This window comes from Streptopelia decaocto, assembly GCF_964273445.1.
Source record: "Streptopelia decaocto genome assembly, chromosome: Z".
NCBI classification, from domain to species: Eukaryota; Metazoa; Chordata; class Aves; order Columbiformes; family Columbidae; genus Streptopelia; species Streptopelia decaocto.
Window position 1 is genome coordinate 25237413 of NC_138657.1, and position 144179 is coordinate 25381591.

Genomic DNA, 144179 nt, shown 5'->3' on the forward strand with positions numbered 1-144179 from the left:
GACCACTTCAAATAAAATTAAATTTCTAACCATTCCTTCAGCATTAACTGGAAGTAATTTAGAAATCCCTGGTATAGCTTTTTTTCACTATTTTTTTTCATCTTTTGGCTTCTCTGGTAAACATACCCCTTGAAAAACAATTCTCCTAAGCTGTTGAAATCAGATTCTTTCCCTTTGCTTAGCAATACCACCTCTCAATTTCACAATGACTGAAATTTTGAAACAAGAGTTTCACAATTATGCCTAATGATCTACTGGCTACAAGTAAATTCATTATGGCCCAAACACTGAGTGCAGGTTTACTCTGTTTCTTTTGTTTCACTCAGAGTCCAGTCAGCAACACAGGTAGTCTCTCAAAATCCATTTGCTGAAGTTTCTTCACTTTTAAAAAGTTTTACCCATGCCAAAGAGGTTAACAAAGCACATATGTTTTGTGGGAACAGCAGTTCCAGCTAAAGGGCCTTGGACAGATTATACAGAAGTATATTTTTTAAGAGTGTAAGAAGTGATAGCCCAGGCCAGTGAGAATGATATCTCGGGTCAGAAAATCGCCCCCATATGTATGATTTGCGAATGTCCTTGGGCCTCCTGGTCTGTGAATGAGTGGGAACATAACTGAAATAAACATAACACGAGTGTGGTGTGTTTTTAATAACAATTATTGAAAAAACATCTTATGTAACATCTTAGTCCAGGCCCATATGTGTAAATCCTATTAATTGTCGATGGCTAATAAGGGCCTCAGCCTAGCTTAGCTCCTCTGCTGTGCTTGGTTCAGCACTCCTTCCTGAACAAGATCTCTGTCTGTGTGTGCATCTTTGTCTGCATCCCAGTGTGCCTCATTTCTCATTGCCACAATGCTTCATATGCATATTTAGTTATATATTTATATGCAGATAATAAAAACATATACAATTATCACCACAAGTTCAAAAGGAAACCACAGCTGCAATTCCTCATTCCCTTAGAATCATAGGATACTTTGGGTTGGAATGGACCTCCAAATGTCATCCAGTTCAACCTCCCTGCAATGAGCAGGGACATCTTCTAGTTCAGGTTGATCACAGCCCCATCCAGCCTGGCCTGGAATGTTTCAGGGCATGGGGCATCTACCACCTCTCTGGGTAACCTGTGCCAGTGTTTTACCACTCTCATTGTAAAACATTTGTTCCTTATGTCTAGCCTGAACTATTCTAGTTTAAAACCATTAACCCTTGTCCCTGTTAAAAAGTCTGCCCCCCTCTTTCTTATAGGCCCCTTTTAAGTACTGAAAGGCCACAATAAGGTCTCCCTGGAGCCTTCTCTTCTCCAGGCTGAACTCTCTCAGCCTGTCCTCATGGACAAGGTGTTCTATCGCTCTGATCACTTTTGTGGCATTCTTCTGGACCATTTCCAACAGATTAATGTGTTTCCTGTGCTGAGGGCTCCAGAGCTGGATGCAGAACTCCAGGCAGGGTCTCAACAGAGCAGAGTAAAGGGGCAGAATCACCTTCCTCGACCTTTTTAGCCACAATACTTTTGATGCAGTCTATGATACGATTTGCCTTCTATGCTGCAAGTGCTTGGTCTTGTTGAACCTCATGAGATTCCCATGTATTTTCTTCAGTAAGAAAAGAAGCAAGGGGGTTCTGGTAAATAATTAAGATACCAACTTCATTTCATATTCAGTAAAGTTATACTTTCCACCCAATCAACTTTTACTGTCACAATCAGCCTTTACAACTCATCATTATAGGGTCTGAAGGATTGGGGAATAGCATTCTCCTGACATCTGCCTCTTAAGAAAATGGACTAGTGCAACACTCAAACCACAAAAGATACTTTCATTTTGTTTTCTCTGAAGCTTGTCATTTGATCAAACAGATCCCTCAGCACATGATCTCTGTGCATCTATCTGCTTGTTTGTTTGTTTTTCTGTTCTAATTGATGACTCGCATGTCTATGCCCATCAACTTCTTTGGTCAGAATCTCTCTCTCTTCCACTTATCCTATAAGAACAATAAGAATTGCCAACAAAGTAAACTCTGGTAGGGTGGGAACTACTGATCTAAGAAAATAGTTGGGTAGATCAAAACTTGGCCTTGTGGAAGGCACATGTGAATCTTCTCTTCAGCTCTAACAATGTCAGTGTTTCCTTTCGAATAACACTTCCAGACACCTACATCTGTTATCCTAGGCCATACCAACACAAACCAAAGAGGGTCTGCAATGTTTAATACAAATTAGCCAAGAAGACCTTTGATTACCCTACAGTTTAGCATGCCGTTTTTCATGCAAGTGATTAGAGGCCACCATAGAAAAGATCAGCAGTGTTTGCATGAAATAAAGAACCAACATATAATGCTTAATTCCACCAGTGCACTTGAGGGCCGTAATAACTCGTTTGTGTAGCATCTAGCACAATCAGGACAGTAATGTCAGGTGTGAATTCTGTCGAAAAGAGAGGCAGTGACAGTAGCTTTTTACTTGGGAGATAATATAAAAATTTACACAACTCATTAGGAAAAAGATAAAAGTCCTACATGGGTTATGAAGACATTTTCAATTCAATTTTTCTCTCCTCTGTGCACAAAACATAAAAGCTTTATTTACCCTAGAATTCAAAAGAAAAAGAGTAAGATGGAGACATGGTTAACTTTTTTATATTGTTAATTTTTAAAACATGTTATCTTTAGTCATTTTTCTTACATCTGGCTTACATATGCCCTAGCTGAAGTGAAATGGAAAGGTATAGGCTTAGCTATACCATGTGACATTGCCACACTTTTTTTAGATTATTTAATTTATTTACTGATTTTTCTCTCTTTCATACACAGACAATTTGAAATTAAATGCAGAGAAACAACAAAAGACATACAAATTTCCACATGGGTTAATTGCATTTTTAAATGTTTATTTACTTTGCATAGAGCAAAATTTTACTTTTCTCATAATTAATCAATCATATAGAAACCTGGGACCATTCTTTGACTTTGGATAAATAATGACAAAAAGATATACTAATGTCATTCCATATAAAGACACTGAAAAAATACACTACAGGTTACAAGTTTTCAACATAACACATATGGACTAAGGACCATTCCAGAGAAACCTCACTGTGTAAAGCCTGTATTTCAAAGGGCGAGTTGAGGTAAATACAAAGAATTTCATCAACAGAGCTTGAGTGCATTGCAGGAACAGGAACCTTAGTTATCGCTTCCACATAAAGCCACCAGGATTGTTTCATAATCCCCTTTGAGTTCATCCTATCAATTTAAGCACAAAAACCCACAATTGTTAGGATAATGGTCTTAAGTGAAATAAATTTCAATAAGCATTCCATATACATGTACCAACCATGGAGCCTTCACCTGCATAAATTGATCACTTGATAATACATATGTGTTAGCCACAGACTGAGCTTGAGCCACATACCCTCATTGAAATTATTCCTATGACCTAGGAATAAACATACGCACTGGATGCCTTCCTGTGTAACCTCATTTAGGTGATCATGCTCTGGCAGGGGGATTGGACTAGATTATCTTTCGAGGTCCCTTCCAATCCCTAACATTCTGTGATTCTGTGATCTCCAGAGTGGAGCAGAGGTAGGCCAGGCAAGTTAAAATCCTGGGAGGACTCATGGCATAAATAAAGATGAGAAGCAGAGAAGATTTCTGTTCACTGAGGAGCATATGGTTTCCTTCTCTCGATAAAGTGTAAATGCCTTCTTTGACCAGTGATGTCTAATGCATTAATATTAAACATTATACACCTTGTATGTAGGATTATCTCAAACATAGGCTCATCTTACGATGATAGCTGATTCAGCATAGGATTGCTTGTTCAGCTTGGAAAAAATGTGTTATATGCATTAACTACCCACATTAATTATTACACACACTGTTCTTCTCAAATTTGAATCTATTTTGCAGAGATAAATGAATTGGTTAGTGTAGCCAAGCTATGCCTCAAGGCATTTGAATGTAATAAACACATTGGAATACGCTGAGGTGATATGACTGCATATCAAATTGCATTTCACAAACACTACTGGTGGAAGACTATGAGTGACGTTTGGCACCTATCTGAAAAAAATAGCAGACACCAATAAAAATCAAAGAGGTATTTTAATATAACTGGGGAGTAGGTTTCTACTCTAATTAAGACATATCTGTTTATTTATTTATTTATTGTTGTCTACTATCATCCACAAAACTGCTTTGCAAGTTTATCTTTCTTCAAGTCCCTCACTCCTTTAAATTTTCTGGAAAATACATTGGGTGGCCTGTCTCCTTTAAGAAGATGGTTTTACTTAAGTGACCTGGAAAGCAGGCCTCATAACTCTCAAGTTAACAAGTTATTTGCAGAATTACCTCAAATGTTAAAAACCAATAGGGGGTTGCATCAATATCTTCCAGAGAGCTCTTAGTGTAGTCATGTCCACTCTCCTGTCAATGTTATCTCTGTCCCAGCATGGAAACTTGGGGTTACTGTAGTTTCAATTCAACTTTTGGCTTCTACTGTAAGATGATATTCTGAGACACATACCAGTAAGATATTGCTATAGCTTTTGTGACAAAAACATTGCCCTTGCAATGTCGATCACTAAGCACCTGAGTTACTCAGCTACAACGAGTTACTCAGAATGACTTGGTGACTGAGAAGCAGAAGAATTAACAACCCCTACTGAACTTCCTAAAGCATTTGCTTGTCTTACATTTCATACATAACCTGAGAGAGAACCTACCATAATGGCTTGGCAGAGAGAAATGCCATACATTTTCTTGTAATAGCATTTGATCTCATTCATATCCACTTCATGGCGTGAAACCATGATTCTGATGAGGTCTTTGTGCCGTGTCCCAAAGCCCTGTGTAAAAGGAACAAAAAAAAAAAATTGAAAAAGAGAAAAGAAAATAAAAAAGGGCTATTTATTTGAAACATATTAAAGCAAGGTTCTATGTGTTAACCCATCAGACTTCTTTGTGAGTATACATGGCCAACATCCTATTCCTTTAACATCTCTCGGGAAGGAGTCTTCTCTTATCCCACTCTGTTCCCTCTGAGCACAATTCACTTCTGACAGACTACGTCCACTCCTGGATTTCCTTTCTAAGCATTTCTTTAGCTGTTTCCTAGAAAAAGACACGTTCTTCAATGAGCTTGCTAGATGCATGGACAATCTAGACTTCCCTGCCTTTTCAATATTTTTTTTAGGAGTGCAATGAACTCACAGTGCTCCTAGCCAAGTCACAGGAATTATGAAATTACCTGTATACTAGACCATTTCAGGATCTCCACCTGACTCACTCAGCCCCAGTTCCAGATTTTCCAGAAGGACCATGGATGGCTTGCCAAAGATCAGGCTTCTACAGGGTTCCTGTCCTGACCTGTAAGTACTTTCCTATTTAATTTTCACTTATATTTTTGTGGTTTCATAAAAAAGTTCCAGTTGGCTTTCTGTCACTGTCTAGAGTAAAAGATAAATGTGTGGATGGACAGATGCCTTCCTGAATACCCATAGCAAACAGACAGCTACTCCTATGGAAAGACATACAGAGGTTTCAAAGGAAATAACAGTAAGATAGAAGAAAACACTGAAATCCCTTCTGCAGTCCTGTTTTATCACATAAAGGGCTTAGAGATCTCTAGATAGCTGGTTATTTTTCAGCTTACAAAGCACCCCATCTTTACAAAGGGAAGTTCTCTCTCTGGGTTACCTTCATCGCCAAGTGGAGTTTTTCAGCAAAGAAAGCTGGTTTGCTTGTGGCACACTTCACTGTAATGAAATAATGAGATGAGGTCACACCTCTGATACATATAAGGAGTGACAAAAGGCACAAGTGTGGAAGGAAAACATTCTACAAGCAGTCTCAGTGTTCCTACCAGAATATCTTATTTGTCTGCTTTTTTGTTACCTGTCTTCCAAGTATGGGAGAAGTAGCAGTTCCTTTACTCCATTTGTTCAGAGAGCAATTCAGTCAGGGAAGAGTAATTACAAGTATGCCCTCCTTTGTCTACTGCCACAAAATTAAGAAAGATGTTGTAGCTCCAAAGAAGAAAGAAGTGAAAACAGAGCTGGAGGACGTGATCTGATGTTTTGTAAAGCAAGTTACTTGCCCTTCACCTGTAAAGATCTGGATGAAGGGATCAAGTGCACCCTTAGTAAGTTTGCAGATGACACCAAGTTGTGTGGGAGTGTTGACTTGCTGGAGGATAGGAAGGCCATACAGAGGGATTTAGACTGGCAGGATCATTGGGCTGAGGTGGTCAAAAGCATTCCGGCTTGTATTAGGGATAGTATGGCCAGCAGGACTAGAGAAGTGATCATCCCACTGTAGCTGGCACTGGTGACTGCCCACCTTGAATCCTGTGTTCAGCTTTGGGCCCCTCATTATAAGAAGGACATTGAGGTAATAGAGAGAGTGCAGAGAAGGGTAATGAAGCTGGTGAAGTGTCTGGAGCACAAGTCTGATGAGGATCACCTGACAGAACTGGGGCTACTTAACCTGGAGAAAAGAAGGCTAAGGAGACACCTTATCACTGCTTACAACTACCTGAGAGGAGGTTGTGGCATGGAGGTTGTTGGTCTCTTCTCCCAAGTAGCAAGTGATAAGACAAGAAGACATAGCCTAATTTATGCCAGGGGAGGTTTAGATTGGATATTAGGAAAAAATCTTCCTGGAAAAGGTTGTCAGGCATTGGAACAGGCTGCCCAGGGAAGTGGTGGAATCACCATCCCTGTGGTGTTTAAAAGGCATTTAGATGAGGTTGTTAGGGACATGGTTTAGTACTAGAGTTAACCATATGGTTGGATTCGATGATCAAGGGAGTCTCTTCTAACCAAAATGATACTATTCTATGATTCTCCGTTTTCACAGGACTTTTTGGCATATTGACTTCCTTTAAGGGTCTTCCTATGTTGATGACACATCTGTTCTTACAAGAGCTTTCTCTGTATCAGGAGAGATGTTTCTGGTCATTCATCAACTTGAACTGACTCAAAATAACTGAAATAAATCACTATCCTCAGACTAGACTTTCCGAAGTATAATTTAGCAAATTTCTCAGTGAAACACGATAAGGTCAGAATGGCTTCCTATCAGAGCAATTGTGATGGAAGTAAAAAATAGGTTATCGTACGGTCAGTATATCTACTAGTTTACAATCTGCAGAACCACTTACCAAGGGCAGTCAGGCATTTCTCAATATCACCCTTCATCTCCATATCCACTACCTTATTCATGTCATGCTTGCTGTATTTGGTGTACTTCTGAAAGACTAAATGAGGGAAGAAAACTCCATGAGCAGTGATGAAAATACAGTGTTCTCTCTGCATTGCCTCTGCCTTATTCTGCCCGCACTGCTGCAGCAGTGCCCACAGATGACTGATCGCAGACCGCCTTTCTCCTATTTCCTGGCCATCACTGTGTAAAGAACAGTGTTACTGCATGGCCTGGGGGACTCAGCGTAAGGAATGGGACTTTGTTGATATGGTAGCATTGGTGTTCTCACTGGTAGGCCAGAGGTGGTCTAGTGACTCTGCAGGACCCTGTGACATTAGATGATACATCCACACCCAGGGCGAACTGGCCGAGGAGCAGTACCATGTGGGGAACACATAGAATCCCCACCACATTGATCCTTTGGCCTTGTGTTCACTAGCTCTGTGAGACTTCATCCAAACAGTTTTGTTAACAACCTAAATGATATGGCTCATCACCAGTATGGAAAGAACAGCCAAACTGCCAACTGCACTCTTAGTTAGCAACCATGTGTCCTGTTACAAAAAACAGCAGTCGGAGTCATGTCTTGATAATCTGTATCTTCCCTGAGTTCATGAGTAGGCCATATTCAAAATACAATCTCTGTAAAAACAAAAAGTTTCTTCCAACCTACCCCTTCGGAGATGTGGGTAACTTCTTGCAGTAAGAACAGTAACAAACACATTAATATCTGTCCCTTTCTTTTGCTCTCCTGCTTCATACAAGGCCTGTCATAAAGAAATGAAAGTGGTAGATTTAATATCAGCATAGTAAAGTGTGAACAGATATACTGTACTTCTGAGGTTACCAGCCAAAAGTAGCCATTGCTTTTCAGTAATACACTCTAGGCCTTGATGCAATCCATAACAAAACCCTGCAGAACCTCAAACTAACTCTAGCTCTATTAGGCAATACTTTGCACTATGCAGCTAAAAAACTTATTTAGAGAGTTTTTACAATCACCACCAAGCTCTCGTGGATGCATTACATTCTGGGATGAAGATAATTTGCATGTCATGATATGCTTGCCATCTGCATGGTGTTTAGGACTGGCAAGCTCTCTTTGGACAAGTAAAATTACCTCTGAGATTAACTAGACAATTTCGAAGGAGTAGCCTAAGCACCCAGTACTCCTTTTCTTTCCAGGACGGGATTAATGGAAAGTAAGAACCAAATCAGTCTCCTTCATTTTCCTCACCTCCTCAAACCTCTCTACAAGGAATAATTGAAGACGTCCACAGAGCAGCGAAGATGATTTAACAACACTCTCTCTCTACCGAGAGCAATAATATTGAAATTTTGAGCTTAGACAGAGTACTAATTTACTAAGCTTTTGTATCTAGGCTTGATGACAAAAGTAAACATTTTATGTAGCAAGAATAAAACCAGTATTGCTCAATGACCTTTTTTTTCATTGGATTTAAAAAAAAAAAATCAATATAAAATCAATTTATATTTGAATTACAAAAGCGACCTAAGATTTCATATGTGAAAACTCAGGATACACTGCTAAGTTTTACCAAGATTTTAACAAAAATATTCACACTAATGGTGGAAGAAATAAGGGAAAGATCAGTTACTTATTTTAGAATTATTCAGAAAATACTGTGAGCATTACCAAATAATCTTGAAAGGTTCATCACTGTAAAGCAATGTCTTTAATTAACATACTGTGGAGTTCACTCTGGTTCAGGCATGGTAGCTGGTTATGCATATACTTGAGCACATCCTTTCCCCTAATTCAAGGACTGTGTTAAAACAGAAGGAAGATTGTGTCTAATTGCTCCACTAGTTGACCTCGGCACACTTTACCTGACATAGAAGAGGTCTTGCAGAAATGTTTCTGGAGCTAGATATTAGGGTGAATATTTCACTTCCTTCAGATACCAAAGCTTACCTGAACTTGTAAAATACAGGGTGTTTCAAAAAGATGGACCTAATTTCAAAGCAAACATAAATCAAATTTGGTCTGTCTTCTTCAAACACCCTGTAGCATCCCTTCAGAAAAGGTTGCTACATAACACATAAATCTGTTAGGTACAGAATGCACAAGATTCAGGCAGGACATCTGCAGCCAGAGTTTGTAGTCTCAAGTAAGTCAGATGAAGAAACTCTGAAGATTGCCAAGTGTGATCTTACCCTGGCGTCATTGTCAGCAAGATCATCATTCACATGAGGATCTTCACATCGGTCACCCTACATAAACAAATTAATTAGATTTCACTCGTTCTCACAATCATCCAGTTCCCCAGAACTCAGCATTTAAGAGTTCTGCCCTATCATCCTCATACATAAATTGCATATAGATACATAATTGCATATTGCATACATAATTGCATATAGATGTCAATCACTGTCAATCATTCTGTGAATAAAGTTGTTGCATTTGTTTATCAGAGTTCATATTTCTAAGGCCATCAGCAGTTTATTTCTGAAGTCCTACATTAAAATCCAGATGAAGTACTGTTTCTCAACCTGAAGTTACAACCTTCAAAGCTGTGATTTGCTGCCACGTGGCCATTCGATAGACTACTTTCATGCTGTTTTAAAACCAAAAACTGAAAATCAAAATTATGGACACAGGCCTACTAAAAACTAATCCTGCGTCTATGTACAGCCTTCATAAACACGTACTCAAAATGATGGAATAAAATATTTATGGATTTTAAAAGGGTCTTTTTATTGGGCAACTCTAGTGTTTAAGCTCATCTGCTTTGAAGACAAATTCACACAAGACTTTGTCCACTTGTTTGCTCCCTGTTGCATTGTCTAACTACTAGAAGCATATCTTAACAGCAAGGCAAAAGGCTTAATTCTGCAACTGGAAGCATTTCTTGTATTTCTGTTTCTAGTATATTGACATAACATCATCCTTTTTGTTTTTTCAACTTCTCACACTTACCACACACACAAAAGAAGTCTTAAAGCACAACTAACAAATGGTAGTAAACATCACTGTGTTTTGAAATGCATTTGACATAAAAGCTCATTATAATCACTTGGTTAAGAACAATTACATATGGTCTAAAACACATAATTAAAAAATAATACAAGTAAATACATAATACCTAAATCCTTATGTATTTTATGTCTTTCTCTAATACAGTTAGGACAACATTAGTTTTTTATTATGGGTAACATCAGTCAAAAACCTTAAGCACAGCATACCTTGGCTAGAGCAACCAAAGCCTTCTGAAAGTCCCCCGATGTGTCAGAGATAATGTCTTGTGTCAGATCTCTCTTCAGCACTGAATTCAAAACAAAAAGAATTTGTGGTTTGTTTCAAAGTTATCAACTAGGTTGATCAGATGATCTTTAAAGGCCCCTTCCATCCCAACCCATGCTATTACTCTCTCATTTTTCCAACTTTTTATTTCCCAATTACATATGCCTACTAGACGTGCAGTTTTCTTACTTTCATTTAGCTTCGAGAGATGGGCATTATCTTGGTCTCTTGCTCATGAAGAAAGAAGAGAGTTTTAAACTTTTTCTGCACCATTTGTCTTTCATTCTTAATTCTGTTTGCTCTTACCAACACTTAACTTAAGCACAAGACTCTTCTAAAACCAAAGCATTAATTTGGGTTTCTAACTGAGATTTTTGAAAGGAAATCTCTTGGAAAAGTTAGGACATCATGTCAGAAAACAAAATTTTAAGTAGACAACACTGGCTGATTCCAGTGAACTCCACATATATGAGATATAACATATTATGTTTTAGTTATCTCTTTAAAGCTTGTCCCCCTTTACTTCACTGGTTGCTCCTACCGCAAATGTCACCTGTGTTGCTACCTCAGTAAGTTGTGCGTTTTGTTTTTGCTTTCATTTTTTCTCAAGCAGAGATCAGCCAATGTTTAGTTACAAAAAGCAGTTGGATTTTGTTTGCATCCTAGAAAGCATCTAAATACATGACTCATTCCATGAGACAGTTGCAGTTCTGGAGGTGATGATGTGCCTTTTCCTTCTGAATTGGGATCTACATAAGCCAGAAAAAAGTCAGTATGACCTCCATCCCCTGCAACTGTATCAAGATTATGTGAAGCTTCACTCACAACCTACCTTGGTGCCTCAGCTTCTCATAAGAAGCAGTGGGGGTGTGACTGTAATGTGCCTGCTATAGCGTTATACCATTAATACTCCTTTCTTGCTCTGAATTACCTTCTTTATAGTATCTGCAGGCTTCTCTGATCTCTTTGTTGTTTCTTGAGGCCAGAATCTCAATTAAGGTATCTTCATCAGTTCCAAGCCCCTGATAAACATAGTTGAATTTTTAGAAAAGTTACTTGGTAAAACAAAGTGAAAATTCAGAAGACCAGAAATAAGGTGAAAACCATGGACTTCGCTTTTAAGGCTCCATGTGGAACATCAAAGAAAAATGAAGAACATTGTGCTTCCATGCAATGTTGTGGTGGCAGCTCTTTTGGTATTCTTCTTGTATCACATGTCGTACCACTGGTACCCCAAAAGAGCACTAAAGGGACCAAACAGTGCACATCAAAGATATGAATGTAAAGCTTACAAAGAAAAATATTCCCTTTCCCTTTTTGTTTTCTCAAATGTAAACATACGTTAGCACTAGGACTTTCCACCATGGCATCTGCAATCAGTTTTCAGAAGGCAGAAAGAGTTCATTCTCAGAACAGAATACCATTTGTAGCCAATCTCCTCCAAGCCTGAAATTAAGTGGAGATTGCTGGATATGGTTCTGAGAACCTGGTTTACAGGTATAGATTTATTTTACAAAAGGGGGTTCAAATGAAGACAGGACACAAGCTTTAAAATCCAAGTCCAATGTCCCTTACAGGCCCTGACATTTATATTCTTCAGGAGAGTTTTTCTCAGAATCTTTTGACTTACCTTCATAGAGGCTCTTAATTCTTCAGCATCAAACTGAGCAGGAGTTTTGAGCAGAGCCACAACAACATCTTCCAGGTGGCTTTTCAGAACTCGTTTCATGGCTTCTTCCAGACTCTGTGACAGGAAGCATAAGGAACACACTAAGCTAGAGAGAAGGGTAAAAAAAAGCTGCTGTTCAGCTACAGTGCAGACATTAGGTCTAATCTCTGAGGAATCTTAATCTACATCATTCCTTTAGCTACTAGAAAGAATGGTGAAGCCCTACTTGAAGTTTTTCATTGGTCTCCTTTGTGGTAGTCAAAGTGTCAGGATTTTTCAGTAAGTACTCGGGAGAGTTTTCACACAGTCAGTTCAGCCACGTTCTCTCATTCACACATCAGAAGAAGACTCAGAATAGGCTTTTTTTTTCAAGAGAAGGAATTACTATATTGCTGTTATGATTATGACTTCTCCATCACCAGCAATTCAGTGATGTAAAGGGCATTCAGAAAGATGGAAAGTCAGAACTTCAAAGTCTGTTTATATTTCAAAATTCTGGCTGCTGTATTCAAAGGCTTTGAACTTCTTGTTGTATGAAAACAAAGTCATAGGCACCATCTGAGCCAGGAGTAACATAGATATTCTGGGTGCAAATTTAATCTTGGCTTGAATATACTCTACCTTTCCTTTAGCCTTCTGATAGGCAGCTTTGATCTGCTGACGCTGAGCATTTGTTCTTTTAGTCATGATGTCAATGATGGTGGCTTCATCCACACCTATGAGTCACCAAAAAACAACATGTCTAAGGCACTGCAATTATTATAGTGGTCTCTAGAGCGTCCTTTAGCCAAATAATAGTTTTTCCATTTTATTATTTCCTTTATGTCATATTTGTTTTTTTGACACACTAAAGTTTAAACAAAGGAGAAACCATAATCACCTACTGACTTACAATTAGTGATTTAGTGAAGTAATCCAACAAATACATTCCCATAGAACACAGAAAACTATGATTCTACAGTTTCATCTAGGAAGTCTTAAAGTGGTACTCACACTATAGAGGAACTGAAAAAAAAAAAGGTTAGAAGGCATACTCAATTAATCTCAGGACTTTGAACTGGAAAAGGTTTCAAATTACAGGCAAGTGCCAAGTGAGATTTTCATTACAAGAGAGAAGCACAATAGAAGAATTTGCTGCATTATGAGCGTATTCCCTGTGTCTCGCAGGGATTTCATTCAAATCAAATAAAAACCTATGAGTATGGTATGTTATGGTATGGAGTGATTCTCTAGAAATTAAATATTTACAGCCCTTCCTTCAACATATTTCAGAACTCTAAGATAGTATTAAGGTTTGAAATTGTAACACGGCATCAGGAGGTCAAAGAGTTGAGATTCTCTATCAAATGGCATAACTGACTGTATTGCCAAGCGCTGGACAACAGAGGCAAATGTCCTGCTTGCCATTGTCTCACGCTCTGATATTTTATTCTGTACAATTCTTGACTTTTCCTATGGAAGAGTCCTAATGTAGCAGGTTCAGTAATTAGTCCTCTTACCCTTTGCAGTCATAGCTTTCTCCAAAGCAGCAACATCAGCTGATGGATCAAAGTTAGGCTGTTGTGGTGGTACTACAGGGCCTCCTTTTACACTTTTCTGGAAAGAAAAATGAAATAAATAAATAAAGTCCTCATTCCAAAGAATTGCTTTGCAAATAAGCAGTAGTAAAGGTCTGAATAAACTGTGTATTTCGGCTTTCCTGTTATAGGACTATCAAGGTACACACAGCTTTGTAACTGCAGAGAACTAAACAGGCTCAGTAATGGATAAATTTTGGATCTATTCCTTTCACATCTCTTATATTAAACAGCAAGTACTTAATATATTCTTTTAGGTCCCTTAAGACCTATTTCACTGTGTAAGTCGGTTTCCACAGGAAAATACTCCTTAACCATCATGTTGGGCAATTATGCCCAAACTTTAAGGGCTCTACAACCACAATGAAATCCTACAGGTGCTGTCAACAAAGTCCTATTAATTTCCCTGCTCATCTTATGCAAATTGACTGTGCATCACATTAAGGGACTTCCCAGCCAACTCATCTCTAAGGTTACAAGCCCTTCTTGCACATAATATCTTGGAGAAGAGTTCAAGTCTAATCCTATGAGGAAGTGGAGGATTGTTACCCAACTGCTTTGAAACTTGAGACACAAGCCACACTTTCTTCACAGCTACTTCACTACCTACTAGTGAACTTTGGTGAAACCATTCCTAGATGGGCACTCCCTAGTCATTGCCTAAGGTGCTCTGGGAATAGCTAGGGATGATGAGTTCCTCTACGTGAGATTACGTGGCTTGCCCCAAATCAGGAACATGACAAATCAACTTACTGGTAGAGCCTATAACCCAATAGTATGACCTCACCAGTGCCACACTGGTTACTGTCTTTTACAGAAAGTATAAAATGCCCTAAGATTCCTGCATGAAATATTTAAAGATATTCCCCTTGATATGACATATGATGAGATATTTAATTAAAACAAAACCAACAAACAAACAAAAAAAAAGGAAACACAAACCAAAACCAAACCACGATACCAAAAAGTAGTTTAGCTAAATTTTTTCTGAATCACCTATAACATTTGTCCTGTTTCAACTCACTATTTTAATTTTTTAAATCTTTTGCAACTAAAGCTAAATAGTACAAGACAAATGGCAAGGTCTTAAGAATATCTGGTTTACATACAGCATTCTCCATTGACTTTTTTACACTTTTAACAACTGACAATTCAATATTTAATTCCCTACACAGATATATCACTAGTAGTTTTATGAGAGAAGAGAGACTGCATATTTGAAGCAGTGCCCTGTATACTTTTGAAAAAATCACTGTGACTCATGTGAGGAACCAACAAAGGAACAGCACCAGTTTGTTGCCTGTTTTCCAGGCATGCCAGATTAGTCTTTGTATACTGGTTTCCATGGCAAACTTATATCCTAACAATGCAAACCTGACTGTAACCAACAGCACTGTGATGACTCAGGACCTTGGGACTGAAAGGAGTATGAGATGGTGGAGCCACAGGTTTATGCACAAAATGTTGTGGAGTCAAAATTTCAAAATCCACAAAGGTCTAGAGCAGAAATCTTTATTTATTGAAATTTCCCCATGTTCCATTTTTCTCAAGATGAAAGTTGTTCAGGATCTCCTGTGACTTCACAAGGTACTGCTTTACCATTGCTGACAATCATTTCAGAATCTTTATGTTATTATCACAAACACTCTGCACATCATTCTAGTGCATTAACTTGACTTCTCACCACCATAAGCCTTCCTTCTAATCAGAATCAGTACTGACCATCCAAGACGTTTTCTTACATACTGTGACTCTTCCCAGCATAAGAACAAACACATGATGCAAAAACTAAGACATATACTAGTGATTTAGTTCCTCCTTTACACTCATGACTTCCTGTACCTCGAGCTAAGAGTTCCTGTATGATCTGAACATGTTCTTACACATGCACACACCTGTGCATCAGATTACTACTTCAAAAAGAACGTCTTGAGTGAATCAGTGATTGGCTACTGGAAATTATAATTTAATTACAGTAACTAGTTCTGCCTAGGAACTGATAACTAGACTGATACGTGCAAATAAGAGTAATTTTTCATCTGACAGCAAATTTTCTAGGTTATTGGATTATATAATGCAATAGATGCAATAAAATTGGGTTCCTGTTCTGATTAGCTGCAGCTTTGACATTAGTTTTCATCCTTTTGAGTGTAAGAAAGACACGGGGTGGCTTATGCCTTTAAGTCACTTCTAAAAGCACTTCAAAATAAGCATAATGCTCTCAAGAGGTGATAATACTTACAATATATTCCTGTTCCTGATGTTCCATGAACCATGCCTGTTTCAGAAATTCTGATACCATAGCCATGTTTGACAAAGTTTCTGGGAAGAGACATATGAAGTTACAAACCATTTTTTTATCATTTCCAGCAGCAGTGCAACTCAAGGTTTCCCACTCTCAGGATCCTTTCTTTTGAGTTATGATGTGCAGGGTTTAGTTTCCCAAGCAGTAACTGCCTGTTCTATTGGAAACTGGTAACCTTTATGTTTGGCAGGTGACACAAAGCTCTACAATTGCTCGCCCCTACACCCATAGCTACTTGCAGAAGTTTTAGATTAGAGGGAGAACAATAAACTAGTGGGAGTATCTGCTTATTTACTAGGGCAATACCTAAGAATTACTATTGACTTACAAAAGGAAGTTACCAGAAACAAATGAAAGTCTGCCTTTTCACCTTAGTTGAGGTATCCACTAGGCCCATTTAGATTACCAAATATTTGATTCTGTTCACTTTCAGTAGTAAACAAGTATTCTTGTCTGATCATTTACTGAGGTTGAAGCTTTTGTGTGTTAAGACAAAGCATATTCCCTTGTACACTATATTCTCATGTAATTTCTTTGAAGACCCCCTTCCTAAGGAAAACGAATAAAATTAGACAGTTTCACCTACACCGTTCCTTAATTCTTACACATGTCCTTCAGTTTCTACAGAATAATTTAACATTACCCATTTCAGAAGGGAAAAAAAAGTTATTTCTGCTTTTTACCGCTCAAAATGAAAAACAGTACAGCTTTTCCATAAAATACCATGCAGAATGGGAAAAATAACCAATGGTGATGTGAGCATCCAAAAACAATGAAGAATTTACTTCCTAACAACTTCAGTTCACAGAATATTCTATTTGCTAACAGAAACAGTGAAGGAACAGAGAGTAGAAATTAACATTTTATCAAATAAAGTATTTTTGGTCTGCTCAGAAAGGTTTTTTGTGGTTTTCTTTTTTTTTTTTTTTTTTCCCAAACCCACTTCCATAACAAACTCTAGAGAAGGCTTTGTTTTAAGTCATACTTAGAAACAATCAGCTAAAGATAATGTTCAGGGTAAACAGGAGTGTCTTTGAATCTAGTGTGATGAGACAAGACGCTATTGGTGGTCTTGAGGTACAGATCATGTAACGTAGATTGCATACATGAGTATAAAAGCCAATGTTGCTCCTGATGCAAACAGACCTATGCTTATGATTATACCTTATTTATGCCCTGTGTCCCATGGGAAGGACAAAGAGCAGGCACTAAAGAAACATACACACATGAACAAGCAGCACAGCTGCATCACAGCTGCTTCTTTCCCTTGTAGCAAAACTGTAAAACTCACTTCCAGCTTCAGCAGCCAAAAAAGTAGCAGAAAGCTCCCAGAGCCTTCCTCCAGCCCAGCTCCACCCTACCCTCCCCACTCCAAACCAGGAACCACCTACACTCCCTCCTCCTCAGAACACTCTCACATTTGTGCCCTTCCCTCAGCCCTGAGGGCACAAAATTCAGCTCTGCCTGCACTGTTATAAAAACTGAAAAATTACTCCAAATCCGTATTTACATGTTACTTAGAGCACGTATCATCTGGGTCAGAATATTGCATTAAGTTGTAACAATCAACTTTTATGCACGCCATTTGTTGAGGATCAGAAATGCATACTTAGATTGCAATTAAAAACAATACTTTATCAAGGTGTTGTAGTGAATCCTGTACACTTCTTGTCCTGACAGAAGTATATGAGGCCAGATGAGCTGCTACAGTATCTAAAGTTCTGCTGCATTATATAACAGCACAGATAAAGGCCATATACAGCGGGATGAAAATCTTCTAAAGTCTAGATACTACATGCATTGAGTTTCCAACAGTGACATGTACAGATATGTCTGTCAACTCATAGATTCACAAGGTGTGTGATCATTTAAAACCAAGACACAGGATTCAGTCTCACAGCATCAGATCTGAGGAGCGGTGGGAACAAAACTCTATTCTGGTGGACAGAGCAGCATTTCTCAGGAATAAAGCTGGTAGAGCTGCCTGCGGAGGGAAGTGCTAACATCTCCACTGCTCATTCTGTGATTCTCCCTGTATGAACCCCCACCTCTCACAGACAGCTCTAGAGGATTCTCTGCTCTTGGGGATGACTAGACCAGAAGGCTGCTAGCCTACATTAAATAGGGTTTATTAAACCTCTGAACCTTTATCCTAACGTAAAGTAGAGCTACAGAAAAATACTTAAGTGCCTTGAAAACAAAGTTGTTTTGTATTTTTCCCTCCTGTTTAAATAAGGACACTTCTGCAGGCAGATTCATTCATTTCCATCTAGCAAACAAATAACATAATTTTAATAGAAGTCAAACTAGGCAATGGCTCCTGAGAGGGTCTGAAGACCTTACTCTGCTTATGCTGGCTCAGAAAGCTAAGAAACCACCCTGCAGATAAAACCGTGTCCTGCTTTATCAGAAGCTATGGCTAGTAAGAAATAAGAAGATTGGAATCCAGGAAGCCAGCCAGACCCCTGAAAGAGTAGAGGCCCTTCCCAACGCTTTGACTTAGGCCACTCTAAAGTGCAAACAGCTCCTGTAAACAGTACCTAGATCCAGGAGCTACAAATTCCATCAAAATAACATTTTAATTTAGCATAATAAAGGACTGGAAACACTGATGGTTTTCTGCCCTATATTTTCTGTTTCTTTTGAGCACAGGAGAAAGCCTACAAACAGCGAGATGAAAAAAATGCATGTAACTACAGAGTGGTGCAAACAGAAGATACTGCAGACAAGTGTGACACTTCTTTCTGGTTACTCCATACTGAATGACTATTTGAGAGTTATTCTGTTTAATAAAATATAATACAGGTCGTGTGTTCCACTTCCTAAACTGAATGTATAGAGGTCCTGTTTAAAAGGAAGGAGGAGCAAGTACTTTCAGTTTCTCAGTTTGAAAAATATACTGATTTTTATGCACTTTATCATTCCCAATTGGAATGATCGACATTGCAACTGGACTGAAAAGCCAAACTGAGATCCAAATGGGAAGTCCTAACTGTTGCTTCACAGAATTACTACACTGGTGCCTTCTGTCTGGCGCCCAGTCCCCAGAATAAGCACCCTAGAACTGGACATGTGCAAATGTTTAGTAGTTTTGAGAAAATATTCAATATTTATTGAAAATATTTAAAGACATAAACTCAACTTTTACACTACAGTCTTTGTCAAATAACACCATTTCTCTATGCTTATTGAACCATGTCATGAGTTGCACCAGAGATACACTATCTGTTTACTGTCCAATGCTAGTTACCAGGATGAGAACGTAAACTAAGGTCTTTACACCCTGTCAGAAAAACAGGCAGTCAATCTAACACAATAATTAATTTTATAGTGGGAAAGTCTACTGAATACGAATGAAAACGTTGGAGAGAAAAACAGACTAATCCTTGGAAGATTTAGTGGAAAGTTTTAACAGAACAAACCCCAGATGATACCACCCTCACTTACGGGATTTTTCCGTTAAGTTCTTCCTCACAAAACCCAGAGTTTCCTCTTGTATTTTTAGAAGATTTCTTTGGCTCATTTTCATCACTTTCATGAGTAAAGACCCCTTTACAAGTCCCAAACCATCAAACTGTTGTTGAACTAACAACTTTTTTTAAGTTTCCATACAAAGAACAGTAGTTTTCTAGTAATGCAAGTTTTACTGCACATTTCTACAGCAGTCCACTACAGAGACAAACACAGAAACAGTCAACTCCAAATAAGTTTCCTTTTAAACTTTTAAGCATTTTTTTTTCAAATTCCTTACAAGCATTAAATAAAAGCAGTAACTGTTCAAGCCCTTCTATGTACATGAAACATTTCAAAACTGAAAGAATTTCTCCTGCTCACACCCATCTTTTCCCATGCCAGCAAATCAAACAGAACATTGCACCAGGTCACTTGACATATTTAGCGTACAATTCTAAAGTGTGTCAGGTCTATGGAAAGCAGCAAAGAACTACAAAAGCTTACCTTCTTCCTCACAGACACTACCTTTCAGGGCAGCACAAGTCAGGAGTACAAGAGCAGAGGGCTTGCGATGCTTTTATAGCACTGCATGAGTGACCCCACCTAGCAACCAGCATGTTTGCACAGCCCCAGCAACTGGTTGCTCTTTGCAGCAGCTAAATGTGGGTGTTGTCCAAACCACAGATCCACACAAAAATGTTATTGCAAAACTATGTGCTGGAGAAAGCAGGAACAGATTTCAGAAGGGAAAAGTCAACAAATGAGAATGGTAGCTCTGCTCCACTGCCATGGACACTGTAGTAAACTGCTGTAAATCTTTCAGGATCATAAAAATAAAATGCTAAAAGCTAACTTAGTTACTCCATTCACATTTTGATATACCAGATACCACTTCAGATAAGTATAATAAGGTATCTCTTTGCTCAGTGAAAGTCTGAGAGGAAAAAAAAGTGTGTAGAAAAGTCAATGCAAGTATGTGCTTCACTGAGCTCTGATGGCTATTAGCTCTGCTTCTTGTGCAACTGAGTTCCTGACAGAAATGGTCCAGAAACAAGAGATGTCTTAAACTTAATATCCATACCCTACTTTATTTATTTATTTATTTATTTATTTATGAAAGAGAACCTCTGGAAACTGACAGGCTAAATGGAAAGGCAATAACTGGCAAACTGGCACCAACATAATTAAAAAGAGGTTGAAACATTCAGATTAAACTCTTAAGTTCTGTTTGCACAAGATGAGGCATTTCACCAGCCTGCTAGAAGTGGTTTCCTGCAAGCACTTCCTCACCAAGCCAGCTAAACACATTTTCCAGAGTACGTCTGGCACAGCAAAATGCAGTGTATCACTAACATCTCAAATTGGCCCGGAACATGACACCCGTTGAAGAAATACCACTTCATGAATCAGAATAATTTGCAACTAGCAGATTGGCCTCCCAGCTGTCTGTCATCCTGCTTTCTGCTAACCAAACCTTGCTGCAACACACTGGTACCTCCAGAATGAGGAAGTATGGCTGATCTCTCATGAATATATATGATAAAAAATGTAGCCTGCCCGTAAAACCCAAGTGTAGCAATTAATGAAATGAGAAGAAGAGGAGCAGGCTGCTTGGTAGCATTAGAGGGGACACTCACAAATCCCTCAAATGTAGCAAATCATTACACACACCATCCAGCATTGCTTATGCCTTCCTCTGTTTAAAATATCTCTGTAAAAACTGTTTGGTGCCTAAATGCTTTCCCCCAATAGGGTTTTGTTGTGGGTGCCAGGGACGAGCTCAGGATCAGCACAGCCAGGGGGGTCGCCATCCCACTGGGCCAAGGGAAGAGCCTCCAGTAGTGCTGCAGGAGGTGGTGGCCAGGCCACCCCAGCTCTGGAATCTGCCTTCTGCTGCAGCCCCAATGTTTGGTCCCCACCTGAGCCACCACCCTGCTGTCTTGCAGCCAGGCTGGGACTGGTTGTGGGACCTGGGCTGGGCCCAGCCTGTGGGATGATGTCCTGTCCTGTCTCATTCCCATCTTGATCCCCAGGGAGGTGACCAATGCCTGGGGTTCGGGCTATCCCCAGTGCCTCCCAGCTGTCCTGCCCCTTGTTCGGGTGTTGGGAGAGCAGGGACTGCCAGACCGTGTCTTGCCAACCCCCATGAGGATGTGCCCCAACAGTCCTGGCCCCCAGGTAGCCCTCAGCTCACCTGACACTCTGACAGTAATTTTCCCCTGCATGTGTTTTTTTCCTTTTTTCCTTTCAGATTTCATGTTATTTAACAAAGGTATTTTGGATATTTTGGATATGTTGAATAATTGAAGTGGCCTATCAGCTCACAGCAATATTGTGAGCAAGCTGTCAGGTTGTATTGCTTTTTAAAAAATTGAATTATGATGTGTGAAGTTCAGATTACTCCTGCCCTCCTGACCTTCTTATGACTTTCTTCATGGCAATAGAGAAAACAGTTGTGTGAGGTGTGAGCAGGTGGATGCTTAGCCTGGTAGTAGAGCTGAGAGAGGAGGTGAAAAGTTTGAGAAGTATCAGGGAGCTGGAAAAGGAAATTGACTGTTGGGATCAAGCTCTGATCTCCTGGGGGCAGGTAAGACCACCAGCAAAAAATGAAGATCAAGGGATTCCTGTATTCTCCCCTTGCCTGACTGAAGAAGGCAGGTCAAGGGAAAGGGATGAATGGAAGGAAGTCCACACTCAGGGTGGCAGGAGAAACACCCCCTTACCCACCCCACCTTCCCAGGTGCCTCTGTCCAACAGTCATGAGGCTTAGGATGTGGAATGCAGCAACTTGAGGAATAAGGGGAAATGGCAGCATGTTCCTACCCAGCCAAGAAGGAGGGCCCTTTCTGTGACCACCTCAACCACCCAGGTTCCCTTGCAGAACAGGTGTGAGGCCTTTCAGATGGAACCGAACAACAACACTGAGGGAGGTGGTTCAACTAAGTTGAAAGTGTTGCAGAGGATAAGTCACCCTGCACCCTCCATCAAAGCAGCTCTCACAAAGAAAGAAAGGTGGAATGTGGTCATAGGAGACTCCCTTTTAAAGGGAACAGAAGGCCCTATATGCAGGCCAGACCCACTTCTTAGGGAAGTCTTCTGTCTCCCTGGGTCCAGGGTTAAAGATATAAAAAAAAACCTTCCTGCCCTGCTTAGGCCCTCAGACTATTATACACTCATAATTGAGTGTATGCCACCATTTGAGAGGAGTGCTAGCCCTTCAATCTGCTGTCCTGGTGGAGGTAGGGGATGGAGAGCCATGTTGGTAAGAGAAACACAAGAGTTATTAGTATGTTAGAAACTGTGGAAGCACTTGATGATGGCCACAAAGGAATTAGAGCTTCTCACCAGAAAAAGGTGGCAGAATCAATGGCCCAGCTGATGTGCATCTATATGAATACACGCAGCATGGGAAACAAACAGGTGGAACTGGGAGCCATTGTGAGCCAGAAAAACTATGATATAATTGCCATCACAGAAACACGGTGGGATGACTGTCATAACTGGAATGCTGCATTGGATGGCTATAAACTCTTCAGAAAGGATAAGCAAGGAAGAAGAGGAGGTGGGGTAGTCATGTATGTTAGGAAGTGTTTTGATTGTCTGGAGCTTGATGAGGGTGATGATAGGGTTGAGTGTCTATGGGTGAGAATCAAGGAAAAGGGCAACAAGGAGGACATCCTGGTGGAGGTCTGTTGTGGAACACCAAACCAGGATGAAGAAGCAGATGAAGTATCTTGCAGACAGTTAGGAGAAGTCTCCCAATCACTAGCCCTTGTTCTTATGGGGAACTTCAACCTACCAGATGTCTGCTGGAAACACTACATAGCAGAGAAGAAGCAGTCTAGGAGGCTCCTGGAGTGCATGGAAGACAACTTCTTAACACAGTTGGTAAGTCAGCCTAGGCAAGGAGGGAAGGAACCCCACTGGATCTGTTGTTTTTAAATAGAGAAGGACTCACAGGCAACATATCTGTTGGACATCGCCTTGGGCATAGTGATCATGAAATGATTGGTCTTTCTATTAGAGAAGTTAGAAAGTTGGTCAACAGAACTGCTACTTTGGACTTCCGAGGGGCAGACTTTGATCTGTTTAGAAGGCTGGTTGGCAGAGTCCCTTGGGAGGCAGCCCTGAAGGACAAAGGAGTCCAGAAAGGCTGGTCTCTCTTCAGAAGGTAATCTTAGAGGCGGGGGAGCAGGCTGTCCCTGTGTGCCAGAGGCAAGCTGGTGGGGAAGAAGGCTGGCCTGGCTGAATAAAGAGCTGTGACTGTAACTTAGAAATAAAAGGAGAACTTCTAGCCTTTGGAAGGAGGGGCAGGCCACTCAAGAGGAATATAAAAATGCTGTGAAGATATACAGGGAGAAAATTAGAAGTGCTAAAGCCCATCTAGAGCTGGGGATGGCTACTGCTGTCAAAGGCAACAAGAAATGTTTCTATAAATGTTTCTATCAGCAACAAAAGGAGGGCTAAGGAGAATCTTCATCCCCGGATGGATGTGGGGGGAAACATAGTGACAGAAGATGAGGGAAAGGCTGAGGTACTAAATGCCTTTTTTTGCCTCAGTCTTTAATACTCTGAAGAGTTGTACTCTGAGCCAGAAGGCAGGAATGTGGAGCAGAATGAAGCCCAAATAATCCAAGGGGAAATGGTTAGTGACCTGTTTGCTACACCACCTGGACACCCACAAGTCTAGGGGGCCAGATGGGCTACACCCAAGGGTGCTGAGGGAGGTGGTAGAGGTGATCACTAAGCCACTTTCCTTTATCTATCAGCAATCTTGGCTAACTGGCAAGGTCCTAGTTGACTGGAAGTTGGCAAACCTGACATCCATCTACAAGAAGGGCAGAAGGTGTATCCAGACTTGTTCGGTGCCGGGGAAGGTCGTGGAGCAGATCATCCTAAGTGACATCATACAGCACATACAAGAAAACCATGCAATCAGGCCCAGTCAACCTGGGTTTATGAAAGGCAGGTCATGCTTGACCAGCCAGATCTCCTTCTACGACAAGGTGACCCACCCCACCCTCCATTATCTTTGGTATGTCATAGGGAATGGGAAGAGTCCCTGAGGACTGGAGGAAAGCAAATGTCACTCCAGTCTTCAAAAAGGGCAAGAAGAACAACCCAGGTAACTATAGACCAGTCAGCCTTACCTCCATCCCTGGCACTTATCCTTGGTGCCATCACAAGTCATATCAAGGATAAGAGGGTCATTAGGGGCAGTCAATATGGCTTCTTAAGAGGAAGTCATGCTTAACCAATGTCATAGCCTTTTATGGGTGGATAGATAACCAAGTGGATAGATGATGGCAAAGCAATGGATGTGGTCTATCTTGATTTCAGTAAACCATCTGACACAGTCTCCCACAGCATCCTTGAAGATAAACTGAGGAAGTGTGGTCTGGGTGATCAGGTAGTGAGGTAGTGTGGCAGAATGCAAAGCCCCGTCTCTCCCCCTCCCTCCTTCGATATGGAAGGAGTAGACACATCTCCCTCTCTCTCTGCTGTTTGAGGCTATCAGCTTCTTTTGTTTGGTCCCATAGACCCTGGCCAGGGCCGTTAAGAAGGGACTGCCGAGGTGCCAGGGAGCTGCTGGGCGCCTGCGGCCAGTGTGGGGCATGTCTCGAAGCTTCAGGGGCACCCCACAGTCAGTGTGGGGGTGCAGAGAAGCTTCTGGAATGCCTACAGTCAGATCTGATCAGGCCATAAAAACAGGATTCTCGTTGACACTCCTCCTCTTGCGCGGATCTCTTGGAGTTATGAGCTTAGCCACTGCCATCCCCCGCCACCCCCCTGCCCAGGATGGAGACTCTGCTTGCCTTGCCGCCACCTGTGTGAGTAAAATTAACCCTCACAGGTTGCGAGTGTATCTACTTTCCATGCACATTTGCACGTGTATTTATACTTTCCGTGCACATTTGCACGTGTACTTTCCGTGCTCAATACAAGCACGTGTATAAATTAACCCTTGCAGAATCGCAAGTGTATTTTCCTCCCATGCTTCCACATAAGCACATGTAATATTCCAGGCATATTTGCACGTGTATTTCTCCTCGCAGGGTTGCAAGTATATTATAAATTTACCCTCGCAGAATCGCGAATGTACACTTTCCATACTCAATATGAGTACTTGTATCCCTTTAAAATAATCCCAAAATGTGTTCAGGCAAGTGTGTACTCTTGCTGGACTCAGGGGCGGTTCCGGAATTGTTTTTGGTGAAGCCACGTGCGTGCACACTGTAGACCTCCAGTTGTATTAGTTGCTGCCCCTTAATAATTTTCCTCAACTGATATCCGAACCTGTATTCAAGTCACTTTCGGAGTGTTAAAATCCTATGTCTCACAAGTTTAAGGAAAGTTGTTTTGGACCCTGTTGTCCCTTAAACTAACCTCGGGTGCCTCCGTGATAGGTAGACTGTGAACTGGCTGAAGGAAAGAAGCTAGAGAGTTTTGGTCGTTGGGACAGAGTCTAGTTGGAGGCCTGTATCTAGTGGAGTGCCTCAAGGGTCAGTACTGGGATCAGTACTGTTCAATATATACATCAATGACTTGGATGAGGGAATAGAGTGCACTGTCAGCAAGTTTGCTGATGACACCAAACTGGAAGGAGTGACTGGCACACAAGAAGGCTGTGCTGCCATCCAGCAAGGCCTGGACAGGCTGGAGAGTCAGATGGGGAGAAATTTTAGGAAATATAACAAGGGCAAGTGTAGAGTCTTGCATCTGGGCAAGAACAACTCCAGGTATCAATATACATTGGGGAATGACCTGTTGGTGAACAGTGTAGGGGAAAGGGACGTGGGGGTCCTGGTGAACAGAAGGATGACCATGAGCCAGCATTGTGCCCTTGTGGCTAAGAAGGCCAATGGCATCCTGGGGTGTATTAGAAAGGGTGTGGTTAGTAGGTCGAGAGAGGTTCTCCTCCCCCTCTACTCTGCCCTGGTGAGAGCACATCTGGAATATTGTGTCCAGTTCTGGGCCCCTCAGTTCAAGAAGGACAGGGAACTGCTGCAGAGAGTCCAGCGCAGAGCCACGAAGATGATGAAGGGAGTGGAGCATCTCCCTGATGAGGAAAGGCTGAGGGAGCTGGGTTTCTTTAGCTTGGAGAAGAGGAGACTGAGGGGTGACCTTATTAATGTTTATAAATATACGAAGGGTGAGTGCCACGAGGATGCAGCCAGGCTCTTCTCAGTGACAGCCACTGGTAAGACAAGGGACAATGGGTGTAAACTGGAACATAGGAGATTCCACTTAAATATGAGAAGAAACTTCTTCATGGTGAGGGTGACAGAACACTGCAACAGGCTGCTCAGGGAGGTTGTGGAGTCTCCTTCTCTGGAGACATTCAAAACCTGCCTGGACACATTCCCATGCAACCTCATCTAAGTGTTCTTGCTCCAGCAGGCGGATTGGACTAGATGATCTCTCGAGGTCCTTTCCAATACCTAACATTCTGTGATTCTGTGATTCTGTATAAAGGCTGTGGATATTATGTACTTACACTTCAATAAAGCCTTTGACACCGTATTCCACAACATTCTCCTGGAGAAGATGGCAGCTCATGGCCTGGATGGGTGCACTCCTCAGTGGATTGGAGGAGTGGCTGGAGGGCTGGGCCCAAAGAGTTGCGGTGAGCAGAGCCAAATCCAGCTGGTGTTCCCCACAGCTCAGTATTGAGACCAGTTCTGTTAAATCTCCTTATCAATGATCTGAATGAGGGGATTGAGTGCACCCTTAGTAAGTTTGCAGATGACACCAAGTTGAGTAAGAGTGTTGACTGGAGGGTAGGAAGGCCGCACAGAGGGATCTGGTCTGGCTGGATCAATAGGCTGAGGTAGTCAAAAGCATCCTGTCTTGTATCAGGGATAGTATGGCCAGCAGAACTAGAAAAGTGATTGTGCCACTGTAGTTGGTGCTGGTGAGGCCGGACTTTGAATTTTGTGTTCAGTTTTGGGCCCGTCATCATAAGAAGGACATTGAGGTGCTAGAGAGAGTGCAGATGAAAGTGACAAAGCAATTATTCTTTTTACATCACACAGCAAACAACTTACTAAACAGCTTCATCAGTGAATCTGTGAGATGTGTTTAAGTACATACAATGAGGGCTAATGGGAGCTAACGGCCTGGCAAAACATGTCTGCTGGGAACCTCTATGGAAGTTTGACCAAATATGCTCCTTCAGTTGTATCTTTGTGCATGGTTTCTTTCTGTGTTAAATTAAAATTAACAGTCACTTCATAGATGCAATCTCTCATGTGCAGTCACTGGAATAAATACTACATGTGAGTATATGCTTAGATGCATTATTATTATTAAGAAGGCAATGAAGCTGGTGAGGGGCCTGGAGCACTGGTCTGATGAGGATCAGCTGAAGGAACTGGGGTTGTTTAGCCTGGAGAAAAGGAGACTGAGGGGAGACCTTATCGCTGTCTGCAACTATCTGAAAGGAGGTCGTAGCATGGAGTGTGTTGGTCTCTTCTCCCAAGTAGCAAGTGATAGGACAAGGGGAAATGGCCTCAAGTTGCACCAGGGGAGGTTTAGATTGGATATTAGGAAAAAATTCTCCATAGAAAGGGTTGTCAGGTATTGGAAGAATGTGTCAAGGGAAGTGGTGCAGTCACTGTCCCTGGAGGTGTTTAAAAGGCGTTTAGATTAGGTTCTTAGGGACATGGGTTAGTGCTGGAGTTAGGTTATGGTTGGACTCGATGATCCTAAGGGTCTCTTCCAACCGAAATGATTCTATGATTCTATGTCAGTATGGCACTACAAGTCTTATTTCACCTGTGTCAGATATTGCCCAAAATCTCTGTTTACACTCTTTTTTCTGGGACTATTTCACTTGTCAGTTAATAAGCATGGCTAATTACAATTCACTTATACTGTAAAGCTGGAGATTTGTGCATATTCCCTGTGCATGTAGCTGAGTCTTTTGAAGTACTGAAATAACATAAAAAGCTGGGTTACATAGGCTTAGAGAATCATTGTAAGTCTTTGGCATTTTGTCAGTAAAGAAAACAGCACAGCAGAATTTACTGCAGAGTGAGAATCAGTGCATTACAAGTATTTAGTAGGACACTCCTCCACTTTGATTCTTTTTTATAATACTCTTTCTCAATAATTGAATTATTATCCCATTTTCATCATGGTAGTTTACACTTTTTTAAAAAATTATTTTATTTCAGACTGTGTTTCGACTTTCAGAGTGATCTGACTTGAAGGCATTGTGCTAGAACTCATTGCAGCAGCTGTTTCCATTGGCTTTTCCTTCTTCTTAATGGGTGGGGAGATGTTGACTCACCGCCTCTCTGAAGCTGGAGTGAATCACCATCTGAGCTAAAGAGGTTTATTGTAGAAAATGCTTACACTTAAAAACTACAATTTAGTTGGAGGGAGCTTTAGTGTGTATTTTTAAGTTTTTAACTCTAACTCCATCATTTGTCTGATAAAGTTGTAACTGTTCGTATATTTTTTATTGTTGAACCAGTATTGTTTATTCAAGAGTGGCAAGACATGCAGCCACTATCACAGTATACATGAGAAAAAAAACACAAACCTTCTTTATTTTATTCTCAATGAGATATCTCTCAGGCACTGCTAGTATCACTATTTTGTTGCAATAGTCAACATAATATGGAGTACAGTTTCGGCTGAGAGAAACAGGAATTTTCAGTAAAAATCGAAAATAAAAATATTCAGTTTTGGTGAACTGCCAGATTTGATCTTGCCAAATGTGCCTCTTGAGCCTGTGTTAACAGCTTGGGTGGACAGATGGATTTTCCCCAAGGAATTCCTCCTAAACAAGTTAGGAATTTTGTTGGATGTTGAGACAAAGATCACAGAATCATAGAATCATAGAATAGTTTGGGTTGGAAGGGGCCTTCAAAGATCATAGAGTCTAAACCCCCTGCAGTGGGCAGGGACATCTTCAACCAGATCAAGCTGCTCAGAGCCCCGTCCAGCCTAGCCTTGAATGATTGCAGGGATGGGGCATCTACTACCTCTCTGGGAAACAGGTTCCAGTGATTTACCATCTTCATTGTAAAAAAATTCTTCCTCATATCTAGTCTGAATCTCCCCTCATTTAGTTTAAAACCATTACGCCTTGTCCTATAGCAACAGGCCCTGCTAAAAAATCTGTCTCCATCTTTCTTAGAGGCCCATTTTAAGTACTGAAAGGCCATAATAAGGTCTCCCCAGAGCCTTCTCTTCTCCAGACTGAACAATCCCAATTCTCTCAGCCTGTCCTCACAGCAGAGCTGTCCCATCCCTCTGATCATCGTGGTAACCTCCTCTGGACCTTCTCCAACAGGCCCATGTCTTTCCTGCACTGAGGGCTCCAGAGCTGGACACAGAACTCCAGGTGGGGTCTCACCAGAGCAGAGCAGAAGGGCAGAATCACCTCTCTCAACCTGTTGGTCACACTCCTTTTGATGCAGCCCAAGATACCATTTGCCTTCTGGGCTGGGAGCTCACAACAGTATCCTCAAGTTTTTTTCTGCAGGGCTGCGCTCAATCCCTTCATCCCTCAGCCTGTATTTATACTGGCGGTTGCCCCAACCCAGATCAGCAGCCCTTACCTCTATTTCAGAGGCTGATGTCTCCCCTTCTGTAGTACCGTGTTTGTTCTACCTGGGATATCTGAAAGAAGACTTAATTTTGGGTGTACTTGAGAGATGATTGTTCTACCCACACTCAGCCAAAGGACGCTATTTTATAAGTGACCTTCAGATTACCCTTGACCTTAAGTAGAAATTGATGGTAACAAATTGCATTTTTATGAAATAGCATGATCCCGCAGGACCTCCTGAGTGTACTAAGTCAGACAATAAGTCATAAAACAGAAATCTGCCTATTTTCCACTGGGATAGTCCTCCATTTTGAGCCAGCTCATAGCAAGGCAGAGCCACCTGGAGTCTGTCTCTCCCACATTTTGCACCTTGTGACTTAGTTTGTCTTCAGTAGCTTTTATCTACAACCTACACAGCTGAGGAGAAGCACAATACTGCATTTCTATAGCCAACCAGGACCTGCAGAATAGCCAGCTGTACTCAGATTTCAAGTAATAGACAGTGATATAGGTTATATAGATCTAAGAACATGTAATGTCACCACTGTATGAGCTACATCCATCTTACTGAAGATAGTAATATTTCCAACAAATCATTCCAGAGCAAGCTCAGCACTTCCTCTACTAACATGTATTTACCAATTCGTATATAGATTCTTGTTATATGAAGCATGTGTCAGTGACTTTATTCAGAAAAATATCTTTTCTCCATACTACCTCCTCAGACCTCCACGTCTTCCTTTGACATCACAACCAATTAGATTTCAGTTTTAGTGAAAGCAGCAGGACTATGTATTCATTTGCAGTTAATCTGCATGATTCAAGACAAGTCCATGTAGAATTGGGCTGTGATCATGGGTATACCCATGATCCTATATGATAGGCTGAGTTCCTTAGAGCTTAAAATCTAGACACACAACTTCTTTTTAACTTGCAGGCTTAAAGAAAAACAAATAAGATCTTCATAAGACACATCATCAAAACTGTATAATGTCTCTTTATAGCTTGTCTGTTAGAGGATTTATTTTCATGAATGCATTATTTCCCATTCAGATGGTGTTTCAGCTTCAGACCTCATTGCAAGCTTGCAAAGAGTGAAAAAATTGGCCAACATCTGTTTGTGTCTTGATACTGATTCAAAATAGTTCAAATAATTCAAAATGGTTTGAGGCATTTTCTAGCTGGGATTAATTGTATTTGGGTTTGCACCACATATAAAATATTTATCATTCACCTCTCTCTTTTATTATGGATTAGCCAATATTTTGTGATTTGGCATTGACACGCTGGCTACAGGAGCTTCATGCTTTTATCAACATGCATTGGTGTCTATAGTTAGCTCCAATACTTACTACGTAGCTCCAAAGATTTCTAGAAGTGTAAAGGTATTTTCCAGGTCTTATGGTAAAAAAAAAAAAAAAAAAAAATCCATGCAGTACTCAGAACTGGCAGGATACCTGTGTGCAAAGTCATGTCAAGAAGCCACAATTTTAGGCACTAGACGTCTCATTCAACTTAAATGAATTCAAGCTTTGTCACTCATTTTAACATTTTAAGGACACCAGGAATTCATCTTAGGGATGCAGATTGAGAAACACTCGCAGAACCTTTTCCAACTTCTGAGAGTGCCTTCCAGGCATAAGCCCAAACTCCACCATGGTTGTGTGCCAAAGTAATTCAAGGAGGAAGATCTGGACCTTCTAGGAAGCCTCTAGGAAAGAAAGCTTTGGAAACGCTGGCTACACAAATCCTCCAAATCGTAGGGAAGTGAAACAGACCTGCATGAAGATGAAGTTGCAAGAAAAATAGGAAATCCCTGGGGAAGGCAGGACTCAGAGCACATGTAGTGGGAACTCTTAAGGGGATAAAACAAAGAAGTAAGAAAAGATAAGGTTTTTACTGTCCTATATAGTCTATAATGCTAGTCAGGGGGTGTCTGTAATAACAGAAGTGTCATTCAAGAGAAGGGAACACAAAAGACAGAGTTCTGCTTCACACATTTTAACAATATATGAGAGCAAAGGAAAGCTCAGTGTCCTTAATGGAGGAAAGTCTTGTGAAAACAAGCAAACAGGCAAAGAAAGAAATAGCAAGTCAAACAAAAAGATCAGAAGAGCTGGTGGTGTGTCACAACTGCTTCTAGAAGGACTGGAGCTAGGCTGTGTCTTCCAGTGGAACTGAAAAGCAGGATGAACAGTCCTCTGTATGGTGAAAGAGACTGAACCCTGCTGCAAAATTATGTTGTTGTAACTTCAAATAAATAAGAGACAACGCCAACCAGCAAAAAATTAATGAGAAGGTGAACTTCCAGTGGTGTTGCAACATGAGGGTTAAATTTCTGTCTCTGGGATTTTAAAGCTAATTTGGTGTTCTGCAATTGGTTTGATTCTCCCAAGTAGCTTAACATCTACTACCATTTCTGGGTTCCTTTTTTCCTTTAAAAAAGGTTAAGAAATTAAAAATTCCCAGATATCTCTTTAGCAAACTGCGCTCCTTTGGTTTTTCCTGTATGTTGAAATGAATACCAGTGAGTAAATCTATACAATATGAACATTCAAGTTAAAACAATAAAGCATCTCTTACTCCCTGTCTACAATGAGGAGTGACTATCATGTTCTGAAGCTTCAGAATCACTTGATTCAAGCTGAGACCTGTTTAGAGCGGCATAGCCATGGCTTGGCTCCCACTACCACACTGAAACAGGAATTTCGTAATAAATGTATAAAAACAAATAATGTTTTTCTAATTGTTTACATTCAGGGTGTGATAAGAACCGTCAGCAAAAACTGAGGAAACTAGGCATACCATTTATTTTAATAAGAGCCTTCCTTTTATTAATGGGGATTCTCGTGCTTATGAAACTTTGTCTGGGATGGCTTAGGTGTCACTATTTCACTGAGTAGCTTACCTGTGAAAATTAGGAGTGAAATTTCTGTGCAGAACAGACACAACTATTTCAGAACTATTCAGTGATGGTCGAACTGATTTACTTCTATGGAATGTTAGAATAGTTTCATCTCAGACAAAAGGAAGCTTTTTGTATGCTTTTTCCCAAAACTTTGTAGAAAAACGTAGATAGACAGAACAATCTGCAATATTGCATTTGTAAGATGTAGATTTTCTGTCTTCCTTCATTTTATGTGTTTTCTCCTCAATTTAACTATAATTTCATTGCTGACTTTCAGCAAAAGAGTTTGCATCCAGCAGATTTGTTAGCGACTTCTGTATTCAGATATTGAATAGCACTTACTTGTTGTGTTTCAAGCTAAAAATCCAGAAAACTCCTATTTTGTGTTTCAGTTTTCCTCCAGGCTGACTTGCTTCAAGGTGGCTGCTGCTTGGGCAGAAATACCACATAGAGCACAATGGATGACCTGGTGCAAGTCATAGTTATTCATTAGAAATTGTCAAGGGTTTGGGCTTGTTTCTGTCTCAAAGAGAAGAAACTTCAAGGCATGTTTGTATTTGTTGTAATTTGTCCCATTATAGAACTGCCTAAAGTTACATAACTCAGAGCTTTATTTGCATCCGGGTTTTGTCATAGGGGGAAATCGCAGATGTGACATTTTAAATGTGGCTTAATTCTATACTACAATGTATTACTGATCCCTGAAGCTGCTACAAGGTTTTAAAGCGAATCAAGGTGCTTTGGAACATACAAAGAGAAACATGAGATTTCTAGACTTAGAAATTTACCTTCTCAAAATTATGCATGAAATATTATTGGTAGCAAAATACCAGAAGCAATACTGGAATATTGAGTTCCAAGATGATGGTGATTTAAGAGAAAAAATAAGCTACAATGAAAAAATAAGCTACAATTGATAACTAAAGCGATTTTTTTGAAATGTGTTTTAAGTAAAAACGTAAAGAAGATCTGTCATGTGAAGATTCTTCCTAAAGTAAGATTAGCAAGAACACCAGCCAGAACAAAAAGTCCTGAAAGGAGTGATTTAAGATATCAGTGGCACAGCCAGACTGTTTCATTGTGCTTGTTTAATAGCTAGCACAGTCAGGATGTAGTTCATGGCTGGGGCTACTATACAGTCTTTTAAAGATTAAGTAAGAAACCTTACAGTGAATATTAAAAAGTGGCAGTCTGTTTTGCCATTTTCTTTTTTTTTTTTAGAAGCAGTTGCAGTTCTAATTCTGTGTCATACATCCTTTTACTGTTGCAAGAATATGTATTTTACAAAAATAGAAAAAAGTGTAGCATTATATTTTGGGTTTTTTGGAAAAAGAAAAATCACAAAAAGTTTCTTTCATATAAGGGAAGTATATTTCCAAAGAAAACTTTCATCTAGGCCCCATATCATGCTATATTCCTCACATCCCAGCGAAGCTGTAATGTATTGAAGAAGAGAAGCTAGTCATAAAAATTAATAAATTGTGGATTATTTAGAAGAAGCTGCCTCCTATAAACCCACAGCAAAACTGCTTGTTGAGTTACTGATACCAAAAGATATTCTTTGGGACTACAATCTAAAGGCAAGCTCCTATTCTTAATCCTTTTTGACACAGGGGTGGGGTACAGAACAGTATCAGTGAGGCAGAAATCCTGAGCCACTGGTCTCACCTGCTGAAGCTGGGTCACACCAGCCTGCAAACAGTTTGTTCTGTATTTGCTTTTGCAACTGCTGAGTAGTACTTGTTTCTCCCAGTTCCTGCTGCTGCATTATTCTTATTAATATAGGAATACATCAAACGTTGTGTGCCTGGAGTTATTCCAAGAGAACAGCATATTTGATTTACAGTTCAAAACAACCTGCCTGTCTCATTAGCTGACAGCAGTCTCAGCATAATGGTATTGACAATGATAAATGCACTTTTTTGTGTTTCATTAGCAGAGAAGGGAGACAGCAATGCACTTCCATGAAGCAGTCCTCCGAAACAAGGCAAAATTTGCTCTGATGTAACAGCAGTTTCATCTGGAAGCACTGAATAACTCTGTTTATGTGAAATTAAGGCTGAAGTTGCATAAAAGACCCATTATATCTTTACCAGTTTCACTCCTACAGGAAATGCAGCAAGAGTATCATATTTCACATACTTTCAGCTGAAACAAGGGAGCGTGGACATTTCTAAAATATTTTAAAGAATCTTTTCTAATCTTGTGAGTATTTGTGCTTTCAGGTATGTATTATCTGCCTGTATTTATTTTTTTTTTCTTTTTTTTCAGGTATAGTGAAGTCTTCTACAGCTTTGAGTTTCATCTAGTTTGTTTTTGTCTCCTGACAAAACAGACGTTGCTAGCCACAGGAGGCAGTGAGGTTAAACCTGATCCATGTCTTCCATTTTACTTTCTGCAGGTGTCTTGTTGCCTCATGAAGCTCTTGCATTTCTACAGGTTAAATATGCATGCACAAGGGGTCGAAGCCTGTCAGAAAATATCAGAAGTTACCTCTGATGTCCATGGACATGCTGGCCCTGAGAAACAAACCAGTTGCAATAGATGAAGGTAATTTTTTTGAGACATAATATTTATTTAGCAAAAGGAAAAAAAAAAAATAAAGGATCCTCTATGTTTCATTTTGGCACACAGTTGTTGAGAGTGGAAAGGTGGAGTGAGGCCACTATTACATTAGACAAGTGAAAAGTGAGAAGAGGGTAACGATCTATTTTTAAGCTTCTCAGGTGTCAGTGAAAGTCAAGGATAAAAAGAACTCACTGATATGAGAGACATGCTGAAAGATATAAGTTTTTTAAAATTGTACAAGGAAATGATCAAAGGGCTAATGAAAATGGAATCCCTGAAATCTTAACTTCTGTATGTGGAAAAAAATAATTTTCAAGGTAAATAATTTTACCAGAGGATTCTGCATCAAAGAAGATAACATAGTGCCACAACAAAAGGAAATCAAGTTTACACTGACAACCTTTGGGGTTTACCTACTAGGTTTTCCAGAGAGATAATATGTATCATAGATTGTCATTAAATTACATGGGTATCTTAAACAAATTTTTGTTACATAGGATACCTCTTACAAGATACTATTGTGAGGTTTCAGATTTTTTTTTTGTTTTGTTTTTTTGTTTTTGTTTTTTTTTTTACACACCCCAAGGTGGCCATATTTGAAGGCTAGCAGGTAACTGAAGTTTGCCTTCAAACATATCCAGCATATCCAGTCATTTTAAGTTTGAGGCCTTTACTGCATACCCATTTAGGAGTTTATATATGTGAAAGCAAAAAGCCAGATTCTGTGCATACTTTTCAAGGGTATGTAATTAAAGAATAAATGAACAGTTATGCAAAGTCTATGATAAAAGCAGGATGGTTTGCCTGGCCCCACATTAGGCAGCAGGCTGCTGAAAAGCTGTGTGAGGGAAAGATTAGAAGATTTCTGGGTTTTCTGTGCAACTTGCAGATCTTGTACATAAATCATAAAGGAACAGTCTGCTCTTACCTAATATTAATGAGCATATTTAAACTATTCACCAAGGACATGGATGAAGAGACTCAGTGGACTCTCAGAAAGTTTGCTGATGATACAAATCTGGGAGAAGTGGCCGGTACCCCAGAAGGCTGTGCTGCCAGTCAGCGACATCTGGACAGGCTGGAGAGTTGGGTGGAGAGGAACCTAGTGAAGTTCAGCAAAGGCTGAACTAGATGTAGGGTCCTACATCTAGGGAGGAATAGCCCCATGCACCAGTACATGTTTGGGGCTGACCTTCTGGAAGGTAGCTTTGCAGAGGAGGACCTGGGAGTCCTAGTGGACAACAGGTTGACCATGAGCCAACCATGTGTCCTTATGGCCAAATAGGCCAATGGCCTCCTGGGGTGCATTAGGAAGTGTGTGACCAGCAGGTTCAGGGAGGTTACCCTCCCCCTCTACTCTGCCCTGGTGAGGCGACATCTGCAGTACCGTGTCCAGATCTGGGCTCCACAGTTTGAAAAGGACAAGGAATTACCAGAGAGAGTACAGTAGAGAGCTAAAAAGATAATTAGGTGTCTGGAGCACCTTCATTAAGAGGAAAGACTGAGAACTGGGTCTGTTCAACCTGGAGAAGAAAAGGTTGAGAGGGGATCTTATCAATGCTTATAAATATCTCAAGAGTGGCTATCAAGAGCATTGTACAAGACTCTTTTCAGTGGTGCCCAAATATAGGATGAAGTGCAATTGAAGCATAGGAGGTTCCATCTGGATACGAGGAGAGACTTGTTTACGTTGACAGTGACAGAACACTGAAACAGGCTGCCCAGAGAGCTTGTGTAGTCTCCTTCTATGAGGCATTCTAAACCCACCTGGATATATTCCTGTGCAGTCTGCTCCAGCTGACCCTGCTCTAGTAGATGAGTTGGAGAAGACAACTTCCACAGGTGCCTTCCAACATCAACCTTTCTGTGACTCTGTGATACTTGAAACGTTTCCATATATACTAATAAAAGTAATACTTTCTAAGATGTCAAATAGACTTCTCAAGCATTATGTTTAAAATCTAAATGCACTATGAAAGTTTAAAAATAAAGATTTCCATGGCTTATTTGGAGTTGGATAGGACCCCATTAGTGGGGCATTGTGATCTGTTTTTATTCTCAGGGAAATTAAAAATGAATGAGCAGAGACTGGGCACACCAAAATTTTTTTAGTTGAGAACTTCTGTTCTTCATACCAGTGTACTATATTACAATAATTAAGGATTTTCAGTTTTAAAAAAGGAGTCAACCAACTGACTGTGTAACCCTCTCTCACACTAGAAGTTGAGCATAGCAAGTTAAACAGGGCCGTTGATTGTCAACCCTGTTAAGCAATGACATTGGGCAAGGCTGTTTCTAAAGGCAGTGTAACCTGAGAATATTAGAGAAAAAAATGTGGTCTGACCAGAATGAATAGGAAGAAAAAGTTGTAGCTTATGACAATAGAAACAAACCTCTACCTGTAAAATAGTGTCAGAGGTCATTGTTAAGGTACTTTCAGGGCACAGGATGGAATAATAAAAGATAAAGAGAATTGATCTTCCTATTAGCAATAAAAGGGCTGAACTCATGTGACAGAAATCATTGCTATGAATGTAGGGTTAAATATCATAGAACAATATAAGCATGATGCAGTGCTCAATGAGAACTAAGGACCAGACTAAGACCATTCAGCCTGTAGGTAAATAGCAGAGGCATCTACTATTCCATCCATTAACAGCAGAAGAGGCTCCTAAAGGCCCATTCCCAATCTCCCAGCTACAGGGAATATTGCTACTACAATCTGTTAATTGACTGTTTGCCTGAGTGTTCAGCTGCTGCAATAAAAATGACAATTTCCACCTTGTTGTAAGCAACAAAGAGAAACAATGCAGCCTTGATTGCCAGTATCCATTTGTTCATGGCATTGGGAAAACAGTTTATCCACATCCATTTTTGTACCTCATTTTCCATATAATAAAGGGGGAAATGCTCTGTATATCTTCCCAAGTCAAAGAACCAGTCTTCTTCTCTTTAACTGTAGATCATCTGTTGTAACATACTTTAAAGACACTCCCACCAACCCTGAAAGTCCTCTCTCTCTCTGCTCTTCCTTGTCTTGCATCAGAGCACAAGGGAGAGGACAGGCTCTGTTGAGCCCATTGATGCTTTTGCAAGAAAGCCTAGTGTATGCACTTGCATTACGGCTAATATTGAATAGAGGACAGTCTGTGATTTGGTAGAACAGGCCTGTAACAAGGAGCGATGAAGAAACTTACTCCCAGACAGCACCTCTATGTAAGGTTATTAAAAGAACATTTGTTTTATATATTCTGTCTCTTCTTCTGTCATTGCAGACAACATTTATGTGAGGTACTGTCTGTTACCTTCCTAAAAATGAGTAGGTAGAATTAGAGATACTACTCACAACAGAGAGGTGGGGCCCACATATAGCACTAAGTTAGTTTTCCCCAACTGCTCCTCACAAAGCACAGGTTTTACAAATTTCTGTCTCGAGAAGGATTAAGAAATTGCCATGAATGCTTAAATTCACTTCACTATTTTGCCATTTTGATGAAAACTGAAATGTTCTGTGGCTTGAAGTACAATTGGTCATACAATAGGACACAATGTTCACAAAATCTAAATACTATTAACAAGAAATAGGTGCTGTGTATTTTTACTTTTCCAACTTATTTTTTTTCTGCCATAGTCTTGAAACCTCAGTTTACTGGACAGAGAAATTAATCTGGTTTTGATTTATCATACTCAAACTGTGAGATGCTGAATAATTCAACTGTGTGCATTATGATTTAAATACTGCATTGGCAGAGTCAAGTTATCATACAAACCTGGCTCATTTCTCCTATCCTTTACAGCCTAGATTTTTTTGGGGTCCTAGAGCATCTCTCAATAGAGTATGCTGCAGTTTGTGTTCCGGCAGTTCCAAGTCATGTCACACACTTTCAAAACTTGCAATTTGAATGACTTAGCCATCTCATGATCTACAGAAACTCTCAGAGCCCCGTTATCAGAGCTGCTCTGGATTGGTTTTCAGCGTAGCCAGAGGTCAACAAAAGCTCACTGTGATTATGAGAGTACGGGACAGTTTTATCTATTTCCCTGTATCTTATATGACACTTCACATACAGCATTGGCATTCCAGTTAGCATTTAAGTACGGAGATTCAACAGAATTTTCTGTGCAGGCATCTCTGGAGGAGCAACCCTATACATCTGAGAGGTGACTCTAATATGCTAATAATTTCGATAGTGATTTTATTTAATTTGAAAGGCATTAAAATAATTAATGCTCTAGGTGGCTACACTCTCTGAAAATATGCCACACTGTGGACTGAATACTGAGACATTACCTCAAAACTGACCTGAAGATATAAGTGCTCTGTGTGAGGCTACAAAACTATTTTTTCTTGACCACGTGTGGATTCTGAACCTGCTCTGTCAAAATAAGATGACTGATCTTATTATGTCTCTATGGAGATTCTTCTATTTTAAATACTAGAAGGTGTGACTTTCTCCTTTTTGTATTACATCTGAGAAATAGGAAGTCCTAATGATCGTAACATGTCTTAGATGCATTGCAGTCTGTACTGTGCATATTAACTGAATATATATTTTTGTTTGGTTTTAATAAAAAAAAAATCTCTACTAAGCACTGTAATATATTATTTTTTTCAGAACATGTGGTTTGCTGCTTTTTTTTTTATTTCCCTGTTCCTTCCTTTTTTTTTTTTTTTCTTTCACACTTTTACTGAGACCAATATTATTATACTGAGGTAAGTACTCACCTGTCATCATGATCCTAGTTCTGGAAGAAGAACAAGAATCCAGTTTCTCCTGCTGCTAAAAGCCAAAGCAAAACAGGTAACATTAGTCTCTTTTGTCTGCAAACCTTTGCACACACTGGGTGGTTAGAATACCATTAAAAGGCGTATGGCACCACTACAATGGATGTGGGAAGTTTTGTTTGTAATTCACCATACTTTTTAAACAATAAGATATAACGTGTTAAAGCATAGCCTAAGAAAATGATGCCAAGCTGTCCCACTGGGCTGATGGTCTGAATTACTGCTTTCAACAGCTGAACTCTAACTGCAGGTGTAATGCATGTGGAGCTGGGAGCACAACCTTACACCAGACTGGAAAACTTAGCTAGGCCACAAAAGCAGGACTGTGGGTTTGAGGTCTCTTGTCCCTTAGACTGGGGGTAGCCAACAGCACATATAGGAACATCACAGATAATCAGCCTAGCTTTTTTATTCAGATAACCTACTTTGGCCCAGATTAAGTCCAGGGCCCCAAGGAAATTGTGAACCATTCTCTTTTGATACGTCAAAGTGTGGTTGAGTGGGAAAGAGGAGCATTTGGAAGAGCAGACTCCAGCTGTGTCATACCAGCTGCTGGTTTCAGACGTGACCTTGGAATGGCACTGACTACACATTAGCATTGTGATAAACCAAGTATCCTTGAGATTGGAAGACTAATGGAGTAACTTATCTTCCTGTCCAGGGCTCTGGCATATGCTATAATAGTCGCTGGCCCAATTGTTTGCTCATGCCAGCTAAACCTTTGTGTATTATGGACAGACAATTGTGTGCGAGTAGTCACCATGCTGCTTGAAGGAAAACCATGACGCTGTATGAAATATCTGTTTCAGTGACTAAATGCTCAACATGCTGCAACTAGCTGGACTAGGTGGGTCCCTGGGTGTTTTTGGGACAGAAGATGAATATGCCTGCTAGCTCTGTGAACATCAGTAATAACATTGCAGTGGCCTTAAAACCATTAAGAACACACCTATTAAACATATAGCTCCACCTTCTGTTCAGTGACTTCAGCTGTAGAGAAGTGACTGATCTAGAAGGTTCAAGACACTTTAAAGAGGAAGATATCATACTTCTGTTAGCAGGCTATACCGCTGTTTCAAAAAAACAGCAGAGAAATTTTTGGCATTTTGTAACGCCATGAAACTAAAATAAATTACATAGTAGTAAAGAAAAATCCTTGCATCACTTTTCTTCTTCTCTTGGAAAGATGAGAAGAGGGTGACACGGGTGTTTTTAGGTCTTAAATTGATATTGCATTCAGTTGAAGTAACAGATTCAAAATACAATAATCTCTGCTTTTTGTTTAGCAAATTTCAGAAGTCAAGATCTAATTACCCATAAAATTTGGGAACTACATTAATTTGGCTCCTACTGAAGTCAATGAGAATTGAAGTTGTTCAAGGTATTGACTGCTGAATTTTTGATTCTGTAGGAAACCGAAGTAAAACCTTCCAGTGACCCAAAGCCAGGGACCAAAGAAAGATAATTTGCTACTGCTTTACTTGTGTTTTGTGTTTTTTTGTTTTGTTTTGTTTTCCCAGTCAGTCATTTAGATATTATACAACCACAGTAAGCTGTTAGAACAGCTTTTTTATTCTTATTACTTCTGGTATCTTATCCAGAATTAAATCAGGGGGAAAAAATAAAACAAAAAAACAAAAACCAAAAAACAAACAGCCTGACTCCTTTGAAAAAGACTTTCATCAGAACATGTAAAAGGACCTTGCAAGTTTATCAAAACCAAAATTTTGTGTAGGGATACTGGGTTATTAAACACACAACAGAGTCCAGGGTGGACCTAGAACAAGACCAAAAGTCATATCTACTCCAAAATGTGCATTACTCAAAAAGTTAAGGTAATCCCTTTTGTCCTTGTTCCACTGGAGATCAGAAAGTTGAATATCAGGTTATGGTTCAGTGGATTAGCACACACACAGGAAAGCTCAGTCCCATGGCACTCCTTCCTGCATTGTTTCTCATGCTAAACTGGCCATATTACACTGTTTACCCACGAGCGAATTTCCTTACTATGAGGCAGCACACGTCTGTCTATGACATTTTCTGAAGTTTGTTGCAATGATGCAAGACCTAAGACCTGAGGCAGGTTCTCATGTCTGCTGCTCAGATGATTGTGTTATGGAGCAATCATGCACCTAATGTGCCAGTAGTTTTGGTGTATGGCTTATGAATGTGAAAGTCTTTTCTGAAAAGGTATATCTTGAGATGATTCTAATGTGCACAAATAAAATAATTTTAATTATTGTATCTGGGTTCTGCAACCAACTTATACTAAATTCTTGCTTTTGGCATTTATTGTACAGGAAAAAAATATTAAAAAATTAGTCTGAACAGATACAAGATAACAAGTCCTTTCTGGACAGAAATTATGCACTTTACAAAGCGCTTTCTGTTTTCTCTCAAACCTTAGCTGCAAGCAACTATATATAGCCAGAGCATATAAATCTGAATTTATGTTACACTGTCTTAAGACAGTGATTGGATTGAAAACATTCCCAATACATTCATAAACATTTTCTGTCTTACAACTTTTTTATATCTTTTTCCCTTCTACCTCGCAAAAGGATGTGGTTGCTGGACAAGAAATACACATTGAGGTCTCTCCTTCAGAATATTAGCCAATGTTATCCTGAAGATTTTGATCTTATTATGAAAAGATCAATTTTATAGATGCAGGATTCACGTGCATGTATGCATCATCCAGGTTGTACTTTTGGTGCAATGAAAGGAATATAATTTTTCATTTGTGTTTTGTTTGAACTGATTGTTCTTATATTAGAAGTTCTGCAGAACACACAGTTTGGAGTTTTAAATCTGTATGTTTTCTCCCATAGCCGCATACCAATGGATGCCTGTTCCTGAAAAAAAAAAAAAAAAATCTGTAGCAAAACTCTGTTATTCCCTGCAATTCTGTATTAAAAATACCATTTCTTTAATGAGAGCAATCAGGCACAACTTGCTTGTTGTAAATTGTCTTTTTGTCTTGATAGAAGATTCCTGTAACATTTTTATGGTCATTTCAAAGAGACAGGCTTCTGTTATCCTAGGCCAACCCAACAGAAAGCAAAGAGGGTCTGGAATGTTTAACACAAATTAACCAAGATGGTCTTTGATGTCCCAATAATTTAGCATCCTCTTGTTCATATACATGATTAGAGGCCACAATAGAGAAGATCAGCAGTGTTTATGTGTAACAAAGTACATAGAATCTTAGAATAGTTTTGGTTGGAAGACACCCTCAAGATCACTGAGGCCAACCATTAATCTAATTCTGGCACTAAACCTTGTCTCTAAGAAGCTCATCTGCATGTCTTTTAAGCATCTCTAGGGATGGTGACTCAACCATTTCCCTGGGCAGCCTGTTCCAATGCCTCACAACCCTTTCTGTGAAGAAATTTTTCCTAATATCCAATCTGAACTTCCCCTGGTGCAACTTGGAGACATTTCCTCTCATCCTATCACTTGCTACTTGAGAAAGGAGATCAACATCCTCCATTCTACAACCTCTTTTCAGGGACTTCTACAGACTTCTACAGCCTCCTTTTCTCCAGGTTAAACAGCCCCAGTTGCCTCAGCAACTCCTTATAAGACTTGTTCTCCAGACCCTTCACCAGCTTCGTTGCTCTTCTCTGAATCCTCTCCAGCACCTCAATGTCTTTCTTGTAGTCCGGGGCCCAAAACTGGACATGGGATTCAAGGTGTGGCCTCACTGGTGCCAAGTACAGGGAGACAATGACTTCCCTAGTCCTTCTGACCACACTATCACAGCATCACAGAATCACAAATGTTAGGGATTGGAAGGGACCTCAAAAGATCATCTAGTCCAATCCCCCTGCCAGAGCAGTGTCACGGAGGCACCTCGAAGTTAGTTTTAGGAGCACAACAGAGTTCAAAACAAACTTTTATTCTGGTCAAAAAGGTGCAGCAAATTAACCGGTAAGAACAGGGTTTTAGCACTCCAGTAACATAAATACAGGTTCGAATATCGGTTGAGGAAATTATTGAGGTGCAGCAAATAATAACAATGGAGATCCACAGTGTGCATACACATGGCTCACAAAAACAACATCAGAGCTGTCCCTGACTTCAGGAAACAAATACATGTGCTCATATTTAGGCACAGAATATTCTCACTTTGCCTCAGTGAGGAAAAAAAACACCCACAAATCCTGCGAGGAAATATTAAGTAAGTTATCACTCACCCACATGGTGCAATGAGGCAATCCCGGTGCCAGGAGATTACCTTAGGCGGCAATCCTGTCTAAGGGGAGGGCTCTTGACGACAGCATTTGGCCCGTGCTCCAAGAGGACCACGCCAAGCACATGCCTCGGCGGGGGTCCTGTTTATATTGCCGTGTCATATCTGACTGTGGGCATTCCAGAAGCTTCTCTGCACCCCTACTCTGGCTGTGGGGTGCCCTGAAACTTCTTGGCACCCCCCCAGTCTGGTTGTGGGCGCCCAGGAACTTCTCGGCTCCTTGGCGCCTCTGATCCCCCTCCTCCTCTCTCTTAATGACCCTGGTCAACAGGCTCTGGGGTCAAACAAAAGAAACTGTTACCCCCATTGCAGGAGAGGGGGGTAGGATGGGTTGAGGAGGAGATGTGCCTGCACCTTCCATATTGAAGGAAGGGGTGGGGCGGGGGAGAGAGGGAGGTGTGCAACTGCCACAAGCAGGAACACCTAGATGAGGATACACAGGAATGTGTCCAGGCAGGTTTTGAATGTCTCCAGGGAAGGAGACTCTACAACCTGCAGTGATTAGGGACGACACATACCAGGACACAGACAGAGATTCATGCAGAGGCAGAGATCTTGTTCAGGAAGGAGCGCAGAGCCTGGCCAAGCAGAGAGCTGATCTAGGCCACCTTCTTTATTCACCATTGACAATTTATAGGATTTACAGGTACGGGCCTGGACTAAGATGTTTACAAAAGGTGTTTTTCCACTAATTGTTATTAAAAACACACTAAACTCATGTGATGTTTGTCTCACTTGTTTTTCCACTCATTCACAGACCAGGCCCAAGGACATTAACACATCCCATGCACTTGGGGATGGTTATCTGGCCCGAGATACCATTCTTGTAAGTCCGGGCTATAACTTTTTACAATTATGAGAAACGTACTTCAAATAATCTGTCCAAGGCCCTTTATATATTATTATGCTAGTATTATGTCTTTGACCATCCAGATGGTCATGTTAGTATTGATCTTCCTTTATCATCCAGTTGGCTGGAACCTCACATCTTGCTTTCCCACATTTTACTTTCCAACAACAACCCCCTTGGGCATTCTTGAAGCATGCCAGGATGTTGTTGGCCTTTTTGGTCACCTGAGCACATTGCAGGCTCATGTTCAGCTGGCTGTCAACCAACACCCCTAGATACTTTTCTGCCAGGCAGCTCTCCAACCACTGTTCCCCAAGTCTGTAGTGCTGTCTGGGGTTGTTGCCACCCAGGTGTAGGACCTGGCACTTGTCCATGTTGATTCTCATACAATTGGCCTCAGGCCATCGATCCAGCCAGTCTAGATCCCTCTGTGTGGCATTCCTACCCTCCAGCAGATCAACACTCCCACCCAACTTGATGTCATTTGCACATTTACTGAGTGCACTCCATTCCTGCATACAGAGATTATGTAATAAGAAATGCTTAATTCTACCAGTGCACTTGAGGGCCATAATAACCCATTTGCAGAGCATCTGGCACAATCACAAGAGTAATGCCACCATGAACTCTGTCCAAAAGAGAGGCAGTGGTAGTAGTTATTCGCTTTGGAGATAATATTAAAAATTTGCACAACTTATCAGGAAAAAGATGAAAGTCCTACATGGGCTGTGGAGTACATTTCAATTCCTTTTCTTTTCCTTTTCTCTGGAAATTAAATGAAAAAGACTAACATGTAAATGTTGCTAGCTTTTTTATACTGTCTATTTTTAAAATAAGTTATCTTTAGTTATTTTTATTACATCTGGTTTACATAAAGCCTAGCTGAAGTTAAATGGAAAGGCATAGGCTCAGCTATACTGTGTGATATTGCCACATTCCATGGTGACTGTTTAAGTTATTTACTGAGTTTTGCCTCTTTCACTGTACTCAGACAACTTGAAATTATAAGCAGAGAAACAACAAAAGACATACAAACTTACACATGGGTTAACTGTATTTTTGAAAGTTTATTTGCTTTGCATAGAGGAAATCTTTAATTTTTCTTGATTTCTCTTTGGAGACATAATGACAAGAAGATATATTAAACCTCAGTGTGTAAAACCTGTGTTTTATGAAGAGAGTTGAGGCATATATGAAGAATTTCTTTAACAGAGCTTGAGTGTATTGCAGGAACAGGAACCTTAGTTATCGCATCCACATAAAGCCACCAGGATCGTTTCATAATCCCCTTTGAGTTCATCCTGTCAATTTAAACACAAAACCCCACAGTGGTTAGGATAATGGTCTCAAGTGAAATAAATGTCAGTAAGCATTCCATATACATGTACCAACCATGGAGCCTTCACCTGCATAAATTAATCACTCGATAATACATATGTGTTAGCCACAGACTGAGCTTGAACCACGTACCCTCATTGAAATTATTCCTATGACCTAGGAATAAACATACACATTTCCAGAGTGGAACAGAGGTAGGCCACGCAAGTCAAAATCCTGGGAGGCCTCGTTGCATAAATAAAGACGAGAAGCAGAGAAGATTTCTGTCCACTGAGGAGCATATGGTTTCTTCTCTAGGTAAAGTGAAAATACGTTCCTTTATCAGTGTTGTCCAATGTTTGTTAATATTAAACACTATACACCTTGTATGTAGGATTATCTCAAACTCAGACTAATCCAACGATAATAGCTGATTCAGCATAGGATTGCTGGTTCAGCTCAGAAGTAACATGCATGATATGCATTAAGTATGCATTGAACTTATTACACATGCTGTTTTTCTCGAATTTGAGTTTACTTTTCTGAGACATAAGAATTGTTTAGTGTAGCAAATCTATGCCTCAAGGCATTTAGATGTAATAAAGACTTTAGAATATGCTGAGGTGATGTGATTGCATATCAAATGACACAGCACACACACACTACTGGTGGAAGACTAAGAGCTATCTTTGGCACCTACCTGAAAAAGTAGCAGACAGCGATAAAAGTTAAAGAGGTATTTTGACGTACGTGGGCAGTATGTTTCTACTCTAAACGAGGTGTTTATTTAGTTTTGTTTCATTTTTTAACGTTATACACTAGCTTCCACCAATCTGCTTTGCAAGTTTAGCTTCCTTCTAGTCCCTCACTGGCTTAAATTTTCTGGAAAATACTTCGGATGTTCTGTCCCCTTCAAGAAGGAGGTTTTACTTAAATCACCTGGAAAGCAGGTGTCATAACTCTTAAGTTAACAAGGTATTTCTAGGATTACCTCAAGTGTTAAAAGCCAATAGGCAGTTGTACCAACTATCTCCCACAGAGCTCTTAGTGTAGTCATCTCCACTCTTGTGCCAATGTACTTTTTCTCTGCCCCAGCACAAGAAGATGATAAGACGATATTCTGAGACACGTGGCACAAGATATTGCTATAGATTTGGTGACAAAAACATTGCCCTTGCAATGCCAATCATGGAGCACCTGGGTTACTCAGCTACAATGAGTTACTCAGGAGGACTTGGTGACTGAGAAGCAGAAGAATTAACAAACTCCTACTGAGCTTCCCAAATAATTTACTAGTCCTGTATTTCATACATCACCTGAGAGGAAACCTACCATAATGGCTTGGCAGAGAGAAATGCCATACATCTTCTTGTAATAGCCTTTGATCTCATTCATATCCACTTCATGGCGTGAAACCATGATTCTGATGAGGTCTTTGTGCCGTGTCCCACAGCCCTACATAAAAGGAAAAGAAAAAAAAAAGTTAAAAAGTTTTTCTGTCATTGAAATATATTAAAGCAAGTTCTGTGTGTTAATCCATGAGATTTCTTTGTGGGTGTACACAGCCCACATCCCATTCCCTTAACATCTCTCAGGAGGGAGTCCTCTCATATCCCCCTTCTGTGCCCTATGAGCACAATTCACTTCTGGCAGCCTACCTCCACTCCTGGATTTCCTTTCTAAGCATTTCTTTAGCTGTTTTCTAGCAAGAGATACATTCTTCACAGTGCTTGCTATATGCCAGAGTCAACTTAGATTTCACCGCCTTTTAAATTTTTCTTAGGTGTGTGATGAACCTTATTTTCATAAAGGTTCACTCGTTTTTTTTCATCTACCGTTCCTAACCAGTTCACCGGAGTTATGAAAGTACCTGTCTGCTAAACTGTTTCAGGAGCTTTCTAGGTGCTATACAATCTAGACTTACCTGCCTTTCAATATTTTTTTAGGAGGGCAATGAACTCACAGCACTCCTAGCCAAGTCACAGGAGTATACTAGAGCATTTCAGGATCTCCACCTGACTCACTCAGCCCAGGTTCCAAATTTTCCAGAAGGACCATGGATGTCTTGCCAAAGATCAGGCTTCTACTGCGCTCCTGTCCTGACCTGTAAGTGCTTTCCTATTTAATTTTCACTTGTATTTTTGTGGTTTCATAGAAAAGTTCCTGTTGGCTTTCTGTCACTGTCTAGAGTAAAAGATAAATGCATGGATGGACAGATGCCTCCCTGAATACACTATATCAAACAGACAGCTACTCCTACGGAAAGACATGCAGAGGTTTCAAAGGAAATAACAGAAAGAGAGAGCAGAAGACACTGAAATTCCTTCTGCAGTCCTGTTTTATCACATAAAGAGCTTAGAGATCTCTAGATAGCTGGTTATTTTTCAGCTTACAAAGCACCCCATCTTTACAAGGGGAAGTTCTCTCTCTGGGTTACCTTAATTGCCATGTGGAGTTTCTCAGCAAAGAAAGCTGGTTTGCTTGTGGCACACTTCACTGTAATGAAACAATGAGACAATGTCACACCTCTGATACATGTAACGAGTAACAAAAGGCAAAGAATATCCTATTTATCTCTTTCTTTGTTCCCTGTCTTCAAAATATTCCTTTCCTCTATCTATTCTGAAAATAATTCAGTAATGGGAGAAAAATTGCAAGACTGTGCTCCCTAGTTTACTGCCACAAAATTAAGAAAGATGTTGCAGTTCCCAAGAAGAAGGAAGTGAAAACAGAGCTGGAGGTTCAGATCTGGTGTTCTGTAAAGCAAGTTACACTGAATACTTGCTCTTCACTTGTGGTGTTTAGAGGCATCTGATGGGACTGATTCTTTAATCCAAAGCTCCCCTGACTGTGATACAAAAACTGAAAACAAAATGAGTGTCTGGCTTCTGATTCAATCCCTAGTCTACTGGTAAGAGGGACTTAAGTGAGTGACTGCCTCACTTTATTGTTCATGAGGACGATGGCCTTCATATATAGCTATATTCCAAACCTTCTAAGAGTGATTTCTAGAACAACCTTACAGAAGGAAATTTGTTATATTTTTAATAATTGTCTATTTTAAATATCTTTGAATAAAATTCAGAGGAGGTCTGGCTTTATTTTTCTGAAGACATCTTGAACACATTTGGATCTTTGATGCATATTGTGGTTCTTCTGACAGCTCTTTTTGGCATATTGACGTCCTGTAAGGGTCTTCCTATGTTGATGACACATCTGTTCTTACAAGAGCTTTCTGTGTATCAGGAGAGATGTTTCTGGTCATTCATCAACTTGAACTGACTCAAAATAACTGAAATAAATCACTATCCTCAGACTAGACTTTCCGAAGTATAATTTAGCAAATTTCTCAGTGAAACACGATAAGGCCAGAATGGCTTCCTATCAGAGCAATTGTGATGGAAGTAAAAAATAGGTTATCGTACGGTCAGTATATCTACTAGTTTACAATCTGCAGAACCACTTACCAAGGGCAGTCAGGCATTTCTCAATATCACCCTTCATCTCCATATCCACTACCTGGTTCATGTCATGCTTGCTGTATTTGGTGTACTTCTGAAAGACTAAATGAGGGAAGAAAACTCCATGAGCAGTGATGAAAATATAGTGTTCTATCTGCATGGCCTCTGCCTTATCCTGCCCTCACTGCTGCAGCAGTGCCCACAGATGACTGATCGCAGACCACCTTTCTCCTATTTCCTGGCCATCACTGTGTAAAGAACAGTGTTACTGCATGGCCTGGGGGACTCAGCGTAAGGAATGGGACTTGTTGATATGGTAGCATTGGTGTTCTCACTGGTAGGGAGAGAGGTGGTCCAGTGACTCAGCAGGACCCTATGACATTAGATGATACATCCCCACCCAGGGCAAACTGGCCGAGGAGCAGTACCATGTGGGGAACATATAGAACCCCCACCACATTGATCCATTGGCCTTGTGTTCACTAGCTCTGTGAGACTTCATCCAAACAGTTTTGTTAACAGCCTAAATGATATGGCTCATCACCAGTATGGAAAGAACAGCCAAGCTGCTAGCTGCACCCTTAGTAAGCAACCATGTATCCTGTTACAAAAAACAGCAGTCAGAGTCATGTCTTGATAATCTGTATCTTCCCTGAGTTCATGAGTAGGCCATATTCAAAATACAACCTCTGTAAAAACAAAAAGTTTCTTCCAACCTACCCCTTCGGAGATGTGGGTAACTTCTTGCAGTAAGAACAGTAACAAACACATTAATATCTGTCCCTTTCATTTGCTCTCCTGCTTCATACAAGGCCTGTCATAAAGAAATGAAAGTGGTAAATTTAACATCAGCATAGTGAAGCATGAACAGAAATACTGTACTTCTGAGACTACGAGCCAAAAGCAGCCATTTCTTGTCAGTAATGAACTCAGGCCTTTGATGGAACCCATAACAAAACCCCGCAGATCCTCAAACTAACTCTAGCTCCATCAAGTAGTATTTTGCTTGTGTCATAACTCTACCTAGACAGCACTATGCAGCTGCAAAACCTACCTTTTGACTTTTACAACCACTATCTAGCTCTCTTGGATATATTACACTCTTGAATGAAGATAATTTTCATATATTTTGGTATGCTTCCAAACTGCATGGGTGTTTGGGACTAGTAGACTTTCTTTAGACAACCAAAATTATCTCTGATATGTTACTGGACAACTATGAAAGAGCAGCCTAAGCACCAAGCACTCCTTGTCTTTCCGGGAGGGAATTAATGGAAAGCAAGAACCAAATCAGTCTACTTCCTTTTCCTCAGGTCCTCAAACCTCTCTTGAAGTAATAACTGAAGACCTCCTCAGAGCAGCAAAGAAGATGTAACAATATTCTCCTCTACCAAGAGCAATAGTATTGAAATTTTGAGCTTGGGCAGAGTAGTAAATTACTGAACTTTAATTTCTAGGGCTGATGACAAAACTAAAATCCTTCTGTAACAGGAATGAAAGCAGTATTGCTCAGTGGCCTTTTCTTGGTCAGATTTTAAAAATAATATAGTTTTTAAAGTCACAGTAATGTAAGATTTCACAGTTGAAAACTCAGGAAATACTACGAAGGTTTACCAAGATTTCACCAAAAATAGTCACACTAATGGTGGAAGGAATAAGGGAAAGATCAGTGACTTATTTTAGAATTATTTAGAAAATACTGTGAGCGTTACCCAATAATCTTGAAAGGTTCATCACTTTGAAAATATAGTTATAGACACCATACGTATAGATACCATACAGAGTTCATGTTGGTCAAGGCATGGTAGCTGGTTCCGCCTACACTTGAGCACACCTTAGCCCCTCTATTAAATGATGCTTTACGTGACCTAGAAGAGGTTTTGCAGAAATGTTTCTGGAGCTAGATATTAGGATGAAAATTTCATTTTCTTCAGATATCAAAGCTTACTCAAACATTGTAAAATACAGGGTGTTTCAAAAGATGAACACAATTTCAAAGCAAATAGATATCAAATTGAGTCCATCTTCTTGAAACACCCCGTAGTGTCCCCTCAGAAAAGATTGCTACAGAGTGCATAAATCTCTGTTAGATACAGAATGCACAGATGCAGGCAGGACATTTGCAGCCAGAGTTTGTAGTCTCAAGTAAGTCAGATGAAGAAAGACGCTCTGAAGAGTGCCAAGTGTGATCTTACCCTGGCATCATTTTCAGCAAGCTCATCATTCACATGAGGATTTTCACATCGGTCAGCCTATATAAACAACAAAAAAGTTAATTTAATTTGTTCTCATAATCATCCAGTTCATCACAACTCGGCATTTTAGAGTTCTGCCCTACCATCCTCGTACATAACTCAGGACATAATTGCAGGTAGATACAGTTACATCAACCATTCTGTGAATAAAGGTGTATTTTTTAATCAGAGTTCACATTCTAAGGCCATCAGCAACCCATTTCTGAAGTCCTACATTAAAATCCGCAGAAAGTATTGTTTCTCATTGTGCAGCTTAGGGTTTGGAAACTGTGATTTCCTGGCTGCTGGCAATTCAATAACTCCTTTCTCGTTGTTTTGAAAACAAAACCTGAAAATCAAAATGATGCACGTGGACGTATCCAAATATTCTCCTCCACACATGTACAAGCTTCATAGACATATACTCAAGAATCATGGAATCCATTTTTAATGGATTTTAAAAGGGTTTTTTGTTGGGCAGCTCCAGTGTTTAGAGTCCTCTGATTTTGAACAAATTCACACAAGACTTGTTTGCTCCCTGTCACAGTATCTAACTACTAGAAGCATATCTTAGCAGCAAGCCAAAAGCCTTGAGTCTGTAATTGAAAGTACTTCTTCTTTTTCTCTTTCTAGTCTATTGACAGAGCTTCATTCCTGTTGTTTTTTCACATTCTTAACAGTTACTACATGCGCACACACACACACACACAAGAGTCTTAAAAGCATAACTAATAAACGCTGATAAACATCACTGTTTTTTGTATTGCATTTGAGATAAAAGCTCATCATCGCTTGGTTAAGAACAGTAACACATGGTCTAAGACATGTAAATGAAAAACAATGCAAGGAAATAGATGTTACCTGAGCGCTTAGCTATTGTGTGCCTTCTCTACTATAGTTATAACAACGTTCATTTTTTATTATGAGTAACATCACCCAAAAAACTTAAGCACAGCATACCTTGGCAAGAGCAACCAAAGCTCTCTGAAAGTCTCCCGATGTGTCAGAGATAATGTCTTGTGTCAGGTCTCTCTTCAGTACTGAAATCAAACCAAAAAGGGTTTGTGATTCATTTTAAAATTGTCAACTAGGTTGACTAGATGATCACTAAAGGCCTCTTCCAAATGAAACCATTCTGTGATTGTCTGATTTTTTCAGCCTTTCCTTTGTTTCCCATTTAGATATGCCCACTAGCCATGCAGTATTCTTACTTTCTCTCTATTTTACAAGAGAAGAAAAGCAGCTGGATTTTATTTGCATCCTAGAAAGCGTCTAAATGCATGGCCCATCCCATGAGACAGTTGCAATTCTGGAGATGATGATGTGCCTTCTCTTTCTGAATTGGGATCTACATAAGCCGGGAAAAAGTCAGTATGACCTCCTGCAACTGTATCAAGATTACGTGAAGCTTCACTCACAGCCTACCTTGGTGCCTCAGCTTCTCATAAGGAGAAGTGGGGGTGTGACTGTAATGTGCCTATGTGCCTGCTATAACGTTATACCATTAATACTCCTTTCTTGCTCTGAATTACCTTCTTTATAGTATCTGCAGGCTTCTCTGATCTCTTTGTTGTTTCTTGAGGCCAGAATCTCAATTAAGGTATCTTCATCAGTTCCAAGCCCCTGATAAACATGGTTGAATTTTTAGAAATGCTATTTTATACCACAAACTTAACATTTAGAAGATCAGAAATAAGAAGAAAATCAAGGACTTGGCTTTGAAGTCCCCGTGTGGAACAAGAAAGAAAAATGACGAACAGTGTGCTTCCATACATGGTTGTGATGGCAGCTCTTTTAGAATTAATTACATATCACATCTCATGTCACTGGCACCCAAAAGAAGCACTAAAGGGACCAACAGTGCACATCAAAGATAGAATGTAAAGCTTACAAAGAAAAATATTCCCTTTCCCTTTTTGTTTTCTCAAACGTAAACGTATATTAAGACTAGAACTTTCGACCATGGGGTCTGCAAACAGTTTTCAGAAGGCAGAAAGAGTTCATTCTCAGAACAGAATACCATTTTCAGCCAAACTCCTCCAAGCCTGAAATTAAATGGAGATTGCTGGATATGGTTCTGAGAACCTGGTTTACAGGTATAGATTTATTTTACAAAAGGGAGTTCAAATGAAGACAAGACACAAGCTTTAAAATCCAAGTCCAGTGTTCCTTACAGGCCCTGACATTATTTATACTTTTCAGGAGAGTTTTTCTCAGAAGCTTTTGACTTACCTTCATACAGGCTCTTAATTCTTCAGCATCAAACTGAGCAGGAGTTTTGAGCAGAGCCACAACAACGTCTTCCAGGTGGCTTTTCAGAACTTGTTTCATGGCTTCTTCCAGACTCTGTGACAGGAAGCATAAGGAACACACTAAGCTAGAGAGAAGGGTAAAAAGCTGCTGTTCAGCTACAGTCCAAACATCGGGTCTAATCTTTGAGGATTCTTAACCTACATCATTCCTTTAGCTACTAGAAAGAATGGTGAAGCCCTACTTGTTTTTCATTGGTCTCCTTTGTGGTAGTCAAAGTGTCAGGGTTTTTCAGTAAGTACTCGGGAGAGTTTTCACACAGTCAGTTCAGCCACGTTCTCTCATTCACGCATCAGAAGAAGACTCAGAATAGGCTTTTTTTTTCAAGAGAAGGAATTACTATATTGCTGTTATGATTATGACTGACTTGCTTATCTGGATACCATTTTAATTCACCCAGTTATTGCATAGAGGATGCAGAATTTGTAGTGGAAACCATGGATGTACTATCATGTCCTCCTATTCAAACCTGCAAGTCCTGAAGTTAAGATTTGGGCGTTCTTCATTCTCATTTGACCGTAACTTAGGGATTAAAAAAACAAACAAACAAACAAACAAACAACAAAAAAAGCAACAGTAAAGAAAGAAGGAGAAAATTGAAAGCAATTTACAATTTAGACCATTTCTAGAAACATGTGCTTATTTCCAAGATTCTCAGCATTCCAGGGAGTAGCAGTTACACCCCTCAGCAGTAGAATAACACTACCTCCTGTACACCCATCCCTACACCAGTGTGGGTATACTTGTGGAACAGAGTTTTGGTCCTACAGCTTTCCTGTCCTGTTTAATTTTTTTTCTGGACTTAAATAGTCAGAGAGATGCCTCCAAGTCCCCTTATCCATTTCTCCCATTCTCCCAGCAGGCTGTCTCCCAGGTAGTGCTGAAATCTTGGCATTATCAGTCAAGTCGTGAATTAAAGGATCCCCAGGGCATTCAGAAAGATGAAAAGTCAGAATTTCAAAATCTGTTTTTATTTCCAAAGAGTGGCTGCTGTTTTCAAAGGCTCAGCACTGGCAATAAAATTGCAGGCTATTATAATTTTGGCATGGTTTTCACAAACTACGGAAGGCAGAGGACTGTGACTTTTGGTTGTATGAAACCGAAGCTATAGGTGCCATCTGAGCCAGCAGCAACATTGATATTCTGGGTGCAAATTTAAGCTTGGCTTGAATATACTTTACCTTTCCTTTAGCCTTGTGATAGGCAGCTTTGATCTGCTGACGCTGAGCATTTGTTCTTGTAGTCATGATGTCAATGATGGTGGCTTCATCCACACCTATGAGTCACCAAAAAAGCAACATGTCTAAGGCACTGCAATTATTATAGTGGTCTCTAGAGCGTCCTTTAGCCAAATAATAATTTTTCCATTTTATCATTTACTTTACGTCATATTTGGTTTTCTTGACACACTAAAGCTTAATCAAAGGAGAAACTAATCACCTACTGACTTACAATTAGTGATTTAGTGAAGTAATCCAACAAATACATTCCCATAGAACACAGAAAACTATGATTCTACAATTTCATATAGGAAGTCTTAAAGTGTTCTGAGTGCAGTACTCACACTATAGAGGAAATGAAAAAAAAAAAAAGTTAGAAGGCATACTCAATTAATCTCAGGACTTTGAACTGGAAAAGGTTTCAAATTACAGGCAAGTGCCAAGTGAGATTTTCATTACAAGAGAGAAGCACAATAGAAGCATTTGCTGCATTATCAGCGTATCCCCTGCCTCCAGCAGGCATTTCATTCAAATCAAATAAAAACCTATGAGTATGGTATGTTATAGTATGGAGTGATTCTCTAGAAATTAAATATTTACAGCCCTTCCTTCAACATATTTCAGAACTCTAAGATAGTATTAAGGTTTGAAATTGTAACACAGCATCAGGATGTCAAAGAGTTGAGATTCTTTACCGAATGGCATAACTGACTGCATTACCAAGCGCTGGACAACAGAGGCAAATGTCCTGCTTGCCATTGTCTCACGCTCTGATATTTTATTCTGCACAATTCTTGACTTTTCCTATGGAAGAGTCCTAATGTAGCAGGTTCAGTAGTTAGTCCTCTTACCCTTTGCAGTCATAGCTTTCTCCAAAGCAACAACATCAGCTGATGGATCAAAGTTAGTCTGTTGTGGTACTCCATGGACACATTGTGTACATTTCTGCAGAGGGAAAAAAAGAAAGAAAAATAATTAGTGCTCATTCCAAAGAACAGTTTTGCAAAGAAGCACTTTTAAAGGCCTAAGCAAACCACATATTTGGGATTGCCTGTTATAGGAGTGTGAAGAAACACACACAGCTTTGTAACTGCAGAGAACTAAACAGGCTCAGTAATGGATATGCTTAGGATGTATGTATTCCCTTCACACCTTTTACATTAAACTGAAAGTACTTCCTATATTGTTTTAGGCACCTGAAGAGTTGGTTTCCACAGGAAAGTTGGTTTCCATGGAAAAATACTCTGTAACTGTCATGGTAGGCAATTATGTCCAAATTTTAAAGGCTCTGCAACCACAATGAAATCCTACAGGCACTGCCAATGAAGTGCTATTAATTTCCCTGCTCATCTGATGCAAATTGGCTGTGTGTCACATTAAGGGACTTCACAGCTGATTCATCTCTAAGGTTACAAGCCCTTCTTGCATGTAAGGTCTTGGAGAAGTTTCAAGTCTCATCCTACGAGCAAGTGGAGAATTGTTACCCAACTTCTTTGAAATTTCAGACGTAAGCCACACTGTCTTCACAGGCATTATCTGCTAGCTGCTTTTGGTGAACTTATTCCTAGATGGGCACTCCCTAGTCAATGCATAAAGTGGTCTCAGAATGACTATGGGTGATAAATTCCACTACATGATAGATTACGTGGCTTGCCCCAAATCAGCAACATGACAAATCAACTTACTACATAGAGCCTATAACCCAGTAGCATGACCTTACCAGTGCCATATGGTTACCATCTTTTACAGAAGCTATAAAAAGCTCCAGGATTCTTACATGAAATACGTATCTAAAATTCCCCTTACTATGATATACGGTGATATTTTTTAAATAAGGAAAAACCCAAGCAACCATCCAACGTAACAAACAAAAAAGAAAATAAAAACCACCAACATAAAACAAAAGAAACAAATCAAACAACAGCAACCACCAAAAAAAAACCAAAACCCACAAACCAAAACCAAAATCACAAAACTAAACAGTTAATACCAGAAAATTAAAAAAAAAAAAAATCAAAATAAAGCAAAATGTATGTGAAAGACCTTGTCCAGCTTATGCCTTTAAATCACTTCTAAGAATACATGATTAATGCTCTCAAAATGCGAAAATACTTACAATACATTCCTGCTCCAGATTTTCCATGAACCATGCCTGTTTCAGAAATTCTGATACCACAGCCATGTTGACAGAGTTTCTGGGAAGAGACACATCAAGTGTCAAATCATTTTTCATCAAGTTACAAATGTTTTCCGTAATTTTGTTTCCTTTTGGCAAGTGACACAATGCTCCGCAATTGCTTGCACGTCCCTAAACCCTTATCTACTTGCAGAAGTTGTAGATTAGAGATAGAACAGCATGAAGATGCATCTCTTTCCATCTAAAGTGCAAACAGCTCCTGTAAACAGTACCTAGATCCAGGGGCTATGAATTCTTTCAAAACAGTATTTTAATGTAGCATGAAAAGGACTGGAAGAACTGATGGCTTTCTGCCCTATATTTTCTAACTCTTTTGAGATCAGGACAAAGCCTATAAACAGGGGGATGAAAAAAAATGCATGTAACTACAGAGTGGTGCAAACAGAAGATACTGCAAACAAGTGTGACACTTCTTTCTCGTTACTCCATACTGAATGCCTATTTGACAGTTATTCCCTTTAATCAAATATAATCCAGGTCGTGTGTTCCACTTCCTCAACTGGAATGTGTAGGGGTCTCGTTTAAAAGAAAGCGGGAGTAAGCACTTTCAGTTTCTCAGTTTGAAAAATATACTGATTTTTATGCACTTTATCATTCCCAATTGGAACAACCAATATTTCAACCGGACTGAAAAGCCAAACTGAGATCCTAACTGTTACTTCACAAGAATTACTGCACTGGTGCCTTCTGTCTAGCTCCCAGTCCCCAGAATAAGCACCCTAGAATGGGATATATGCACACTTTTAGAAGTTTTGAGAAAGTACTCAATTTTTTTTGAAAATATTTGAAGACACAAACTCAGCTTTTACACTACAGTCTGTGTCAAATAACACCATTTCTCCATGCCTATTGAACCATCAGAGATACACTCTCTGGTTACTGTCCAATGCTAGAGACCAGGATGAGGATGTAAATTAAGGTCTTTACACCCTGTCAGAAAAACAGGCAGTAGATCTAACACAATAATTAATTTTATGGTGGGAGAGTCTACTGAATAGGAATAAAAACATAGATAAAAACAGTCTCATCCTTGGAAGATTTAGTGGAAAGTTTTAGAGAGCTAACACCAGTTGTTAGATCCTGTATCAATGAGGATTTGCCTGAGCTTTTCCTCGCAGTACCAGGGGTTTGCTCTTCTGTTTCTAGAAGTTTGCTTTGCCTCATTTTCTTCACTTGCATGAGTGAAGAGCCTTCTACAGTCCCTAACAAAAAACCTGTTGTTGAACTAGCAGCATTTTTGAAGTTTCCATATGATGCACCTTTGTTTTCCAGCAAAACAATTTTTACTGCGTATTTCTACAGAAGTCCACTACAGAGGAGAGAGGATTCATAGGACACAGTCAGCTCCAAATTAGTTTGCTCGCAATCTTTTCATTTTTTTCTTTTTTTTTTTTTTTTCCATTTCCTTATATGCGTTATATAAAAGCAGTATCTGTCCAAACCCTTCCGTGTACATAAAACATTTCAAAATTTCTCCTGCTCACATCCATCTTTTCCCATGCCAGCAAATTCAATGAGCAGAATGTTGCACCAGGTCACGACATATTTAGCATACAATTCTTAAAGTTTGCAGCAAAGAACTACAAAAACTTACCTTCTTCCTCACAGACACTACCTTTCAGGGCAGCACTAGTCAGGAGACTAGTAAGAGAGCTGAGGGCTTGTCATGCTTTTATAGCACTGCACGAGTGACCCCACCCAGCAACCACCATGTTCGTACCACCCCAACCATCGGCTGCTCTTTGCAGCAACTAAATCTGGGTGTTTACAAAGCACAAATCCACACCAAAAAGTCACTGCAAAATTATGTGCTGGAGACAGCAGGAGCACAATTCAGATGGGAAATGTCAATAAATGATGATGCTCAACATGGCATTTCTCAGATACTACTTATGTCACTATTTTGAGACAAACATTAACATAGTATGGAATACAGTTTCTGCTGAGACAAACAGAAATGATCAGTAAAAACTGAAAAGAATAAGATTTGATTTTGGTAAACTGCCAGATTTGGTCTTGCCAAATATGCTTCTTGAGGCAGGTGATAACAACTGAAGTGGGAAGATGGATTTTCCCCATGAAATTCGTCTTACACAAGGTGACCGCAAAATGAGTTAGGAATTTTGTTGGATGTTGGGACAAAGATCAATAGCCTTTCCATCTATTTCCAAGGCTGATGCCTCCCCTGCAGTATCACTGTGTTTGTTCTACCTGGCATGCTTTGAAGAAGTCTTAGTTTGGGGTGTATTTGGGAGATGATCACTTGAGATAGGTCCATCTAGATTTGGGTTGTGAACATAGCTATACCTGTGACCCTATATGATGGGTGTGGTGCCACTGGGCTTCAAATCTAGACATGCAACTTCTTATTTAGTTTCATGCTTTAAGAAAAAAAAAAAAAAAGAAAAAAGAAATAAAAAAGAAAAAATATTCATATGATACACAATCAAAACTGTTTAGTATCTCTTATAGTTTCTCCATTAAAGGATTTATTTTCATTAATGTGTTATTTCTCATTCAGATACCATTTAAGCTGTGGATCTCATTACAAACTTGCAAAGAGGGACAAGATTGGACAATATCTGTTTGTGCCTTGATACTGATTCAAAATAGTTTGAGGAATTCAAAATGGTTTTTAGGAATTTTCTAGCTGGGATTAACTGCAATTTGTTTTGCACTGCACCAAATATTTATCATTCACCTCTCTGTTTCATTATGGATTAGCCGACATTTGGCTAACGCCTCAGGAAATACTGAATCAGCAACTGGAACTCTGGCAACATGACCTGCATGCTTTCAGTAAACATGCATCTTCCTCTATAATTTCTTCTCATACTTACTATTCATTTATTTGCAGAAAATACCTTTCCATATATCCAGAGATTAAAAAAAGTAAAAATATTTTCTGAGGCTTGTCATAAACCAAACATGCCTATCCAGAAGATAGAAAAAAAATAAAATAGCTCATGCTGTACTAGAAACAGGCAGGATAACTTTGTGCAAAGTCGTGTCAAGATGCCACCACTGTAGGAACTAAAAGTCTGATTCAGATTAAATGAGTTCAAGCTTTGTCACTCAAATGAGTGACAGGTGGTGTTGCGATATGGAAGTTAAATTTCTCTCTCTGGGGTTTTAAAGCCAATTTGGTGTTCTGTAATTGATTTGATTCTCCCAAGTAGCTTAACATCAACTATCATTTCTGAATTCTCTTTTTCCTTTAAATAAGGTTAAGGAATTAAAAATTTCCAGATATATCTTTAACAAAACGTGCTCCTTTGGTTGTTCCAGTATGTTGAAATGAATACCAGTGAGTAGATCTATTGAATATGAACATTCAGGTTAAAACAATAAAGCATCTCTTACTCCCTGTCTACAGTGAGAAGCGACTATCATGTTCTGAAGCTTCAGAATCACTTGAGTGAAGCTGAGACCTGTTTAGAGTGGCATAGCCCTGGCTTGGCTCCCACTACCACACTGAAACAGGAATGGCATAATAAATGAATAATACCAAATAATGTTTTTCTCATAATTTGCATTCAGGATGTGATAAGAACAGTCAGAAAATATTGAGGAAACTAGGCATTCCATTTTTTTTTTTATAAAACCTACCCTATCAGTTCCCATTACTAATGGAGGATAAATGTGGCTAGGAAACTTTGTCTGAGATGGTTTGGGTGTCACTATTTCACTGAGTAGCTTACCTGTGAAAATTAGGAGTGAAATTTCTGTGCAGAACAGACATAAATATTTCACAACTATTCAGTCATGATCAAACAGATTTTCTTCTATGGAATGTTAGAATAACTTCATCTCACACAAAAGGAAGCTTTATGTATGCTTTTCAACTAAAACTTCAGAGAAACAATATATATAGAGAGAAAATCTAAACTGCAATATTGCATTTGAAGATGTAGATTTTCTGTCTTCCTCCATTTTATGTTTTCTCCTCAATTTAACTATAATTTCATTGCTGACTTTCAGCAAAAGAATTTGCATCCAGCTGATTTGTTAGTGACTTCAGTATTTGTATGTTGAATAGCACTTAATACTTGTGTTTTCAGCTAAAACCTCAAAAAACTCTGGTATTGTGTTTCAGTTTTCCTCCAGGCTGAGTTGCTTCAAGGCGGCTGCTGCTTGGGCAGAAATACCACATAGAGCACAATGGATGACCTGGTGCAAGTCATAGTTATTCATTAGAAATTGTCAAGGGTTTGGGCTTGTTTTTATCTCAAAGAAACTTCAAGGCATGTTTGTATTTGTTGTAATTTGTCCCATTATAGACCTGCCTAACGGTACATAACTCAGAGTTGATGTACTCTTACCTAATATAAGTAAGCATATTTACCTACTCATCAAGGACCTGGATGAAGATACTGAGTGCAACCTCTGCAAGTTCGCTGATGATACGAAGCTGGGAGGAGTGGTTGATACACCAGAAGGCTGTGCTGCCAGTCGGCAACATCTGGACAGGCTGGAGAGTTTGGTGGAGAGGAACCTAATGGAGGTCAACAAAGATAAATGTAGGGTCTTACTCCTAGGGAGGAATAACCTCATATACCAGTACAGGTTAGGGTATGGCCTGCTGGAAAGTAGCTTTGCAGAGAAGGAACTGGGAGTCCTAGTGGATAACAGGTTGACCATGAGTCAGCAGTGTGCACTTGTGGCTGAGAAGGCCAATGGCATGCTTGGGTACAGTAGGAAGTCTGTGACCAGTAGGTCGAGGGAGGTTATCCTCCCTCTCTATTCTGCCCCGGTAAGGCCACATCTACAGTATTACTGGAACTACCAGGGACAGTCAAGTGGAGAGCTCCAAAGTGATTAGGGGTCTGGAGCATCTTTCTTATGAGGAAAGACTGATGGAGCTGGGTCTCTTTGGCCTGGAGAAAAGAAGGCTGAGAGGAGATTTTATCAATGTGTGTAAATATCGCAAGAGTGGCTGCCAAGAGCGTGGGACAAGACTCTTTTCAGTGATGACCAACAGTGTGCAATAGGCACAGACCGAAGCACAGGAGGTTCCATCTGAATATGAGGAGAGACTTGTTTACATTGACAGTGACACAGCACTGAAACAGGCTACCCAGAGAGCTTGTGAAGTCTCCTTCTCTGAGACATTCTAAACCTACCTGGATGTATTCCTGTGCAGTCTGCTCCAGCTGACCCTGCTCTAGTAGATGAGTTGGAGAAGACAACTTCCAGAGGTGCCTTCCAACCCCCACCTTTCTGTGACTCTGTGATACTTGAAACCTTTCCATATATACTAATACAAGTAATACTTTCTAAGACGTCAAATACACTTTTCAAGAGTTATGTTTAAAATCTAAATGCATTATGAAAGATTAAAAATAAAAATTTCCATACCTGATTTAGAGTAATATTTTATCAGATGTCAAATACATATTTCAAACGTTATGTTTAAAATATAATGCATTACGAAAGATTAAAAATGAAGAAAGATTTCCATGGCTAATATGGTGTTGGATAGCAATCCATTAGTGGGACATTGTGATCTGTTTTTATTCATGGGGAAATGAAAAATGAATGAGCAGAGACTGGTAATACTTTGGAATATCAAGGCTAACCAATATGAATTGAATAGCTATGGCTATAAAAAAAAACCCAAAACATACAAACACACATCAGTTCCAGAGAAAGCTAAATCTAGCTTCTTCTCTTTGCTCCAGGAGCTCTGTGACTTATAGCATGAAATATGTGGCTTTACTTTGATTTTCAAGAGGAAAATAGTGATAACATTGACAACATACAGCAAGAAAAAGCCTTGCTGTCTGTGATAACTAGCTATACTTTCAACTGTGCACACGAGAAATATTTTAGTTGAGAACTTCTGTATATGTTCTTCATACCAGTGTACTATATTACAATAATTAAGGATTTTCAGTTTTAAAAAAGGAGTCAACCAACTGACTGTGTAGCCTCTCACATCAGAAGTTAAAAATAACAAGTTAAAGAGCACACATTTATTGTCAGCTCAGTTAGGCAATGACATTGGGCAAGGCTGTTTCTAAAGGCAGTGTAACCCGAGAATATTTGAGAAAAACATGTGGTCTGACCAGAATGAATAAGAAGAAAAAATTGTAGCTTATGATAGTATAAAAAAACCTCTACCTGTAAAATAGTGTCAGAGGTCATTGTTAAGGTACTTTCAGGGCATGGGATGGAATAATAAAAGATGAAGAGAATGAATCTTCCTATTAACAATAAAAGGGCTGAACTCATGTGACAGAAATCATTGCTATGAATGTAGGGTTAAATATCATAGAACAATATAAGCATGATGCGGTGCTCAATGAGAAAAAAGGACCAGACTACTAAGACCATCCAGCCTGTAGGTAAATAGCAGGGGCAACTACTATTCCATCTACTAACAACAGAAGAGGCTCCTAAAGGCCCATTCCCAATCTCCCAGCTACAGGGAATATTGCTGCTACAATCTGTTAATTGACTGCTTGCCTGAGTGTTCAGCTGCTGCAATAAAAATGACAATTTCCACCTTGTTGTAAGCAGCAAAGAGAAACAATGCAGCCTTGATTGCCAGTATCCATTTGTTCAGGGCATTGGGAAAACAGTTTATCCACATCCATTTTTGTACCTCATTTTCCATATAATAAAGGGGGAAATGCTCTGTATATCTTCCCAAGTCAAAGAACCAGTCTTCTTCTCTTTAACTATAGATGATCTGTTGTAACATACTTTAAAGACACTCCCATCAACCCTGAAAGTCCTCTCTCTCTCTGCTCTTCCTTGTCTTGCATCAGAGCACAGGGGATAGGACAGGCTCTATTGAGCCCATTGATGCTTTTGCAAGAAAGCCTAGTGGATGCACTTGCATTATGGCTAATATTGAATACAGGAGAGTCTATTACTCACAACCCTCCTTGTTGGGGCCCAGACCTAGCAGTAAGGAATTTTTCCCCAAAATACTCCCCTCAAATCACAGCTTTTAAGAAATTTCTGCCCTGGCATGGTGTCAGAAATTGCCATGAATGCTTAAATTTCCTTCACTATTTTGCCATTTTGATGAAAATTGCAGTATTCTGTGCCTTGATTTACAGTTGGCCATAGAATAAGACACACAATGTTGAATACTATTAGCAAGAAATAGATGCATAGGTATTTTTACTTTTCCAACTTATTTTTTCTGCCATAGCTTTGAATCTCAATTTACTGGACAGAGAAATTGATCTGTTTTTGATTTATCATACTCAAACTGTGAGATGCTGAATAATTCAACTGTGTGCATTATGATTTAACTACTGCATTGGCAGAGTCAAGTTATCATACAAACCTGGCTCATTTCTCCACCCCTTTACAACATCTTTTTTTTTTTTTTTTTTTTCTTTTGATGCCTAGAGCATCTCTCAATAGAGTATGCTGCAGTTTGTGTTCCAGCAGTTTGAATGGCTTAGGTATCTCATGATCTACAGAAACTCTCAGAGTCCCATTATCAGAGCTGCTCTGGATTGGCTGTAAGGGTAACGAGAGGCTAAGGAAAGCTCGCTCTGATTTTGAAAATAGAGGACAGTTTTATCTGTTTCCCTGTATCTTATATGACACGTTACATACAACATTGGCACTGCAGTTAGCATTAAATTGCGAAGATTCAATAAAATTTTCTGTGCAGGCATCTCTGGAGGAGCAACCCTATCTGTTTGAGAGATGACTGTACTAACCTAATAATTTCCATAGTGTTTGTTTTCATCTTAAAATCTTTAAATTTATTAATGTTCTAAGTGGCAAGACTCTCTGAATACATCCCACACTTAAGACTGCATACTGAGACATTATACTCAAAATGCTAGCGGGTCTGACTTTCTACTCTTACTTTAACATCTGTTAAAGAGGAGTTCCTGATTATCCTAAATTGTCCTAGATGCATTGCTACTTGCACTATGCATATTAAGTGAATTCATCTTTTTTGTTTTTTTTTATTTTTTTTTAACAAAATGTTCCACCAAGCACTGGAATAAGAACTACTTTTTCAGATCATGTTATTTCATGAGGTTTTTCTCTGTTCCGTTTTCTAAATATATTTTACACTTTTACTTAGAGCAATATTCCTACTCTGAAGAAAGCATTCCCCTGTCATCATGATTCTTGTGCTGGAAGAAGAACTACTCTTTACCCTGCTGCTAAAAGCCAAAACAAACCAGGTAACCTTAGCCTCTTTTGTCCACAAACATTTGCACACACCAGGTCATTAGAATAGTATTAAAAGACATATGGCACTACCACAATGGATGTGGGAAGTTTTGTTACTAATCCACCATACTTTTTAACCAATAATATATAACCTGTTAAAGAACAGCCTGACAAAATGATGTCCAGCTATCCCACTGGGCTGATGGTCTGAATTACTCCTTTCAACAGCTAAACTCTCGTGCCTGTTTGCTCTAATTGCAGGTGTAATACATATGAAGCTGGGAGCACCATCTTAAACCAGACTGGAAAACTTTGCTAGGCCACAAAAACAGGACTGTGGGTTTGAGGTCTCTTGTCCCTTAGACTGGGGGTAGCCAACAGCACATATAGGAACACTACAGATAGCCTGGCTTTTTTACTCAGATAACCTGCTTTGGCCCAGATTAAGTCCGGGGGCCCAAGGAAATTGTGAACCATTCTCTTTTGGTACGTCAAAGTGTGGTTGTGCGGGAAAGAGAAAAGAGCATTTGGAAGAGCAGACTCCAGCTGTGTCATACCAACTGCTGGTTTCAGACGTGACCTTGGAATGACACTGATTGTGTCATTCAGCATTGTGATAAACCAAGTATCCTTGAGATTGGAAGACTAATGGAGTAACTTAGCTTTCTGTCCAGGGTTCTGGCATATGCTACAATAGTCACTGGCCCAATTGTTTGCTCATGCCAGCTAAACCTTTGTGTATTATGGACAGACAATTGTGTGTGAGTAGTCACCATGACGTTTGAAGGAAAACCATGACGCTGTATGAAATATCTGTTTCAGTGCCTAAGTGCTCAACATGCTGCAACTAGCTGGACTAGGTGGGTCCCTGGGTGTTTTTGGGACAGAAGATGAATATGCCTACTAGCTCTGTGAACATCAGTAAAACCATTGCAGTGGCCTTAAATGCACTAATAACACACCTATTAAACATATAGCTCCACCTTCTCCCAAGGATAGTTTGAGACCTATCAATTCAGTGACTCCAGCTGTAGAAAAGTGACCGGTCTGGAAGGTTCAAGTTAGTTTAAAGAGGAAGATATCATACTTCTGTTAGCAGGCCATACTGCTGTTACAAAAACTAGAACAGAGAAATTCGCATGCTGTTTGGTCATTTTGTAACTCCCCTAAACTAATATTAATTATGCAGTAGTAAGGAAACAGTCCTTGCATCACTTTTCCTCTTCTCTTGGAAAGACGCAAAGAGGGGGATAAAGAGGGTTTTTTTAGGTCTAGAAGAGAGACTGTGTAAAGTAGAAGAAAGGGACTCAAAATACAATCCTCTTTGTTTTGTGGCCAGCAAATTTCAGAAGTCAAGATCTAATTGCCCATAAAATTTGCAAGATACAATGACCTCAGCTGCATGAGAAACTCAGAGACGAGATGCCAGGAGAGAACTACATTAATTTGACTCCTACTGAAGTCAATGAGAATTGAAATTGTTCAAGGTATTGACTGCTGAATTTTTGAATCTGTAGGAAATTGAAGTCAATGATCCAAAACCAGAGACCAAAAAAATACATTTTGCTACTGCTTTACTTGTATTTTGTGGTTTTTGGTGATGTTTGTTTGGTTGGTTTTTTCCCTGTCATGTAGATACAACCACATTAGGCTACTGGAACTGTTTTCATTCCTATCACTTTTAATGTCTGACCCAGAATGAAATCAGGAGAAAAATATTCAAACTGTGAAATTAATACTGAGTCTTCCGAACAAAAATGTTCACTAAAGCATGTACAAGGAGAGTGTCAGTTTATCAAAATAAGAATTTTGCCTGGGGATACTGGCATCTTAAATACGTAACAGAGTCCAGAGTGGACCTAGAACAAAAATTGTTATCAGTACCAAAGAGATATCTACTCTAAAATGTGCATTACTCAAAAAGTTAAGCCAATCCCTTATGTCCTTTTCCACTGGAGATCAGAAAGTTAAAATCAGGTTATGGTTCAGTGGATTAGCACACACGTAGGAAAGCTCAGTCTCATGGCACCCCTTCCTGTATTGCTTCTCATGCTAAAACTGCCCATATTGCACTGTTTACCCATGAGACAATTTCCTTACTATGAGGCAGCACAGGCCTGTCTATGACATTTTCTGAAGTTTGTTGCAATGATGCAAGACCTGAGGCAGGCTCTCATGTCTGCTGCTCAGATGTTTGTGTTATGGGGCAATCACACACCTAATGTGCCAGTACTTTTGGTGTATGGCTTATGAATGTGAAAGTGTTTTTTGAAAAGTTGTATCTTGAGATGATGCTAATTTGGACAAACAAAGTCATTTTAATTATTGTATCTGAGTTTTGCGACCAACTTTACTAAATTTCTGCTTTTGGTATTTATTGTACAGGAAAAACATACTAAAAAATTAGTTTGAACAGATATTAGATGACAAGTCCTTTCTAGACAGAGATCATGCCCTTCACATAGCCATTACTGTCTTCCCTCAGACCATAATTGCAAACAAGTAGATACAGCCAAAGCATATAAATCTGAATTTATGTTACACTACCAGTGATTGGAATGAAAGCATTCCCAATACAATCAAAACCGTTTTCTGTATTACAACTTATTTCCATCTTTTTCCCTTCTTCTGCCTCGCAAAAGACAGATGATGTCTGATTTGCCAGTGTTTTTGTTGTATGGCCTATGATCATTAAAGAGACAAAAATCCTAACTATATGAGGACTACCCATGTGCATGGTGCCTCAAATTACAGCTACTCTTACCTCAAGGAAACTGCAGACTTCCCTAGATTTATATACACTATCTAACCTCAAAGCCTATATGCTTTTAAATCAAAGCTTGTTTCAGTGATAAAGTTGGCATGAAAGGTTTCTGGGCACGAGGCTTCCATTTCACAAAGTCTGATCCTGTGAGATGTCCATTGCAACTGCATCTTGAGGAGATTGCTCTCATTTGTCTGTAGTCATATCAGCACTCGTCCTACTTCTTTTCCATTTAGTCAACTCACAGGTAAACCTGGAGTTAAATGTAGAAACTAGATTACCATCCACCTCTGGTTTTCTTGAACTCTGAAAATGTATTGCACCTTTCGAGAGGCAAAGGAAAAACCTTACCTGCAGAAAATGAGAACTTTTGTCATAGGCTATTTTGTCCAGACTGGAAAGGAAATAATTTCCTGCGAAGTGAAATCGTTGATATAAAGATGGACTCCTAAATATCTAAGTTGTTGGTGATGGTAGTTTCTCAAAAGGTGTACGTTGAGATGATGCTAGTGTGGACAAATAAAATAATATAAATTATTGTATCTCAACTGTGACCAACTCACTAAATATTTACTTTTGACTTCTATTGTACAGGGAAAAAAAAAATATTCATCTTAACAGGTACCAGTGTTTCCTGGACAGAAGTTATGCACTTCACAAAACCCTTTCTGTTTTCCCTCAGACCATAGCTGCAAGCAATTTAATTGCAGCCAGAGCAAATACCTCTGAATTTATTTTGCACTGCCTTAGGACAGTGATTGAATCGAAAAACCTTCCCAATACTTTCAAAAAAGACTCATAGAGTAGTTTGGGCTGGAAGTACTTTAAAAGGCCATTTACTCTGCCCCCCTGCAATGAGCTACGGAAATCTTCAGCTAAATCAGGTTGCTCAGAGCCCCTTCAGCCTGGCCTTGAATGTCTTCAGGAATGAGGCATCTACCACCTCTCTGGGAAACCTGTGCCAGTGTTTCACCACATTCATTGTAAAAAATTTCTTCATTTCTAGCCTTTCCTTTAGTTTAAAACCATCACCCCCTTTCCAGTTGTAACACACCCTTCTAAAAAGTCTCTCTCCATCTATCTTAGAGGCCCCTTTGAAGTACTGAGAGGTCACAATAAGGTCTCTCCAGAGCCTTCTCTTCTCCAGGCTGAACAACTCCAGCTCTCTCAGTCTTCCCTCACAGGAGAGGTGTTCCATCCCTCTGATCACTTTTGTGGCCTCCTCTGGACCCTCTCCAACAGGTCCATGTCATTCCTGTACTGAGGGCTCCAGAGCTGCACACAGTACTCCAGGTGGGTTCTCAGCAGAGCAGAGTAGAGGGGCACAATCCCCTCCCTCAGTCTGGGACCAGCTTCTCCTCCCAAGATACAGTTGGCCTTCTGGGCTGCAAGTGCTCATTGCCAGCTCTTGTCCAGCCTTTCATCGAACAGTTCCCCCAAGTCCTTCTCTGCAGGGCTAATCTTGATCCCTTCATCCCCCAGCCTGTATTGATACCAGGAGTTGCCCTGGCCCAGGTGCAAGTCCTTGCACTTGGCATTGTTGAACCTCATGACGTTCACATGGATCTACTTCTTGAGCTTGCCACAGAATCACAGGATCACAGTATCACAGAATCACAGAATGTTAGGGATTGGAAGGGACCTCAAAAGATCATCTAGTCCAATCCCCCTGCCAGAGCAGGAACACCTAGATAAGGTTACACAGGAAGGTGTCCAGGCGGGTTTGAATGTCTTCAGAGAAGACAGCCTCCCTGGGCAGCCTGCTCCAGTGTTCTGTCACCCTCACTGTGAAGAAGTTTCTTCTCAAATTTAAGTGGAACCTCCTGTGTTCCAGTTTGTATCCATTGCCCTTTGTCCTGACATCGGTTGTCACCAAGAAGAGCCTGGCTCCATTCTCATGACACTCACCCTTTACATATTTATAAATTAATGAGGTCCCCCCTCAATCTCCTCCAACCTAAAGAGACCCAGCTCCCTCAGCCTTTCCTCATACAGGAGATGCTCCCTTAATCATCTTTGTGGCTCTGCACTGGACTCTCTCCAGCAGTACCCTCTCCTTGAACTGCAGGGCCCAGAACTGGACACAATATTCCAGATGCAGTCTCAGATCCAGGTGCCTCTGTATGACAGCCTTTTTCTCAGGCATGTAAACTGCATCACTCAACTTGGTGTCATCTGTGAACTTGCTGAGGATGCACTCAATCTCACTATCTTTGTAACTGATTAAGATATTACACAATACTGGTCCCAGTACAGACTCCTGAGGCACACCACTTGTTACAGCTGTCCCTCCAGACATTTAGCCATTGATCTCTACTCTCTGGGTGTGACCATCCAGCCAATTCCTCACCCACCAAACAGGCCACCCATCAAACCCAAACCACTCCAATTTAGAGAGAAGAATGTTGTGAGGGACTGTGTCAAAGGCTTGACAGGAATCCCGATATACAACACTCTTCCCAGGCACACAGATGAGGCTGACAAGTTGGTAGTTCCCAGGGACTTCTTTCTACCTTTTTTAAAACAGGTGCAATATTTCCCTTTTTCCAGCCAAGAGGAATTTAGGTGACTGCCATGACTTCTCAAGTATCATGGAGAGTGGCTTGGCAACAACATCAGCTAATTGCCTCAGGACTCTGGGATGCATCTCATCAGGTCCCATGGACTTATGTATGTTCAGATTTTCCAGAGACCGACTTTTGCTATACTATACCAATCCAAGAGAAAGCAAAGAGGGTCTGAAATGTTTAACACAAATTAGGCAAGATGGACTTTGATTTGCCAATAGTTTAGCATACTGTTGTTCATATAAGTGATTCAAGGCCACTATAGCAAAGACCAGCAGTGTTTGCATGTAACAAAGAACCAATATGGAACCATGGAAACATTTTGGTTGGAAGAGACACTCAAGATCACCAAGTCAAACCATTAACCTAACTTTGGCACTAAACCTTGTGCTTAACACTAAATCTATACTTCTGTAAACACCTCCAGGGATGTTGACTCAACCACTTCCCTGGTCAGACTATCCCAGTGCTTCACAACCCTTTTCATGAAGATTTTTTTCCTAATATCCAATCTAATCCTCCCCTGGGGCAGGTTCAAGTTTTTAGACTCATTCTATCACTTGCTGCTTGGGAGAAGAGATCAACACTCTCCATGCCACAACATCTTTCCAGGGACTTGGAGAGAGAGGAAAGGACGCTTCACCAGATTTGTTGCCTTTCTCTGAACTCTCTACAGCACTTCAATGTCTGTTTTGTAGAGAGGGGCGCAAAACTGAACACAGGATTCAAAGTGGTGCCCAATACAGGGCGACAATGACTTCCCTAGTCGTCCTGTACTCCTGTTGGCCACAAAAGTTTTGATATAAGCCAGGATGCTGTTAGCCTTTTTGGCCACCTGGGCACATTGCAGCCTCATGTTCAGCCAGCTGTTGATCAACACCCCTAGATGCTTTTCCGACAGGCCAGTTTATAGCCCCTCTTCTCCAGGCCTGTAGTGCTGCCTGGAGTTGTTGGGACCCAAATGCAGGGCCCTGACGTGGCCTTGTTGAACCTCATGCAAGTGGACTCAGTCCAACAATACTGCTGGTACCAGATCCGTCTATATGGCCTTCCTATCCTCCAGCAAATTAAGACACCCACCCAGTTGGTGTTGTCCGCACATTTACTGGGTGCACTCCATCCCCGTGTCCAGGGATTATGTAACAAGAAATGCTTAATTCTACCAGTGCACTTGAGAGACATAATAACTCATTTGTATAGTATCTGGCACATTCACAACAGTAATGCCAGGTGTGAACTCTGTCCAAAAGAGAGGCAGTGATAGTAGATTTTCACCTTGGAAATAGTATCAAAAATTTTCACAGCTCATCAGGAAAAAGATGAAAGTCCTACATGGGCTATGGAGTACATTTTCAATTCCTTTTCTTTTCCTTTTGTTTTCCTTTATGTACCAAACATAACAGATTTATTTCCTCTGGAAATTAAATGAAAAAGAGAATGATGGAGATATTGTTAGCTGTTTCATAAAATTCATTTTTTAAATAACTTATTTTTAGTTATTTTTATTACATCTGGTTTACATAAAGCCTAGCTGAAGTGAAATGGAAAGGCATAGGCTCAGCTATACTGTGTGAAATTGCCACATTCCATGGTGACTGTTTAAGTTATTTACTGACTTTTGCCTCCTTCATATATGCAGAGGAACAACAAAAGACATACAAACATACACATGGGTTAATTGTATTTTTGAAAGTTTATTTGCTTTGCATAGAGGAAATCTTTAACTTTTCTTGATTTCTCAAGCACATAGAAACCTCAGGTAATTTTTTCACTTTGAATACGTAATGACAAGAAGATATATTAAACCTCAGTTTGTAAAACCTGTGTTTTATGAAGAGAGTTGAGGCATATATGAAGAATTTCTTTAACAGAGCTTGAGTGTATTGCAGGAACAGGAACCTTAGTTATCGCATCCACATAAAGCCACCAGGATCGTTTCATAATCCCCTTTGAGTTCATCCTGTCAATTTAAACACAAAACCCCACAATGGTTAGGATAACGGTCTCAAGTGAAATAAATGTCAGTAAGCATTCCATATACATGTACTAACCATGGAGCCTTCACCTGCATAAATTAATCACTCGATAATACATATGTGTTAGCCACAGACTGAGCTTGAACCATGTACCCTGATTGAAATTATTCCTATGACCTAGGAATAAACATACACATTTCCAGAGTGGAACAGAGGTAGGCCACGCAAGTCAAAATCCTGGGAGGCCTCGTTGCATAAATAAAGACGAGAAGCAGAGAAGATTTCTGTCCACTGAGGAGCATATGGTTTCTTCTCTAGGTAAAGTGAAAATACGTTCCTTTATCAGTGTTGTCCAATGTTTGTTAATATTAAACACTATACACCTTGTATGTAGGATTATCTCAAACTCAGACTAATCCAACGATAATAGCTGATTCAGCATAGGATTGCTGGTTCAGCTCAGAAGTAACATGCATGATATGCATTAAGTATGCATTGAACTTATTACACATGCTGTTTTTCTCGAATTTGAGTTTACTTTTCTGAGACATAAGAATTGTTTAGTGTAGCAAATCTATGCCTCAAGGCATTTAGATGTAATAAAGACTTTAGAATATGCTGAGGTGATGTGATTGCATATCAAATGACACAGCACACACACACTACTGGTGGAAGACTAAGAGCTATCTTTGGCACCTACCTGAAAAAGTAGCAGACAGCGATAAAAGTTAAAGAGGTATTTTGACGTACGTGGGCAGTATGTTTCTACTCTAAACGAGGTGTTTATTTAGTTTTGTTTCATTTTTTAACGTTATACACTATCTTCCACCAATCTGCTTTGGAAGTTTAGCTTCCTTCTTGTCCCTCACTGGCTTAAATTTTCTGGAAAATACTTTGGGTGTTCTGTCTCCTTTAAGAAGGAGGTTTTACTTAAATCACCTGGAAAGCAGGTGTCATAACTCTTAAGTTAACAAGGTATTTCTAGGATTACCTCAAGTGTTAAAAGCCAATAGGCAGTTGTACCAACTATCTCCCACAGAGCTCTTAGTGTAGTCATCTCCACTCTTGTGCCAATGTACTTTTTCTCTGCCCCAGCACAAGAAGATGATAAGACGATATTCTGAGACACGTGGCACAAGATATTGCTATAGATTTGGTGACAAAAACATTGCCCTTGCAATGCCAATCATGGAGCACCTGGGTTACTCAGCTACAATGAGTTACTCAGGAGGACTTGGTGACTGAGAAGCAGAAGAATTAACAAACTCCTACTGAGCTTCCCAAATAATTTACTAGTCCTGTATTTCATACATCACCTGAGAGGAAACCTACCATAATGGCTTGGCAGAGAGAAATGCCATACATCTTCTTGTAATAGCCTTTGATCTCATTCATATCCACTTCATGGCGTGAAACCATGATTCTGATGAGGTCTTTGTGCCGTGTCCCACAGCCCTACGTAAAAGGAAAAGAAAAAAAAAAAGTTAAAAAGTATTTCTGTCTTTGAAATATATTAAAGCAAGTTCTGTGTGTTAATCCATGAGATTTCTTTGTGGGTGTACACAGCCCACATCCTATTCCCTTAACATCTCTCAGAAGGGAGTCCTCTCATATCCCCCTTCTGTTCCCTCTGAGCACAATTCACTTCTGGCAGCCTACCTCCACTCCTGGATTTCCTTTCTAAGCATTTCTTTAGCTGTTTTCTAGCAAGAGATACATTCTTCACAGTGCTTGCTATATGCCAGAGTCAACTTAGATTTCACCGCCTTTTAAATTTTTCTTAGGTGTGTGATGAACCTTATTTTCATAAAGATTCACCCATTTTTTTTCATCTACCGTTCCTAACCAATTCACTGGAGTTATGAAAGTACCTGTCTGCTAAACTGTTTCAGGTGCTTTCTAGGTGCTATACACAATCTAGACTTCCCTGCCTTTTCAATATTTTTTTAGGAGGGCAATGAACTCACAGCGCTCCTAGCCAAGTCACAGGAGTATACTAGAGCATTTCAGGATCTCCACCTGACTCACTCAGCCCAGGTTCCAAATTTTCCAGAAGGACCATGGATGGCTTGCCAAAGATCAGGCTTCTACTGCGCTCCTGTCCTGACCTGTAAGTGCTTTCCTATTTAATTTTCACTTGTATTTTTGTGGTTTCATAGAAAAGTTCCTGTTGGCTTTCTGTCACTGTCTAGAGTAAAAGATAAATGCATGGATGGACAGATGCCTCCCTGAATACACTATATCAAACAGACAGCTGCTCCTACGGAAAGACATGCAGAGGTTTCAAAGGAAATAACAGAAAGAGAGAGCAGAAAACACTGAAATTCCTTCTGCAGTCCTGTTTTATCACATAAAGAGCTTAGAGATCTCTAGATAGCTGGTTATTTTTCAGCTTACAAAGCACCCCATCTTTACAAGGGGAAGTTCTCTCTCTGGGTTACCTTCATTGCCATGTGGAGTTTCTCAGCAAAGAAAGCTGGTTTGCTTGTGGCACACTTCACTGTAATGAAACAATGAGACAATGTCACACCTCTGATACATGTAATGAGTAACAAAAGGCAAAGAATATCCTATTTATCTCTTTCTTTGTTCCCTGTCTTCAAAATATTCCTTTCCTCTATCTATTCTGAAAATAATTCAGTAATGGGAGAAAAATTGCAAGACTGTGCTCCCTAGTTGCAGTTCCCAAGAAGAAGGAAATGAAAACAGAGCTGGAGGTTCAGATCTGGTGTTCTGTAAAGCAAGTTACACTGAATACTTGCTCTTCACTTGTGGTGTTTAGAGGCATCTGATGGGACTGATTCTTTAATCCAAAGCTCCCCTGACTGTGATACAAAAACTGAAAACAAAATGAGTGTCTGGCTTCTGATTCAATCCCTAGTCTACCGGTAAGAGGGACTTAAGTGAGTGACTGCCTCACTTTATTGTCCATGAGGACGATGGCCTTCATATATAGCTATATTCCAAACCTTCTAAGAGTGTTTTCTAGAACAACCTTACAGAAGGAAATTTGTTATATTTTTAATAATTGTCTATTTTAAATATCTTTGAATAAAATTCAGAGGAGGTCTGGCTTTATTTTTCTGAAGACATCTTGAACACATTTGGATCTTTGATACATATTGTGGTTCTTCTGACAGCTCTTTTTGGCATATTGACTTCCTGTAAGGGTCTTCCTATGTTGATGACACATCTGTTCTTACAAGAGCTTTCTCTGTATCAGGAGAGATGTTTCTGGTCATTCATCAACTTGAACTGACTCAAAATAACTGAAATAAATCACTATCCTCAGACTAGACTTTCCGAAGTATAATTCAGCAAATTTCTCAGTGAAACACGATAAGGTCAGAATGGCTTCCTATCAGAGCAATTGTGATGGAAGTAAAAAATAGGTTATCGTACGGTCAGTATATCTACTAGTTTACAATCTGCAGAACCACTTACCAAGGGCAGTCAGGCATTTCTCAATATCACCCTTCATCTCCATATCCACTACCTTGTTCATGTCATGCTTGCTGTATTTGGTGTACTTCTGAAAGACTAAATGAGGGAAGAAAACTCCATGAGCAGTGATGAAAATACAGTGTTCTCTCTGCATTGCCTCTGCCTTATTCTGCCCTCACTGGTAGGGAGAGAGGTGGTCCAGTGACTCAGCAGGACCCTACGACATTAGATGATACATCCCCACCCAGGGCAAACTGGCCGAGGAGCAGTACCATGTGGGGAACATATAGAACCCCCACCACATTGATCCTTTGGCCTTGTGTTCACTAGCTCTGTGAGACCTCATCCAAACAGTTTTGTTAACAACCTAAATGATATGGTTCATCACCAGTATAGAAAGAACAGCCAAGCTACCAGCTGCACCATTAGTTAGCAACCATGTGTCCTGTTACAAAAAACAGCAGTCAGAGTCATGTCTTGATAATCTGTATCTTCCCTGAGTTCATGAGTAGGCCATATTCAAAATACAACCTCTGTAAAAACAAAAAGTTTCTTCCAACCTACCCCTTCGGAGATGTGGGTAACTTCTTGCAGTAAGAACAGTAACAAACACATTAATATCTGTCCCTTTCATTTGCTCTCCTGCTTCATACAAGGCCTGTCATAAAGAAATGAAAGTGGTAAATTTAACATCAGCATAGTGAAGCATGAACAGAAATACTGTACTTCTGAGACTACGAGCCAAAAGCAGCCATTTCTTGTCAGTAATGAACTCAAGCCTTTGATGGAACCCATAACAAAACCCCGCAGATCCTCAAACTAACTCTAGCTCCATCAAGTAGTATTTTGCTTGTGTCATAACTCTACCTAGACAGCACTATGCAGCTGCAAAACCTACCTTTTGACTTTAACAACCACCATCTAGGTCTCTTGGATATATTACGTTCTTGGATGAAGATAATTTTCATATATTTTGGTATGCTTCCAGTCTGCATGGGTGTTTGGGACTAGTAGGCTTTCTTCGGACAAACAAAATTACCTCTGATATATTACTGGACAACTATGAAAGAGCAGCCTAAGCACCAAGCACTCCTTGTCTTTCCGGGAGGGAATTAATGGAAAGCAAGAACCAAATCAGTCTCCTTCCTTTTCCTCAGGTCCTCAAACCTCTCTTGAAGTAATAACTGAAGACCTCCTCAGAGCAGCAAAGAAGATGTAACAATACTCTCTCTCTACCAAGAGCAATAGTATTGAAATTTTGAGCTTGGGCAGAGTAGTAAATTACTGAACTTTAATTTCTAGGGCTGATGACAAAACTAAACTCCTTCTGTAGCAGGAATAAAAGCAGTATTGCTCAGTGGCCTTTTCTTGGTCAGATTTTAAAAATAATATAGTTTTAAAGTCAATCTACATTTGTATTGTAACAGTGATGTAAGATTTCACAGTTGAAAACTCAGGAAATACTACGAAGGTTTACCAAGATTTCACCAAAAATAGTCACACTAATGGTGGAAGGAATAAGGGAAAGATCAGTGACTTATTTTAGAATTATTTAGAAAATACTGTGAGCGTTACCCAATAATCTTGAAAGCTTCATCCCTTCGAAACTATAGTTATACACACCATACATATAGAATTCATGTTGGTCAAGGCATGGTAGCTGGTTCCGCCTATACTTGAGCACACCTTAGCCCCTCTATTAAATGATGCTTTACATGACCTAGAAGAGGTTTTGCAGAAATGTTTCTGGAGCTAGATATTAGGATGAAAATTTCATTTTCTTCAGATATCAAAGCTTACTCAAACATTGTAAAATACAGGGTGTTTCAAAAGATGAACACAATTTCAAAGCAAATAGATATCAAATTGAGTCCATCTTCTTGAAACACCCTGTAGTGTCCCCTCAGAAAAGATTGCTACAGAGTGCATAAATCTCTGTTAGATACAGAATGCACAGATGCAGGCAGGACATTTGCAGCCAGAGTTTGTAGTCTCAAGTAAGTCAGATGAAGAAAGACGCTCTGAAGAGTGCCAAGTGTGATCTTACCCTGGCATCATTTTCAGCAAGCTCATCATTCACATGAGGATTTTCACATCGGTCAGCCTATATAAACAACAAAAAAAAAATAATTTAATTTGTTCTCACAATCATCCAGTTAATCTCAACTCAGCATTTTAGAGTTCTGCCCTACCATCCTCGTACATAACTCGGGACATAATTGCAGGTAGATACAGTTACATCAACCATTCTGTGAATAAAGGTGTATTTTTTTAGCAGAGTTCACATTCTAAGGCCATCAGCAACCTATTTCTGAAGTCCTACATTAAAGTCCGCAGGAAGTATTGCTTCTCATTGTGCAGCTTAGGGTTTGGAAACTGTGATTTCCTGGCTGCTGGCAATTCAATAGACTCCTTTCTCGTTGTTTTGAAAACAAAACCTGAAAATCAAAATGATGCATGTGGACGTATCCAAATAGTCTCCTCTGCACATGTACAGGCTTCATAGACATGTACTCAAGAATCATGGAATCCATTTTTAATGGATTTTAAAAGGTTTTTTTATTGGGCAGCTCCAGTGTTTAGAGTCCTCTGATTTTGAACAAATTCACACAAGACTTGTTTGCTCCCTGTCACAGTATCTAACTACTAGAAGCATATCTTAGCAGCAAGCCAAAAGCCTTGAGTCTGTAATTGAAAGTACTTCTTCTTTTTCTCTTTCTAGTCTATTGACAGAGCTTCATCCCCGTTGTTTTTTCACATTCTTAACGGTTACTACATGCGCACACACACACACAAGAGTCTTAAAAGCATAACTAATAAACGCTGATAAACATCACTGTTTTTTGTATTGCATTTGAGATAAAAGCTCATCATCGCTTGGTTAAGAACAGTAACACATGGTCTAAGACATGTAAATTAAAAACAATGCAAGGAAATAGATGTTACCTGAGCGCTTAGCTGTTGTGTGCCTTCTCTACTATAGTTATAACAACGTTCATTTTTTATTATGAGTAACATCACTCAAAAAACTTAAGCACAGCATACCTTGGCAAGAGCAACCAAAGCTCTCTGAAAGTCTCCCGATGTGTCAGAGATAATGTCTTGTGTCAGGTCTCTCTTCAGTACTGAAATCAAACCAAAAAGGGTTTGTGGTTCATTTTAAAATTATCAACTAGGTTGACTAGATGATCACTAAAGGCCTCTTCCAAATGAAACCATTCTGTGATTGTCTGATTTTTTCAGCCTTTTCTTTGTTTCCCACTTAGTAATGGCCCACTAGCCATGCAGTTTTCTTACTTTCTCTCATTTAGCTTTGAGAGACAATATATATTTGTCACATGTCCTCTAAGCCCTCAGACGTGTTGTGAAATTGGAGGCTAAATGCAAAATCTGCTAACAAAGTCCTCCTCTAAGGTCTTGTGGGTGGCATTATCTTGAGCTTTTGCTTGTGAAGCACAAACGAAGGTTTTGAAATTATTTCTGAACCGCTTGTCTTTCACTCTCACCAACACTGAACTTAAGCACACGACTCTTCTGGAAAATTCAAGCATTACTTTTGGCTTCTAACTGAGACTATTTGAGAGGCAGCCTCTGGGAAAAATTAGCCCACTGTCTCAGAAACCACCGTTTAAGTAGCCGACACTGACTTGTGGCAGGAAACTCAACACAGATGAGAGATACCACATTCTGTGTTAGTTATCTCTTCAAAGGTTGTCCGACTTTACTTCACTGGTTGCTCCTACCATGAATGTCACCTTTTTTTTTTTTTTTTTTTTAAATCAAGCAGAGATCAACCAAGGCTATTTTACAAGAAAAGAAAAGCATTTGGATTTTTTTTGCATCCTAGAAGGCGCCTAAATGCATGGCCCATTCCATGAGACAGTTGCAGTTCTGGAGCTGATGATGTGCCTTCTCTTTCTGAATTGGGATCTACATAAGCCAGAAAAAAAGTCAGTATGACCTCCATCCCCTGCAACTGTATCAAGATACTCCTTTCTTGCTCTGTATTACCTTCTTTATAGTATCTGCAGGCTTCTCTGATCTCTTTGTTGTCTCTTGAGGCCAGAATCTCAATTAAGGTATCTTCATCAGTTCCAAGCCCCTGATAAACATGGTTGAATTTTTAGAAATGCTATTTTATACCACAAACTTAACATTTAGAAGATCAGAAATAAGAAGAAAATCAAGGACTTGGCTTTGAAGTCCCCGTGTGGAACAAGAAAGAAAAATGACGAACACTGTGCTTCCATACATTGTTGTGATGGCAGCTCTTTTAGAATTAATTACATATCACATCTCATGTCACTGGCACCCAAAAGAAGCACTAAAGGGACCAACAGTGCACATCAAAGATATGAATGTAAAGCTTACAAAGAAAAATATTCCCTTTCCCTTTTTGTTTTCTCAAACGTAAACGTATGTTAACACTAGGACTTTCGACCATGGGGTCTGCAACCAGTTTTCAGAAGGCAGAAAGAGTTCATTCTCAGAACAGAATACTATTTGCAGCCAATCTCCTCCAAGCCTGAAATTAAATGGAGATTGCTGGATATGGTTCTGAGAACCTGGTTTACAGGTATAGATTTATTTTACAAAAGGGGGTTCAAATGAAAACAAGACACAAGCTTTAAAATCCAAGTCCAGTGTCCCTCACAGGCCCTGACATTATTTATACTCTTCAGGAGAGTTTTTCTCAGAAGCTTTTGACTTACCTTCATACAGGCTCTTAATTCTTCAGCATCAAACTGAGCAGGAGTTTTGAGCAGAGCCACAACAACGTCTTCCAGGTGGCTTTTCAGAACTTGTTTCATGGCTTCTTCCAGACTCTGTGACAGGAAGCATAAGGAACACACTAAGCTAGAGAGAAGGGTAAAAAGCTGCTGTTCAGCTACAGTCCAAACATCGGGTCTAATCTTTGAGGATTCTTAACCTACATCATTCCTTTAGCTACTAGAAAGAATGGTGAAGCCCTACTTGTTTTTCATTGGTCTCCTTTGTGGTAGTCAAAGTGTCAGGGTTTTTCAGTAAGTACTCGGGAGAGTTTTCACACAGTCAGTTCAGCCACGTTCTCTCATTCACGCATCAGAAGAAGACTCAGAATAGGCTTTTTTTTTTCAAGAGAAGGAATTACTATATTGCTGTTATGATTATGACTGACTTGCTTATCTGGATACCATTTTAATTCACCCAGTTATTGCCTAGAGGGTGCAGAATTTGTAGTGGAAACCAGGGATGTATTATCATATCCTCCTATTCAAATCTGCAAGTCCTGATGTTAAGATTTGGGCTTTCTTCGTTCTAATTTGACCGTAATTTAGGGATTAAAACAAAAAGAAAAACAAAACAAAAAAAAAAAACAAAAACAAAACAACAACAAAAAACAAACAAACAAACAAACAAAAACAATAAAGAAAGAAGGAGAAAATTGAAAGCAATTTACAATTTAGACCATTTCTAGAAACATGCGCATACCTCCTGTACACCCATCCCTACACCAGTGTGGGTATACTTGTGGAACAGAGTTTTGGTCCTACAGCTTTCCTGTCCTGTTTAATTTTTTTTCTGGACTTAAATAGTCAGAGAGATGCCTCCAAGTCCCCTTATCCATTTCTCCCATTCTCCCAGCAGGCTGTCTCCCAGGTAGTGCTGAAATCTTGGCATTATCAGTCAAGTCGTGAATTAAAGGATCCCCAGGGCATTCAGAAAGATGAAAAGTCAGAATTTCAAAATCTGTTTTTATTTCCAAAGAGTGGCTGCTGTTTTCAAAGGCTCAGCACTGGCAATAAAATTGCAGGCTATTATAATTTTGGCATGGTTTTCACAAACTACGGAAGGCAGAGGACTGTGACTTTTGGTTGTATGAAACCGAAGCTATAGGTGCCATCTGAGCCAGCAGCAACATTGATATTCTGGGTGCAAATTTAAGCTTGGCTTGAATATACTTTACCTTTCCTTTAGCCTTGTGATAGGCAGCTTTGATCTGCTGACGCTGAGCATTTGATCTTGTAGTCATGATGTCAATGATGGTGGCTTCATCCACACCTATGAGTCACCAAAAAAGCAACATGTCTAAGGCACTGCAATTATTATAGTGGTCTCTAGAGCGTCCTTTAGCCAAATAATAATTTTTCCATTTTATCATTTACTTTACGTCATATTTGGTTTTCTTGACACACTAAAGCTTAATCAAAGGAGAAACTAATCACCTACTGACTTACAATTAGTGATTTAGTGAAGTAATCCAACAAATACATTCCCATAGAACACAGAAAACTATGATTCTACAGTTTCATATAGGAAGTCTTAAAGTGTTCTGAGTGCAGTACTCACACTATAGAGGAAATGAAAAAAAAAAAAGTTAGAAGGCATACTCAATTAATCTCAGGACTTTGAACTGGAAAAGGTTTCAAATTACAGGCAAGTGCCAAGTGAGATTTTCATTACAAGAGAGAAGCACAATAGAAGCATTTGCTGCATTATCAGCGTATCCCCTGCCTCCAGCAGGCATTTCATTCAAATCAAATAAAAACCTATGAGTATGGTATGTTATAGTATGGAGTGATTCTCTAGAAATTAAATATTTACAGCCCTTCCTTCAACATATTTCAGAACTCTAAGATAGTATTAAGGTTTGAAATTGTAACACAGCATCAGGATGTCAAAGAGTTGAGATTCTTTACCGAATGGCATAACTGACTGCATTACCAAGCGCTGGACAACAGAGGCAAATGTCCTGCTTGCCATTGTCTCACGCTCTGATATTTTATTCTGCACAATTCTTGACTTTTCCTATGGAAGAGTCCTAATGTAGCAGGTTCAGTAGTTAGTCCTCTTACCCTTTGCAGTCATAGCTTTCTCCAAAGCAACAACATCAGCTGATGGATCAAAGTTAGTCTGTTGTGGTACTCCATGGACACATTGTGTACATTTCTGCAGAGGGAAAAAAAGAAAGAAAAATAATTAGTGCTCATTCCAAAGAACAGTTTTGCAAAGAAGCACTTTTAAAGGCCTAAGCAAACCACATATTTGGGATTGCCTGTTATAGGAGTGTGAAGAAACACACACAGCTTTGTAACTGCAGAGAACTAAACAGGCTCAGTAATGGATATGCTTAGGATGTATGTATTCCCTTCACACCTTTTACATTAAACTGAAAGTACTTCCTATATTGTTTTAGGCACCTGAAGAGTTGGTTTCCACAGGAAAGTTGGTTTCCATGGAAAAATACTCTGTAACTGTCATGGTAGGCAATTATGTCCAAATTTTAAAGGCTCTGCAACCACAATGAAATCCTACAGGCACTGCCAATGAAGTGCTATTAATTTCCCTGCTCATCTGATGCAAATTGGCTGTGTGTCACATTAAGGGACTTCACAGCTGATTCATCTCTAAGGTTACAAGCCCTTCTTGCATGTAAGGTCTTGGAGAAGTTTCAAGTCTCATCCTACGAGCAAGTGGAGAATTGTTACCCAACTTCTTTGAAATTTCAGACGTAAGCCACACTGTCTTCACAGGCATTATCTGCTAGCTGCTTTTGGTGAACTTATTCCTAGATGGGCACTCCCTAGTCAATGCGTAAAGTGGTCTCAGAATGACTATGGGTGATAAATTCCACTACATGATAGATTACGTGGCTTGCCCCAAATCAGCAACATGACAAATCAACTTACTACATAGAGCCTATAACCCAGTAGCATGACCTTACCAGTGCCATATGGTTACCATCTTTTACAGAAGCTATAAAAAGCTCCAGGATTCTTACATGAAATACGTATCTAAAATTCCCCTTACTATGATATACGGTGATATTTTTTAAATAAGGAAAAACCCAAGCAACCATCCAATGTAACAAACAAAAAAGAAAATAAAAACCACCAACATAAAACAAAAGAAACAAATCAAACAACAGCAACCACCAAAAAAAAACCAAAACCCACAAACCAAAACCAAAATCACAAAACTAAACAGTTAATACCAGAAAATTAAAAAAAAAAAAAAATCAAAATAAAGCAAAATGTATGTGAAAGACCTTGTCCAGCTTATGCCTTTAAATCACTTCTAAGAATACGTGATTAATGCTCTCAAAATGCGAAAATACTTACAATACATTCCTGCTCCAGATTTTCCATGAACCATGCCTGTTTCAGAAATTCTGATACCACAGCCATGTTGACAGAGTTTCTGGGAAGAGACACATCAAGTGTCAAATCATTTTTCATCAAGTTACAAATGTTTTCCATAATTTTGTTTCCTTTTGGCAGGTGACGCAATGCTCCGCAATTGTTTGCACGTCCCTAAACCCTTATCTACTTGCAGAAGTTGTAGATTAGAGATAGAACAGCATGAAGATGCATCTCTTTCCATCTAGTAAATAAATATATCATTTTAATCAAAGTGAAAATAGGCAAGAGCTCTTGAGAGGGACTAAAGACCTTATTCTGCTTGAGTTGGCTACGAAAGCAAAGAAACCACCTGTCACATAAAACTGTAAAACTGTGTCCTGCTTTATCAGAAGCTATGGCTAGTAACAAATAAGAAGACTGGAATCCAGGAAGCCAGTCAGGCCCCTGACAGAGTAGAGGTTCTTCCCAATGCTTTGACTTACGCCACTCTAAAGTGCGAACAGCTCCTGTAAACAGTACCTAGATCCAGGAGCTATGAATTCTTTCAAAACAGGATTTTAATGTAGCATGAAAAGGACTGGAAGAACTGATGGCTTTCTGCTCTATATTTTCTAACTCTTTTGAGATCAGGACAAAGCCTATAAACAGGGGGATGAAAAAAAATGCATGTAACTACAGAGTGGTGCAAACAGAAGATACTGCAAACAAGTGTGACACTTCTTTCTCGTTACTCCATACTGAATGCCTATTTGACAGTTATTCCCTTTAATCAAATATAATCCAGGTCGTGTGTTCCACTTCCTCAACTGGAATGTGTAGGGGTCTCGTTTAAAAGAAAGCGGGAGTAAGCACTTTCAGTTTCTCAGTTTGAAAAATATAGTGGTTTTTATGCACTTTATCATTCCCAATTGGAACAACCAACATTTCAACTGGACTGAAAAGCCAAACTGAGATCCAATGTTGCTTCACAAGAATTACTGCACTGGTGCCTTCTGTCTAGCTCCCAGTCCCCAGAATAAGCACCCTAGAATGGGATATATGCACACTTTTAGAAGTTTTGAGAAAGTACTCAATATTTATTGAAAATATTTGAAGACACAAACTCAGCTTTTACACTACAGTCTGTGTCAAATAACACCATTTTTCCATGCCTATGGAACCATACCTTGAGCTGCATCAGAGATACACTCTCTGGTTACTGTCCAATGCTAGATACCAGGATGAGGATGTAAATTAAGGTCTTTACACCCTCTCAGAAAATCGGGCAGCAGATCTAACACAATAATTAATTTTATGGTGGGAGAGTCTACTGAATATGAATAAAAACATCAGATAATGTTTTTTATAATGTTTTTATAACATTATAATAATCAGATAAACAGTCTCACCCTTGGAAGATTTAGTGGAACATTTTAACAGAACAAACACCAGATGATACTGCCCTTACTTACAAGCTTTTGCTCTTATGTTTTGAATATATTACTTTGCCTCATTTTCATCAGTTTCCTGAGCAAAGTCCCCTCTCACAACCCAAACCAGCAAACTGTTGTTGAACTAACAACGTCTTCAAGTTTCCATATAAAGCCCACTTGTTTTCCAACTACATAAATTTTTCTGCACATTTCTACAGCAGTCCACTATAGAGGAGAGAGGATTCATAGGAAACAGTCAACTACAAATATGTTTGCCTGCAATCTTTAATGCTTTTTCTGTTTCTTTGTTTGGTTGTTGTTGTTGTTGTTGTTATTTCTTGGTTGTTTTGTTTTCTTTTGTTTTCAGTAATTGTCCTTACCTTTTTGAGCACATGAAACATTCCAAAACTGAAAGAATTTCTCCTGCTCACATCCATCTTTTCCCAGCAAATCCAACCCACAGAATATTGCACCAGGTCACTTGACATATTTAGCATACAATTCTTAAAGTTTGCAGCAAAGAACTACAAAAACTTACCTTCTTCCTCACAGACACTACCTTTCAGGGCAGCACCAGTCAGGAGTAAGAGAGCTGAGGGCTTGTCATGCTTTTATAGCACTGCACGAGTGACCCCACCCAGCAACCACCATGTTCGTACCACCCCAACCATCGGCTGCTCTTTGCAGCAACTAAATCTGGGTGTTTACAAAGCACAAATCCACACCAAAAAGTCACTGCAAAATTATGTGCTGGAGACAGCAGGAGCACATTTCAGATGGGAAATGTCAATAAATGACGATGCTCGACATGGCATTTCTCAGATACTGCTTATGTCACTATTTTGAGACAAACGTTAACATAGTATGCAGTACTGTTTCTGCTGAGACAAACAGAAATGATCAGTAAAAACTGAAAAGAATAAGATTTGGTTTTGGTAAGCTGCCAGATTTGGTCTTGCCAAATATGCTTCTTGAGGCAGGTGATAACAACTGAAGTGGGCAGATGGATTTTCCCCATGAAATTCATCCTATACAACATGACAGCAAAATGAGCCAGGATTTTATTGTATGTTGGGGCAAAGATCAGAAGCCCTTCCATCTGTTTCGGAGTTGGATGCTTCCCCTGTAGTATTGTTGTGTCTTCTTTGAAGACGTCTTAATTTGGGGTGTATTTGGGAGACAATAATTCGAGATAGGTCAATCTAGAGTTGGGTTGTGATCATGGGTATTCCTATGATACTGTATCATGGGTGGCATACGGCTTCAAATCTAAACACACAACTTCTTTTTTAGTTTCAAGCTTAAAGAATCAAAAAATGATATTCATATGACACATAATCAATACCGTGTAATATTTATTATAGTTTCTCTGTTAAAGGATTTATTTTTGTTAATGTGTTATTTCCCATTCAGATGTCATTTCAGCTGTGGACCTCACTGCAAACTTGCAAAGAGGGACAAGATTAAACAATAGGTATTTGTGCCTTGATACTGATTCAAAATAGTTCGAGGAATTCAAAATGATTTTTAGGAATTTTCTAACTGGGATTAACTGCAATTTGTTTTGCAGTGCACCAAATATTTATCATTTGCCTCTCTCTTTCATTATGGATTAGCCAATATTTTGCTAGCACCTCAGGAAATACTGAATCAACATTGACCTTCTGGCAACAAGAACTCCATGCTTTCATCAAACATGCATTTGCTTCTATGATTCATTCCCATACTTGTTATTCACTTATTTTCAGTAAATACCTTTCTGTAGCTCCATTAATTTCTAGAAGTGTATTTTCTGAGTCTCATGGTAAACCAAAACTTGGCTATTCAGAAGATGTAAAATGCTAGTGAACATAAAATATACCAAAACAAAACAGAATAGCATATGCTGTACTAGAAACAGGCAGATTACCTGTGTGTGAAGTCATGAAATCATGTCAAGATGCCACCATTTTAGGAACTAGAAGTCCCATTCATCTTGAATGAATTTAAGCTTTGACACTTATTTTAAAGAAAACAGAAATTCTTCTTAGAGATGCAGATTGAGAAATTCTTCCAGAATCTCTTGCAACTTCTTAGAGTGCCTTCCAGGCATAAGCCCAGACTCCATGATCATTGTGTGCCAAAGTAATTCATAGGAGGAAGATCTGGACTCAAATATCTAGGAAGCCTCTAGGAAAGAAAGCTTTGGAAACCCTGGCTACACGAATCCTCCCTATAGTCATAGAGGAGCAAAACAGACCTGTATGAAGGTGAAATTGCAAGAAAATGGAAATCACTGGGGAAGGCAGAACTCAGAGCACATGTAGTGGGAACTCTTAAGGAGACAACACAAAGAAGTAGGAACACATAAGCTTTTTACTGTCCTATATAGTCTATAATGCTAATCTGTGGGTGTCTTTAATAACATAAGTGTCATTCAAGAGAAGGGAACACAGAAGACAAACAACAATATATGAGAGCAGTGGAAAGCTCAGTGTCCTTAATGGAAGAAAGGCTTGTGAAAACAAGCAAACAGACAGTTGGACAGACAAATAAAAAAAAATCAAACAAAAAAGAAGATGAGAAGAGTTGGTGGTGTGTCACAACTGGTTCTAGAAGGACTGGAGCTAGGCCATGTCTTCCAGTGAGACCAAGAAGCAGGATGAGAAATCCTCTGTATGGCAAAAGAGACTGAACCTGCTGCAAAATTATGTTGTTGTATCTTCAAATAAATAAGACACAACAGTAGCCAGCAAAGAATTAATGAGCAGTTGGTGTTTCAAGATGAAGGTTAAATTTCTCTCTCTGGGGTTTTAAAGCTAATTTTTGTTCTGAAGTTGATTTGATTCTCCTAAGGAGTTTCACCTCTACTGCTATTTCTGAATTCTCTTTTTTCCTTTAAAGAAGGTTAATGTATTAAACATTTCCAGATATCTCTTTAGCACACTGTGCTCCTTTAGTTGTTCTTGTATGTTGAAATGAATACCAGTGAGTAGATCTATTGAATATGAACTTTCAGGTTAAAACAATAAAGCATCTCTTACTCCCTGTCTACAGTGAGAAGCGACTGTCATGTTCTGAAGCTTCAGAATCACTTGAGTGAAGCTGAGACCTGTTTAGAGTGGCATAGCCCTGGCTTGGCTCCCACTACCACACTGAAACAGGAATGGCATAATAATTGAATAAGAACAAATAAAGTTTTTCTTATTGTTTATATTCAGGATGTGGTAAGAACAGTCAGAAAATATTGAAGAAACTAGACATTCCATTTTTTCTTATGACACCTGACACTAAAAATTCTCATCTAACTGATTTACTAGTATGGAGTATTAGAATAGGTTCATCTCTGCTGTCCTGAGGAGCCCCGTACCGCTGAGGCCCCAGAGGAAGGCATGACAATGGAGGAGTTCACCTCGGTTGATGAGGACTGAGTTAGGGAGCAATTAGGCAATCTGGACATCCATAAATCCATGGGTCCAGATGGGATACACCCACGGGTGCTGAGGGAGCTGGCTGAGGTCATTGCTGGACCGCTCTCCATCATCTTTGCCAAGCCTTGGGAAATGGGAGAGGTGCCTGAGAACTGGAGGAAAGCAAATGTTACTCCAGTCTTCAAAAATGGCAAGAAGGAGGACTCGGGTATCACAGTATCACAGTATGTTTGGGATTGGAAGGGACCTCAAAAGATCATCTAGTCCAATCCCCCTGCTGGAGCAGGAATGCCTAGGTGAGGTCGCACAGGAATATGTCCAGGTGGGTTTTGAATATCTCCAGCGAAGGAGACTCCACAACCTCCCTGGGCAGCCTGTTCCAATGTTCTGTCACCCTCACTGAGAAGAAGTTTTTTCTCAAATTTAAGTGGAACCTCCTGTGTTCCAGTTTGTACCCATTACCCCTTGTCCTATCATTGATTGCCACTGAGAAGAGCCTGGCTCCATCCTCGTGGCATTCACCCTTTATATATTTATAAACATTAATAAGGACACCCCTCAGTCTCCTCTTCTCCAAGCTAAAGAAACCCAGCTCCCTCAGCCTTTATTCATAAGGGAGGTGCTCCACTCCCTTCATCATCTTTGTTGCCCTGTGCTGGACTCTCTCCAGCAGTTCCCTGTCCTTCTTGAAGTGAGGGGCCCAGAACTGGACACAATATTCCAGATGTGGTCTCACCAGGGCAGAGCAGAGGGGGAGGAGAACCTCTCTCGATCTACTAACCACCCACCTTGTAATACACCCCAGTTGCCATTGGCCTTCCTGGCCACAAGGGCACAGTGCTGGCTCATGGTCATCCTGTTGTCCACCAGGACCCCCAGGTCTCTTTCCCCTACACTGCTCTCTAATATGTAATTTCCCAACCTGTACTGGAACCTGGGGTTGTTCCTGCCCAGATGCAGGACTCTACACTTGCCCTTGTTAAATTTCATCAGATTATACCCTGCCCAACTCTCCAGCCTGTCCATGTCCCACTGGATGGCAGCACAGCCTTCCGGCGTGTCAGCCACTCCTCCCAGCTTGGTGTCATCAGCAAACTTGCTGATAGTACACTCTATTCCCTCGTTTAAATCGTTAATTAATATATTGAATAATATTGGCCCCAGTACTGACCCCTGAGGCACTCCACTAGATACTGGCTTCCAACTAGACTCCGCACCGTTGACTACCACTCTGTGGCTTCTCTCCTTAAGCCAGTTTGCAACCCACCTCACTACTCTATTGTCTAGACCACACGTCCTCAACTTAGCTGTGAGGATGCTGTGGTAGACTGTGTCAAAGGCTTTAATGAAGTCAAGTAACTATAGACCGGTCAGCCTCACCTCCAACCCTGGCAAAGTGATGGAATGACTTATCCTTGGTGCCATCTCAAGGCATATCAGGGATAAGAGGGTCATTAGGGGCAGTCAACGTGGCTTCACCAAGGGGAAGTCATGCTTGACCAACCTCATTGACTTTTATAAGGACATAACAAGATGGATGGATGATGGCAGAGCAGTGGACGTGGTCTACCTTGACTTGAGTAAGGCATTTGACACAGTCTCCCACAGCATCCTCACAGCTAAACTGAGGGAGTGTGGTCTGGATGATCGGGTAGTGAGGTGGACTGCGAACTGGCTGGAGGGAAGAACCAGAGAGTCGTGGTCAATGGGGCAGAGTCTAGTTGGAGGCCTGTATCTAGTGGAGTGCCTCAAGGGTCAGTACTGGGGCCTATATTATTCAATATATTCATCAATTATTTGGATGAGGGAATAGAGTGTACTATCAGCAAGTTTGCTGATGACACAAAGCTGGGAGGAGAGGCTGATAAGCCGGAAGGCTGTGCTGCCATTCAGTGAGACCTGGACAGACTGGAGAGCTGGGAAGGAAAAAATTTAATGAAATTTAACAAGGGAAAGTGTAGCGTCCTGCATTTGGGTAGGAACAAGCCCAGGTTCCAGTATAAGTTGGGGAACAACCTGTTAGCATTGTAGGGGAAAGGGACCTGGGGGTCCTGGTGGACAACAGGATGACCATGAGCCAGCACTGTGCCCTTGTGGCCGGGAAGGCCAATGGCACCCTGGGCTGTATTACAAGGGGGGTGGTTCGTAGGTCAAGAGAGGTTCTTCCCCTCTACTCTGCCCTAGTGAGACCACATCTGGAATATTGTGTCCAGTTCTGGGCCCCTCAGTTCAAGAAGGACAGGGAACTTCTGGATAGAGTCCAGCGCAGGGCAACAAAGATGATGAAGGGAGTGGAGCATCTCCTTTATGAGGAAAGGCTGAGGGAGCTGGGTCTCTTTAGCTTGGAGAAGAGGAGACTGAGGGGTGACCTCATTAATGTTTACAGATACATAAAGAGTGAGTGTCACGAGGATGGAGCCAGGCTCTTCTGGGTGACAACCAATGATAGGACAAGGAGTAATGGGTACAAACTGGAACACAGGAGGTTCCACATAAATTTGAGAAAAAACTTCTTCTCAGTGAGGGTGACAGAACACTGGAACAGGCTGCCCAGGGAGGTTGTTGAGTCTCCTACTCTGGAGGCATTCAAGACCTGCCTGGACGCCTTCCTATGTAACCTCATCTAGACGCTCCTGCTCCGGCAGGCGGATTGGACTAGATGATCTTTCAAGGTCCCTTCCAATCCCTAATGTTCTGTGATTCTGTGACTCTGTGAAAAGAAATATTTCCATGTGGTGTTCCTGTAGACTTTCACAGAAACAAGGAACAGGCACAGAACAATGTAGACTGCAATGTTCCATGTGAAGATGTAGTTTTTCTGGCCTCCTCCATTTTATTTGTTTTCTCCTCAGTTTAAATATAAGCTCATTTTTGAATTTCAGCAAAATAATTTGTATCCAGGAGATTCATTACAATGCATGTGGAATAGCCATTGCTTGTTGTTTTTCTAGCTAAAAACCCAGAAAACTCCTATTTTTGTGCCTCAGTCTTCCTCCAGGCTGTGTTGCTTCAAGGCTGCTAGTCTGTGGGCAGAAAAAACACATAGAGCACAATGGATGACATGGTCATAGTTATTCATTACAAATGTGTAAAGTGTTTGGGCTTGTTTCTATCTCAAAGAGAAGAAACTACAAGGCATGTTTGTATCTGTTTTAATTTGTCCCATTAAAGAACTACTTAAAGTTGCATAACTCAGAGCTTGATTTGCATCCGAGTTTCCTCATAGTGTCCTCAAATATGGTGAAGTTCTATACTACAATGAATTATTGATCTCTGGAGCTGCTACAAGGTTTTCAAGAAAATCAAAGTGCTTTGGAACATACAAAGAGGAGCACAAGATTCCTAGTCCTAGAAATATATTTTCTCATAATTATGCACGAAATATTGGTAGCAAAATACCAGAAGCAACAATGGAATATGATGGTGATTTAAGAAAAAGACATAAAATATAATCAATTACTAAATGGATTCATTGAAGGATATTTAAAGTAAAAATATAAAGGAGATTTGTGATATAAAGTTTCTTCCTAAAGTAAGATTAACCAGAACACCAGCCAGAAAAAAAGTCCTGAAAGGAGTTATCTAAGATATCTGTGGCACAGCAAATCTGTTTCATTGTGCTTGTTAAACAGGTAGCACAGTCATATTCTAGTTCAGGGCTGGGACCACTGAATAACCCTTAAAAATTAAGTGAGGCAAGAAACATTACAGTGAACATTAAAAAATGGAATTAGAAACCTAAAGTAGCGTAGTTAAATATAATTCAGAGTCAAGTATTTTTCTGTATTGCCGTTTTCACCTTTTTAGCAGTAGTTGTAGTGCTAATTGTGTGTCAGATGTCATTTTATTGTTGCAAGAACTTTGGAAACATGACCTGTAAAATATATTTTTGTAAAACTGCAGATTTGTGAAATTAAACACTAATAATTGTTCAGGTGGTTACTTTTCTCTCTCTTTTTTTTTTTTTTTTTTTTTTTTTTTTTAGGATGATAGTGTGCCTTTATATTTTTGTTTTTTGTAAAATGAAAAATGACAAAAAAAGTTTCTTTCATGTAAGGAAAGTATTATTCTAAAGAAATATTTCATCTAGGCCCCATATAGTGTGATATTCTTCACATCCCAGTGAAGCTGTAGCATATTGAAAACAGAACACTAGAGAAGCTAGTCATAAAAATTAAATGGTTGTGGATTATTTGGAAGATTTCCAATGAAGCTGCCTCCTATAAACCCACAGCAAAACTGCTTGTTGAGTTACTGATACAAAAAAACTTTCTTTGGGACTACAATCAAAAGGCGAGCTCCTGTTTTTTAATGATTTTTGACACAGGAATGGGTACAGAACAGTATCAGTGAGGCAGAAATCCTGAGCCACTGGTCTCACCTGCTGAAGCTGGGTCACACCAGCCTGCAAACAGTTTGTTCTGTATTTGCTTTTGCAACTGCTGAGTAGTACTTGTTTCTCCCAGTTCCTGCTGCTGCATTATTCTTATTAATATAGGAATACATCAAACGTTGTGTGCCTGGAGTTATTCCAAGAGAACAGCATATTTGATTTACAGTTCAAAACAACCTGCCTGTCTCATTAGCTGACAGCAGTCTCAGCATAATGGTATTGACAATGATAAGTGCACTTTTTTGTGTTTCATTAGCAGAAAAGGGAGACAGCAATGCACTTCCATGAAGCAGTCCTCCGAAACAAGGCAAAATTTGCTCTGATGTAACAGCAGTTTCATCTGGAAGCACTGAATAACTCTGTTTATGTGAAATTAAGGCTGAAGTTGCATAAAAGACACATTATATCTTTACCAGTTTCACTCCTACAGGAAATGCAGCAAGAGTCTCATATTTCACATACTTTCAGCTGAAACAAGGGAGCGTGGACATTTCTAAAATATTTTAAAGAATCTTTTCTAATCTTGTGAGTATTTGTGCTTTCAGGTATGTATTATCTGCCTGTATTTCTTTTTGGTTTTGTTTTTTTTTTTTTCAGTTATAGTGAAGTCTTCTACAGCTTTGAGTTTCATCTAGTTTGTTTTTGTCTCCTGACAAAACAGACGTTGCTAGCCACAGGAGGCAGTGAGGTTAAACCTGATCCATGTCTTCCATTTTACTTTCTGCAGGTGTCTTGTTGCCTTGTGAAGCTCTTGCATTTTTACAGGTTAAATATTCATGCACAAGGGGTCAGAGCCTGTCAGAAAATACCAGAAGTTAACTCTGATGTCTGTGGAAACACTGACCCTGAGAAACAGAATGATTGCAATGGATGAAGGTAATTTTTTAGGACATAATATTTATTTAGTGAGAAAAAAAGAAAAGGATAACATTTTATTTTTCAGCTTCTCAGCTGTCAATGAAAAGCAAGGATAAAAGAACTCAGTGATATGAAAGACTTACTGAAAGAGGTATGTATTTTAAGTGGCAAAAAAATCTTCAAGTGAATAAGGCTAATCTTGAATACAGCTAACTATTTTCCAAAAGTTGTCTTACTAACCTAAGAAAACATATATTCAAATGCTAGTTACTAGTTGGGAAGTCATGTACATGTTTTCATAAATGTTTAGAAAAGTGTGATATGTGAAGGTCTTCTAAGTAAATTCACTCCAGGTTTTACAAATATTTTGTGAATTTTAGAAAAACAGGATTGAGTTTCCATAGGTCCACAAGTCATTGAGTATTATTTCAGCCAGGAAAAGTGACAATGTTGCTCATGTTTATGTACTGTGTCTGCCTTTAGGCATGTCATTTCAAGAAATACAGTGAAAATGAACCAGATAGATTGTACAAGGAAATGGTCAAGGGGCTAATGAAAGTGGCTTATTGTGAAAGACCAGAAAGTGGGTTTGGTTGTCTAATAATGTAACAACTTTAAGAATGAGTTCAGAAGTCTTTAAAAGTATTCAATTTGTTTGCAGGACAAGAAGCAATGAACTGAAATTTAAGGGGAAGCAGTTTCAGTTGGACTTAAAGCAAAGAACTTGCAAACTAAATGGACTTTTAACAAGATATTAGATAAGTGATAAAAATGGGTTAAATAGGTAGTCCTTCTTACTTTTCTATAATGTATATTATTTAGGAATATTTTTTGAAAGTGTAGGTGTTTGCTTAAATTCTCCTGTCCCTGATGCTTATTTCTTCCGTGAAGTATTAACTCCTTTGGCAAAAAAAAAAAAAAAAAAAATTTGCAAACAAATAATTTTACCAGAGGATTCTACGTCAAGAGAACATACTGCCACAACAAAAGGAAAAAAGTTTACACTGACAAACCTAATGAAGTTCAAGAAAGGCAAGTGTAGGCTCTTACTCCTAGGGAGGAATACCCCATCCACAAGTACAGGTTAGGGGATGACCTGCTGGAAAGTAGCTTGGCAGAGAAGGACCTGGGAGTCCTAGTGGACAACAGGTTGATCATGAGACAGCAGTGTGCCCTTGTGGCTGAGAAGGCCAATGGCATACTTGGGTACAGTAGGAAGGTTATCGTCCCCCTCTACTCTGCCCTGGTGAGGCCACATTTGGAGTACTGTGTCCAGTTCTGGGCTCCACAGTTTAAGAAGGACAAGGAATTACAGGAGAGAGTCCACCAGAGAGCTACGAAGATGATTAAGGGTCTGGAGCATCTTTCTTACAGAAAGACTGACAGAGCTGGGTCTGTTCAGCCTGGAGAAGAGAAGGCTGAGAGGAAATCTCATCAGTGTTTATAAATATCTCAAGGGTGGGTGTCAAGAGCATGGGACAAAACTCTTTTCAGTGGTGCTGAATGATAGGATGAAGTGTAACAGGCACAGACTGAAACAGAGGAGGTTCCATCTGAATATGAGGAGACGTCTTTCCTTTGAGAGTGACAGAGCACTGGAACAGGCTGCCCATAGAGGTTGTGAGTCTCCTTCTCTGAGACATTCTAAACCTACCTGGATATATTCCTGTGCAGTCTGCTCCAGCTCACCCTGCTCTAGTAGGTGAGTTGGGGAAGACAACTTCCAGAGATGCCTTCCAACCCCCACCCTTCTGTGACTCTGTGATACTTGAAACCTTTCCATATATACTAATACAAGTAATACTTTCTAAGACGTCAAATACACTTTTCAAGAGTTATGTTTAAAATCTAAATGCATTATGAAAGATTAAAAATAAAGATTTCCATAGCTGATTTAGAGTTGGAGAGCAGTCCATTAGTGTGGCATTGTGATCTGTTTTCATTCTGAGGGAAATGAAAAATGAATGAGCAGAGACTGGGAATGCCTTGGAATATCAAGTCTAACCAATATGAATTGAATGGCTATGGCTACAAATAAACATAGAAACACACATCATTTTCCAAGGAATGCTATGTCTAGCTTCTTGTCTTTTTTTCAGTATCTATGTGGCTCCTAGTATGAAATATGTGGCTTTACTTTGATTTTCAAACGAAAATAGCACTAACGTTGATAACATATAGCCTTGAAAAAGCCTTGCTATCTGTGATAACTAGCTGTAATATTAACTGTGCGCATCTAGAAACATTTAGCTAAGAACTTCTGTATACTTTCTTCTTCATGCCAGTGTATTGTGTTAGGATAATTAAGGTTTATCAATTTTAAAAGGAAAAGTCTACCAACTGATGGTGTCGAGTGTAACAACAGGCCAAGGAAAGCTCGCTCCGATTTTAAGAGTACAGGATAGTTTTACCTGTTTCTCAATATCTTATATGACACTTCACATATAACATTGGCATTGCAGTTAGCATTAAAGCATCTCTGGAGGAGCAACTCTATACATCTGAGAAATGGCTCTGCTATCCTTATATTTTCTACAGCGTTTGGTTTTGGTTCTTTTTCATCTGAAAGGCATTAAAATAATTAATGCTCTAGGTGGCGAGACTCTCTGTAAAACATGTCACACTGTGGACTGAATGCTGAGACATAACATCAAAACTGGTCCAAAGACATAAAAGCTCCATGTGAGGCTACAACACTAATTTTTCTTGACCATATACAGATAATGAATGTGCTTTATCATAATAAAAAGACTGATCTTAGATCTATCTCTGTGGAGATAGTCTTTAAATAAGAAAAAGTACTTTAAGTACTGGAGGGTATGATTTTCTCCTAGAGGGTGTGACTTTCTCCTTTTACTATTAAAGACTGATAAATAGGAGTTCCTATTGATCTTTCCTAATTTGTCTTAGATGCATTGCTATCTGCTGTATGCATATTAACTGAATATATTTTTTGTGTGATTTCTTTTTTTAACAAAAAACTTCATTAACCACTGGAAAAATCATTACTTTTTCAGAGTATGTTGTTTGTTTGTTTGTTTGTTGTTACACTTTAATTAGACCAGTATTCCTGTTCTGAAGAAAGTATTCCCCTGTCATCCCGATCCTGGTTCTGGAAGAAGAAGAATCCTGTTTTTCCTGTTGCTAAAAGCCAAAGCAAACCAGGTAACATCAGTCTGTTTTATCTGCAAACGTTTGCACACACCTAATGGTTAGAAAACTATGAAAAAGCATAATGCACCACTACAATGGCAAATGGCACCACTACAATAGATTTATTAATTGTCCAACATACTTTTTATGCAATACGCTGTTGAAGCACAGCCTGGGAAAATGATGTCAGGCTGTCCCACTTGGCCATAATACAATAGACAGTAGGTGAAGCCAGAGTCAAAAAAAAATCCCTTTTGGTAATTCCTTAGCCTTATTCTTTAAACTTTTCAAATAATAATGTAATCATGGTTTGTGGTCAGAATTTATCTGGTTTACTTTCAATTGCTGTTCATTTCCAGAAGAAAAAAAGATATTAAGGAATTCTCAATGTAAGATCCTTCAGTAAGCTCCAGAAAAAGGACAAGGATAGCCATAGTGATCTGACATTGTGCCTGATAAATAAATCTCTCATAATTTGGTAATTTCTCCATGCCAATACAGCCATTCTATTTCTTCAGGCCAAGAAACCAACTTCACATAGAACCATGACGTGTTAACTGATTTGTACTAGTGGGCAACATCTATAGTCTATTGTAAATATGATCAAAGTCTGTTCCTTGGTTTGTGTCAAGCATAGACCCCAAAAGATAAAGTCATAAAATTCCAGGTTTGTGGAAGAAAACTGATTTTTATCAGCATTTATATCAGGGGCACTTTTATGTGAGGTTACCTGAATGAGATGCCAAGTCACTCTTACTCTGCTCTTGTTGATGTTCCTGGATATTTTAATACTGTAAGTCTGAATTATTACTTTCAGTAGCTAAATGCTAGTACCTGTTTGCTCTAATTGCAGGTGTAACATGTGGAGCTGGGAGCACAACCTTACACCAGACTGGAAAACTTTGCTAGGCCACAAAAACAGGACTGTGGGTTTGACGTCTCTTGTCCCTTAGACTGGGAGTGGCATGACAGAGCCAACAGCACATATAGGAACATTACAGATACCAGCCTAGCTTTTTTATACAGCTAACCTACTTTGTCCCAGTTTAAGTCCAGGGGGCCAAAAAAATTGTGAACCATTCCCTTTTGATACGTCAAAGTGTGGTTGAGTGGGAAAGAGAAAAGAGCATTTGGAAGAGTAGACTCCAACTGTGTCATACCAACTGCTGGTTTCAGATGTGACCTTGGAATGACACTGACTACACATCAGCATTGTGATAAACCAAGTATCCTTGAGATTGGAAGACTAATGGAGTAACTTAGCTTCCTGTCCAGGTCTCTGGCATATGCTGCAATAGTCGCTGGCCCAATTGTTTGCTCATGCCAGCTAAACCTTTGTGTATTATGGACAGACAATTGTGTGTGAGTAGTCACCATGCCGTTTGAAGGAAAACCATGACGCTGTGTGAAATATCTGTTTCATTGACTAAGTGCTCAACATGCTGCAACTAGCTGGACTAGGTGGGTCTCTGGGTGTTTTTGGGACAGAAGATGAATATGCCTGCTAGCTCTGTGAACATCAGTAATAACATTGCAATGGCCTTAAAACCATTAAGAACACACCTATTAAACATATAGCTCCACCTTCTCCCAAGGATAGTTTGAGACCTATCAGTTCAGTGACTCCAGCTGTAGAAAAGTGACCGGTCTGGAAGGTTCAAGTTAGTTTGAAGAGGAAGATATCATACTTCTGTTAGCAGGCCATACTGCTGTTTCAAAAACCAGAACAGAGAAATTCTCATGGTGCTTTGCCATTTTGTAACTCCACTAAACTAACCTTAATTACACAGTAGTTAAGAAACAGTCCTTGCATCACTTTTCTTCTTCTCTTGGAAAGATGTGAAGAGGGCGACACAAGAGGGGTTTTTTTAGGTCTAGAAGAGATACTGTGTAAAGCAAATGTAACACATTCAAAATACAATCCTCTTTGTTTTGTGGCCAGCCAGTTTCAGTAGTCAAGACATAATTGCCCATAAACTCTGAAGATTCAACAACATCAGTTGCTTAAGAATCTCAGAGATGAGATGTCAGGAGAGAACTACATTAATTTGACTCCTACTGATATCAATGAGAATTGAAATGCTTCACAGCCTTCACTGTTAAACTTTAAATTCTTTTCAAAACCTCAGTAAAACCTTCCAATGTTTCAAAGCCAGGCACCAAGAAAGGAGATTTTGCTACTGTTTTACTTGTGCTTGGTGTTTTTTGGTGGTGTGTGTTTGTTTTTTTTTTTTTTTCCCTTTTATGTAGATACAACCATATCAGGCTTTTGGAAGTCTTTACTAGCATCTCATATAGAATGAAATCAGGAAAAAACACACAAACAAACAAAACACAAACAAACAAACAAACAAAACCCCTATGAAATTATTGGTGGCCCTTCTGAAAAACCTTGCACCACAACAAGCACAAGGAGAGTGTCAGTTTATCAAAATCAGCATTTTACCTGGGGATACTGGCTTTTTAAACACACACAGAGTCCAGAGTGGACCTAGAAAAAAAATGTTATCAGTACCGAAGAGACATCTACTTCAAAATGTGTATTACTCAAAAAGCTAAGGCAATCCCTTATGTCCTTGTTCCACTGGAACAAGCTTCAATGTCTCTCTGCTTTCATGTCTCAAAAGGGTCATCTTTTTTGCCACTTATGCATAACAAATAGAAAAGTATATATTACAGGAAAGGGATACAAAGAGAGGAATAACTACTTATTTATCTTGATAAAGCATTAAAAATAAAATTTAAAGGTTGTTGGCATTGGACCTTTCTTGCTGTAGAGGATAAAGGTGAATCTGAGTTTAAGCTGCACTTTCTGTATAAAATGGAGATCTGCAGTCATTGTAGGATACCCTGAGACACTAGGGTAAAATGGCAATCTCAGGAGCTCTTTGAAAGGTGGAGTAGTGAGTGGTATTTTTATCAGTTGTTCTGGTGTGCTGTATATCAGTGTTCTCTAGTCACCTGTAATAGATTACACTTTGTAAAGCACTCAGGCAAGAAAGAAGATAACTAATTTTTTTTTTTTTTTTTTACCTATGGGAAAGGAACTCAGGTATGCTTTGAAGAGAGCATTACAGAAGTATTGAGCTCTGCCATGAATGTTATTATCCATTCTAGCTGAGAAGAAGATTAGGTGAGCATCCTTTAGTTTTAGAAAGTACAGTCCATACTCTAGCTGCATTTATCCATTTGCCATATGAAAATATTCCACTAGCTTCATTAGATACATACAACTTCAATCAGTCCACTTTACTTTTGGTACTTACTTCACCAGCATCACAATTTTTGATGACCTCTTTTGCTTCTGGAAGTGTAATTATAAGGCTTTCTCAGTGTGTGTAGGCTGGGTTTTTACAGGCTTTAGACTTTTTGTTGCAATGTTGACAGGCAATGAGCAAGTACCAATGGTTAAACCCATAGGTAGATTGCTGGAAACTCTGTAATGACATGAGACTTACAGCCACCTGTATTTTATTTCTGTGTGTATGTTCTGATGTCTTCCCAAAAAGTCTATCTTTTTAATTTCAGGTTCAGAATCAAGTATTTATTTTCTTCCTCATATGGAAGTTTATGTCTAGCTGTTTCATACACCAGCAAAAATGCAAAAGTGATATCTTTTTCTATGAAAGCTATGCGGCTGGCAGGGCAGGAAAAAAAAAACAAAAACAAAAAACTCCAATATTAGATCTTTTTGGTTTATTTGAAATTCAACAAAAATAAAAAAATAATAATAATAAAAAAAAAGTGGTGACACAGTGGAAACTGATGATAACAAGAGAGCAGATATCTTAAAGAGAGAAAAAACCTGGCCAACAGTTACACATGGAGGAATATGTTTGAGATGTGCTTTTGGGTGGAAGCGGCATGAGACTTGGCAGGTTTTATTCAGGGTAGAAGACAGTAAATTCTAGAACCTTTATTTGATGGACCTTGATGTGCTTGCCAGTTCAGCTAAATCTGATGGTCAAACCAGGATTAAATCACTAAATCATGTTAGATTTCAAATGAGACAGAAAGAAAAGACCCAAAACTATGGGTTTGCTCTGATCAGTTTCTAAGAAACTCATCCGGGTTAACTTCTAAATTGGCTAACAGTTTGCACTATTTTTATCTTAAATTCATTTTGAGGTCTCATGTTACAAGTCTGGTCTTGTTTTGTGATATCTGTTGTCAAGCCTCTCAAAAGAATACTTCCTTGTAGTATTTTATTAACAACAATTACTTTGTTGTTTTTTTTTTTCCAGAGGCATGGGTGAGAACAGTTATTCCTTCAGCTTCTCAAGTCCCTGAAGATTCAGTAAGAATTGATTCTGAAACTAAACGACAGACAACCATTCACTCATCTGTTCCTCTACCAGGCAGCATTATTGATTATTCAGAAGAGTTACAAGAACATCCTTCATGTGTGATTAAAAGTGTTACGATTAAAGGCACACCTGAGGAGGGTAAGCAGTACCTTGTGCCTTTAGGTATTCAGAATGAGAGTGTACTTCACTGTTTTCTACAAAAAGGCAGATTGATATTCCGTTACCCTATTGTAGTCTCACAGAAGCAGAACCGCTGTCCTGGTTTTGTTAAAAACAAGACAGGTTCTCTTTTAGTGATTTTTCTTTCAGCTAAGTTCTTCTAGGTGGCTGTACTTTTCTGAGTTTCAGCCTGCATATTTTTTCCTAGGATTCTGTACTTGGTGCTGATAAGAGATCAATGGAATCCTGAAGAAGCTTGTGTTTAGATTTATTACTATGGTAGCTAAGAAAGACTGATAAGTTTTCCCATATTCTGTTGTGAGAGGGGTGTGTTTGAGGAGGGGTGGATGGAGCTGGTGACTAGAACTGACCAACGGAAGTATTCCATCCCATACTTGTCATACCCCCTATGTAAGGGGGTGATCACGAGGGTCAAGCTCTCTTCGACCATGGCCGGCATCTGGAGAGGACCCTTTCTGTCTGCCTGTGATCTACAGGCCTCAGGCACTGCATCCCTGCAACAGGTTTCTGGTTTGCTGTAAAGTCTCACCCATGACTTCTGGGGGCCTGAGCTACAGCTGCTGGAGCCACCAGCTCTGCACACCGAGCTCCTGCTGCTGGAGTGACGCCAGCTCCACATTGAGCACTTGAGATTGGTTTTGTATATTTTGTATATATTCTCTATTTATAGTAGTATTAGTAGTATTATAGTAGTATTAGTAAAACCTTTTAAAACTCTCCAACTTGAAGTCTAAGTCTCTCTTCCTTTCCCCTCATCTTTCTTATCATCCTTCTGATCTAAAGGAAGGGGTCTGATCTAAAGGGGGTAACAGGGAGCGTCTGCCATGGTTTATTGCCGCCTTGCCTTAAACCGTAACAGATTTCATTGGTGGCCCATACGGGGAGCAACGAGACCGTACAGGGAGAAACAAAACCATACAGAGAGAGAGTATGGCGATAAGAGAAACCGTGACAACCGCATAAGCATTATAGTCCATACTGCATCAACAGTGCTGATATAGCTTGAATATGGATGAATATGAGTATGGATGAGTATGGACTAAGTGGGAGAGTTCCTGTTGTGATTCAGCTCATAGCTAATATTCATAAAAGTAGTCCTCAAGCTCCTCATGTACAAGAGATGCCTATTGGCCTTATACCCATTAAAACCAAAGCCGTCAGAGCAAAACTAGATTTGCTATGTGTTCTGTATCTGTTACTTCTAAAATAAGGTGTACAACCTACCAGACTCTCTAAAAACTTTCATAAAACACAGCTGCAGTTATTCAGAAAAAGTAACGTAGCTGCCTAGTCTGTGCCATATGCTCTGATTCTAATTGTAATGTGAGAAAGGACAGACCTCTGGATTGAGGAAGCTTACATTCTGAAGTGATTAAACTGTGGTGGTTTGAATGCATTTTGAGAGCCATTCTGACTGATGGCATTGAAAAGAAAAGGGAAGAACTGTTAGAGATATTTCATCCCTGTCATACCATGGAGATCTGTATGAGTTAAATCATGAGAATGATGTGAAAATACGTATTCAGTAGTTTTGGGAGTTATATTCTCTGTGAGATGCTAAGCTAAAGAGATGTTAGACTGATTTTTAACATTCATGAATTAATTTGTTGGAATTTCAGGTACCTTTTTTTTCCCTATGGACTGCTCTAGACTAAAGGGGAAATTTGCAGTCATTTCAGCAAATGCTATAGTATTTTTTTTTCCAGTAGGAAACAATATCTGTATATCTGTTTTCCACTTAGATTTTAAGGTTATTCTTTATCCTAGATGGAAGATAGATTCTATACTCTTGGCCTGCAAGCACTGATAATCTAATTGCTAATTTTGTAAAAAATAGGATTATGTAAAGTAGAGGGCTTTGTCAAGAGAAACTGTGGCTTCATATAGTCTCCAAGGTGGTGGAAAGAAAACCAAAAGGATGTAGATGTAAGAGGTCGAAGTCTTTTAAAAAGCATCTATTCTAGATATAATTTAACATGCGTCTTTCCCTGACATAATTCACAGAACAAGAGCTGATATGTATACAATTATAGAATCATTTTGGTTTGAGAAGACCTTTAAGGTCATTAAGTCCAGACATTAACCTGGCACTCACAAGTCCACCTCTAAACCATGTCCCATCTACGCATCTTTAAAACACCAGCAGGGATGGTGACTTCACCACTTCCCTGGGCAGCCTGTTCCAATGACTGACAGCCCTTTCAGTGAATAAGTTTTTCCTAATATCCAGTCTAAACTTCCACTGGCAGAACTTGAAGCCATTTCCTCTTGTCCTATCACTTGCTACCTGGAAGAAGAGTTATATATATTCATAATAATGAATTCAGAAAGAATAACCAGAGACAAAGGTACTTGTCTCAATGTATGTTTGTTTAGTTATGTGCTTTATAAATCATCAAAACTAGGTTTTGGAAAACAAGACTTTTATGGCTGTGTGGAAGAAGGATCTGGTGATTCCATCTAGTAGCCAGTAGCTTTGTCCAATAAAAGCAATGTAAAGAGACAGATACTTGGTTGTAGAAAATAATTGCACAATGGAAGTAAATATCTATCACTTCAGGATCCCAGGAAAGGTAGCTACACATTTGGATTTCCCCAGTGGAAAAAAATCCTTAATTTCTGAAAATCATTTCAATCAATCCAAAGAGTCAGAAGACTTCTTTCATGCAGTCTTCTCCCTTTCACACCAGCACACTAGAACAAATTGCTCATGTTGGGTCTTGTGGCTTTGTTTTCCCTCAGCAGAAGTGTTGCATGCATCCAGAGTTCTCATTAGTCAACCTCAGTCAGATATATCTCATCTAACAATGTGATTCACCCCCACACATGTACACTTATTTTCAAACACATTGGGGAAAATTCAGTTTGTTTTGTAATTTTTCAAAATCATAATTTGAAAAGATTTTGAAGGAAGATAAGAAAAAGTCTGGAGTACAGACTTTGCATTCAATGTATCTCTATTTTCAGGATCAGGTGGAATCATTCAAATCTTAAACAAATATTACATCCTTCTTATGCCTGTAGTACTCTCAATGACTTCCTGATCTCTTCTTCTTTTGTATCCTTTTTAATAATTTAAAACTCTTTTGGCCCCAACAGAATTAGTTCATAGTACATTTAAATCCAACAAATGAGCAAATCAATTGAATTCAGGGAATTTCTGTGATTTTCACCTGATTTTAGTACCTGAATATTGTTAACAGATGGAGAGGGAAACTCATGGCTGTACAAGCTTGGAATGTATATAAATAAGTGGTCATTCCTGAATTCCCTGGTTGGATGGAGTGAAAACAGAGCTCTAGGAAAAGGTATATTTACATAGCAAATATTATTCTTATTTTCTCAAACACAATGCGGTACATAAATGAGGAGGTTTTTGGTTTGGTTTGATGTTGGTTTGGTTTGGTTTGTTGTGGGGTGGTTTTTTTGGTTTTGTGGATAGTTTTTTTTTTGGTTGGTTGGTTGGTTTTTGTTTTGTTTTTCCTTTTATGTTAGCTCTGCTTGAATGAAGTTGTGTAGCTTGGATCTCAGAACGTAGCTTTACAGCCTGGCTTTATACAAGTCACTATTCTAAGTAATCACCTCAGTATGTTTTAACCTTATACACCTGATAGTTAATTATGATACTTACTTAAGGATTATGATACTCAAAATAGTTTTCCAACAGGAATTCACCTGCTATGTCAAGCCAGAGAGACCTGATTGAGAAGAAAATAAAAAAAAAAAAAAAGATAAAAATAAATTTTAAAATTTTGTATTATCCTCTGATATAAACTGGATCTATGAAATAGCTTGTAAAAGGTAGTTTTGAAGGCAGTTTTAAACTGTCTTCTTCTTTTCTGTGATAAAAGCTAATTTTCCTAAGAGGCAGCATAATTTTGCATGCCTTTTTGTTTATCAAAGTTTTTGGTTTTACTTTAATAAATAACTATATGCAAGTAAATAACATCAGAGTAGTCATGGACAATGAATTATCGAACCACATAAGTATGTATGAAAGAGTCCATAGATCAAAGCTGAGAAGTCAGAGTTGCCAAAAATTTATCCCAAAGGTACTTTTTTGTTGTTGCTGTTATCGCAAAAAATATGTGTTTTGCTTGGTGTCTCTAATAGAAATTTTAACTTGAAATATGTATATCTGGAGTTGCTCTGCATTTTAGATCTATACTTCAAGTTGATAAAGTCATTCTTGTTATATGTAGATGATCATCTAAACAAATCTGGAGTTTGTTCTGATATTGACCACAAAGCAACTGATCTGGAGGAATGCACAGCCAAAGAAGAAGTGCCATATATTCCATACAAGTTCGCTACGTTGTATATCATCAAGGTAAAAAACAAACAAACAAACAAATAAAAAGCAAAAAACATGCAAACTAACAAAAACAAACAAAAAAGACAAAAAAACAAACCTCAGTGAACACCCCCTCTCAAAGGCTGTATCAAAAGCTTTACAGGAGTCCAGATATACAACATCTGTAGCCCTTTCTTTATCCACCAACGTACTTACTTCATTGAAGGCCACTAAGTTGTTCAGGCAGGACTTACCCTTGGTGAAGCCATGCTGTCTATCTTGAATCACCACCCTGTCTTCCACATGCTTTAGCATAGCTTCTAGGAGGATCTGTTCCATTATCTTCCCAAGCACAGGGGTGAGGCTGACAGGTTAGTAGTTCCTGGTGTTATCCTTTCTGCCCTTAAAAATGGGTGGGATGTTTCACTTCTTTTGGTCACCGGGGACTTCACCTGACTGCCATGACTTCTCAAATATCATGGAAAGTGGCTTTCTTCTAACTGTATTTGGAGAAAACCCTAGCTTTGCCATGTATTTCTCACCATGCTTCTTTTTTATTCAAAATGACTTTTGAATTACAGTGTGAAGCTTTTTTTATATCGCAATGTTTCTGGTACCAGTTACATTTTATATCATGCAATATCTGCGTGTACATGTGTCTGTGTATATATATATATATATATTTCCTGGTTTATTGCTTTTATTGCTTTATTTATTCCATTAAATATGTTATTGTATTCTTGTTATTTTATTGTGCATCAAAAAAGTTATATGGTGAGTTCTGTGGTACAGGCTACAGACCACTGAGCTAGCTGCAAGAAACAAATTCAAATAGCTGAAACAATCTAGTGAAGATGACTCAGAGTTCTGTGAGTGATAAAAGGGATAAGGCCATCTGGATCTTTTCAGTTTTCTTCTAGAAGAGGCTTTTCTTTTGTATTAACCTTTTAATTGTGTCTCTTTAGCCCTCTACTTCTACAATAGTGTTTTGACGAGTGGTATAAAAGACAGTATATTTCAATACCACATTGCTGCTTTGCTACTTTTATATTATTTGAACTGTGGCAGGGTCAGATGGTAGAGATTTTTCACTCCCAAATTGACTGCTTGTAAATAGTTTTAATCTGTCATTGTAGATCAATGTTAGCAACCACAACTAATTAAAAATAATGCTTTGGCCACAACAAAAAAATCGGAAATATTTTCTTTCTTAGTTTTATTTCAGCTGAGCTGCTTACTGTCAGCAGGATCTGTATCATATTAAATTTAATGAAGAGCTGGAAAGAAGGAATCTCTGGAAAATATCTAGATTTTTACAATTTACATAGAATCATATTCATTATTATTGTTATTCACCCAGCGGTATCTGTTAGCCTCACTTAAGATGCACAAATATCAGTGTTGTGCAATTTGACATTGCAGCTACCAGACAAGTATGTCAAAGGAAAAAACAGAGAGCAGAAGTTGGGATGAGAGATAATGGAATTTTCCTTTTGTGACTATTATGAATTGGATTAGAAACAAAGTGAACAAAAAAGAGTCACTTTATCAGTCCTTTATATATACACATCTGGTTTAATTATTCAGGAAAACTGGTTGTAGTACACCTTAAAGTTATATTTATTATTATTCTATTATTTTAATGGAATACAAAACAAAAATTGAGTGTATTCTGTAAGCACTTTGTGTTAGCTAATAAAAATGCAAAAATGCAATCATCTCCTCTGCCTACCTTTTTTTTTTTTTTTTTACTTTTTTCTCAGTAATAAACTTCACAATGCTGTTCTTTTTCAAGAACTTTGGAAAAATTGTAATGGCCTATGACTTCCACATTCAATTCAGATCACTACAGTAAGAACAAGGAGGTGAACATGTAATACAAAGATGACAAAAGAAAATGCATTTCAAGTAATATACAGATTTCTATTCAATACCATATTTTTTGGTTGTTGTTGTCCTAAAGCTTTCACCTGCAGTCTTATTGGCTACTTACCTGTTTTCAAGTTCAAACTCTTCACTGTACTGCATCTGTCATTATGGGAAATGTACTTCAAAATTACTTGATGGTTCATTATAATGGGAGTTCCCAGTGCTTTGATAATTTCCTTTATCCTCTACAGATTGTAAATGACATGCAGCAAATGAAAAATAAACACATGAAGATAATCAGACAACTTGACAAGATAAGGAAAGAAAACCAGGTAATTATTCTGAAGCATTAGCATTGCTGTGTCATGCCATTAGTCAAAACAACACAGAGGGATAAAATCTACTTCATTCACATTTACATCTGAATTCAGGTACTCATTCTAAGTCTCTAGAAATTATGTCAATGTATCTTTAGGTGTATTTGATCTTACAACTTTGTGAAATATGGTTTTACTTTCTGTCTGGCACAGCTGCAGAGATTTTTCTAAACTTTATTTTTCACCAGACTTTTCTCTTAAATGCCACCTTCTTCTAACACCTGACACCATGGTTAGCACATTTGCATTTATATAGATTGTGCTTCTTAAGAATGATCTTATTTTAGAGGGCTGTGCCAAGCTATACTCTCTTCCCTCATCACCAAAGTGGAAAGTTTTATGGTCTCTTCTCTGTGGGTGTTTTCTCCTCTACTTTGCCCTCAGCTTTGCTTTTGCCTTCCGATGTTGCTAATATAGTTTGCAGAATAGCAGAATCCCTCCACCTGTAAACCCCTGCAAGTTTATGGTGAGGATCCAGGTGTTCCAATCCTGTGACCATAACCCCACAGTGCCTAAATTTCTTTAGTGAAAGCGTTTCTGCATTACATTAGTCAGTAATTCTCCCCAAATAAGAAATTATCCACTTCATCTTTGGCTACACTGTCCTGAATCCTTTTCTTGCAGACACTGCTTCATTTTTCTGCTTATTTGTCACATCATTCTCTTTTTCTGATCCAAAGTAAGACACGTACTTAGTTCCTATGCAGATGTATATTTTCCATATAATTAAAGTTTATTCTGGGTGAACAAAGACATTTGGAAATTCCTCTGGAACCTCCAAGGGGAAATGAACAAACTCTTCAGACTGCCAGGCAAACTTGAGAGAGTTACCTGCTTGCAGCGTACAAGGGTTTGGTATCCTTTGGTAGGGAACAGGTCTTGTTCTCAGGTTATCGCATCTGCACGATCCATTTCTGTGCTTTGGTATGAATGTAACCCTTGCACAGTCACATCTGACAGTTTAAATTGACTCTGTAGATTACTAGGGGAAGAGAAAGAGAAAATAGGAAGAACACAGATGCATAGTAAGAGAGAATTGCCTGCTCAACACATATGTAATTACAGGGACTGCAATGATCTTTCTTCACAGAGCCTCTTCCAATTGACTGCTATAATGTGTTACTAATTACAATATCTGAAATAAAAGTCATTCCTAGAAATGGAAATACTTGTGCTTTTTAAAGTTGCTGATTTGTTTGTATTTCTCATAAAATTTTATTGCCTTATTTAGATGTTTCCTGTTGCTGAGAGTTATATTTTGTGCTACCTCTATCTTATACTTCCAGTATTTTGTTTTCTGAGCAAAATTTAACTTCTGTAAAATTGGTTACCTGTGCTTAGGGTGAATTCTTTCTGGTCTGCCCTCAGAAAGGTTTTGATTTTTACTTCTGCAGAAAAACAGAGAAATAGATTACTCTAGCAGTACGCTATGTTTAAAGTCTGCAACAGGTGAAAATACAAACCTCCTGTGATCAAGAAAAAAATGTTTGCAGACAATAAAAAGAATCAAAGAAATAGAACCAAGCATCACCTGTTGTGGAAACTGTTCACTTTATCATGCTCAGCTTTCATGTTTTCACTCACTATTCATTTTCTCAATAAAATTCTGTAATACAGGAGCAGACTATAACTGCTATAAAGAAACATTATGGTGAGAAAATGAGGAGTCTGAAATCCCACTTAGAAGCTTACCGAGAGCTGATGAACAAGAGCAGCACACGCTGGCAAGGTACAGTTAAGGTAACCAAGAAATATAATTTTTACATGGGGATAAGAATGGCAGGTCCTTCCAAAGGCCGCAGGAGCAGGCTGTATTACTAATGTTTTCCTCTTAGGGATAGACAGTCAAATGAAGACATACAGTTTGAAATTAATGCAAACTGATGTCTGTCTCCTTCTGGAAATCAATAAAGCCTTACACAGTATGTTTCCAAAACAGTTTTCATAGCTTGGCCTATCTTCACACCCCTGATCAAAATCCGTGTGGGGTTCTCCTGTACTGTTTTGTGCTTACGCACTTTGAAATAGCTTTGTTTTTTATGAAATAGATTTTTTAAAAGTGTAAAAATATTCACAGAATATATAGAGTATGCAATGCTTTTCCGGTGAGGAACAGTTATTATGGTTTATCCTGTTCCTCTTTCTGTTCTGCTGCTGAGGGAAAGGTTCAGTATATTCACACTTTCAGGGAGAATCAGACCACCTCTGGTCGCACGTGGACTTTGTAAACTGGTTAATTTTAATTATTAATATTTTTGTGCAAGATCCCCAGAACTTAGCAGCCTGGTCTAAATGTTATGACTTCTGAACATGTATGGGACAAAAATCCCAAACTGTAGGCCTTTTTGAAAAATGAAGCACTGATGTAGAAATTGTAATCTCTTTTTGCCTCAATCAACTGCCTCTAGAGCCTGAGGGAAAGAAATAGACAATTGATCCAAGAGAAGGAAGATCTTCTTCACCAAATGAAGAAGGAAACAGAGAAATGGGAAGAAGAAAAGGTAAACAAAGCTAATTTGGGTTTTCTTTTTGGAGTTAGACAAATTTCTCATTGCCATTTCCAGTGTGTGCTGTTTCCAGAAGCCTAAGAGACATGGACACCACATTTTGCCTTTAGATATTTACATCTATATCAGCTAAGACTGAACTGCTATATACCTTCCTTCCTTTTTTCAGAGCATCGAAGCAGTTTTTCCACCTTGAAACACCAATGAAGATGATGTACATTTTTTTTATCATACTGCACTATTCTTCCCTCTAAAAATTATTAGATTGTCTTTCTATCTCTCATTTCACATTTACTGTATCTTGAAGAATTTTAAAATCACAATAGAGCACACCAATTATTTTTTATTTAGCAATGAGCATTACAAATCAACACCTTCACCTCATCTAAGCTAGTACTTCCCTGCAATGCAACTGCTTGACCTTACTTGGTAGTTTCCAGGAAAAAAGGATGTGCTTAAAATGCCTCAGATTTTCAAAATTTCTCTGTAATAATGGAACTTCAGTTTACTTAAGACCTGCAATTGCTGTAGAGGTGGAATAGAAATTTTTTTTTTTTTATAAGATAGCATCTGTGAGCATGGGCTCATATAATTTTCCACAGTGTTCTATTCTATACAATACGTGCAAGTCTTTCTGTAATTTTGCAAATCTTCAGTTTTGCTTTATAATGACCAATTTTCATAGCATTAATCCAATACACGTATTCAGGGACATCTTAACTAACCTTGTGGCAGGGTGGGGATGGGGTGAGTCTCAGAGCCAGATTCTCTTTTGCAAATTAATATGCCACAGAGGCATCCCAGAAACCAATTTAGGCAGGTGATAAGCTCCAAGCAGACTTTATTCTAATCAGAATTGTTTACTGGAGAAACTGACTAGAAACAAGGCTTATCCAAAATTATTCAGCAACCTAGCAACATTAATAAACTGCAGATTTGAAATATCAGTTGAGGATATTATTACGGTATGATCACACAAAAATAAAGGTCCACGGACTATACATACTCACTCAAAAAAAAAGAGACCTCTTTCACTCAAGGGTACCCAGAAGAAAATCACTCACCAAGAAGAAGGTGAGGGCTCTCAATCCCGAGAAGGCTCATTAGATGGCATCCCAGTCTAAGGGAAGGGCTCTGCTCACAGACCCGCTGCTCCAAGAAGACCACTCCAAGGGAGTCTTCAGAAAGGGCCCCATTTTATAATCTGGTCGGATCTGGCTGTGGTCATTACAAGCATGATCCAGAGGCTTCTCCAGGGCTTTGCACCTCCTTGGCTGAGGACCCTGTCTGTTGACAAAGGATCCTTCCCCTTCTGCTTCCCCAGCCAGGGACCTTATGAACCTCAATGCAGATTTCTGTAGGATTTCAGAGTGAAGATCTCAGGGAAGAGGTTTGGGTTTGTGGTTTTTGTGTTGTTTTTTTGTTGTTATTAAGTTTTTTTTATGTGTGTTTGTATGATTGGTTGTTGTTATTGTTTGTTTGTGGGTTTTTTGTGGGATTTGTTGTTGTTTTGGGCTTGGGGTTTTTTTTTACAAATAATATAGCACCACCTTTCGATTAAATTTTGCATAGCAGCAGTATTTAAAATTGTTTTCTCTTTTCAAACACTTTCAACAATGTCTACCACAATAATACCCTACTCCTGATTGATAAACTGTGAGAAATCATGGGTTTTACAGATCCTTTGACTTGTTGTATACCAAGAACGTGTAGCAAAATGTTATAATAAAGAGTAAGAAGTGATGAGGATGCAAAATCATGCTGACAAGATTTGACACACACAACCAAAATTTTCTTCAAGGCTGCCTTAGGATTGTGCTTTTATTCTTCAACTGTTCCAGGAGTTTCTGTAATTTTTGTCTCCTCTTTCATTCCAGCAGTGTGGACAAATGTTAAAGAAAATATAAGCATAGGATATCCCGGTGCAGGCTCTTGTGAAAATAACTAGATCCTGAGCAGTCTCTGGTTTATTTCTACAATTTATTTTCTAGTAACAGCCAGTTACTGCACAACAGCCCATTTTTGTAGGCAGTACCTGTAAGTGGAAGCAACGTTAATACACTATTATTGATTATTCTCTCCAATGAAATATAATGAAAACTAGTAACACTGATTTCTTGCTATCTTCTTTCCTTGTCTTGCAGGTCCGGATTCTAGAAAATTTGTGTAAAAATCTAGATTATCTTTATACCCAGCATGCACTGAGTGAGTTTTATATTTCAGACACAAAGCTTCCTGACCTCCCTTTTTTTTCCTGGTTTTTTTTTGTTTGGTTGGTTGGTTGGTTTTTGTTTGTTTGTTTGTTTCTTTCTTTTACACTGAGGTTCACACCTGCTGAAGTCAATATAAGCTTTTCCACTCCAGTACTGTGTCACAGGTGGAATAATAAAGGAAAGTTGAAGCTACAAATAATGTCTGTCATGACTCCAAACTCCTTAGCCTAACTGGCTTATTACAGTCCGCATCAGTTTTGACTAGGTTTATTTCAGCACTTGTAGTTTTTCCTTTAGAAGTTTAAAACAAAACAAAGCATGACCCCTTTACAATTTTTCAAGTTTTAATAAAATAAATTGAATTGTTAATTATCAAAATTCTTCATTATAAATTCTTGTTTTCTAAATGGAGATATTTTGGCCATTCTAGGAACTGCATATTAGAAATGCTTAAGTTGTTCTTACCTGATTTTCCTATTGTTTTCAATTCAGCTTTGCAGGAACTTCACAACATCAGTCTATATGTGGAAACAGTGCATGACCTCATGAATTCGCAGATAAAAATTCTTCAGCAACAGTCTGAAAAGACAGAAGGAGAAAAAGCAGATATGTCTGCAGTTTTACAATTAAAACCAGAACAAGTGAGCACAAAAATGGAAATGTAACTGCTTGTTTTTAGCATTATTGAAGGTATCTCAAAGGCAACCAAGTTGACTCTAGCAAAGCATGAAGTAAACCATGGGAATAACTGACAGTAAAAAAGTGTGTGCAAATATATACATGGGTTGAGGATGATTAATTGGTGATGAATGATTAAAACACCACAGTCATGAAATGAATTTGTCTTCTGGAACCACTGATATTGTGTATTGTTCTCACCATAATATTAGACTGTATAAACTTCGCTACAAAATCTTTTAAAGAAAGGAATGAAAATCTAGATCCTGGTTTAGCTTATAAGAGCTATTTTTATTGTCCCTCTCAGGTATCTAATGAAGAAGAAGAGCCTGAATGGTCCATGGAAAAGGGATATCTTTGGCAGGCACACACCATGTTGCAAAAGATACAGAAATCTATACAGAAACGAGAGAGAGAAGTCACTGAGCTCCTGCGAAGTGAAAGAAGATATAACAGGGCAATGAAACCTCAAATCACAGTGCTAATATTCTTGAAAACTCTTGTCAACAAGGTGAGAACTCAGTTATTTCAAAGAAGAAAAATTGTTTACTGGATTTTTTTTTAAAGTTCAGTAGGCAAAAAATTCAGTTTTATTTATTATTGTTATTATTGTCTTAAAAAAATGGAAAAGTTGATTTTTATACATTGATTTAAAGGCTACAGGTGAAATTTTCAGAATATCACATGGAATTAAAAAAACATCAATACTCACTGAAAGTACTGATTAGACCAACTTGCACACTCCTTAATTGGCATTATTTTAAAACATAAATTAGTGAAGTATGAGAATGGCATTATTGAGAAAACATGTGTTTTTTTCTGTCTTGAATTACAAACAGATGTTCCTTCTTTACAGGAAATTTGATCTAATTTTTGATCTATGCTAGGTTCACACCATATATTGTGATGTTCCTGAGGCACAACAATATATCAGTCAGCTTATCAGGAAGAACAAGGATCAAAGGGATGATTGGAAAGAAGCCTTTAATAACGCTCAGGCTGACATTCTGTCCTATGAAGTATTTTATGGAAATGAACCTATGGATGATGAAAGGTATACTGGATAGTTAATAAAGCAGAGATAGAAATAATACAGCAAACTAATGAAGTATTTTCACAGAGATGAAATACATTTTAAATAATGCTATTACAATTTCAATGCATAGTTATTTGGGAAAAAAAATCAAAGTAGAGTTTACATTTATAATAAGAAACTGGGGAACTTAGTAACACCAACTACAAAAAGCAGGAAAATGCTTCAGCTTAACTAGCTTGTGCCAGTTTTATCCAGCGTATTACAAAATATGGCGAAATAAGCTTATTTGCCTAGTCTGTGCCAGCACATCAACATATTTTTCTTCCTGCATTTTTATGGGATGTTCCTCCTATTCTAGGTAATCGCATCTTTCTTGTGGTATAAGTAACTAGTTACTGGTTCCTTACAAGCTTTTTTTTTTTTACAGGACACAGTTTTCAATGGAGCTTTTCAGAACTTTTGGGAAAGCAAAGTCTGAATTAGAATATGTTGAAACAGAGAAAATTGTGTTTGATTGTATCCAGAGAGGGGAAATCCCCAACTGGATTAAAAGGGATTGTCTTTATGCGGCTTTGAGAGGTGAGAAATCCTCTTGTCAATTCAGAGAAGCCTAATTACTGTCAGTCAACTCACTTTTGAGTACAGGAAAACACAGCGTAGCAGTAAAAGGCGCTTAGATGCATGCCATTGTCATGCCATAAGGTATCCTATAAAACATCTTCAGTTACATGTATTTTAATGAGTTACTATATGGATTTTAATACTGGGTAAACACATGGCTTCCACATTTGTACCCCACTGTTCATATTTTTGTTGATATCTTTGTGTGTGTCTTTTGTATGTCGTATATAAATATCACAGTGGGTGTCCAAGGTGGACACTCCCAGAATCCCCCCAGATTTGACAGCCATGCACTGAGTGCAGCAACAAATGCAGAATTCAAAAGGAAGTAACCCATTTTGAAGAAAACTTGAACAGATGCATTGCATGAATTTAATGCTGTGTCTATCTGAGAGGATTAAGAAAACCTTTTTCAAATATTTGGCTTGCTTTTCTACGATTGTGCAACACAAAATCTTGTTTTGGTGGTTTAGGCAAGGAAAGAAAGTTGGTTGTGAACTTCAGTTTGCGAGAATGACTATTTCTAATTTTTGAAGATTTACTGCATTATATGTTTCTTATATGTAACCATATAATTATTGGAACTTTTCAGAAGAGCCTACGACATGCTCTGAGGAGACACAACCACCATTCACAGGAACTCATGCAGAAGTTTAAAATTAAAATCAAGGTAATATATTACAATGTATCATCCCACTTGGTTTTAAAGAAGATATTAAAAAGTCTCTGTCTTTTCCTAACTATTCTTAAGGGATTTGAGTTTTGCTCTGCATAATATCCTGTGATATCTGTATATGCATCTTTTTTGACTAAAAGCAAATCTCAATGGGAATTACAGACAGAGATCTACAGTTTATACTTGTAGCCCCTGAGCCCATTTACAATAAAGAATAAAATAGCTTTGCTAACTAGTGAATTATGTAGTCACACCTTTCTGTGTATGAAATAATGTCTATGTTTTATTTTTATGTCTGTATATGTTCATTTAACTTAACTTTTTTATGCATCTTGATGGCCCTGGATGCATGTCACAAATAAAGGTACATACATTAATGTGTTCTTATATCTAATAATTTGGGATGCACTGAGTTTCTGTTACAAATGAAATATTGTCTTCTGTCCATTTACATCAGAGTAAATAACTGAAAGAAATAACTGTCTGAATTGAGTTTTCTCTTCTGAAAGTAACCCAAACACATACTCCAGGGATGCAATTAAAAAACAGTGCAATAATGCATTTATCGTATTGATCACATTGTTGGATCTCAAAGTGAATAGCCCCAAAACTGCCAGTAATCATTATGTCCCCTACATAGATACCAACACAACAACCATCATCCCAAGGTAATGCATGGAAATTCTATATTGGTGAGTAATGGTCACAAACTGTAAAATATTTGTTTTGGTAATTATTAATTATACCATTGTTTGCATTTTTTCTTTGTTTTCATTTTATCTTTTTAAGTTTACAAAAGAACAAAGGAACAGCAGGAGAGATATCAATACTGGAACAAGGTGCCTATTTTAGAGAGGGACATTGGAGAGAAAGTTTGAAGTGAAAAAGCACTTACTGCAGTATTTCTGGAGGGGAAAATGAATTGGAAGAATTAAAATCCCATGGTTCATCAAATATCAGAAAACTTATGCAGGCATTTAACTGTTTTGAAAATTTTACCTCTTTTAAAAAAAAGTTTTAAGACATCTTAAAAAAAATAAAGAAAAATAAAGAAAGGTAAAGGGAAAACAAAAGCAAAAAGGTAAAGAGAAACAAAGTAAAACACAAACAAAAATAAACCAAACCAAATCACACCAAATAGCATTATGATAACCTTAAAGAGTCTGTGACAAAACAATTAAGTCTTTGAGTCAAACAGGTATAGGTCTGCTTGCAGGTAGATGGCACGCCTTTGCTGTCTAAAATTGTGTATTTAATATGTCTGTGTAAGCAATTTCTGTAGAGGTGGTTTCAAAGGGTAATATTCCTCTGTGAAGCACAAACCTCCAAACTTTACTTGACCCTGACCCACTTCAAAATACTATTCAGTGGTTGCTTTAAAGTGATACCTCTTGTATCAGAGTAAGTTTTTTAACTCTTCACCATCTTTTTTTTCCAGTAAAAAATGAAACTCAAATATCATAGATATGAACAAAAGCATAAAAATATAAATTTTGAAATCATAGTTCTAACTGATGAAAGAACAAATGAAGGTGAAGGTGATGGTTATTGTTTTTGAAGAAAACCACTTGTTGCCTTTAAAAAATAGTTGTTGAAGACCATAATACTAAGCTCCTAGAAGAAAACAGACACTGACAATTTATATACCAAATGTACACTGTTAGGGTTGTTGTTTTATTCAGCTGTGAAGCATAGGTACCTGGGACTATGATTTGTTTATTTGCTAGTCAACTGAGTCAAGTGCCTCATGTTACTACGTATATGCTAAGTTGAAAAAAAGTTCTATTCCAGCTCTGACTTGGCATTCAGAAGGTAACAAATGCAACCTTTAATTTTTTAACTGCATGTCTGTTCATTATGTGCTTCTTCTAGATTTGAATTACTCATCTAAAAAGAACACTCTCCACAGATGAAGCATACTTCTATGACAGTGCTTTTACGCAAACAAATTGAGAAACTTCTTATAAATATATACTGCTTGGAACACAATGTCTGTTCCTGAGTTCCATTAATGTATTTATGGCCTGTTTTAATTGAGCTGTTAGACCACTTTATTAAAGTAAGACCATTGGAAGGGAATGCCAGGGTAAAGAAACAAGGACAGATGTCACTGAAATGCAGATACATTATGGTGATGATGCTCAAGAGAAGAACAACAAGAGTGGGTAAAGAAGGGGGCTATTGTGAGCGTTTAGTGATGAACATACCACTCCAGGATGCAGCACCGTTGACAATCAGTGCAAGCACTGATCACAACTGGACCACTGCCAGTCCACACCGGCAGAGAAAAAAACTAAATATTTGTAAAAACTATATACAAACTACATGCCAGATGAACACATACACCATCAATTGATTTTCTTTCGCAGTTAGAATTTTGATGTATCTGGTAGTGAGACAGTTAAGGGCAGATTTAAATCAACTTAAAAATATGGAATTCATGTAACAAGTCAGAGCTCTGTTACAAGTCAAAGGAGATTTTTGAACTGTGTTGCAGCTACCAACCTTCCTAGTGTAAAGCGATTGAATATTTTATGTACAGTAGGGTAAAATAAAATAAACTGTCCAAAAAAATTAATTTCTTTATTAACTTAATTTGCTATCTTTGTTAACTATTTAAACAAAGTCCCCATATGAAAAGATTGTATCTGTGAAGAAAGTTTAACAGAATTCTTGTTATTCTTTTTCTGACCTTTCTGGATGTCTGACTCTAAAGATTATAATTTAACTCCCCGATCTCATGTCTTTGCAAGTCTACTAAAGCCATTTCATACCTTCATATGCAATTGTTCAAATTGCTAGCTTTTATATCTCTTTGATGTTCTTCAGCAAGATAGAAAAGGATTAGTTTCTTTACCAGGCAATTGATTTTTACTTACTGTTAATGTCAATGTTAAGACTGATAATTAAATTTAATTAAAATTATTTACAAAAGAACATTGGAAATAGTATCAGTTACATATTTTAAACTTAATTACATTATTCAGTATACCATAAGTGAGAAAAAAAAAAAAAAGAGTAAGAAAACAAACTCAATTTGATTTTTATATGAATTGTTCAAGTAAAGGATATACTAACTGAGATTAGTGAGCTGACAATTTGTTTGCCATCCCCTTGTGCAGGATATTTAATTGTATTTCTGAAGCTAAAAGTGCAAAATCTTGTCTCTGACTGAGACTGCTGAGATACCTAGTTCTTACTGAAAGAACTGAATAATGAAAATTCTACTAAATTACTAAATACAGTAATTTTTGGTTCTTATTGTCTTAGAGAACTGATGACTAGCTGTTTGGAATATTTTTCAGTAGTTTTCATACTTTCTTACTTTCTTTTTATTTTTAAACTGAGAAGAACATTCTTTCTCCCTTATCAACTCCCAAACTACTTCCTGATTTGGAAGAGACTGATGAATTTTAGTGCATTTTTACACAAACAAATACATGAACTTTAGATAATTCTAGGCCAATGTTTGAACTTAAATACCAAAGCTGAAAAAAGGGGTATTTCTGTCATCCTCAGCTGCTTTAAGAAAAAACAAAACAAAACAAACCAACCAAACAAACAAACAAAAAGCTTTTTTCCAAGGGATTCTGACTGTGTCCATAATGTGCAAATTTTCTCCTGTTTTTTCCTTCTAAAAGACACCCATGATACGCCATAAATCCTTGATGATTTTATTTTATTATTCAGAAGCTGCATTTTAAAATATTTTTTCTCTCACCAGGGAAGAATCTTTGCTCTAGAAGTCAAGTACTCATTAGTAACTCTTATTTAGCACATCCAGTCTTTTAACCTGCAAACAATCAAAAGGAATATTTAATTCATAAAACAGTGATTTATTTGTGAGTAAAATGTGATCATATTTATTTCTTATTGAAACTGTATTTGAATGTTTGGTAAAGATTCTCTATAGAAATTGTAATAAAAAAACCTGATCCTGGAGAGAGAAAACATGCAATGCCCACTTCTCCCAGTCCTCCCACGCCCCAGAAAATCAAACTGCTTATAATATGTGGATTGTCTTATATCTACCAGGGAAGACAATAAGGTTGAATTACAAAAAATAATCGGGCCTGCAATAATTTCCAAAGCCCTGTTCCAAAATACATTAATGCATTTAAAAAAAATACATAAAAAAATACATAAATGCATTAAAAAAGTCTCTTAAATTATTACAAAATTAGTCAAAATTAAAAGGATAAATTTTAATCCAAAAATTTTTGCATGGCATTGTACCATAAGTAACAAGCTTGACTGTAATGTCAGATATATGGCATGTATGGCTGCAAGTACCTTAGATATTCCTGCTCAAATTATTTTTGCAAGTGTAATTAATATTTCCTTAAATATATGTGCTGATGGATGGTAAGTCATATAAGAAGATACTCAGCACATTTCTGCAAAAACAATGAAAATACCCTTCAGAAAAACTCTGAAGTCAATAGTCTAGGGACTGATCTCATTCGTGTTTCATAACTAGACAGCAAAACTATTGACTCATGCGTAGCAACAGAGTAACAGCAGATGTAAACAATGTTATATTAGAAATCAGAACTAAACATCTGTCTCTCTGTCATTTTCTGCAATGCTTTTCACTAACAACAAAAAAAATGATTCTACCATTATCATCACAGCTGAAATGCAAAGGCATATGCCATTTCATTTGCCTGAATGTTAGTATAATAAGTTGCTTCCTGCAGATTTTGTGATACAAAGCTACAAATTACATGTTAAAATGAGAATTGGCCACACATAATTATTCCAGGTTTACTTCAGCAGATTTACTGAGAAAAATGTTTTCTCCTTGTTTGGGAAGGAACACAGCCTTTCTAATTCAGGGAAGATCTGCAGAAACAGATGTGATGACTGTGTTACCTTTTGAATTTTCATTGAATAAAATGGACCTGACTGAGTTTTTTGTGCCTTTGAAAATTTATCGTTTGAAAGTCATGAAGGCAAATCCTGTGCATTTCCATTGTGTACATCTCTTCTTTGCCAGTATGGAAGCGGGAAGATGTGTAAATAAAAGATACAAGTAGGAGATCTGGGAGTAAAACTGTACTGGTCATTACTGATTCTGCAAGGAGTAAGCATATGAAGAATATGTCAGTATCAAAACAGTGTTGTATTACTGGAACAGTATTTCCACACACAAAAGCCCCAAATAAGTAAATATTCTAATTGTAACCTGTGTTCTCCCCAAAGCAGGGGAGAACATAAGGAGTGTTTGGTTTCCTGAGGCAAATGCCATGAGTCATCTTTCATTTTTACACATAGTGTTTTTACTAATCCTCAGGAATCTGGATCCACTTTTTGAAACCAGTATGAAGGGCAGAATGAACAACCCTGACAGTTACAAGCACGAAGGCTTCATTACATAAAATTCTATTACTGATGTTTTGGATTAAGACAGAAGTTGTAAGAAGAAAAAAGTTCTGAACCAGAAAAGCATCAGTTCCTAAACATATTTGCATTTTACATCAGCTTAGTCATTAAATTTAAAGTCTGAAATTAACTTACACAGGTAACAGTCAAATTCAATTTTCGGTTACATGATGTGTTAACTAATTGTATGCAAAGAATCCATGAGCTTCGTTACTGTAGCATAACACTTGTAATTTAGCTCTTTTACTAGGGAAAAAAAAAATAAAAAACAACAAAAAAACCACAACAACAACAACAACAAAACACAAAAAAACAAAACAAAACTGGAAGGAATGAAATATTGAGTTTTTATATTTCTGTCCTGTTCTAACCTGAGACACACAGCATTTCTGATCTAGGATGAGTTTGGGGGCTGCTCCTTAGCTCTCCAGGACACCCGATCTGAAATGCACCAATTCCTGAGATGGTTAGGTTATCCACCTTGGTCATGGCTTTCTCAAACTCCAGTATTACTTAATATATCTTGCTTTGATATCACTGATCCTGCAGAAATTTTATGTACTCTATATCATTACAACACAGAGATGCTTTGCAGAACTGACTCTCTTCAGTATATGGCAAAATAAATACGTAAAATAAAAAAAGTGCTCCTATGTGCAGTTCTCAGTTCTTCCATGCTTTTCAAGTGCCTGCAGCACTTATATTAATCCTTCTCAGTCTCAGGTGCTTTCTCCTTCATGTAATATCAGCCACTGAATTAACTTTCAGCTAACAGGGAAATCTCAGTCTCTTCAAGCAAATATATTTCTGCTATGCCCATTTGAGCACATGTAAAAAGGATTCATGAAAATCAACATAAAAAAATATTTCACTTTAAAGGAACCATAAAGATTCTACTTCTTGTTTCAGGCATATGGTGTTTGAGTGTCATCTTTTCTTACATGTTTTAATGTTATTCTTCACATAGTGTGATGAAAAATATATCCTAATAATTAAAAAAAAAAAAAGGAGAGGCTTCACAGTAGGAATATAAGATAGCGGCAGCATGACGCAAATCAGCTGAATTGAGAAGGATTTAGATAGAGGGATTTTTTTAATCTTATACTAGATAAAGTCTCCTTTTCACTGTTTTGACACCTTTTGCAGTAGGAGAGGGGGAAAAAGAGACTATCTATGATATGCATAGTAATATCAGTGTTGTCAGATTGCATCTATCTGAAAAAAAAACAGTGATTTTTTCCTGCTAAAATTCAGACACAGGTTTTCCTAGCAGTGAATGCTTTCATTTATTATTTTTAAAACATTAAAGGCAAATTTCTGACAAAGTTTTCATTCCTTCTCATGTTCCACAGAAAATTTGCCTTTGCCTGGTGGCAGAACAGTTCATGTCCCAGAGAAATGTATCTCACTGTACCTACACTAAAAGTCACCTCAACTGAAATAGTCACCCTAATTTGATGGAAACTTGTGTTTTCACTTCGATTATTTTCACTGAGGTTTCCCACAGGTCTGGCCCCACTCAGCCTGACCCTGGTGCAAGAAAGTAAATGGGACCTCTCCTTCAGTCCTGGATCCACCTCATTTTCTCCAATTTTTGGCTTGCAGTTCAGATTAAAGACTTTACCTTTTCAACAACTGAACCAATTCAACAACTGACACCTTATTCAGCACATAGAAACAAATAAGAATGCTGAAACAAATAACAGTAGCTTCATTCTTCCTAGAGAAGAGGGCCTCTAAATGCAAGTTTACTGTTGATGTCTATTTATTTATTTTAGGGTTTTTTTGTTTACTTAAGTGGCACACTATGTTAGAGAATTAGAAAACAAACTAATAATAGTAGTCAGCTAATGTAAATCCTCTAATACACTCAAAGTGCAAAGGAAAAGTAGGATAGTGTGTAATTAATATTGTTAATAAGAAAATGAAACCAGAAAGTTGAAAATGATAACTTTATAGAATCATAGAATCTTAGACTTATTTTGATTGGAAGAGATCCTCAAAATCATTGAGTCCAACTTTTAACCTGCCTCAGGCACTAAGCCACATCCCTAAGAACCTCATCTATAGATCTTTAAAACACCTTCAGGGATGGTGACTCAACCATTTCCCTGGGCAGCCTGTTCCAGTGTTTGACAAGCCTTGCCATTGAGGTGCGGAATGACCTTACAACCCTTGAAGTTATAAGGAAGGTATGCATTTATTTACGACGCCGGACACACGAGGAATCATTTCATCTAATGCGTGTGTAAAATTACAGTAGCTGTGAGTTTGGTTAAATGCAGTAAAGTGTTACATATTCATGAAAGTTTCAGGAACGCCTATACATATTCATAACCTGTCCTCGAGAAGGCGGTTCGTATTACAATGAGTTCTGGGAGACCATTTCCATAGTCTCCACCTCCGGCTCCTCCTGGTTGCAGCTGTGCAGTGATCGTGAACCCGGGTCCTCTTTCTCTGTACACAGTCACCTGTGGTCCAGATGGGTTGGTTAGGACTCAGACTGCTGAGTTGGTTAAAACTGGCGTATCTCCTGTCCTGTGCCCAAGTTTCTGTAATCTAGTTCACCCAAGAATGCATCAAGGATGCACCCAAGGATTATTATTTTTGCAAGGCATCAGTGAAGTCCTGTTTTTTGTACAATAAGTTACACAGAGCTAAGCAAGGCTAGGCAATGGTGATGTGGGTTTAAGGGTTAGCTCTCTAAGTGTCTTTACTGATGTGAGGTAGGGTTAGTTCTTTAAGTGTTAGTTATTAAGTGTTAATAAATTAGTTGTCAATTCCCTGTATCAGCCATGAAGAATTTTTTCCTAATATTTAATCTAAACCTCCCCTGGTGCAACTTGAGGCCATTTCCTCTTGTCCTATCACTTGCTACTTGGGAGAAGAGACCAACACCCTCCATGCTACAACCTCTTTTCAGGGACTTGTAGAGAGCAAGAAGGTCTCCTGTCAGCCTTCTTTTCTCCAGGCTAAACAGCCCCAGTCCCCTTAGCCACTCCTCATAGGACTTGTGCTCCAGACCCTTCATCATCCTCATTGCCCTCCTCTGAACTCTCTCCAGCACCTCAATGTCTTTCTTGTAGTGAGGGGCCCATAAATGAACACAGGATTCAAGGTGGGGCCACACCAGTGCCGAGTACAGTGGCACAATCACTTCCCTAGTCCTGCTGGTCACACTATTCCTGATACAAGCCAGGATGCTGTTGGCCTTTTTGGCCACCTGGGCACACTGCTGGCTCATGTTCAGCCGCTGTCAATCAACACCCCCAGATCCCTCTCTGCCAGGCAGCTTTCCAGCCACTCTTCCCCAAGCTTTTAGCACTGCCTGGGGTTATTGTGACCCAAGTGCAGGACCCAGCAGTTGGCCTTGTTGAACCTCATACAATTGGCCTCAATCCATTGATCCAGCTGGTCCAGATCCCTCTGTATGGCCTTCCTATCTTCCAGCAGATTTACACTCCCACCCAACTTGATGTTATTTGCAAACTTACTGAGGGTGCACTCGACCCCCTTGTCCAGGTCGTTGATAAAGATATTAAACAGAAATGGCCCCAATACCAAGTCCTGGGAAACGCCACTCATGACTGGCCACCGACTGGATTTTACTCCATTCACTGCAAGTCTTTGGGCCCAGCCATCCAGACAGTTTTTTAAACAGCAAAGAGTACATCCATCCAAGCCATGAGCTGCCAGTTTCTCCGGCAGAATGCTGTGGGAAACAGTGCCAAATGTTTTACTGAAGTCTAGGTATGCAACATCCACAGCCTTTCCCTCATTCACTAAGTGTGTGACCTGTCATAGAAGGAGATCAGGTTGGTCAAGCAGGACCTTCTTTCATAAACCCATGTTAACTGGGCCTAATTGCTTGGTTGTCCTGTATGCGTCACATGATGGTAGCATGGACTGTGTTGATAGTTGCTTCCTGTCTGTCTGTTTGGATTCCACTTTTAAGAACAGAAATCAGATGAAGTCAATTGTAGAGTGTTGTTTTTCTTCTTCTTGTTGCCAGTTAAAGACTTATTTAAGAACACAGGAAATTGCCATACAGTCTAATCTGTCCTGTTACAAGCCTGGTTTTCTTATTTATCTGCTTAAATATTTTAATGACCATAAATTTAGGTAGCACATGTTTCTAACAAACTGTCTGTGCCAAAGTTTTATTCTGTTCAGTTTCCGTAGTAATTTAGGAGGAAGTTGCCATTGTGTTTCAACTCCTCAGCTAAGACTTGAAACAGGTCCCACATGTTGTTTGCTGGGTGATCAGACATGAAAATACTATTTCTTGTTCATTGTAAGAAGACTGACTTAACGGAGCTGCCTATTTTTAATAGATAGGGGGTTTTCACTCTGTCAAAATATAGGTGACGTTTTAAATTTCTCTTCTCCTACAGACTGTAAAATATTTTACTGTAAACAGGAATTAATAGGTTTGAAATATGCTGTAGATTTAATCTCTCAAGGGACCTAGTATTGCATATGTACATGGTGGTGGAGTACAAACAGTGTCCTCTGTCCCTCACGTCTCCAAAGAGTGAGAATTGGCTGGACTGTTCTTTTTGCCTATGAATAGTAAGAAGAAATGAAGTGACACTGGCTCACCAGTTTGTACAGCAAAGTACTGCATGGTGTGTGTGTAACTCTTGGAAATGGCGTAGATCAGCTCTGAACAGAAAAGTCAATGACAAAGAAAGCCCTCAGAGTATTCATTCTAAAACTTAATACTTGAGGGGAAACTCTTGAGAATGCATCTTTCCTGCATTCCTGTAAATCTGAGTTAAAGCAAAGCAGTTTCAGCTGCTACTGAAAATGGCACCCCAGGGGTGACTTTAAATTCAGAGTCTGGCAGAAAATATTTCTCCACTTTGCACTAGTTTTTTTCTCATTTTTTCTTCATTTTACTTTGCTTTTATTCCTTTTTTTTCTTTCAATTTTTCCACTTTTAGTTTTTTTTAGTATAATAAATAATTCTTTTTCATCTCTGTCTAGTAATGATGTTTTTTACTTCATTGGTTAATTTCTGAAATACGCCCCTTCATATATTTTATATATTTTTATCCTTCTAGAACAATACTATTCTGGGAATTGCTGTTTCAACTTTTAAAATATTTTTATTTTATTTTAGTGAACTTGGTACTATTTCTCTTTTTTTTTGTTATCTTTTTTTACAAATTAACTAATCAGGTTAAGACAAATATTGCAAATTTATTTACATGTATTCTCTTTCATTTAATCACATCACACAAATTACACATCACAAGAAAAAATAATAACAGTACTAGTTGTTCTTATTAACATATCCTCTACATAGCCCAGTCCTAGTCTTCTTTATTTCTGCTCATATGAAAACGACATTTCTATGCTAGGCCTTTCCTGCTCCTTGTGTGATGTTCTAAGCTGAATACATTAGTATATATGTATTTTTAGGGTAGAAAATAGATAAACTATTAAATTGTTACTCAGTTACAATATTAAATAAATAATGAAATCTCAAATTGCTATTAAATGGGAAATCATAGCCCTCCTCTTTCATTTAACGTGGCCAAATCTATTGCCGCTCATCAATGATGATGCAGACTCTGGCTATTTCTACCCACGGAGTCAAGCTCAGGCTTAACAGAGTAGTTGGTAGTGTCCTCACAACATTTGGGGCAGAGCTCAGGTTTGCCTGTGCCATCTCCATCTCCACTAGTGACAGAGTGTGACAGAGGTGTAGAAAATGAGGCCATGAGCTGAGACTGGAGTACGACCAGTATGACTGGAGTTGTGTTAAGATTATTAATTTAGCAGAAGTTATGCCCCATGCGAGGCAGCTAAATTGAACCCCTGAGTGATGCCAATAGCCTCGTTTCAGCACTATAAGCCTGATCGTGCTCACCAGCTCACCTGGTGCACAGATTCACAAATAGTATAGTACATACTGAGTGCATTAACATTGAACTTGCACAATTAGATTCAGGAATAGTGCAGACCAGTTGTGATCATTGAATCTACATGCTGCACAGATTCATGAATAATATAATACAATCTACAAGCTGCACAGATTTACCAATAGTATAATATATGCTGTAGGTCTAGGTGCATTATGCTATAGGTCTGGGCACATTCAATGAGAAATTCTCACACTGAATCCACAAATAATGAGGTTTATTAAAGCAACAGGTGCAAGTTCTTTTAAATGTCATTGATACACTGTCTGCAAAAACACACTTTAGTTGCAAAAATACACTTTAGTTGAAATAAGATGCTAGTTGCAAGAAATAAATATTGGTACCATATATATATACATATATATATATAAATTCTAAGATGACTATGTAGTGCTATTAATATGATTACAAATACAAGCTTGAAGTCTGAGTCCCTGGGAAAACAGTATAACTAAGTGCACAAATCTTACCCAAGAGGATCCTCCTGAGGTCAAGGAAGATAGGCTCAGTCCATCAACTGATCCCAGACGTCCTATTATGCTGTTCCGTTGAGTTCTCAGTAATGGCGTTTTCCTCCCACCCTTCCTCTATTATTGGGTATTTTATACTATTTTCTACATTTAGGTGGAGTTTGAGTAACTCTAGACATACATACCTTCATTATTGACTGTTTTAGAAATCCTTGCTTTGATTTTTAAGGTGAAAACCTCACTAGATGTGTTCAAAAGTAGGCTAGAGGTGGGTATCATTTGAGATGGAGGTGTGTTTTAGTATTGTAATGAGATTATAATGAGTGAAGTTCATGCGTTAGACAAATTTTGGCTCGGTAACTTGCATTTTGGATGGAAATTAATATTTATTCTTTTTAATTGACAGCAGCTATACCATCTGGTTTTTGTATCTATGCCCTGTTAACAGGGCCCACACATGATATTTTCATATCACTCTGCCCCCTGTATCTTTTAATTGACACTACACTGAGCTTACTTGGGCACTACCAATTAAGAATGCAGGCAAGGTGCATGGGGTGAAATCATACAGAGCAGATTTCTTCCCCTCTGTGCAGCTGCCTTATAGGTTGCAGATGTGGCTACAGCTTTATTTTCAATAAGTGTATTCTCGATAATTAGTTTCAATAATTTGCCCTTTCAGTAATGATTCCACTATAGGACATCACAATGAAATCTTTTTATGGTAATAAATGGTATGGCAGCAAAGAAAGAGAAAAATTCTGAATAATATCTTCAAAAACTTGTGGGATTACAATGTTACTGGGTACATCATTGTTCTCTTGTAAACCAGAAGATACAATATCAGTTATTTACCTAACATTTAGATTCAAATTCTGAAATTGTATGCAAGTGAAAAAGCCATATTTAGCCTTTGCAAAACTTATTAAGTATACCCACATAGTGAGTGCAAAGTGCACTATTTTAATCCATTTCTTATGAGATATATTCTGAAATGTCATACATATCTGCTAATAGTGAACATAAACTGAAGTTGTTTTATATATTTAAAAACTATTATTGAAGCAATTCATTAGTATTACTAGTAGCCTATGTTCAGTATATCTCTCAGTACACAAAGGAAATGTTTCATACTTCAGCAGGTGTTTCTCCTACCTAAATGAAACAATGCACAGATGACAGACCATGAACATATTTACTCAGCCATAGTAATGATGGTGTAAATTTTAATCAGGGAAAAAAAAAAAAAGTAGCATTTTTTTTTCTGCAAATTGCATATTTTTATGGACTTTTACAATCCCTCTATCCTTTTATTTGAATGTCTTTTCCAGGTATACGGCTTCATCAAATAAAGACCTTTTTTGCTGTACCCTTTGTTGTTTACGTTCTAATAGTAATGCATAATCATTTAACCACATCCATAACGCCACATGCAGGATATGTATTTCCTTCCCCATATTGCTTTGATTTACATGATTTTATTTTTCCAAAGGCCATGGACAGACCACAGGAAAGTTCTAAAAAGAAGGCCTGATAATCTTTTGTGTGATCATTTAAAAACTAGGTTTAGAATTCGGATTATGTTTACTTTTCTGTTTATGGACCGCAATTTATGCTGCAGAAAGTGAGCTCCTATGCACCGTGTAAAAGTAACCTGGAAAAAAGACAGAACAAAATGCAGCATTTTCTATGATGCTACTTTTATCATACTGTCTTTAAATTGCGAAACCAAACCAGAAATGCAACTAAACCAGTTTCATTCACAAAAAAAAAAAAACAAAAAAAAAAAAAACAAAAAAACACAAAACAAACAAACAAACAAACAAAAAAAAGACCAGACAAACAAAACTTGCCACTAAGTTTAAAAGCCTCTTTCTTCTCACATGGTCAGAGATTTGCAAAGATACATATGTCTGAAAAAATTGGGCAAAATATATTCAAATGCATGTTTTCGGACAAATTTTAAGCTGTGTAGGTTTCATTGCTAGTCCAAAATTTGGAAAGAGACCTAAATTATGTCCTTGTGAACTGCTGATGTTTAGTCAATGTAGGAACGTTGTTTAGATGAAGATTTAAACAAAAGCAAAACTGCCACCCCAGCATCTTCTTCTGCCACATCCAAAGAACATTACTTTTCCACTTAAGTCCTTGTTTATTGGACAGTTGTCACAGTCACATCTTGCGGGGTCGAATAGATCTGGGTTCTATATTAACATTATGCTGGCAATTCTAAAGATTAGCAACATAGTTGAGCAGTTGGTAGCATTTCAAAAAAAGTCGAAAGCAAAATTAAGTGATTACTTGCATGCAAACCTTGTGTGTTTTACGTACAAAGAATTTGGCTGAATTCATCATGATGAAGAAAGACAGAAATACTTACATAAGCACTTTATATGTTATACAAGATATAAGCATATTTTTTGCTTTAAAGTGTCATTTTAATGGCTATAATAAATGTACTAGATTGCACTATAAATTGCACTAGAACAGTGCAATTGGATATATGCTAAGAGGGAAGTTTGTTTTTAAAATTTATTTTATAGAACGGAGACAAATCAAAAGTAATTATCTTCCATTTATGATAATATAAATGGGTGAAGATGCTATTTTTAATATTTCTCATTATGTTAAATCATACTTGACCTTAGAGGACTGCAATTGCATGAGTATTTTAGTTTAAAAACAGACATTGTTATTATAAGAAAAACTGGCACCTTATGTGTTAAAACATATGGATTAAAACATATAGATTATTTCCTCGCATAATTGCGAGTGTAGTTTCCTCCCATGCTTCCACATAAGCACGTGTAATATTCCGTGCACATTTGCACGTGTATTTCTCCTCGCGGGATTGCAAGTGTATTATAAATTTACCCTCACAGGATTGCAAGTGTACACTCTCCATACTCCATATGATTACGTGTATCCCTTTAAAATAATCCTACAATGTGTTCAGGCAAGTGTGTACTCCTCCTGGACTCAGGGATGGCTCTGGCATTGTTTTTGGTGAAGGCACATGTATGCACACTGTGGACTTCCTGTTGTATTAGTTACTGCCCCTTAATAATTTTCCTCAACTGATATCCGCACCTGTATTTAAGTCACTTTTGGAGTGCTAAAACCCTGTTTCTCACTGGTTTAATAAAAGTTGTTTTGGACCCTGCTGTCCCTTGAACTAACCTCGGGGTGCCTCCGTGACACCTCAACATATTCACTGTTTTGTCTGCTTTTTCCACACACACATTTAAAATTAGTTTTGCGTTATTTTTAAAGGTAAGGAAGTATCTAAAAGAATTGTCATCAGTACTAGCTGTAAAAGAATAGTCCTGTTCAGGGCATATTATCACAAATTCTTGTCCTTTTTCTGTTTTATATTTGTTATCCATTTAAGAATACTGGAACATGGCAAAACATTGAAGTGCTCCCACTACACTCTCTCATGCTTTCTAATAATGAGAGCGGGAAGAACAGGGGAAAAAAATGAAGATTCCAATAACTGACAAAGTACTAAAGAAAACCATATCTTTCTGACATATAAGCACACTTGTCCCAAATATGCCATTGACAGTAGAAGCAATCTGCTCATTTGCTAATATAGCTTCATGACCGTTATACTTTTGTCCTTCACATAGTGCAATCAGAGTATCAAGTAGCACCAAAATGCAGTTCTGAAAAGTAATATGATTATTTCATTATTATTCAGAATTTAACACAAGATGAAGATATAAATGCAGTTTAAATAAGAGAAGATAACTTTTTATTACCCTAACCCTACAACTCCTTGACAAAATGAAGGACAAAGTGATAAACCTTAATTTTTGTTATTTGAAATCAAGGGGTTCTTGAAGAATTAAGAACAAGCCTCCTCACCTGATTATAGGAGATATAGCATTCCTAAATATTTTTGTTCATGAAACCTTCTATTGAATGCAGGTGTCTCAGTTTATTGTCAGGAACATGATGAAAAGCAGGGAAAGGATCTGCAACATCACCACAGTTGAAGATCTGAATGAAATAATGGCTGGCTTGTTGAACTGTGAGAAACACCTTGTCATTTTTGTTGTACCTTTTTCCAAAGCACAGGTTACAGATGACACTTACTAAACATCTGCTGTGGAAGCTAGCAAGATCAAAACCATCTGCTGTATAAGAGGACCCTAAATGCTCCCACAATCTTTGAAAATCCAAAGTGTATCTCTTCTAGTAGCAGACAAGGGCATGTGAGGTATTTGTCTGCTCTCAATGACAGCTTTCTCAGGGCATTTTTTTGCAATCTCCTTGTGGACATTCCATCCTTCTCTATATTTCTTATTAAAAGTCATACATCCCCCATTTTCAGTTAGAGAAAAACCATGAAGATCTGATTTGCCAACAGAGCTTTCTCCTTATATTTCTAAAAACTGCTTAAATACGTCAGTGCCACACAGAACTACCACTGACACAGATCTCAGCTTTGCTTGAAATATGTCTCCATATTTATCCCTTAGTTTTATTACTCTTATATGTGTATCTTTTCCAAGTTGTAGCAAGTTTCCAGTAATTGGCCAAGGGGCTGGACCCAGAAGACTCTTCATCTTGTTCTTACCTGTCACCTGTCAGTTCATAGCAACAGACACCTGTAAATACAAGTAGACCTGTCATATCATAACTGAGCAGGAGTATTGTGAATACTTCCTTATTTCATAGATTCTGAAATGTAAAAAGTGTTTAACAGAGTGTGTGTCATGACACACACAGACCAGATAAGAAACACATGCACCTAAGAGAAGTAAAAGAAAAAACTAACTATTTCCAGTGTTGATTATAATTCTGCTTCTACTTGATAAAACTCTGCATGCATCGAGAGTGTTGTATGCAGTGCATTAATACCTTGAAGTCACCTTTAATTTTTATAATCTTCTGAAACTAAAAATGTAATCTGCCTCCTTCATTCAGTCTTAAATAAAAATCTGTCTCTGTTTATGATTTTCCTTGTTTATTTTAAACTTTAACAAAAAAAAAGAGAGAGAAAAAAATAAGAACTGTTATAAAGGAACGACAGTTTTGCATGTGAATATAAACTTTTTCTTTTTTGGAAGAGTAAATGTAGAAGAAGCTACCTTTAAGTACAACTATAGCATAGATTTCAAGTAATAGCTGCACTTGCAGATATTATCTGCTTCTTTCATTTTTATCAGATGAAAAACTGCAGGATTATACATTACACTTGCAAGGAGAAAAAGAGATCCTCAGTCAGTAAAACATTTGTAAGCATCTTCAGCTGTCCTCACATCTAAAGATGTTGCTGATGAGACACAATATTCATTAAATAATAAACAATTTGCTTTAATCTTTCTCCACTGTATAACCCTCAAATGCACATCAGAATCTCATGTCTGTTGCTCCCCCGAAGATATATTACATATTCCTTGATTTTTCCGAGTTAAATGAATTCTTATTCCTCTCAGTGTTGCTGAAATTTCTGTTCATTACTATCCTATTATCTTGTTTATCAAAAATATATGCAGCATTTGCTAGTTATATGGGGTTTTTTTATTATTATATGACAGTTCAGTAAAAAAAAAATAAATTAATTAATAACATGCCATTATAGGCTTTAGTTTTAACAAACATAAAACAAACATAAGTTTCTCAAACCTTCTTTTTTCTAACTGAATTAATATTTGTGTAAATATTTCTTAATTAGTATACTATCATGTAACAAGTAAAATTACATCATTACATAGCATTGAAGAACTATAACCAATAGTTTATCCAGAGAAAAACAAGTTATTATAACAAATAATTGTAGAAATATGAACACATTATGCATATATACACAATTCTTTACATGAACAGTTTAGTCTTACCTAGTCTAGTCTCTGAAGAAATTCAGTATTTTAAGTACAGTCTGAATTCTCTTTGCAAACTATGACTGTTGATTTTTGAAGAGTGAAAGTGTGTTAGTCGTGACTCTGTTCTGTTTCTTTTATGGAGGAAATAATTAGGAAATAATTTGTTTTTCAGAATTTGAGTCAGAAAACATATTGACTTGTTGCATTGATCGAAATAGGTTGTAGCTTGATATTTACAGCCAGTTCCTTCAGAACTTCTCCAGCTGAGGCTAAACTGAAAAACTTCCAAACACTCTTCTGCTCCTAAATTTTAGGTGGGGAGGAAAAGGGAGGGTCTGGTGATACCAGAGAAATCATAGAAGAGACTAGTAAATTGCATAGCGTGCAGATAGTGCTTCACACAGCTTTTTGCAAAACAAAAGCACGTTTTGCAAAGAGTTCCAAAAAATGGTTTGAACTGCTACCAAAACAGAATAAGGCTCTCATCATAGTAGTCACGTGGGCTGCATAGTTATCATCTGTCCTGTGTTGCTGCATTTCTTCTACATACTTTCTTTTCTGAGAAGAAATAAATAAATTCTGCTTGCATTAGATTTAGCCTTTTTCTATCCCTCTTCTCTGTGTCTAATTTGTTATAATTTTTGTGACAACCAGATGAGAATCTTCAGCCCCTTGGAAAGTGTAACATGATCAGTGCAGTTCCATTTCCACTTGTTAAAGAGCAGAGTAAAGGCAAGTTATATATATGGCCTGAAAATGGAAATCTTACTGGATATGCCAGAAATATTGCAGCACTAATGTGTAAAATCTGTCTGATTTTCTTTAAAAAATGTCATTGCCACCTTACCAAGGGAAAATGGCAACTGAGATACCAAAATTTTGGAACACAATACCACAAATGTATCCATTTACTATATGTATTCAACTGAAGTGTCTCCTCAGTTGTGAGAGCCGTATTTAGCCTTCTGGATGCATGTCTAATCAACATACTGCTTCACAAAAATTATTCCTTCACAACAAGAATGAAAATAGAGACCATTTTATTTCTGTTTGTTTTGTTCATTTTTTCCACCTTGCAATTAGAAGAATATTAATTTTCAAGAATCCCTAATCTAAATGCTTAACAAGTCAATTTACAGGCATAGAACACACACAAAAAAACAGTGTGTACCAAATGAGCTACAAAGACACAGAGATTCTTTGCAGCAACAGAGCTATGTCCAGCGTATGTGAGCTGGAGTCTGCTAAGAGACACTGGAGGCAGGAAAATGGCCTAACTTATAGCATCTAAGCAGTTGCTTGGTCTGAATGCAGTGCTGCCTGAACAGACATTTTAACCTCTTGACACCTAATTTGGGGCGATTTTAAAATTGGGCACAAGTGGAATTTGTGCTTGTAGTTTCCCTTTATGTCAGAAATTAGAGTCTAACCTAAAAACTCACACCTTTCAAATCCTAAGGTACATCTCAACATGTACTTGATGCTTGATGGAACCATGGCATGTTCCTGCTGAGATCATCCCGTATGCTTCCAACTGCAGTAATACCCACATTCAGAAAGCCTGTGGCTCCCTCTCATGTTGTTTTCTTTGTACTTCATTGAGGAAGAGTTGGTAGTGTGTACCTTTACATTTTAACCACTTGAGTTTGAAAGTAAGCACCCAGTGTCTGTGCACATGCATTCCACCAAGCACCAAAATATTTTATTAAAAAAAAAAAAAAAAACCACAACAAAACAAACACACAAAAAACAACCAACTGACCAAAAACTATCAAAACAAAACAAGAAAGAACGACACGTCAGCTCACCTTGGTCCATCACTTGAGAGAAAAATCTGCCAGGAATCACATTCCTTAAAGCAGAGGCAAAAGGTGCAGTCCCAGCTCCTTAGTTTAAGGAAAGCTATTGCAAATTCGATGGTTCCATTAAGTCTAAATTATCACCACCAACACTTGTGTTTAGAGCCATTTAGGCTACTACTGACAATCAATAAAGCCCCTTCAGTGAAGCCACTCTGGCTTTATAGCATATGTATGTCTCCACAGGAGGAGTCTGAGCTCTTCTAGTTCGAATCCCTCATTTGTTTTCATTTGAGCAGGTGTTCCTAAATAGAGTCTTCCAGCAAAATCACTGCTGAATCAAGAGGAGAAAACTTTGATCAGACTGCAGATAGATATGTCAGTTGCGGTTGAAATCTTCCAATTCTTTTCTTTTATGTTCCAATCATGGTCAAAAACCAAGTTATATCGACTGAATGACTGCATCCAAAAATTATCCAGGACAGTGTGACTGGAATAGTGTTCAATCTCGTGAGTTAGTGCTAGACAAGTAATGTCCTCATGTCCTCATGCACGTTTCAGTCCAGGGCTAACATACAGAATCTCTTCCCAAACCAACTGAAGACTGAGTCATTTGTTATAACTTTCTGTAGTTAATTTTCACGGACAATTTATAATGTTTTAACACCAAAATGCTTGCACACAGAATAAATCAATTTTTGGAATGAGAGGCATTTCTAGTAAGGTTTACTTCTTATAACCCAGTGCCGTCACTTTTCCACTTCCAATGGCAAAAGGCCAGCAACCTCATCCTGGCTAATCATAAACACTAATAAATAATTACACAGCAACCAAGCTACGACATTCTAAGGTGGTGAGTTGAGCCTTTCATGGCTGTAGCAGTTCCCTGTCACAGCAGTATAAGCATGGCTGGTTGGAACCTCTGACTTCTGTCCTCATGTCTACCCATTTATCTGTGCTTTTCTTGAATGAGTTACAACTCACCCCAGAGCAAGGCCACTGAGGTAGCTAAAAATTGGAGCACCTGACCCATGAGGAGAGACTAAGATAAGGTTAGGGAGAGATCCTCCTGCTACATTCAGCCGTCTGATGGGACGTCATTGAGAAAATGGAGCCAGAGGTGCACAGCAAGAGGATGGGAAGACAGGAAAATCCAGCTGGATTTCAGGACAAAATTTCACACAGATCGGTAATCAGGCCCCTGAAGAAACTGTGTAATATTCATCCTTGGAGTTGTTCTGAACTCAGCCAAACAGGGCCTGTCTACCACTGTGAGCTCTCCTGTGGGCTCTGCTTCCAGAGGTACTCTCAAACTGAAGTTATTCTGCAATTTTCTGATCGCAATTGAAATTCCACCAAATGCAAATAAATCCCATATTGTCAGGTGCAGCTATTGAAAACACCTGAGACAGACCTCCCCAAAAATTTAAACAACAACAAAAAAATACTGCAAATAATTTTTACTGGAAACTTTGATCTTCTATTTTAATAAACTTTTAAAAGTTCAAGTTTGTAAGCTTTCTCTGTTTTGATGATATAGTTAAAGTGCCTTAACATTCTCTGGTGATAACAAAGTTTTACAAATACCAGGCTGTCAGAAAAGATTATTCAGTCAGGAAATTTCATTGAAAATTATGGTCACAATGGAATTGACAGTGCTGAGTAAGAATATCAGACGAAACTCTTGAGAGTGTGCATTGATAAGGTCTCTGAATAGCCCTGTGAAATGCAGATTGAGCAAATCCCAAGCAACAGTTTGTATGGTGCATAATTTTTTATCAGTGAAATAATCAGTAGATGCAAAGACACAGTCATTGTTTTAATTCAGAGCCTAACATAAATAAGAATCCAGATTATAAAGGTTCCAAAAACATAATCTGGATAACTTTCTAGGGTTCGTAATCCCAGATACATTTATCTAAGTGTATCTCCCAGATACCCTTGCTTCCTTTGCTTTCTGAAGTGCACAGGTTGCCTTCCCAATGGCATAAGTTTTCTTTAATGTAAAAGCTAAAATAATTGGCTTCTCCTCCAGGAAACCTTTTACAGTGGGATTGTTGCACATGGAATCTAGTCCCAGTTTCAATAATTTTTATTAAGTTAAGTTGCTTCTATTTTAATTTACTTTTATTTAGCTAATTTCAGTTTTTTATTCTATATTTGTTGTACTGGGACACATCTCCTTTTGTAGAATAAAAGCACTAAAATGAATTATTTTAAAATCCAATTATACTGTAAAAAGTATGAAAGAATGTGACTGTATAAAACTTTTTGGTTTGGGTTTTTTTTTTTCATGTTGAAGATTTTCATAAAACGCACAAAGTTATTAATTTTATCCTACTGGCTTTTTACTGGTGGATTTAAAATTATATATTAAAAATGTGAAATGACATCCACTTTCTTCCAAAAATTTCATGTGATGAACTCTGAATGCAGTGGTTTTAACATATTTGTTTGATTCCTTAATGTATACATTTTCCAAGTGTAAACAAAAGAGCTCACAAAGCAAGGCAGTAATTTGGCAAAATAAAGAGCCTGAATTAAGACATTTCTAGATGTCACAGTGTTCCTGGTGAAAGCTCCCCTCTTGATTGCTAGGGTAAAAGCTATTCCAGGCCTACTGGAATATCAAACCCTACCATGACCCTTCTGGGAACAGTGTCAGGGTCATTGCAAGCTGAATTTCATGCCCAGGCAAGATGCGAGAGGCTCTGTCTTCATCACAGCTTCTTACAAGCCTGATGACTATTGCATGGAAGTTCTGGGCAGCTGTAAGAAGGTCTGAACAAAGTTGCATCAGTGTACATAAATAATTACTGTCAAAGTCTATGACCAGTGCTCTGGCAAGCTTTTGGGATAATAACAGCCAATGGGTACGAAAGAGTATGAACATCTACCTTCAGGGAGTTATATTCTGCCCTCCACAGAACAAGTCATTCTCTGTATCCAATTGTCCTCAATGGCAAAAGCTGACATCCTCTGGCTCTGATTTGATAATGAAGCTGTGGCTACAAGCATCAAACATTATTTTAAGGTTTCTTAACACTAGGTCATTTCATTCCTACTTCAGACACATAAACTGGTTGATAATTCAGGGAAGCTCAACCCTTTGTCCACCTTCTATGCTAAGCAAGCAGTGCTGTGCCATGCTCTCAATGGATACTGTTGGTGGAAATTAAACTTTTCCTAGATTTTCTGATCAGGGAATGAGGAATGACAGATAAGTAAGCATTCCAGACTGAAGACAATATAGATACTGTGCAAGCATATTATGAAAATGGAGCTATATTATTCACTCTATTGAAAAAATCCTTCTGGATATATTTTACGGTATTATAGATAAGATGATGGTTTAGAAACACAGGAAGAATATTCTGAAATGTAGAATATATTTCAGCATTTTTAGTTACTTTTCCAAATAACAATACTTAACAATAATGAAAGAACAATAATCTGTCTGGACTGCTTTTTGAATTCCTATTTGTTTCTCAGCCCATGAAACTGACTTTCACACAATAAAGTTTCCATAAATGCAGAAATTAATTTCAGAAAATAATAATGAATTCTGGTAGAAGTAGAGATTTCACCTATCTTATATCTGTACTGCTGAAAGACAATAAGGAGATTAGTCAGATCAAGAGTATTAGAGATTATTACGGATACATTACAGATTTTAAAATATTTCTATATTTGTGTACACACGTGATCTCAAATCACAGAATAACAGAATTACAGAATGGCTGGGGTTGGAAGGGACCAGTAGAGATCATCTACTCCAAGTAAACTGCCAAAGCAGGTTCACCTAGAGCAGATTGTACAGGGACGCATCCAGGTGGATTTTGAATGTCTTCAGAGGAGACTCCAAAACCTCTCTGGGCAGCTTCTTCCAGTGCTCTGTCATCCTCAAGGTAAAGAAGTTTCTCCTCGCATTCAGACAGAATCTCCTGTTTCAGTCTATGCTTATTGCCGCTCATCCTACCAATGGACTCCCCCTTCTCCCCCCCCACCCCCTTTCTGCTCTGGTGGGGGGATTGGACTAGATGATCTTTCAAGGTCCCTTCCAATCCCTAACATTCTGTGATTCTATGATTCTGTGACTGGACACCACTGAAAAGAGTCTTGTCCTATGCTCTTGACACCCACCCTTGAGATATTTATAAGCATTGATAAGATCCCCTCTCAGCCTTCTCTTCTCCAGGCTGAACAGATCCAGCTCTGTCAGTCTTTCCTCATAAGAAAGATGCTCCAGACCCCTCATCATCTTTCTAGCCCTCCACTGGACTCTCTCCAGTAATTCCTGTCTTTCTTGAACTGTGGAACCCAGAAGTGGACACAGTACTCCAGATGCAGCCTCACCAGGGCAGAGTAGAGGGGGAGGATAACCTCTCTTGACCTGCTGGTTCCACTCTTCCTAATGGATCTCATGATACCATTGGCCTTCTTAGCCACAAGGGCACATGGGTGGCTCATGGTAGCCCTGTTGTCCCTCAGAGCTCACAGGTCCTTTTCTGCAAAGCTACTTTCTGGCAGGTCAGCCCCTAACCTCTGGTGGTATGTGGGGTTATTCCTCCCTAGGAGTAGGACCTATACTTGCCCTTGTTGAACTTCATTAGGTTGTTCTCTACCCAAATCTCCAGTCTGTCCAGATGCCACTGAATGACACACAGCCTTCTGGTGTATAAACCACTCCTCCCAGTTTGGTATCAGCAAACTTGCTGAGATTGCACTCAGTCTCTTCATCAAGGTCCTTGATGAATAAGCTGAATAAGACTGGACCCACTATTGACACCTGGGGAACACCACTAGCTACAGGCCGCCAACCAGACACTGCACCATTCATCACAACTGTCTGAACTCAATCATTCAGCCAGTTCTCAATCCATCTCACTATGGACTCATCCACTTCCTGAGCTTGCCTATGAGGATGTCATGGGACACAGCATCAAAAGCCTTGCTGAAGTCAAGGTAGACAAAATCCACTGCCCTCCCTTCATCTGTGTAGTCATGACATCATAGAAGGCTATCAGATTGGTCAATGGAGATAATCCTCTTAAAGAAGAGTCTAAGACCAAAACACTTGGTACAGTCTTGAGTGGGATAAGGAAACAGAGAATAGAAACACACAGATAAAGTTGCTGTCATCTTCCTAGCTGCTCCCAACCCCACAATAAATAAAAGCTGAGCCTCAGATCTCTTTTTCTTTTTTTTTTTTGGTGGGGCAGGAGGGGAAGTGGAGGATGGGGTGGTCCTTTGAAGGTTGAGTTTGTTGGGGTTTTTCATCCTTTTTTTTCTGATAAATTTACAGATCTTTGATATTTAGCTTCACAAAGTCATTTTCAACTAAAAGGGAAACATATACTTGGTTTGCTGAATTTTGCTGAAGTTCTGCATGCCATTGAAAGGAACAAGCTTTCTGGAGACCTCTTCCTGCATCTTTGTTTTGTCCACCACTTGAAAGGTGAAACAGTAACAGATGCATGACTGTAGGGAATATAGTCTCTAAGGGAGAGCAAGGCAGAATTCGTTTTCAACCCTTGAAGATCCTGTGGATGCATATGCAACCCAAATTTACTATTAAATGGTAAACAATCACAGGCCCCTGTGGCTGTCAACATAGTGGAAATGCTGCCTAGCATGTGGTCTACTATAAGAAAACGTTTGAAAGGAGAAAAAATAAAAGGGAAAGTAAACAAACAAACAAACAAACCTGACATGATGTCCTTGAAATAGGGGCATAGCAGGCAGAGTAGAGGTGTGGTCAGCCTTTGGGTCATAATATTGAGTAACAGGTGACAACATTTGATTGGTGGGTTTGATGCATTCATATTGATGAAAAAAACATACCTTCTGTAGCCCAACTGTCATACAAATAGGCAATAAATTATAGGCCTCATTTAATCCCATTTTTGCAGTAATCTGCTTCAGGATCCTGTACACAGCAACAGAACACAAATAAATCCCTGAAGAGATGTATTTGGGGCATTTTTCCTTGTGTAATTTCTGGAGTATATTCAAACAGAATTACCTTCATTGTCACAATTTAGGAAAAAAATAGTTGTCAAACTGATCACTTATTTTTTACGACCACAAGGAGGTGCAATTGACCTTCTTTATGCCTTTTTTTTTCTCATTTGGCCTGCCGCACTTGTTGCCAGTTAGTGTCCCGTGAAGCCTGAAGATTCTCTTTGACATTTCTTTTTTGGCCTTAGATTAAATCATATGTAGTCAATAATCCTTTTCTCTTGCTCTTAGCTAAGTGTAACTTGTTCTTTGGATAGAAAAGCTACATTATTTTCTCATCAATGTTTCCGTTTCCTTGCTAACTTCACATCCAATGTGCTGCTTGTGCTGATGAGGGAAGAAAAACAGATCATGAGAAAATCACCAAACCACTGATGTGATATTAAGATTTTTTTCTGTTTGTAGAAAGTGTGGAAGTCCCCTTATATTTGATTAGTAATAATAATGTATGAAGTTCATGAGATAATTCTGCGCTGTAATGAGTTCAGTGTGAGCAGAGCAATTCTGGCTGTCAGTTCTGTTGAAGTTATTGATAAAAATCTGTGTTACACTTTCTGGATTCATTGTCATCCATCTTTACTCTTTGACCGCTTACTTTTCTTATTGATCCACATTTACCATTTCTTCAGCTTCCTTCTGGTGACTGTCTGGACTCTCAATTGTTTAAGTCACTTCCTATTTATTTTCTCTGGAAAAGTGTTGCCTCTTTTCAATATGAACAGTTAAGTGTTCCTCAAGATTCAGCAATTTTTTTTTATTTCACTTATATTTTCCAGTAGGTAGAAAACATTAAAACAGAAACAGGACTGCTACAAAGCCATTCCTTGAGCAGGTTTACAAAAGCTGCAGGGATGTGCAGAATTTAAGTAATCATTCTACTCACAATCCCATGATTCTTTTGATCAGCTTTTTATTCTGAATCTCTTTCTTAGCTCTTCCTTTGAAAGACACACTAACAAGACTAATCTGGCTGAGATGGTAACATCTTTGCACCAAAGCTTCCCTAAGAAGTGACTTAGCTATCACGTTTTTGTACCAGTGTTTACTCAGTATCTGCTCACACCTCTCCACGCCTTTGGAGCATGCTCGTTTTCATTGTTCGGATATTTGTTCTCACAGATGAGCTTTATTGCTTCTGCTGTTTACTCTGTGTGAAAAGCCATGATTGCATTGCCCTGTGATTCAGCCTTTTTGCGTAATAAAGCTATATTTTCTGTTCTTTCCATCTGTCATAATTTGCTTATAACTAACCTTCCCTGATAGGAACAAATTTGTAGTATTCTGTTGGTTTTGAATTTTTTTTTGTTGGTTTAAAAAACAAAAACAAAAAAAACAACAACAACAAAACACCAATCAAAAAACTTAAGAAAAGCTGGTTGCATTTTTTGTTTTCTTATCCTTAAAAGAAAAAAATGTCTTTAGGGGGAATGTGAATTCCTGTCTGTACTTTTAAGGAGTAGGCAGGGATGCTGGACACTCAAAAAAAAAAAAAAAATAAAGAGTCATGGTTTTTCTGGTAAAGATAGGACAAGAACTGAACTTCTAACCCCTTTCTGATGTAGCATTTTGCTCCCT

The 144179-nt window shown here is 38.6% G+C and overlaps 3 protein-coding genes across 5 annotated transcripts; all 3 read right to left on the minus strand.

The window, feature by feature from the left end:
* Window positions 1-2522: 2522 nt before the first annotated feature.
* Window positions 2523-87151, minus strand: LOC309451076 (annexin A1). Of its 3 annotated transcripts, none has more exons than XM_082074517.1 (13): window positions 87132-87151; window positions 15965-16044; window positions 13645-13741; window positions 12767-12861; window positions 12107-12220; window positions 11408-11498; window positions 10419-10498; window positions 9390-9446; window positions 7885-7978; window positions 7171-7266; window positions 5706-5764; window positions 4733-4855; window positions 2523-3248 (listed from the first exon to the last, which is right to left on the minus strand). In XM_082074517.1, the coding sequence occupies exons 2-13, from the start codon at window positions 16028-16030 to the stop codon at window positions 3189-3191; spliced, it is 1032 nt and encodes a 343-aa protein (XP_081930643.1). In that variant the 5' UTR covers window positions 16031-16044; window positions 87132-87151; the 3' UTR covers window positions 2523-3188. The 3 variants fall into 3 exon arrangements, with proteins under 3 accessions (XP_081930643.1, XP_081930642.1, XP_081930641.1); XM_082074516.1 differs by lacking the exon at window positions 87132-87151 and adding an exon at window positions 19492-19497 and having other exon boundaries at window positions 15965-16045; XM_082074515.1 differs by lacking the exon at window positions 87132-87151 and adding an exon at window positions 19985-20062 and having other exon boundaries at window positions 2527-3248.
* Window positions 46602-58135, minus strand: LOC309451181 (annexin A1; the record flags this gene model as incomplete). Its single annotated transcript, XM_082074710.1, has 12 exons — window positions 46602-46712; window positions 48061-48183; window positions 49166-49224; window positions 50196-50291; window positions 50910-51003; window positions 52385-52441; window positions 53384-53463; window positions 53956-54046; window positions 54656-54769; window positions 55915-56009; window positions 56805-56898; window positions 58070-58135. 12 exons carry the CDS (start codon window positions 58133-58135, stop codon window positions 46653-46655), a joined length of 1029 nt encoding a protein of 342 aa, XP_081930836.1. The 3' UTR covers window positions 46602-46652.
* On the minus strand, window positions 73539-85226 carry LOC309451489 (annexin A1-like; the record flags this gene model as incomplete). The annotated part of the gene is made up of 12 exons (XM_082075178.1): window positions 73539-73598; window positions 74947-75069; window positions 76056-76114; window positions 77059-77154; window positions 77623-77716; window positions 79106-79162; window positions 80104-80183; window positions 81070-81160; window positions 81771-81884; window positions 83006-83100; window positions 83895-83988; window positions 85161-85226. 12 exons carry the CDS (start codon window positions 85224-85226, stop codon window positions 73539-73541), a joined length of 1029 nt encoding a protein of 342 aa, XP_081931304.1.
* Window positions 87152-144179: the final 57028 nt, after the last annotated feature.

Excerpts from the sequence above, each read along its gene's own strand:
- LOC309451076 (XM_082074517.1), bottom strand. The coding sequence starts at position 16,030 with ATGGCTATGGTATCAGAATTTCTGAAACAGGCATGGTTCATGGAACAT. Across the intron at positions 11,499-12,106 it reads AATTAAGAGCCTCTATGAAG|GGGCTTGGAACTGATGAAGA; the intron begins GTAAGTCAAAAG and ends TATGTTTATCAG. Across the intron at positions 5,765-7,170 it reads GAAATGCCTGACTGCCCTTG|TGAAGTGTGCCACAAGCAAA; the intron begins GTAAGTGGTTCT and ends ATTTCATTACAG.